At 47.5% G+C, this 142,015-nt stretch overlaps 3 protein-coding genes across 6 annotated transcripts; 2 read left to right on the top strand and 1 right to left on the bottom strand.

The window, feature by feature from the left end:
- Nucleotides 1-12,028: 12,028 nt before the first annotated feature.
- On the top strand, nt 12,029-75,107 carry DLGAP3 (DLG associated protein 3). 2 transcript variants are annotated; one of them, XM_078073439.1, is made up of 12 exons: nt 12,029-12,108; nt 33,504-33,586; nt 35,292-36,449; nt 40,855-41,060; nt 41,338-41,410; nt 53,276-53,489; nt 53,755-54,068; nt 54,433-54,518; nt 71,627-72,111; nt 73,065-73,156; nt 73,394-73,537; nt 74,237-75,107. In XM_078073439.1, the coding sequence occupies exons 3-12, from the start codon at nt 35,343-35,345 to the stop codon at nt 74,453-74,455; spliced, it is 2,940 nt and encodes a 979-aa protein (XP_077929565.1). In that variant the 5' UTR covers nt 12,029-12,108; nt 33,504-33,586; nt 35,292-35,342; the 3' UTR covers nt 74,456-75,107. The 2 variants fall into 2 exon arrangements, with proteins under 2 accessions (XP_077929565.1, XP_035921202.1); XM_036065309.2 differs by lacking the exon at nt 12,029-12,108 and adding an exon at nt 16,009-16,156.
- Nucleotides 75,108-79,987: 4,880 nt separating this feature from the next.
- SMIM12 (small integral membrane protein 12) lies at nt 79,988-84,176 on the top strand. 2 transcript variants are annotated; one of them, XM_036065311.2, is made up of 2 exons: nt 79,988-80,145; nt 83,231-84,176. In XM_036065311.2, exon 2 carries the CDS (start codon nt 83,236-83,238, stop codon nt 83,512-83,514), a length of 279 nt encoding a protein of 92 aa, XP_035921204.1. In that variant the 5' UTR covers nt 79,988-80,145; nt 83,231-83,235; the 3' UTR covers nt 83,515-84,176. The 2 variants fall into 2 exon arrangements, with proteins under 2 accessions (XP_035921204.1, XP_077929566.1); XM_078073440.1 differs by lacking the exon at nt 79,988-80,145 and adding an exon at nt 80,352-80,374.
- Nucleotides 84,177-139,157: 54,981 nt separating this feature from the next.
- On the bottom strand, nt 139,158-141,878 carry GJA4 (gap junction protein alpha 4). 2 transcript variants are annotated; one of them, XM_036065291.2, is made up of 2 exons: nt 141,782-141,878; nt 139,158-140,676 (listed from the first exon to the last, which is right to left on the bottom strand). In XM_036065291.2, exon 2 carries the CDS (start codon nt 140,657-140,659, stop codon nt 139,658-139,660), a length of 1,002 nt encoding a protein of 333 aa, XP_035921184.1. In that variant the 5' UTR covers nt 140,660-140,676; nt 141,782-141,878; the 3' UTR covers nt 139,158-139,657. The 2 variants fall into 2 exon arrangements, with proteins under 2 accessions (XP_035921184.1, XP_077929568.1); XM_078073442.1 differs by lacking the exon at nt 141,782-141,878 and adding an exon at nt 141,514-141,533.
- Between the last annotated feature and the right edge of the window lie 137 nt (nt 141,879-142,015).

A 142,015-nucleotide genomic window follows, 5' to 3' on the forward strand; every position in this document is an offset into this window, starting at 1 on the left:
TGCCCCATATATTTATATATCTTTAATAAATTTAATAAATTTAGTAAATTTACTTTAAAATAAGAAAAAATATACACATATACAAATATATATATATATATTTATCTCCTATCGATTCTGTTTTTTGGAGAACCCTGACTAATACAACTTCTATTAAGGCATTTGAATTTATTTGACATTTAAGTCTTTAACCCAATTGGAGTTGAATTTTGTATATTATGTAAAGTAGGGATCCAATTAATTATTTTTCTAAATAGATCATCAGTTCTCCTCCTTTTTCCACTTACCTGCAATGCCACATCTGTTATACATCTAAGTGCCGTATATAAATTTGTTTTGAACAGTCTAGTATATTGTACTGATCATTTTGTCTCTCTGAGCCAGCACCACATGGTCTTGATGTTATACCTTCTTCATAAAGTCCTGGTATCTGATAGGGCAAATCACAGCTCTTTATTCTCTTCTTTAGAAATGTTTAAAGTAACTAATTAGATCTCTTAGTACCCAGTTTGGAACTCTTAATATGATTTAATATTAAAAGGGCCCTGGATTCTTGGAAAAATGGCTATTTTTCATATCTGGATAGAAAATGTACAAAATGAGTTGAAATATTTTCTAATATTAGAAAATGAGGAAATTACAAATATTTCTGGGATTGCAAATGACCCAGTAGCCAACCTGAACCCTGGTCAAAGATGGGAAAAATAAAGCATAAATAGAATAATAACTTCAATGGATTAAAATACATCAAATATGTTTAAATCCATGAGTTTGTAATGATCCTAAAAAAACCCTCACTGGTCACCTTTGGAATATGCTAAAGTAAAACATTACTTTTATTTGATTATCTTAATTTTGTATTGGGTTAAAAAAGGCACAGTAAAATGCATCTTAAATGTAAAGATCTTTATATATACACTCTAAATGTATAATCTTAAATGTATAGATTGATGAAATTTTTTTTTAAGATTTTATTTATTTGACAGAGAGAGACATAGCGAGAGAGGGAACACAAGCAGGGGGAGTGGGAGAGGGAGAAGCAGGCTTCCCGCAGAGCAGGGAGCCTGATGCCGGGCTCGATCCCAGGACTCTGGGATCATGACCTGAGCCGAAAGCAGACGCTTAATGACTGAGCCACCCAGGTGCCCCAGATTGATGAAATTTTACATTTATATGCATCTGTGTAACTATCACTCAAAAGAAGGTTTAGAGTTATTCTTCTCAACTCTTAATGTGCATATGCATGAACTGGTGATTTTCAAGTTCTGATTCAGTAGGATTCTTGTGAGACCTTGGATCCTGCATTTTTAAAAAAAGATTTTGTTTATTTATTTGAGGAAGAGAGCACAAGAGAGAACAGAGAGCACAAGCGGGGAGGGGGAGGGGCAGAGGGAGAGGGAAAAGCAGCCCCCCTCCCCTGCTGAGTGGGGAGCCCAATGCGGGGCTTGAGCCCAGGACTCTGAGATCATGACCTGAGCTGAAGGCAGATGCTCAACTGACTGAGCCACCCAGGTGCCCCTGGATGCCGCATTTTTAACAAGCGCCCAGGTGATGCCGATACTGCTGATCTGTGGACCACATTTGAGAAGCAAGGATATAAATTCTCCTATGTTGTAGTTTGTAATAGTAGTTTGTTTTTTTGCTGAATGATTTTCATCTGTTAATGGAGTTAATATTCTTACATTTATTGACTTATTTTACCATCGTTGGACATTTTTGTTTCCAGTTTTAGGCCATCATAAATTGAATTGCTACAAACATTCTTGAACATGTCTTTGGGTGGACATATGCACTTACATGGTGGGGAGTATATATCTAGGAGTAGAATTGCTGGGTCATAGGGTCTACATACATTTATCTTTGGTAGATGCTGTCAAACAGTTTTCCAAAATGGTTGTAACATTTCACTCTTACCAGCAAGGTATCAGAGTTCTGGTTGGTTCACATTTCACCAACACTTGGTATTGTTCTTGTTAAAATACAACCATTCAGCTGAGTGTGTGGTAGTATCCAGTTGAGGTTTTTTGGCTAGTGGGAGGTCCTCTTTTGAGAAGTGCCCGCTCAAGTTTTTTTTTTTCCCATTAAAATTTTTGGCTTGTTTTTTTGTTTCATATTGATTTGCAGGGATTCTCCATATATTCTGGATTTGAGTTCTTTATTGGATACATGTATTGTAAATATCTTTTCCCTGTATGGTTTGTTTCTTCACTCTCTTTAATGATCTTTTAATGAACATAAATTTAATTTTAACAAAATCCTATTTGGCAGTATTTTTTTTCTTCAACTTTGGAAAGTTGTAGTAAAATACACATAACATGAAATGTACCTTCTTCACCATTTTTTAAAAAGATTTTTTTAAATTTATTTGACAGAGAGAGACACAGCGAGAGAGGGAAAACAAGCAGGGGGAGTGGGAGAGGGAGAATCAGGCTTCCCACCGAGCAGGGAGCCTGATGCGGGGCTCGATCCCAGGACCCTAGGATCATGACCTGAGCTGAAGGTAGACGCTTAACGACTGAGCCACCCAGGCGCCCACATCTTCACCATTTTTAAGTATACAATCAGTGGCATTAAGTACATTCATACTGTTGTGCAACCATCACTACCACCCATTTCCAGGACTCTTTTCTCCTTGCAAAACTGAAATTTCATACCCATTAAACAACTATTCCCCATTCCTTTCTCCCTTCAGTTGCTGGTAATCACCATTCTACTTTCTGTCTCTATGATTTTGATTACTCTTAGTACCTCATGTAAGTGGAATCAGACCTTTACACGTATGGAATAATACAGTATTTGTCTTTCTATGACTGGCTTATTTCACTTAGCATAATGTCTTTGTCTCTTGAAATGTTTTTGTAAAGATTTTATTTATTTATTTGTGTGTGTGTGTGAGAGAGAGAGGGAGAGTGCCCACAAAGCAGGGGGAGAGGCAGAGGGAGAAGCAGGCTCCCCGCTGAGCAAGGAGCCTGATGCGGGCCTCGATCCCAGGACCCTGGGATCATGACTTGAGCCAAAGGCAGACGCTTAACTGACTGAGCCACCCAGGCATCTCTCTTGTAATGTTTTTTGATTTAAAGTTTATTTTGTCTGATATTAGCGTAGTCATTCCTGCTCTTACATTTACTGTCCTCTCTTGTGTTTGTTTTTTGTAGTGAAATGCTTACATTCCTTTCTCACTTCCTATTGTGTATATTTTAGAGTTCTTTTCTTTGTGGTAACCATGGGGATTTCATTTAAAAATTTAAAGTTATAGCACTCTAATTCGAATTTACACCAGCTTAACTTTAATGACACACAAAAAGCTCTGTCACCACTGCTTTTGGTTGTTGCCATCACAAAATTATATCTTTATATATGGTGTGTCCCCACATGAACTAATAATTATTTTAAATGCATTAGTCTCCTAAGTTACGTAGAGAACAAGATTTGAAGTTACAAACTAAAGTTACAGTAATACTAGCTTTTACACTAATACATTTTTCTTTAAATGTGTTAGCCTCTGAAATCATGTAGGAAACAAATAGAAAATGCAGTCACAAACCATTGACAATAATATCAGCTTTTATGATTGCTCATGTTTTTACCTTTATTGAGATCTTTATTTCTCCACACAGCTTTGAGTTCCTGTCTAGCATCCTTTCATTTCAACCTGCAAGACTCCCTTGAGCATTTTTTTGCAGGGAAGGTCTAATGGTAACAAACTTCCTCAGCTCTTGTTTATCTGGGAGTGTTTTAATTTCCTCCTCACTTTTATTTTATTTATTTTTAAAAAAAGATTTTGTTTAGAGAGAGGAGGTGGAGGGGCGGGGACAAGCAGACTCTGTGCCGAGCACGGAGCCCACTGTGGGCCTTGATCTCATGACCCTGAGATCATGACCTGAGCTGAAGCCAAGAGTTGGACGCTTAACCAGCTGAGCCACCCAGGCGCCCGTCCCTCCTCACTTTTAAAAAACAGTTTTGCCAAACGTAAGATTTTTGACTGACAGGTTTTTTTTTTCTTTTAACAGTTTTGATATGATATGTTTGATATTCCCAAGTTCATAAAGATATTCGCCTATATTTTCATCCAGAAGCTTTAATATTTTACCATTCATATTTAGGTCTGCAATCCATTTTGAATTGCTTTTTTGTAGTCAGGTTTTTGGTTTTTTGTTTTTCATATTTTTTTGAGGTCAAGGTTCATTTTTAACCAACTCACTGTTTTTCAAACTTAAAACTAAAGGAAACAAATCAAGTGTTTTCTTGCTTTTCCTTTATGAACTATACATTATGGTAATAAAATAATAGAGAAGTTTCTCTTCATAGAAGTGTTGCAGCTGATAATTGAGGACGGAATTAAATAATTGGTATACCACCATTTTGCAATCTTTAATTCATAAAAGAGAAACATCATGAAAGGAGAGATTACCAGATACAATACGTCTACTGATGGAAATACACAACACTACCTATAAAGAATTGTTGCTTCCAAATTGAGCTTGCATCTGATCAAACCTCTAGATCTACTTACCAATTTATAAAAAATATGGGGGATAGAGAAATGTTATAAACAATTTTGCAAGCAAAACCTGCAAACTATAGGAAATTCTCAAGATAAACAATCTTTTTTCTGCAATAAATATATTTGCTGAAAAAAAATGGAGGGAATCTATAGATTAAAAAGACTTAAGTGATATCAATTAATTACAATGTATGAGAAAAATCAGAGACATTTGGCTACTTATTTTACTAGATATTTGATGATATTTGATGATATCAAGGGATTATTGTTAAATTTTTATTTATTTTTTATTTTTAAAAAAGATTTTATTTTTTATTTGACAGAGAGAGAGCACAAGCAGGGGGAGAGGCAGGCAGAGGGAGAATCAGGCTTCCTGCTGAGCAAGGAGCCCTATGTGGGACTTGATCTCAGGACCCTGGGATCATGACCTGAGCTGAAAGCAGACACTTAACCGACTGAGCCATATTGGTGCCCCTAAATTTTTAGATATGATCATCATATTGTAATTATATTTAACAAAAAATGCTTGTATTTTAGAGATACATACTAAAATGTTTGTTGAAAAGATATTATGCCTAGGACTTGCTTCAAAATAATACAAAGAGATGAGGGAGTGGAAGATATAAATTAAACAAGATTGGCCAGGAAGTTCTAGTAATTGATTGGATAACTGAATAGGTAAATGGGGGGTGTATTATATTATTCTCTCTTCTATATTTTTGGTGTGTGTGTGTGTGTGTGTGTGTGTGTGTGTGTGTGTGTATTTGAAATTTATCATGATAAAAAGTTTAAAAACTGTGCCTTAGTCATTCTTGGTTGTTTACTTTTCCATATTGATTTTAGAACCAGCTTATCAAATTACATGGTTTTTTATTGAAATTGCATTGAATCTAGGGATCAATATGAAAAGAACTGACATCATTATAAAGTTATACTTTTTTAATTCATGAATGTGAATTATCTTTCCATTGATTAGGTCTTCTTAAATGACTTTCAGTAAATATACTTTTCTGTATCATAGATTTATTATTAAATATCTAACATCATTGTAGATATTGTAAATGATGTACTTTTGCAAATTACATGTTTTACTGTTGTGCTAATGTAAAAACATGCAAGAGACTTTTGTATATTGATCTTCTATCCAGGCACCTTGCTAAATACAGTTGCATCTAACAATTTGTCTTTAGATTCTTTTGTATTTTCTAGTTATGTCATCTGAGAATAATGTTAGTTTTATTTTCTCTCTTTAATCCTAACATGCATGTGCCTAACAAAGTGCCTTAAAATACATAAAGAAAATTTGATAGGGCTACAATAGATATGAAATAAACAAATCCACCATCACAGTGGGAGATTTCAATACATTTCCTTAAATCGTTGATAAGTCAAGCAGATAAAAATCCACTATGTTGAAGACATGAACAATAAAATTGAACAGCAGAGACTTGACATATACATAATTCTGCTTCCTACAATTAGTACAAAATATTCAGCCGAACTGTCTTAGTTATCTGTTGCTGCACAAACTCAGTAGTGTAAAGAAAAAAAAGCATTTAAAAAACATCTCAATGTCTGTGGATCAGGAATTCAGGAGAAGATTGACTGGGTGGTTTTGGCTCAATATTTCTCATGAGATTCACAGAGATGTTGTTAGTGACTGCAGTAATCTGATGGCTTGACTGAAGCAGGAGTATCTACAAACTGATTCACCCACATAATTAGTAAGTTGGTACTAGTGGTTGGAAAGAAGCCTCAGTTCCTCATCATGTAGGTCTTTTCACAGGCCTCCTGGAATATCTTCATGACATGGCCGCTGGTTTCCCATAGGGTGAGCAAACTCAGACAGCAAGGTGGAAGTTGCAGGGTGTTTTATGACTTAGCCTCGGAAGTCACATGCTATCATTTCTGCTACGTCCTATTGCTTGTACATATCAGCCTTATTATTCAGTGTGGGAAGGGATTACCCAAGACCATTAATGCCTTGAGATGAGAATAACTGAGGGCCACCTTGAAGACTGATAACCATAAGCACATGTGTTAGATTTACGAACACTGATTATATATTAGTCACAGAGCAAGTTTCAACAAATTTCAAAGAATAAGTATCATACAGGCAAGGTTCTTTGATCACAGTGCAATTAAATTAGAAGTTAGTAACAAAAATATACACTAAATACTGCTATTTGTAAATGAGAAACACGCTTTCAAGTGACGCATGTGTCAAAGAAGAAATCATAATGGAAATTTTAAAATACTCAGAACTGAATGATAATAAAACATGTGAGACACAGTGAAAATAGTTCTTCACTGATAACTTCTAGCCTTACTATTTACATTAAAAAAAGAAGAAAAGCTGAAAATTAAGAAACTAAGTTTCCAATTTAAGTGGTAAGTTAAAGAATGAGTAAACTCAAAGAAGGTAAAAGTAAGTAGGTGATAAAAGTAAGAGCAGAAATCAAGAAATTAGAAAAGATTAACAAAACTAAAACTGACCTCTTTACAATGATTAAAATATGGACAAATCTCTGTCAATGAGAACCACAAAAATAGAGAAGACACAAATAAATATTATAAGGTGGGCACAATTACAGGGGAAGCAGTGTTTCAGAGGATAATGAGAGAATTTTGTCAACAACTTTATGGGAATACATTTGAAAACTTAGACAAAATAGACATAGTATTAGAAAAATATAACTTATTAGAACTGACTCAAAAAGAAATAGAAAACCGGAAATAGTCCTTCAACAGTCCTGTTAAAGAAACAGAAGCAATAGTAAAACAGAACAAAACAAAACAAAAAACTTCCGTAAAGAAAACACCAGTTCCAGATGGTTTTACAGATGTGTTTCACCAAACTTAGAAATATCAGATCATTCCAACCTTACATAAACTTTTTCAGAGAAAAGAAAAAAAGATAATACTCTTCCAACTCATTCTATAAAGCTTAGCTACCAAATAACTTAGATACCAAAGCCTAATAACAAAAAATGAAAAAAAACATCAGGCTTGTTTTATTCATTAACATAGATGCAACAATCCAAAACAAATATTACCTGATCAAATCCAATGATATATGTACAATGAATCATAAAATTCCTTGAGTAAGTTGAGTTTACTTCAGGAAAGAAAATTTAAATATTAGGAAAATCTCTAAATGTAATTGATCACAACAGATTACAGGAGAAAAACCATATGGTCATGTCAACAGATGCAGAAAAAGCCCTTGATAAAATTCAATGTACATTTAATTAAAATTTTAGTAAATTAGAACTAAAACTGAACTTCCTTTACTTCATCAAGAGAGGTCTCCAAAAACTCTACAATAAATACCGTCCTAAAGAAATACCATCCTAAAGAATGTCAGAGCATTAAAATTACAAACATGACAAACATACTCACCATTACCACTTCTTTCTAACATTGTGCTTTAGGACCTGGCCAGCACAATAAGAAAATGAAAATAAGCCAAAGGCAACAGGATTATTTTATTTCTCTAAATATATCAAACATAGTTATTTTATATTCGGTGTCTCATTGTTTTAAGTTATTTGCAGACGTCTGTCTGCTATTTGTTGTTTTAGTTAGTTCTTGTTTTTGATGTCATGTTTCCTTGTATGTTTGGTGATATTTGATCGTGTTCATTCATTTCCTTTGGAACTTTATCTGTGGAATTTATTTGAAGCCTGAGATTTATATCGGCTTCTGCCAGGCACCTGGGGCACTACCAGTTTGGGACCATTTTATACTAAATTCTTGGTTTGAGGTTTTTCAGATCTTCTAGATCTGATTGCATATGGTGTGAAGTCTAAGTTGTAGTTATGGAGTCTTAGGAGGTGATTCTTCTTTCCTGTATTTATTGCTATTGCCGAGGTTTAAAACAGTAATTTTCTGAGGTGCCTGGGTGACTCAGTTGTTTAAACGTAGGACTCTTTATTTTGGCTCAGGTCATGATCTCAGGGTCGTAAGACAGAGCCCTGCATCAGGCTCCCTGCTCAGTGGGGAGTCTGCTTGAGATTCTCTCTCTCCCTCTACCCCTTCCCCTGCTCTCTCTCTCTCTCTCAAATAAATAAATAAATAAAACCTGGAAAAAAAAAACCCAATAGTAATTTTCTTGCAATTTCCTGGGTGTGGGGATGGGGCAAGTTTTTTATAGTTAAACTGTACCTTAGAGTAGAGAGAGCCCTTTGGGATTCTAAGTTAATGCAGGGGAGTGTTTGCCCAACTTGGGAAGACCCTGTGCTTTATCTTCTTTCCCATATACCCTGAGAGACCATGAACACTGAAGTTCAATTTCATCTGTTAGCAAGTACCCCTATATCACTTATTTATTGCCACAATATTATGACATAACATACCATTAAAAAATTCAGTGGCTTAAATTAATAAGCATTTATTATTGCGCAAGAGTCCTCAAATTCACGGGATGGTTCTTCTCATTCAGCTGGTCTCACTTAAGTGTCTGCAATCAGTTACAGTGAGGTATATACCTCTGTTGCTCTTGGCTGGGCCCTCTCATGTTTGGGGGTCAACTGGTTATACCTGATCAAGAGATGGTTGTTTTGATGCTCTTGGCTGGGAAAGCATGGCTCTCTTGCCGGCTTATACTATTCCAGGCTTATACTCATAGTAGAGGCTAGAGTTCAAGAGAAAGAGCAGAAGTATGCAAGCTCTGAATCTTAGGCTTAGAACTGGTGCACTATGACATCCTCCCTATTCTACTGGCCAAAGCAAGTCACAAGTCAGATTCAAAGTGTGGGAAAATAGAATCCATCTCTTGATGCAGGGAGTTTCAAAGTTACATGGCAAAGGACGTGGATTCAGGGAGAGGTGAATTGGTGCCATTTTTGTAACCAATGTATCGCAGCCCCCAAGACTAAAGTTGGCTTCAATGTTCTGGAAACTTCTCTGATTACGCCTTCACTTGGATTTTGGCTGGGGTGTTTTTTATTTTCTTGCCAGCTCATTGATGCATTTAAGAAGATTAAAAAATTTTTTTATCTATCATTTTTTAACACTTAATCACGTTTTCGGTGGGAAGATCAACTAAGCACCTAGTCTGCCATACTGCTTGAAAGACAGTTTGATGAGTTCTTGTCTCTGCACCTGTGTGGTTCTCTACCCTAATTCTCTTTCCCAACTTGGAAATCCCCAATGCCTCCTTTATGCTTCTTTACTTCTTTGACTGCCCCTCTTCACGGAGGCAGAGCTGACTGTTGCCACTAGACTCAAAGTATTTTGTGCCCATCTCTATTAAGGCATGGAATTTCTAACACAGCAATCATAATTTGTGAAGCACAGGGCCCCTTGTTAAGAAATTATTAAGAATTTCAAGACAGTGACAGCAGAGCATTAAACCAAGAGTGGGGCCTTTTAAAGTAGGGGGCTCTGTGTGACTGCACAGCTCACACTCCTATGAAGCTGGCCCTGAGAGTAATTACTGGTTTACATCTCCGTCTCCTTTATACATCACTGGATGGCTGTGAAAGAACACTGCCCAGGGTAAGCCTGTCTGATTCATCTTAATCAGTAAATGGTTGTTGAATTAACAAATGAAAACTACACCATGTTCTCAATTCTAAAACATATCAACCCTTAGATAACAGCTTTAAGAGAAAAGCAAAAGCTGAAAAGCTTAAAAGAGAAAAGAAAACCGTATTAAATGTCCCTAACCATTGTAAGAGGTGTTCCAATTTCAGAATAGTTAACAAAATGTACATCTTGGAACTCAGAAAATGTGGTGGTACCTTTGGGGTCCTACACGATTTCTGTTCTGACACTTCACGGAAAGCAAAATGGTTCTTTCAGTTCTAAAGCTGGTTCCTGGGACCAAGTTTCTACTTTATTTTCTGTCATATCTGTTCTTGGCCGTCTCCGGGCTAGAAATGATCTGTAACCTTAGCTCATGATTGAAAATTCTTGATGGAACCAGTCTTGTGGGGGGCAAGATAGGTAACCATTCTGTGGCCCCCCATCCCCAGATTTCTAGGTTTCCTTGGGGAAGGGCTTCCCAAACTCCTTTATGTCATTTATGTCATGTGGCATCTTTAAACATTTCTCTGGAGAAGGGGGAAAGGGCTTAGTTCCCAGCTTTAACTCTTTTGGGCCTGTGACTTCTACTTTCCCTGCCTCAGTTTCCCCCTTTATACAAGGAAGAGAGCCAGCAACCCCAAAGGGGTACAGAGAAAAGGGAGTTGTTGGGTGAATGCTGAATCATAACTACTTCAAAGGTCTGTTCCTGGAGAGGAGGACAGTTGGTCTCCCAAGGCTCCCAAGCCCTCACGTCACCATCCCAAAGCTTTCAAGAGCAGAAACGGTGGAGGAAGGAAGAGGGCTTTGAGGATGCACACTCCTCCCCACCCCAACTTTCAGTGCCTGAGGCTGTGTTCCCTCACACCCACCCTGGAAAATCAGAATCCAGGACCAGCCCCTCCCCCCCCGCCCAGTTTCAGCCCCTCCCCCTGCGGCTTCCCCAATGCGCCCCCCCCCCCCCGCCCCATTACAGCATCGCTTTGGGCGCCAAGACGGATTCCAGCCAGGAACTGCTGCAGTCAGCTCTCCTCCGCCTCTCCTGGCTCCTGCAGCCTTGTGTCCTGGCTCTGCCGCCTCCGGCTGTGCTTCGGACAGTCCCCTTTCCCTTCCCCACCCCGCCCCCGCCATGGCACAACCCCTGGCTCAGGGCCTAGAGGTGGGCGGGCACAGTGGGTACGGGTGGGGGCCCCAGCAAAGTCGGCAGGTATAGCGGGGTTCTCCCTCCACACTGGGAATGCCTGGGCTGTGCGGACTGTGGGTGGGGGACTCCGGTCTGTGGCTCGGAGGCCGGGCACAGCGCCCCACCCTGGCAGGGGCTGGGGCAGAGAAAGGGGGCTCCTTGAACCCAGGCCAGGAGCCGAAGTCGGGTAGCTGACCGGGAAAACCCGAAGAGTCTCCCAAGGGGCTGTGTATGGGGGGCTGTGTGTGACATTCAGGGTGTGACTGTGCCTCGGTGGGCGCGAGACCGTGCCCGTGAGGCTGTGCGACTGTCATCCCCAACCGCCCGCCGCTGGGCTTGGGTCCCTGCGCCCAGGTCCGGCGGTGCGTGGTCGTGACAGACACCGTGTGCCTGTTCCTGGGTCTGGCGGACACGGACCCGGTGGTCCCCGGGGAGGGGAGCTGCTTCGCACCCCGGAGCTGGGCCTCCCCAGCGCTGTCGCTCAGCCGGGCGGGCGCTCCTCGGAGACCCCGGCGGCCGTCTGCCGCCTGCGACCTCGGCCCTCCCGGGTCCGGTGCGGGGGCAGGGAGCTCGGTCCCCCTCCCTCTCCCGGGCTCCGGGCTCGGCAGCCCTGCGCGGGGGCGGGGGCGGGGGCGGAGCGCGCGGGCGGGATCCCCCCGCCTCCCCTTCCTGGTCCCCGGGAAATCCAGCCTCCGTGGCTTGGCCGCCTCCCGCTCCCGCGCCCGCGCCCGCTGCCGCTCGGCGCTCGCTTGGGGCTCCGCAGCCGGCGCGGCCCCTTCGCTGGGGGCTCCGCAGTGCCGGGCCCCGTCCCTGCCCGCCCGCCCGCCGCCGCAGCGCCCCCGGCCCGGGCCGCCGGCACCATGTAACCCGGCCGGAGCCCGAGCCGGGCCAGGTAAGCCGCGGGGAGGGGTGGGGACGGGGCCGCGCTCGCGGCGCCCTCTGCAGCGCCCCCCAGCCTCGGCCTGGCTGCGGCCCCGGCGCCGCCCACGCCCCGGGCTCCCGCGGCCTCGCCTCCCGGCCCCGGGGTTGGGTGGGAGGGCTGGGCCTCCTCCGCCGCCCCCGCCCCCGCCCCGGCCTCGCGACCGCGGGCCTGACCCAGAGCACCGGCGGGGGCACCACGCGGAGCGCGGACCGGCTCTCCCGGGTAGAGCCGCGGGGGCCCGCCAGCCCCGGCCCAGTGCTGGCCGGGGCTGGAGGCTCGGTTTTGGGGGGAAGTGATGGTGCTGGGGAGATCCGGAGAGAAGTTTCCTTTGCAGGTGTGTGAGTGTGAGTGCGTGTCACTGTGCCTGTGATGAGTGTGTGAATGTGTCACCGTGTGGGTCTGTGGGTGATTGTGTATGCCAGTGAGTGTATGCAGTGTGTGCGTGTGTCATTGTGGGTGAGAGTGTGTGCGTGTCAGTGGGTGTATGCAGTGTGAGTGTGGAGTGTGTTACTGTGTATGTATCTGTAGACGTGTGTGAATGAGTGTGTGTGTTGTCACCGTGTGTGCCTGTGTATGTCTCTGTGAGTGTGTGTGTCAATAGGATGTGTGTGTGTCAATGTGACTGTGTCTGTGAGTGGGTCCAGGTATCCGTGGCCTCTGTGTGTGTGTGTGTGTGTGTGTGTGTGTGTGTGTGTGTGTTGGCTGTGTGAGAATGTATCTGAGCAGGGTTCATTCTGAATCACTGACACCTGGGCTTTGTCCCTCCTTCCCCCCAGGGGGTTCCTGGCTGTGGTCCGGAGGCAAGGGACGGAGGCAAGGGACGGGGAGATCAGACTTTTCTGAGGTCAGATCATCCCTCCTCCCCTGTGACTCCTCACCCCCAACTCAGGCAAGAGCTGCATTGTACTCCCCACCTTGATCCTCACCTTCACCTACCTCAGGGGGTATCCTCTGTGATGTTACTCGTTGAGTCCTTCTTGCCTGCTGGGGCCCCTGGTGGTAGTAGGGCCAGGGGTGAGCTGGGGTGTGTGTGTGCTGCTTCTTGGGGCCTAGGAACTTGTGTCATCCCAGTAATGTTCACCAAGGGCCCTTTAGTCCAGGAGCTGAGGAGGCCAGGTGGAAGCTTCTGTCCTGTTGTTAGTCATCAGAGCAGGTGGCTCTCTCCCGGACTTCCAAGTCCTAAATTTCCAAGTTCTGGGTCATTTGTTCAGTCCCTTGGCTCCAGATGGGTCTGAAAGCTCTTTGAAGTAATAATAGTAAGAAAACAATGCCCTTGTATGTGTCCAGGGCTTTTGAAAAATACTCCACCCTCAACTCCTTCTTCTTATCCCCCCAGTAGCCTCAGGGAGCAAGCAGGCCAGGTTAAGCCATATGAAATTGCCAGTATTCAACTGTTTTTGTTTTTTACCTACAAAACCAGCAATTTCACGTAGTTCAACTTAATATAATGCCAATTTACAGATGAGGATGCTGAGGCTTGAGAAGTGAATTGCATTTCTCATGAAAGACTCCAACCCAGGTCTTTGGGTGATTCAAAGAGTTGGGCTGGGCCAAGGTTAAAGAGTGGTACCTCCTGGTGTGTTCTGTCTGACCCTGGGGGCACTGATCTCCATCTCCACCCAGCATTTCCTGAGTGCTGGGGCTACTTCTGCACCCAGCTGCCAAGGCCTAAAAGGGAGAGAGGGGGAGAAGAGAGGAGGGAGGGAAGGGAGAGAGGCTTCGTGAGTTGGCAGTGAATCAGGGTCTAAAAAGGGAGCTGGGAGGGCTAGGGTGGCAGGTGTTTCTAAAAGGAACATGAACACAGGATGAACAGCCTCAGATACAAGCCCTGCAGCCCCCACCCCCACTGCCCCACTGATCTAGCAGGCAGTGCCCACTGCATTTTATGCCAGGGGGCTCACGTCCAAGGAGTGAGCTTGTATATAGGAGAGGAACCTTAGAATTGACTTGGTCTAACCTCTTAATTATAAAGTGAGGACACTGAAGCCCAGAGAAGGGAGGGGACTTGCCCAAGGTCACACAGCAAACTTGTGTGTTCCTGGCTAGTCTTAGCCCAGGAACTTTCCAACCCTCCATGTTATTCTCCATTCCTGGAACTCCCCCCTGCCCCAATCCATGCCCATCAGAGCTGAGAAGAAAGGATTTGAGGAGAAGAATCAAAGACCCAATAAGCCTAAGGCTGTAGATCCTTTAACCTGGGACCCTTCTTAAAGAGAGAACTAGATGTTATTGGGGATAGGGATTCATAACCATACCCACCACCGAGTAGGCCATGGGCTTGTCTTGATTCCTGCTGGAGAGGGGCTGAAGCTGCTGAAGGCCAGACTCCCAGACTTTCTTCTGTGGCGGTGCCTGCTTTCAGCTGCTGCCTGGCACCTCACATCATCTCTCTCCAGCTGATGTTGGGGCTTGAGCTGGCTGAGCTCCATTTTCCTTCATCCCACCCAATTTCTGATGCATTTTGCCTCTAGCTGGCCTGACAATTCCTTATTTCATGGGTTCCTGTTGGGTAGAGAAACTTCTGGGGCTTTTCTGGTTTTGGAAGTGTCTGTAGTACCCTTAACCCTTTCTAATTAAACTTCCAGAAGTCTAGGGTAAATGATAAGATAATTGTCCCCATTTTACAGATGGGAAGACTGAAATTCAGAGAGGGGCCTTCTATTTGGTTGTTTTTTCTCTTAATCTACTAAGATCAGTAGAAGAGGTTCTTGGAGTGAGGGGATGAAGGAGGCAAATGACAACAGAACCTTTTGTCCAGAGGGGCTTCTACGGACCCCTTCTACTGTCTTACCAACTCCATGGTCAGGAAACCTTTCCAGAGTTTGATTTTATTCCCACTTGGTGGATTCAATGTGTTGTCTCAGTGGGAGTTGGAAGAACAGCTGTGTACCCTCCACTATACAAGATTTATGTCTTGATTCCTTCTTTACTCACCTGCCCCCCCCCACCCCAGTCTGAAGACTGCTGGCTCAGCGGGCCTCCTGCTGTCTGGGGAGTCTGGGTTTGAGCTGGGGTGAAGCAGTGGCACCATCGTTATGGTAACGAGCTGCCAGCTCATTGTTGCTAATAACTTGTCAAGTCCCTGGGCTCAGATGCAGCATGCCTTCCCACCAGCCCTTCTCCCCATGTCACAGAAAGAAAAAGTGAGGCTGTGAGGGAGGGCCCGACGAATAAGGGTATCTGGGGAAGTGGATGGCCTTGTCCTTGGGTTGCAGCTAGAGAGCTGGGGGTAGGTCTCTTGGGGGCTGATTTGCACATTTGATTACATAAGTTTATGTATGATTGCATGGGCTGTTACATGTGAATACACCCAAAACATACTTGTATAGACCTGTACATGCTAGCTGACATGTTCATGTGCTTTTACACAGCAACCCACATGTAAACATGCTTCCAAGCACCAGAACATGCTTGTGCATGAATACTGCCTCTACCATCTGCACATAAGGCACCCAAGAAATCTGGGTTTGTGGGGGTGTCCAGGTGTGTGGGTGGGGATCTGATCTTTTTCTGAAGCAGCTTCAAAGTGTTTTGTTAACAAAGGGACAGAATGGTACCAGGGTTCCTTCTTCCTTCCAGTCAGGAGCTCAGAATGGGAGTGGGCTGGGAATGATGTGGGGGGCTCAAGCTCCTAACTCCTGAAGGCCCCTGCTTCTATGTCCTTTGAGTTCAGGTATCCCCTGCCCCCCTCACTCTCTGTTCTTTCTCATCCTCTCTTCTTCCTATGTGTAAATATTAAAGGGCTGAGCCTGCAGGGCTGATGTAGACATGGGGAGAGAATGAAATTAAAAAGGATTCCCTTGCCCCCATCCCGACACCCCCACGCTCCAGTCCCCCGCTCCTGCCTCCTCCCCTTTCCCTTCTCCCCTCCCCTCAATCAGTGCTTCCACATGTCTCTCCTCCCCCCAGTCCAGATGGGAGCTGGCTCCTTCAGAAAGGGGGCTCAGATCAGGGTGTGGGGAGCCACCTCTCTCTGCCTCCCCCCACCACATCTGCCTACAGGGCTGGGAGCCCCCACGTGAGTATTTCTCTTATCTTTGGGGTGGTGGTTAAGAAGGAAAAGTGGTTTTTAGAACCAGCTGTGAGTGGCGTTGAGAGGCTCTGGGCTGAAAGGAGGTGGGTGGGGTCCTCTCTCTAGGCTCCCTCAGGGAAGCCTCGTGTCTGGGTTTCTTTTCTCTCCTTGGACACAGAGGGAAGGGAGCAACATCAGGTGCTCCCGGTGGATGGGAGCGAGCGTGGGATGGGCAGGGGAGAGGGGCTTCTGTTCTAAAGAGCACCGGTGTGTGGTGGGGTAAATCTTTCTGGCATCCTGGGTTTCTGGCCTTTGTGCCCAGAGAGTCGCTGGGAGCTGTCCCGAGTGCTGAACGGGACTCGGCAGGGATTTGCTCCTTCGGAACTGTCTTGGGTCTTGAATGGGGCTGCGTTGGAACCCGATGATGGAAATGTGACTAGGCAGTGCCGAGGGCTCACTAGAAAAATTCTCCCAGATGACCCATTTAACAAGGACGGAGTCCCTGGATGGAAAGATAGATTCTGGGGTCCTCCTTCTGGCTTTAGGCCTCACAGTTAGTTATTAGTGGTATTTGAAAAAAAGAACTCTTTTCCTGTTTCAGTTCCCTCTCCCCTTTCCCAAATCACCTTTCTGTTAGTGTGGGGATAGGAATGGAGGATGATACTGTGGCTGTAAGCTCTCTTCTCCTGGATAGTTTTTAGTGCAACAAGCTTAGGGGTACGGACACCAGCTTTTCTCCTACTGAGTCCCACAAGTTCAGGCTCAAGGCAGTTCTGGATTAGGACAGCTTAGGTTTTGCTAGTTAGGCCTGGGGTAGATAGGGCTCAGGAGTTCAGGACAATTTGATTGACTAGGTGGCACCCCTCTGCCCAGCATACTTTGGAATTGAGGACAGGGGACAGTGAAATATTCTGCAAGCCTGTCTCATTCTCTGCCCACCCCAACCACAGCTTAGAGCAGCGTTTGGGAGAGACTTTTATTGGGGAGGAAGATTTCCAAGCAAAGGATTCAAGGAGTGGGTGGGGTTGTTCAATGCCATGGAGCAGAAAAGGAGGAGGCTACTGGAGACAGGGCAATGGGAAAAGAGGAAGATCTGGGGAAGAGAAAAACCCGTCAAATTAGGGTATAGGGTCTAGGTTTCAATCTTCAGCTTCCTTGGAAATCTTTTTCCCACCAACCTAGCGTCATCTCAATTTTCTGGATTCTTGTGCTTTGTCTTTGTAACTCTGAAGGGAATCGAGCAAGGAGTTATTTCTCCAGGTCCCTTCCCTTGTCATCCCAGGGGGATGAGAGCCAAATGTCAGGACATGCAGATGAGACTGTGGGGAACAACAGGCAGGAAGGGTTGATGGCAGCTTCACCTTCCATCCCCAAGAGCACAATCAAATATTCAAATGGGATCCTTCTTGAGAGGAGAGCAGGGAGGGTTTCCAGATGATGCTGGACAAAAATTGGGTGTGGCAGGGAGTTCAAGAAAAGGGGGAAGTATCTAGGGACCCCAAACTGAGCCAGTTCATTCTTTCCCAGATGTGACTTCTAGTTAATAAGGAGCCCATCACCCATCATGTTTTTGATGTAACTCATCAAGATGATTCTTCTCTTCTCTAGCTGCTTGGGAGGAGCTGAGTTTTCCTATGCTGTGGGTGCTGGGAGGTGGTGGGTGTGGGTGTGGGTGCCTGTTTGGGGAGGGGAGGTGTTTGTGCTCCACTCAGCTCCCTTAGTTACATAACAGCTTTGATAAGACTTTACTTTGGAGCTGCAGCTACTGCCTGAAGCAGTCACCCCTCCACCCCCACATGGAATACTGGATGTCCACCCCCCTCTCCCTGGCCCCTTGGAGAGTCCTGCTATTCATGATCCAATGTTCCAGCAGCCACTTTCCTGCTGGGAGTTGTCTTCAGTTCCCCTCCCTGATCCCTACCTAGCTCCTGTTTTTTAAATACTTGCTTCTTTTGTTATCTTGAGCCAAGGTCACCACCGTTACATTTTTAAGCCTTAAGGTCTGGCCTCTCTTTGGCAGGGTCCTTGGGCTGGGATGGAAGGGGTTCACTGGACATCATGAAGTTACCCTCTAGGGAAGAAGAGCAGCATCCCAGGAGGTTTGGGGGCCCAGAGATAATCTTCTGATTGTTCCCTCCTGTGCCCCAATAACTGTTTTGGAGTCTGGGAGCAGTGGACTATACCCAGAGGTACTGGGAGGAAAAACTCTGGTCTTGATATTTTCCTTTTATTTCCCTTTTTTGAATTAAAGACTTGTATATGTACATGGGGGTGCGGGTGGGGGCTGCCTCTTGGGTGGGGAAAAAGTGCACCTATTCCAAGGTGCACCTGCTTCGTTGCAACTGATCCCCCAGGTTGTCTGAGGAAATATTGGTTACTACAGGCATGGGACAAGGGGATAACAGCCCATTTTTAGAATGACTTTTTTTTTTCTTCTGAGAGTGGGTGGGAATGGGGTGTGTCCAGGAGTGGGGCATATCCTATTGATAGTAGGAACAACTTTCCAAATGGAGAAGTGGGAGACTGGCAGGAAAGAGAGCAAGTGCAAACTTGTGATGTCCCTTGGAGAGAATATGGACTCCTGGCTTTGTGCGCAGGACAGAAACCAGGGGAGGGGCTGGATAGCTCCGCTATTCTGGTGCACATGCATGTGTATTGCTGCCTGTGAGTGGGTCTGTGACTGTGCATGTGTACACACATATGCATGAGTATGCTGTGTGAATGTGTTCAAACACATTTATGATTTTGTGTAGAAGTGTGGACACATGTATATATAGGTTTATGTATGTATAACTTTATGTGTGCATCCATGTATATATGTGACTTTGAAGGCAATGACTTAAACCCGTGTGTGTGTGTGTGTGTGTGTGTGTTGGGGTGCTCACCCAACAATGCATATATGTGAGTGTAAGTTTGCATGTGAGCGTGTGTGTGGGGACACATATGTGCACACATGCATTAATAGCATGTGAATATATCTACATAAACTGGGTCATATGAGTAAATGTGACAGAGAGAAAGAATGAGAGAGAGAGTGAGAGATTCTGACTGAACACTGGGGCTGTCCAAAAGTTGTTTTCCCACACACTTGAATTTGATCCACCCTGATGCCTGTGGCTCTTCTCCAGAACGCAGCCTCCTGAGGTGTCTCAAATTCTCATGTCACGGGGACCCAACTGTTCCTCACTACTATCCATATGATGGGGATTTGCAGAGGAGAAACCTATACAGGCCTTGGAGACAGCTGAGTGAGGGAGCCCAACCCAAGGCTGATCAGATGCTATGGTGCTCAGGAGTGTATGTGGGAAGAGGGTATGGGAGCTTAAACACTAACATGAGACAGACATTTTAAGAATCAAGCAGAACAAGGGGGGCTTAGTGGGTGAAGGGGGCAGGGATATTAGAGAGGCCCAAGTGTGTGTATGAGCCTCACACTTGTGGGGCATGTGGCAATATGTGTGTACGTGTATATGTGTATATTACTTGTCTATGCTTTAATATGCCTATCTTGACATAAATGCACTTTCTAACATGTACACACATGAACGAATCTACAGGAATGTATAGATCAACACAGGGATTTGTCAGCATGTACATGCATGCTAACAAATATACACATATGAACAGAGTATGCAGAAATATGTGGGCATCTGCTCACACTGGCCTGATTGCAACCGGTGAGCACATACCTGTGCACCTCACTCACCCACTCACATGTTAACAACAGCCTGCAAATAGTCCCTTTTCCACCACCTGTGCCTCACCCAATGCCTCGCCTCATTCAGCCAATGTTTATTTTATGCCTGTGATCTGCTACATTCTGTGCTGGACACTGGGGATGGTTCTCGACCTCAGGTAACTTATAATCTAGAGAAGGTGAAAGACCTGAAACCAAGTAAGGAGAGTGTTGAGGAAGGTGGGAGGATGGAGACCTACAGAGACGTTGGTCAGTTCTGGAGTGGGGAAGGGAGGGGCTTGGTAAAGGAGCCATAGGAGAGGAGGCCTTTGAGCTACAGCTTGAAGTTGTAACAGGTGTTCCCCAGGTGGACAACTGTAGGAAAAGGTGTTTCAGTGACAGGAAATGTCCCAGATGGTCTCCCTACTCCCACCATTGCCAGGCCCTCCTCCATAGATTCTCCCCTGCAAAAGCAGCCTGAATAAGATGAGGTCATGCATTTCCAATGGCTTTTCATCTCAGAGTGAAATCCATAATGCTTAGTGGGGCCTCAGTGACATAAGTGCCGTGTGTAAAATAGCTTCCGGTGACCTCCCTGATCTCAGGTGCCACCCCTACAAGGGCTTCCTTTTGGTTCCCCAAAGATGGCAAGCACAGGCCCACCTCAAGGCCATTGTACTAATTTTTCCCTCAGCTTGAAAGGTTCTTCCCCCAGATATCCATGTGATTTGCTCCCTCACTTTATTCGTCTTTGCTCAAAAGTCACTTTTATTTTGGAGAGGCCTCACCCACAGTCTACCTTAGATATCCCCTTGTCTTTCTGTCCCCTCACCCCACTCCGTTGTTAAATATATTTGAACGGAGCCCAAGGCTGATCAGATACTGTGGTGCTCAGGGGTGTATGTAGGGAATATACGTCTTATACAATCTAACATACATTCTATACTAGAAAATGAACTTCTTCAGAATGAGCTTCACCCGTTGCGTTTGCTACTCTACCTGCTGTGTCCAGAGGAGTGCCTGGCTTTAGTAGGTGCTCAATACATATTTTTTGAATAAACGTATTTTAGGTAGATCACACTGGCAGCCAGTGAGGAGAATAGATGGGGTTGGACCAAGATGCGAGACAGGGAGACCAGTTAGGAACCCACCGAAATAGCTTTGGTGAGAACTTAGGATGAGGGCCTCTTCGATGTCGAACACTGGCAGTGGAGGTGGAGAAAAGGAGATAGAATGCGTGCACTCTCATGCACACGCGTGCACACCTGTGACTTTAGCCACTCAGATCTATTGTCTTAGCTGGAGAAGGCTAAGGAAGAAAGTAAAAATGCCTTTATGTGTGTATGCAGTGTGTATGTCATGAACACCCATGGCAAGCTGGACACCCTCCAGCTAACCTTGGCTGACCATTCTCCCTTCCTTTTGGGTCTTGGCACCGCCACCACACATACGCCCAGCCCTGCCAGCCAGGTTGCAGAGGGCTGCCGTGTAGGGGTCCCTCTGGCTCCATTTGGTCAGTGATACAGGGCTCCTGCCTTCAGGAACAACGTCCTGAACAGTGGGAGGGGTCTTAGGAGGTCAGAGCCACGGAGACTTAGAACTGGGACAGAGGCATGCGGACCCCGAAAGGAGTGCTCAGAGCCGTTGAGCTGAGGCCCGGTCCAGACTTCCTGAGGCCCGATGTGGAGGGAGGGCAGCCTCCTCAGACAGCATTTTCCCTCCTCTCTTCCTCTCCCTGCTCCATTCTGGGTCCTCTCTCCTGGTGGGGTGGGTGCCTTGGCCAAGTATGGGCTCAGGAGTGAGTGGTCCCCCCCCCCCCCAGGCTGTGATGTGAATTCAGGTATGTGGGCGTACCCAGGGAAAAGGGACCCGAATTCCAGAGGACAGGCCAGGGGTTTGGGGGTAAGGGAGGAATCTCTCTGAGAGTCTCAACTTTGGCCGTTATCCTTTCTGCCAAGAGACACGGGGACTCGCGCTCGTGTAGCACCGTGAGGGACTGAGGTTAGACCTCAGGAGGGGCCAATCGGCGGCCCGCGGGAAGGGACAGAGACTTGGCGCGCGGGGAAAGCTGGGAGGAGGGCCGGCTGAGAAAGGGAAGAAGTGGGAGTGGTGGGTCAGTCCCTCCCCGTGCTGCTCCCCGACCTGGGGTAGGGGCGGTTAAGGCCTGAAATCCTTTGAGAGTTCCTCCCCCAGACCTCCAAGCTTGCGCGCGCGTTGCCTCATCCCCCAGAGGCCAGGGCTCGAGCCCCTTGCAGGTTCTAGGTGTCTGGGGGCCTTCTGCCAATCTCCTCTCCATCTGGACGAGGGGCGGGGGCGCTGCCGCCGCTCCCCTCCCACCTGGGCTCGGAGCTTGGGGGTTGGGCCGAAGCTGCCGCCAGAGCCGCCCACCTGCCCGCGGTGTCATGGCAACGACTCTGCCCACGTGGACGAAGAGGAAAGGGAGAAGAGAGGAGAGGAGGTATCATGACAGACGTGAGGATGGGAGGAGGCTCCTCAGGGTCCTGCGTGCTGGAGCCCCCACCTTGCCAGTGGTCCGGTCCTAGCTGCTTTCACCCCAGAGCCCCCAGGGCAGGGTGGAGCTTGAGCTCCAGGCCTGGCCTCAGAGTGCGCATGTCCTTGGGTGTCCTGAGTAATGCTGATGACCTTGGCCTCTTGTGCTGGGGGCCTCCCCGGGCAGCGTCCTGGGGGAGATGGGGCTGTGGCATGTGCAGATCTCTTCTCTCCCCACCCTGCAAGTCCGGGATGGTGCCTGGGGCTGAGGGGATGAGAGCCCGACCTACTTCTCCATTTTCTCACTATTTTTCAAAAGGAAAATGACCCACTTTTCAGCCAATGGGACTGGGGCCTGCTCCCAGGCTGATTTCCCTGAGCCCCCCTGCCCAGGCCTCTGCCCCATCCTCAGCCTATTAGCCACGTGCTGGACCCACTTCCTGAGGGAAGCAGGTGCACCTGTGTGGAGGGGTCCTTCCCTGCCATCTGCACCAGGCTGGGGAGGGGCCTGCTCTGAGTGAGGCAGGGGTGTGCCAGGGCCCTACTAATCCTATGTCGGCTCCACTTTGGTCGGACCCCATTGGCAGCCACAGTCCTGGGCAGTTTGAGTGTCCTGTCTGCCATCTCCATACACTCCCAGGATGCATCCTTGGAGGGGCAGGAAGGCTCTGGGGAGGATTGGAGGAGGACCGCTCTGTATTAGTGGATGGTGGTATGCTCTCTTCTCAAGCATGGACAGGGAGAGCCTGTGGCCCTTGAGAACCATGTCTGTCTGTCTCCCTGCCTGCTAGAGCTCCTCCCAGAGAACATTCCTAGAGGCTTCTGTCTATGCCTTTCTTCCCAAGCCCCTCCCCCTCTCTAGGATATTGGCCTGGGCCTCAGAGCCCCCTCCCTCCCTCAGCTATATTGGCCTGGGCTGGCTTGGGGGGTGATTAGGGATTTAATTATTTAGTTTCTCCAGCTCAATAGATTAATTCCATCCATCACAGGCAGGCTGAGTCTTCTCCCCGTTTCAGGGCTGCCTGGCCAGCCCCAGAGGGAGGGAGCATCATTGCTCACCTGGGCCTAGTACTGGATCTGGGAACAATGGATAAAGTTCTTGTTGGGGGAGGATTTGGTGTATGACATTGAGCAGATGTGGGTGCCTGAGTGATGTGAAATGAACATACGTATCTGTTGTATGGGGATAAACACGTGAATGAACATGTATGTGAGGTTTGTATCTGTGCAGCTTCTGTGTGTATAAGCATCAGCGTCCACTGGATAAAGATGTAGAGGTGTGTGAGCCCTTGTGGGAACAAGTGCGTGTGTATCTGCACCTTAGGTGACGATGACTATATATGACATGCCACGTGAGTTGTGTTGGATGATCTGCATGGCTTTGTAATCTGACTTTGGATGAGCACATATGTTAAACTGTGAATAAGCAGCATGTGCCCGTGCGCGAGGGAGGGATGGCAGGGATGGAGGTTTTCTGAGGCTGAGTGATGAGTCAGGGCACACTGGGGGTCCACTTGGTGGCTTCATCAAACCACTGTGGTCAGAGAGACATGCTACTTTTGACCTGCCGGGGCTTGGTCTCTCTGTGGGTGAGAATGTTGGGCCTGGACTCAGACCAGATTCCCATCCCTCTTCCACCACCTCAGTGACCTTGGGCAATTTTCTTTGCATTTCTAAGCCTCAATTCCTCATCTGTAAAATGGAAGTAAAAATGGTAGCTCCTGCAGAGGAGAGTTTTCAAGGGCGCCGTGAAGAAGTGTAATGAAAGTGCTTGATACCATGGCTTTTTAGTTGTAGGCATTCAAAGAGCTGTGCCTTGGAATCCAGAGTTGAAAGGCACCAGGGCTTGTCTGTCTGAAATGTGTTCGGTGCTTGAATCCATTCTATAGCATCCTCCAGAGCAGCCCTCCAGCCTCTGCTTGCATGCCTCACTAGGCAGGACACGCCCAGTTCTTCAGGGAGCCCACCACCCTGGAACAGCTCTGCCTGTTGGGGCGTTCTGGTCCAGCCGCACGCAGTCATTTCCCTCCTGCCTTCTTCTGTTTTTCCTCTGCTCCCTGTGCCCCATCTGAGGGGTACTCCTTCTTGATGGCTCAATCACGGATCCTGAACTTACTGAGCACCTACTGTATGCCAGGTCTTGTCCATGCTGAGACAGATCAGGTGGATTGGTTTTCAAGGAGCTCAGGGTCTGCAAATAAAATTTACCCTACTGTGTGGAAGTATGGGACCTAAGAGGAGGTAGCGACTGCTTTGTCCTGGGATTGATGGGGGGCCACTCATAGGTAAGTTTTCTTGGAAGAACACCTCAGAGGGCAAAGCTGGGAGGACAGGCCTTCCATACGGAAGGCTCTCCTCTTCCCATGCTGTCTCCCCCTCTGGTCCTGGCTCTGCTAACCCAGAAATCTAGAGAGGAGAGCAGAGGCTAAGACAACCTAGAGGCTGGGTCAGGATCAGGCAGAGCTGAGGATTGGGAGGTGTTACCCTGTGAACCTGGTAGTGTGCCAACCAACCAGACTTCATGGGGCCGTGTGGGGCCTAGCCCTGTGTGTGACTCCCCTGCAGGAGAGGTCCAGAGGAGGAGCCAGGCCCTGACACAGGCAGCCACTGTCTAAGCTCACACAGATTGCTAATAGGACAGTGTGCTAACCTGGGAGGCAGACCTAAACTCTGGACTCCATCAGACAGCTGGGCCAGAGGGTAGGAAAGGCCATGGGCCTGGCCTGGCTGAGAAGCTGCTGCCCAGTGGACCCTTGCCATGGCCTTGGGATCCTACCTGTTGTTCTCTGATGGTTCTGGTAAGATGAAGTCTGGAGGCCAGAGCAGAGGCAGCAGCCCAAATTTCATCAAACACATACAAATAACAGAAGGCACTAGGGTGCTAAAGTCTAGAGAAACCAACATATGGAAACATATGTGTCCATTGCCTTGGACAGATCAGCTTATTTTCTCATTGCCACAACCTTAGGAGGTAGGTATTATCCCTGTTTTACAGATGAGCAAATGGAGACTCAGACAGATAAACAAGTTTTTCAGGGTCATGCAGGTAGGCTACAATATAATAGCTGGAGGCAGAAGACTGTCTTTCCAATACCCCGCAATAAGGTCACTGGGCTTTTCCTTCCATATCCCAGCTGGAGGAGATACCACCATCCCTGGCTGCAGGGATTGGTGGGGCCTGCAAATCAAGGGCCTCTAGTTGTCTCAGGTGCCACCATCTTTGGCCACCAGGGCTGCTCTGCTGTCTTCAGCATTCTCAAGGTGCGGGGGGTCTTCAGAAGGAGCTCAGGCAAACAAAGTCCCGGGGAAACATGAAAGAAATGAGTTTTCAGAGCACCCATTTTTGGTCCAAACCCAAGTCAGGCATGGCTACAGCCTCTGCCCAAGGCCATTTGAGAAACCCTCTTAGAGACCCTGCTTCCAGACCTCACACATTTTCGTGGTCCTCCCCCCTCCATTGTTAATAGCATTGATGGACATTTTACCTGCATTATCTTAATCTTTGGGACATCATGATGAGAAAGGAACCATTCTTGCTCCCATGTGGAAATTGAGGAAACTGAACTCAAGAGAGATGAAGGGCCCCCTTAAGCCCCATGTCTAGTAAGTGGTGGACTTGGGACATGAACCCAAATAGTTTAACTCAAGACCCACATTCTCTCTTACTAGCTGCCCCTGAAGAGGGTCCTATAGGAGTGTGGTCCTGGGAGTCCTGCCTTGCAGCAGTGGGCAGGAGGGATGACTGCCCCAAGAAGGCTTCTGGAGACCTTCAGGAGGGAGAACATGGACATGACAAGGCAGAAGAGCCTGAGAATTGGTTCACTTGGCAGAAAGGGAAGAGCAGGCCAAAAGCAGTTGGCCATGGCTGCAATTAGGGAGCATGAGGTGGGGATGGGGATCAGGCTGAATTGTGTCTCACAGGGCCTTTGGCAGCCCTGGAGAAGGAGGAGGAAGCCTGAACTTTGCTTCTGGTGTCTCTTGGCTCTGTGGCCCCAGCTGGGAGAGGAGCTGGGGCCCAGAGCATCCGATTGAAGGGACATACTCGGGGCTGGCTGGTAGACCCCAGACCCTGAGATTCCCTCCCCAGAGTCTCATTCTTCTCTGCAGGGTGGGGGAGAGTCATTTACCCCACTCTTTCTTCCCATTTCCCCCAAACGCCTTCCTTGAACTGTGCAAAGGGGCACATCTGGAGAGACCCAGATGCAGCTGGAAAAGAACCATCTGTATCTGCCCAATTGAGAAGGGCTAGATAAGTACGAAGAGCAGGGCTGGGTTTGGAGGCTGGATTTCTAATACCAATCCTTCAGGGGCTCTCTAAAGCCTTTAGAGGGAAAGGAGTAGAGGTCCTTTCTGCTGGCTGTTGGGCACAGGAGAAGAGTGGATGAGGGTGGCAAGTGAAGACTTTCACTCATGCAAATAGATATATTTTTTTAAAGATTTGTTTATTTACTTTAGAGAGAGAGAGAGTGTGTGCATGAATGGGGGGAGGGGCAGAGGGAGAGAGAGAACCCCAAGCAGACTCCCTGCTGAGTGCGAAGCCTGACACAGGGCTTGATCCCTGGACCCTGAGATCAGGACCTGAGCCAAAATCAAGAGTCAGCCACTTAACTGACTAAGCCGCCCTGGCGCCCCCAAATAGATATTTTTTGAGCACCTATTAATGCCAGGCATTGTTCGAGACACTCAGAATACTGCAGCACATGAGACAGACATAGTCCATGTCCTGCTGGGGCTTATGTTCTACTATCAGGAGACATACTATAAACATGTAATAAAGAAAATAATTTCAAAGAGCAATAAGTGCTATGAAGACAATGAAACAGGGTGATGTAGAGCATACCTGGGGGATGGGGTTCAACTTTAGTTAGCGAGTGGTCAGGGAAGGCCTCTCTGAGCTGAGACCTGAAAGATGAGGCAGAGGAAGCCATGGGAATATCTGGGGCAGAGCGTTCCAGCAGAGAGAACATCAAGTGCAAAGCCCCCTGAGGTGGGATTTTCAAAGAGATTATAGGTAGTGTGGGTTATTCACAGACTGAGCACTGTCCAATGGGTCAGGAGATGGATTTAGACTTGGCTCTGCCTAAATGTCTCTAGTGTTTTGGAGCAGTAAGCCCATTTTCTGTAAAATTCCTACCCTAACGCCCCAAGGAAGAGTTGATTAAATAAAGTTATAAAGGTGAATGAAAAAGACCCCAAGCCTCCCTCCTTCTATTCTCTTCCTCCTGCCTTCTCCATTTTCTGAGGAAGTAAGGGTAGGAGGAGGTTTTTCTGTGGGGTCCTAAGGGCCAGGGCTGGGCACAAGACATACTGAGTCTTTCTTCAGCAACAGGGCTGGTGGTGGGGTTGAGAGAGGCCAGGGACAAGGGCACCAGCCCAGCTACAAGAGATCCTGCCAAAGGCAGCTGGGCCAAGCCAGTGTGGAATGGTTCAAGGGGGCTCAGGCAAAACTGGATGCAGGAAGAGGCAGGCAGCCGGGGGAGGAACGCCCACCCCTGTGTAGAGGACAGTGGGCTACAGGTCCTCGGCTTTGTGTTAAGGCTCCCTGGTAGCTAGCCCTTTTATAGTGGACATACAGCCCCCACCACAAATGCTGCTGTCAGGACAGGGGGTGGGGGAGGACTGGACAGGGAAACCGAGGCAGAGTCCTGGCCATTCTGGTTGACACAGGGAAGGGGGATGGGTGGGCAAAGCCTGAAACTTTGGGGTCCCAAGAGCACACGTGGCCCACCCACAGACTTGTAGGAGGCCAGGCCTGCAACAGCAAAATGAGTTCCAGACCTCACTTGCTGCAAGTTCTGCTGTGTTGGAAGTGGTATGGGGATGATCTCATAGGTTCCAGTGTGAGGGGACTAGATGGGGCTGATCCCCAGCAAGAGAGCAACTGTACCCCTTTGCTGCCATCTGGACCAGTGTGTCCAGCTTGTAGCTTTCCCAGACAGCTTCATGGGGAAGGCATGAATTGGTTAATATTTGATGTTTGGAATCTTTATCTTTGCTTTGCCTACCGCATCGCTTTGTGTCAGCCTCTGAGACATTGGCCGTTGCCAAATACTCCTGGTTCCCTGGTGCCTAGGCGTGGACAGTCTTGACTAAGACCTGCCGCCTTTTCCCCAGCAGAATACCTTTGGTCTTATATGGTTGTCCAGGAGAGATTAAGTGACCCACCCAAGGGTCACACTGTAAACCAACGGAGGAAGAAAAAAAAAAAAAAAAAAGAAAAAAGAAAAAGAAAGGAAAACAGATAATGAGAGCTCCTTTTATTAAGCATTCACCATGTGCCAGGTACAGTTCTAAGGGCTTTATATGCTTTACCTTGTTAACCATCACATTGTTGTTAATCCCTTTCTGATGGCTCTAATATCGCCATTTTACAGATGAGAAAATAGGCTAAGAGAGGAGAATTGGCTGCCCAAGTACACAGAGCTAGCAAGTGAGTGGAAAGGGACTTGAACCCAGAGAGCCTGACCACAGAGTCTGCACCGATAACTGCTTTGATCCAGGGAGTTTGGGAGTTGCCTGGGTCTCAAGAAAGGAAAAGCACCTGAGTTGGCTGGGCAGGGCCCTAGGGGAGAGAAGAGGAAAAAACTCTGACTCGATCCTCTGCAGCCCTTTTCCTTCCTCCCTGTTCCATTCTTTTTCTGGAAGGTAATTGCTTGGGGCAGTGACAACCTCCTGGCGAATTACACAGCTGGTTTCCCAGTGAGATTTGTAACAACAACCCCGCCAGCCTGGCAGCCCCCAGCAAGTTCCGGTTTAAGAAACTAATTGCTGGATTGTGTAGTTGGTGCTAAATTGGGTAATTTCTTGGTGACGGCATGCGTGCCAGTTCTTCCATTCCCAGATAGATTTGAGCTGCATCAGAGAATTTGTCATACACGGCACCCTCCCAGACTCCTCCACTCCCCACTTCCCAGCTAGCGCAGGCAATTGCAAAAGAGGCTGCTTCCCTGGGCCCAGAGTTTCACCATCTGGGCAGCCCTCTGTGCCCTGGGATGGTAGATAGATGCCTTGGTGCAGGAAAATGGGGAAAATAGCACCAGCCCCCAGAGTTGTCATAGGGCTTTAGGGAGCTTCCTTTATTCGGTACTTATCTGACCTTGGACTTGGTACCGACTCAGCACTTACTGCACAGGGGAAAAGGCGAAACCACACTCTGGTTAGCTCTGGAGGTTTTGTTTGTTTGCTTTCCTTTTCTTTTTTTAACAAATTCACTGGCATTACTGTGTTTACTTCAGAATGGCAGTTTAGTAAGTTTGGCTTCTCTGGGCTAGCAGCACAGGTCAGAGGAAAGCTAAAGCATTGGTGTGGGGCAGCACTGGCTGTGACCTCGGGCTTTGCCACCAACTCTGGGACCTGGGCCTCTGTCAGCCTCAGTTTCTTTTTCTGTAAAACGGAAGTGGGGGATAGTATCTGTCCCTTGGAATAGTTGTGGGAGTTACGTAAGATGCCATAAATGAGGGCGCCTGGGTGGCTCAGTCGTTAAGCGTCTGCCTTCGGCTCAGGTCATGATCCCGGGGTCCTGGGATCGAGTCCCACATGGGGCTCCCTGCTCAGCGGGGAGCCTGCTTCTCCCTCTCCCACTCCCCCTGCTTGTGTTCCCTCTCTCGCTATGTCTCTCTCTGTCAAATAAATAAATAAAATCTTTAAAAAAAAAAAAAAAAAAAGATGCCATAAATGAAGGGCTTACATTCACCCCACAAACACCTGCCCTGTGCCAAGCATCATTCTAGGGGTTGGGGTAATGCGGTAAGATGGGCAGAAATTCCTGCACTTCCACGGAGCTTACATTCTGGTGGGAGAGGCAGACAATCTCCAAATCACACCAACTGAAAGTGGTAACGGGTATAAGAGCTATACAGGTACTTAGTGCCTCGAGAGCAAACAGCAGGGAGATCCGACCTAGTCAGGGGGGCCAGAGAAAGCTGCCCTGAGGAAGCAACAACGGGGCTGAGATCTGAAGGGTGTGTAGGAGTTAACAAGGCAGAGGTGGGCGGGCAAAGCTTTCTGGACAGGGGGAACAGGTCCCTGACGGGAGGGATCATGGGACTGCAAAAAGACTGGCCTGTTTGGAGCAGAGGAAGCAAGGGGGAACATGTCGTGAGAGGATTGTTGGAAACGTAGGAAGGGCCGGACCCTGCAGGCCTTGGTGGACAGGTTATGGTGTTTTATCTTAAGAACATCAATGAGCCATTGATGAGTTTTAAACAGAGAAGTGACATGATCAGATTTCTGTTTCCAAGTGGCCATTGGGATTGGAAGCCCGGTAGGAAAGGAAGCAGGGAGACCAGTTAGGAGCTTTTGCAGACGCTCAGGTAGGAGATGGTGTTCTGAGTTAATTGAATTAGTTAGCAGTGCTCTCTGCTTACAAATACAGGAAATCTGGCTCACAATGGTTTAAGTAAAGAGGAGTTTATTCCTTACCACATATAGGCCTGGAGGAAGGCAACTGCTTCTGTTGGTTCCAGGGCTCAATGATTCCAGGACTAACGTTTCTGTGATTCTCTAGGTCTTTCTCTCCTGTTGGCAAGGTAGTTACTTTAGCTCCAGGCATCATGGTTGTATTCAAGCCTAGAAGAAAGGGGGGGAAGGATGGCACTAGCAGGCTCCACCCCTTTCATCATAAAGGCAAACTACTTCCTGGAAACTGTCAGATTTTTATGCATATATCATTAGCCAAAAGTGAATTGTGTGGCCTCCAGTTATGGGGGGGGGGCGCTGGGAAAGGGGAGAAGGCTGAGAGTGAGTTTTAGCTAGTCAGCCAACAATGATTTGGTGGGTATGGAAATAAGTGGGCAGATCTATTTTTAGGAAGCAAAATCCATAGGCCTTGGTGATGGATGGAATTATGAGTCCCCTCCTAGCTCGTTTTGCCTTCCGATCACTTAGTAATAGGGTGGCAGCAGGAGAATGTGATGGTAAGGCATACTATATAGGAGGAAGACTATACAATTCAATCTACATCAATGAAATCTTTTCTTTAGGAAATCCATAAATTGGGTATCTCCTTCCCTCAGTAATTTGTATTTGATTACAGTTTAGTATTTGGACAGTGGGGATTTTGGAAATCCAAAATAAAGGCTTCACATGAGGGATTATGTTGTGTAATCTTTTAGAGTTTATAAAATGGCTTCATATACATTTTATCATTTAATATTAAGATCCTGGGAGATAGATGAGCAGGCATCATTAGGTCACCTGTCTAGTGTCACACACCTTCTGGTTTCAGAACTTGTGCTTTTTGCACTGGACAGTGCTGCCCCATAGGACATGGGTAAGGGAGGTGGGGGTAGCTCGTTTGGAGAGGAGCAGTTACAGGGGCCTGTCTCCCCTGAGACTAGAGCTGGAAGAACATGGATTGATGCTAAAGAGACTGAAGTTTGATAAGCTCTCGATGGAGGCTCAGAGGCTTGGCAACAGCCCCTGTGCAGGGCGGGGCTGAGGAGTTGGCGGTGGGGAGCCTGGGAATGTCCACCATTGGGAAGCTCTGAGTGAGACTCCAGGTTGATGTGACCACAGACAAAGCAAATGAGATGGTCTGGGCTTCGGCCAAAGTGGACTTCTGTGCTGCGAGTCTCGAACGTGGGTCCTGCCTGGGGCAAGAGGAGGAGGGCCATGATGTGGACAAAGGACCAAGCTATCAAAAGTTCTTTCCAAAGCAGGGAGATGCTTCCAAGAGCTTTTCCAACAGCTGCTTGTGAGGCCCTCTTGGTCTGAAGTCACCTCGGCTTTCCCAGAGAAGGGAAGTGGAGGAGAAGAATTGTTATCTAGAGCCAAGCTGTGAGGTCACCCCCGGCTCCCTGCAGGCAAGATAACCAACAGCTTCTTCAGTCCAGGCCACAGGGTGGGCCAGGGACTGGGCATGTCTCACCCTCTGCTCTATGGAAGATTTCCAGGAGACTCCACAATTCCCTTCATTATCTCACATCCCTCAGGGTCAGGAAGTTCTTCCTGATGTCTGACTGTGTCTCTTCCACTACTATTAATCATGCCTGCAAAGCTAGCTCTTCTTCCTGACATCCCTGTGTCTAATAATGGCATCATTAGTCTTCCAGTCACGGCTGCTGCAAACTTCAGAGTCGTCTTCCTTCATGATTCTCTCTCTCCCCCACCTCGTCCCAGTATTTGCCAAACCCTAAATGTCTGCTGGAACTCTCACAGCCCACCCCCTAAGAATTCTTTATTTGCCCACCTCTTCTGCCTTTGTGCCTCCTGTTTCCTCCTCCGGGAATTCTCTCTCCCCCACCACTTTGTCTTTGGAATACACAGCCATCTTGCTCCACAACCCGAATGCATTCTTCTCTGGGTAGTCCTCCTCAATTTCCCTCTATTGGGTCTGGTCTTGTTTTCATCTGAACTAGTGTAATGTTTGCTACCCCTTTCTAGTCCAGTCATTTATTCATCTACTTGGGGAACATTTATTGAGGGCCTGCTCTGGACAAAGCCCTGAGTTAGGTGTTGGAGATTCAGAGATAATTAGGATATGGTTCCTACCCTGCAGAAGACCACATTCTAGTTGGGGAGACAGAAACTGAAACAGACAATTTCAGTGCAGTGTTATGGTTTCTTTCATGGAGGAACCAAGGGTGTTATCAAAGCCCAATAGAGAGACATAACACAAAATAAGAGTACAGAAAGTCTTTGAGGGTAGGTGGGGCTTCATCTGAGTAAGTGTTAGCCAAGGGAGAGAGTTGAGGTGAGTAGATGGAAGGAGATTCTAGGAGGAGGGTACAGCTTGTGCAAAAATACTGGGACCTAAAATAACCCTGTCGTGTAGGATTGTTCCCTTGTTAGACTATAAGCCTCTCGATGACAGAGACCACACTTAAATCACCTCTGTACACTTCTCACTCAGTCTTGCTTATGGTAGCTGCTCAACAAATTTTGTGGAATGGAATCGTATTTGAGGGCAATGAAAAAAAAAAATTGCAGTGGCTCAGCACCACGGACAGATCACACAGACACCTGCTGTTGGAGGTAGTCCAACCTGTAAGCTCATTTGCATGTATTTGCATAATGAAGCCAACTTCATTTCCCTGGGGGTCCAAAGGCTCTGCATCATGGGGGATCCAATCAGTCCTGGTTTGGGGGGGTTGGGAAGGGAAACTGTCAAGGCCAGAGACTGGTCCTCTGAGGACTCTGGGACAATCTCTTTCTCCCTTTGCTCACTACCCTTTTCTTTTCCATCAGGAGCCAGTGATCCTGAGCCTTCTGAAGTTAGGATTCTGTCTGGTGGTGGGGATCCTGACACCGAGGATGGGAAACCCCGGATGGTGAGTGGTAGGAGTCTGGGAGATGGGGAGTAGATTGAGGTTCTGAAATCAGAATAACTTGGGTTATTCTGGAAGCAGCCTGAAACAGTATGGAGAGGTGGTGGTTGGGGAGGAAGGAAGGCTGGGTCTCGGAGGTGCTGCTGTCTGGAGTCTTTGAGGCTGTCATCCCCTCCTAGTCAGCAGATGGCCCAGGAGCCTGGTCTGGGATGAGGGAGGGCGCCGTCTGCCAGCTCCTCAGTCCCTGTCCCTCCTGCTGACATCCCCTCCTGCTGTAGCTCCTGCCCTGGCAGCTCTGGAGTCCTGATCAGAGGCAGTTCTTGCTGAGAGCTGACCTCTCTGTCCTGTAGCCTTGGCAAGCCTGGGATGGGGGCCAGGGGCACTGGTTGCAGTGCTTTCTCTCCATCACCTCCCTGCCCTGCCAGCCCACTGTTCCTGGGAGGAACTCCTGAGTTCCAATCCCAGTGTAGGGTTTATTTATTTATTTATTTTTAATTTTTTTAAAGATTTTATTTATTTATTTGACAGACAGAGATAGCGAAAGAGGGAACACAAGCAGGAGGAGTGGGAGAGGGAGAGGGAGAAGTAGGCTTCCCGATGAGCGGGGAGCCCGATGTGGGGCTTGACCCCAGGACCCTGGGATCCTGACCTGAGCCGAAGGCAGACGCTTAACAACTGAGCCACCCAGGTGCCCCGCAGTGTAGGGTTTAGATGCTGCCTTGGACAGCCAGCATTCCTGTTCTTTATGGTTTCTTCTCCCTTGGTGACTCCCCTACAGTGGAATGGGGGTGGCCAATGGGGGTAAAAGGGAAATTTTACTGGGGAACACTTGGAACCCAGAAGAGGAAGAGGCAGTCATCTTAGGTTATTCCTTCCTGTCTCAGCCCTGGAGTGGGTGGGTGGGGGCTTGTGGGAGGGAGGAGAATAAGCCTGCAGCCAGATGGAAGGAACAGGGTGTGGAAGGAAGGGGAGGGGGTGGATACGTAGATGAGGGTCCAGTGTTCTGTTTGGTTACTGCAGCTGGAGGCTGTGACCCTGAGGCCTGGCTCTTCACAGCATTGGGGCAGAGGTGTGGCTCTGGATCAGTTTGCCTAAAGCCAGCTTGTTAAAAAGCTAGTTCACCTAATGACTGGTTTCTTTGAATATATATAAATTTTTATGTCTGTTTGGCTATCCTTTTACTTTTGGTAACCTAAGGATTTTTAAAAACCCTTTTGGCTGAGGGCATTTTATCTTGTGAATAAGTATCAAATTTGCAGCATTTGACGAATGATGGCATTATTTTGTGCCCTTGTATCTTTTTTTTTTAAGATTTATTTTTAAAAAATTTTTTTAGATTTTATTTATTTGACAGAGAGATAGAGAGAGAGCACAAGCAGGGGGAGCAGCAGGCAGAGGGAGAGGGAGAAGCAGGCTCCCCACCAAGCAGGGAGCCTGATGCGGGACTCGATCCCAGGACTCTGGGATCACGACCTGAGCCGAAGGCAGATGCTTAACCGACTGAGCCACGCAGGTGCCCCCTTTGTGAGTGTCTTTGTCTAGTATGACTGTTTTAAGGCATTTTAAGCTCATTTGGGGAAAGATAGTACTATTACTCACAATAAATTGATATGCATTACCTAAAGGGATACCAGAATACCTAAGAATAGAGTTTTAGGTGAAGTGGCCTGTTGTTCAATCTGAATCCTTTTTCTCCTTATTTTCCCAGGAGGTTCCTGGGGCCTGGCCCCCAACACTATGAAGAACCCTTGCTGAGGCCATGAGGGGTTACCATGGCGACCGTGGTAGCCATCCCCGCCCAGCCCGCTTTGCCGACCAGCAGCATATGGACGTGGGCCCAGCTGCCAGGGCCCCGTACCTGCTGGGCTCCGGGGAGGCCTTCTCCACCGAGCCCCGCTTCTGTGCCCCGAGAGCTGGCCTGGGACACCTTTCTCCTGAAGGGCCCCTGAGCCTGAGTGAGGGGCCATCAGTAGGCCCCGAGGGAGGGCCAGGGGGGGCCGGGGTTGGGGGGGGCAGCAGCACCTTCCCCAGGATGTACCCCGGCCAGGGCCCCTTCGACACCTGTGAAGACTGTGTGGGCCACCCTCAGGGCAAGGGTGCCCCCCGCCTGCCTTCTACACTCCTGGACCAGTTTGAAAAGCAGTTGCCCGTTCAACAAGATGGCTTCCACACGCTCCCATACCAGCGAGGTCCAGCAGGGGCCGGGCCCGGGCCAGGGCCAGCGTCCGGCACTGCCCCGGAGGCCCGCAGTGAGAGCCCCAGCCGCATCCGGCACCTGGTTCACTCTGTGCAGAAGCTCTTTGCCAAGTCCCACTCTTTGGAGGCCCCAGGGAAGCGGGACTATAATGGGCCCAAGGCTGAGGGCAGAGGTGGCTCTGGAGGAGACAGCTACCCTGGCCTGGGCTCTGGAGGCCCCCACACCTCCCACCACCACCACCACCACCACCACCACCACCACCACCAGTCCAGGCACGGCAAAAGGAGCAAGAGCAAGGACCGCAAGGGGGATGGGCGGCACCAGTCCAAGGCCGCTGGCTGGTGGAGCTCCGATGACAACTTGGACAGCGATAGTGGCTTCCTGGCGGGTGGGCGGCCCCCTGGGGAGCCTGGGGGTCCCTTCTGCCTGGAGGCTCCAGACGGGTCCTACCGGGACTTGAGCTTCAAGGGGCGCTCGGGCGGGTCGGAAGGCCGCTGTCTTGCCTGCACTGGCATGTCCATGTCACTGGATGGACAATCGGTCAAGCGAAGCGCCTGGCACACCATGATGGTCAGCCAGGGCCGGGATGGATACCCAGGGGCCGGGCCAGGCAAGGGGCTCCTGGGTCCGGAGGCCAAGGCCAAAGCCAGGACTTATCACTATCTGCAGGTGAGGCTTTGGTGGGGGTGGGGCACAGGGTCCTCAACCTTCATCGGTGCTGTCACCCAGGGAGCTATCAGAAGGGTTGGATGGAAGTCAGTTGTCCCTGTGGTGGAGGCCTGGAGGCAGGGAGGTTCCGCCCTGCCTCACTGTGTCACCTTGAGCCCCTTTTGGGATCTCGCTTTCCCCATTTGTACAATGAAGGGGCCCTTCTATTCTGACATTGTGTGTCACTGCCGGGAAGACTTCCCTTCGACCTGCTGCTTGGACAAGCTGTGCCGGCCTCTGTCTCATGAGCTCGGAGGCAGAATGAGCTTGAGGGTAGGCAGTGGACAGTACAGCGTGGTGCTCCCTGGCTGTAGCTTCCCTTGATATTGGAGGTCAGCAGTTGGAAAGCAGTTCTCCTGCCCCTAGGCCTTTTCCAGACCTCTTTTCTGCTCTGATCTGGGTGGTCCAGATACTGTTTGAATATGAAGGTCAGTTATTTCCAGAATGTGCCTCTGCTGGGGTTTGTCATGCTGGGGTGCCTGCAGTAGGACGCCATGAAGCTGTGGAAAAACCCTGGGAGCCTGTCCTGTAGGTTTTCCTGGGCTGGGGACACACCGGTCTGAGCCCCAGATACAACGCCAGGGCGGAGCTTCTTGGGAGTGGGTGGCACAGGTGATAGCTGGCATGCTGTCCCCAGCCTGTCTCCCCACTTGTACGGTTTCTACAGATGGGGCGAGGAGCTCTGACCCCTTCTGCTTATGGCGTCCTTATCCATCCCACACTGTCCCCTCTCCATCTCCTTACTGAGCTGGGCTCAGGGCTCTTCCTACCATCAACCTTCCTCTTCTCTGCCTCTGGCTCCTCTCCTATACCCCTTGGCTTGCCTTTTTTTTTTTTTTTTTTTAAAGTTTTATTTATTTAAGTAATCTCTCCACCCAACATGGGGCTCAAACTCATGACCCCGAGATCAAGAGTTGCACACTCTTCTGACTGAGCCAGCCAGGCGCCCCCCTGCCTTGCTTTCTTGAGGCCTGCCATAGGTTTGGGAGGAAAAGTCAATACAAGTTCTGGAAGTCCAGCAGACTTAGAGTTGTCCCCCAAACCCAGATGCTACATATGTAATCCACAGTCATCCACTCGGGGAGCATTTCTTGGGGACTGTGGATGCAAAGATGACCCCACAGACATTGCTTGTGAAGAGCTCAGAGGTTGGGGTGGGATAGACAAGGAAGCAGGTAGAATAGAGCGATGAGGCTGTGATAGGAGAGAGCCCTGGGCGCCATGGGAGCACAGAGGAGGCACCTCACCCACCGGGGTTGGTGGCGGCTGGGGGCTGCTCGGAGCAGCTTGCCGGAGAGGAGGATGCCTGAACTGAATCCCAGCGGAGCTGGAGATGGTCGAGCGCAGATGTGGATTAAGGGAAGTCTCTTCCAGGAAGAGACTACAGCATGTTCAGAGGTACAGAGAATTGACCTTGCATGTGTCTTTTGGGCGTCCTTGGCCTTGCCGGTAAGTTCTTCACACGTTAGGGCTCTCCTGGGTGGAGAACTTACGAGGGAGCTCAAGGGAAAAAAATAGGGCCACGTGGAAGCAGGAAGGGCCACGTGGAAACAGACAGTAGGGAAGGTGGGAGACTTCTAGGATTCAGGACTTCTGGATTGCCCCCTCCCTGGGAATTGAAGGGTCCAGCAGAAAGGGCCGAGGAGGGGACACCAACCTTCCTTCTCCCCTGTCTGAGCCCTGGCCGTCCCTGGAGCCTCACTACCACACGGCTGCTCCCTGCTGCTTCTCCAGGGCTGCCCTGACCTCTCTGGGGGCTTCCTTTTTAACATGCACCTCACAGCGTCCTGCAGAGGAGTGAGGAGCCGCAGTGGCTGTGGAGTGGGAGCCCTGCAGTGTGGCCGAGAGCGCCCTGGCTGTCCGATCTGCTGGCCTGCCTCTCTCTGCTTGCCGGTAGCTCCTCTCTGGAGAGTACAGGGAAGGGAATGATCCCTCAGGGTTTGGGGGTCCAAGGCATCTTAGGATTGCCTAAGGAATCACAATAAATGTGTGTGGGAGAACTAACAGACTGCAGGGGCCATGCCCAAAAGCAGGGGAAGCTGGCCCCATCAGACTAGGTGTCTTTGTTGGATCCTGAACCCTTTTGTTTTGAGACCCTATTTCTCCCACTGGACCCCAGCTCTCCTTCAACCCTCTCCTGAACCCCTCCTTCTACCAGAGCCCTTGTTGCTTTATGGAGTCTCGTCTCCTCCCTGTGTTCCCATCTTCTCATTGAGCTCCAGCCTCCTTGCTGAGCCCTGCCCCTATCTGTGGACCCCATTCCATCCCTGCGTCACTGTTCTCATCCTGGTTTCTGTCCTCTCACCTAGCCTCACCCCCAGAGTCTGTGTCCCTCCCTGAACTCTGTGTTCTCCCTGACTCTTGACTCCTCTCAAAATCTCCACCCTCACCCCATTCAACCTGTTCCTTACAACAGGTGTTTGAAATCTTCCCTACCTGCCCCAGCCCTCTTCCCCATTCTTCATTCTTCTTAGTGTAGGCCAACCATCACAGGCTTATACCTCATTCTTCCTAGTGTAGGCCAACCATCACAGGCTCCCTCGCCTTCCTATCAGCCCACCTACAGACTCATCTAGATCCCCAGCCACCCCCATCCCCTTCCTTCTTGGCTCAGAGAAAAAGCCAGGACCACTCATCCCAGGCTGATCCCTCCAGTAGGGCTTGAGCCCATCTCCCCAGGATCCCCTCTATCCCTGAACTGACTACTGACTGTCCCCCACTCCCTCCCTCCCCACATTTAAAGACTATCTTTATCTTTACTGGCGCTTTCTCTTATCCTGGAAATGTGCCCAGGTTTCTCATCCTAAAAAATCCTTCCTTCACTCCATACCCCCTTCCATCTCCTGTCTTCCCTTCATACCCAAGTTCTTAGAGCATAGACTCTACATCTTCACTTCCTTTAATTCTCCCCTTTACTATAGTCTGACATCCACGTCCCCTGTCCTCTAAAATGTTCTGGTAGTGGTCACCAGTGGTCTCTTGAGAGCTCTCTTTAAAAGGCCACTTCAATGCTTATAATAATAATAGCTAACATTTATTGAGGACTTACTATGTGCCGGGCGCACTATGTTGGCTTATTTATCCTTCCTACCAACCCTAGGAGATCGGCATAATTGTCATTACCAATTCACAGACGAGGAAACTGAGAGAGTAATCAGTTTTTGCTCAAGTTCGCCTAGCAAGTGATGGGGCGAGAATTTGAACATGGATCTAACTCCTGAGCCCGAATTACTAACCTCTGAATGCACTGTGGCATTTGACATTATCAACTCTTTTTATTCTGGAAATGTCTCCTGTTTCCATGACATGGCATTCTCCTGACTTCCCTCCTACCCCTCTGCCCACTCCTTCTCAGGTGACTTCATAGGCTTTTCTTCCTTTCTTTGCAGTCCCCTTTTGAAATGTCACTGGATCCCTCCCCAGCTCTCTTTCTTTCCCCTGGGCTGTTTCATTCACCCCTGTGGATTCAGCTGCCGCCCATGACTCCCACATGTCTGCCTCCAGCCCAGATTTCTCCACTGAACTCCAGAACCGAACACCCAACCACCTGCTCGGCATTTCACTGCCAAACTAAAGATGCTTAACCCTAACCTATCAGCTCTCCCCCAAACTTGTTTCTCTGGGATTCTGTGGCTCCATGAGCGACAGCACCATCCCCCAGGTCCTCAGCCAGCAGCCTTCCAGTCATCTGCGGCTCCTCCCCGCCCCCTCGCCCCCTCGCCCCCTACGTCTAATCAGACTCACTGATGCTCCTTAACACCTCATTTCCATCTCCTCGTCCCCCTCATTGTCATGGTCTTAATTTAGGCTCATCATCTCTTGCCTGGCTAACAGCATCAGCCTCCTAATTGGTCTCCCTCCTGTCCCTCCATCCCCTGCCCTGCTCCCAGCCCTACACAGTGCATCCCCCCTATGGACTGTCAGAACGCTCTTTCTGAAACAAATCTGATGGCACTTGCCTGCTTAGAGCCCTCAGTGGCTCCTCGGAGAGGGAAGGAGGGAAGAGTTGGAGGATTTGAGATGTCAGCAGGTTAAGAGGAGGAAGGAGAAGGAGGGGTGAAAGGTGGGGGCAGGTGATACTTCACTGCTGCGGTGGGTCAACACAGGTCACTTTGGCCTCTGATATTCATCCTCTTGACTCCTGGCATATCACCTCAGTTAAGTAGTAAGAGGTCCATGAAAGATGATGAGGTATCTCCCATAAGGGAGGGGACAGCCTGAAACCTTCTGGCTCTGCTTCCACATGTCCCTGAGCGAGGCCTGCTCCAGCTAACAGAGCGCCTCCCGTTGGCAGTGGGGACAGAGGGTCCTGGCTTCTAGATGTAGTAGGGACGCGTCCGAGAGACAGAAGCCCCTGTCCCCGCAGGTGCCGCAAGATGACTGGGGGGGTTACCCCACTGGGGGCAAGGACGGGGAGATCCCCTGCCGCAGGATGCGGAGCGGCAGCTACATCAAGGCCATGGGGGATGAGGAGAGCGGAGACTCAGATGGCAGCCCCAAGACATCTCCCAAAGCGGTGGCTCGGCGCTTCACCTCCCGCCGCTCCTCCAGCGTGGACCAGGCCCGGATCAAGTAAGGACAGGGAGGGCCAGGGCTTGGGGTGGGAAGCTGATACTGGGGGGTTCCCTGCTTAGGGTTCAACTGGGGAGTCTTGCCCTGCCCCACATAAAGAGGGGTCCTTGGTGATCTATAAAGAGGCACTTTGGGAGAGTCCCTTCACCCAGGTGTCTCCTGGGAGGATCCCTGTCTGGGGGTTTCTGAGGGATAGAACCTGCTCAGGGGCCCCAGTGCTGTTATTCCCCTTTCTGGCAGACCCCCATTCTGAATATGGAATTTTGTCCTTTCCCAGCTGCTGTGTCCCACCCCGGATCCATCCCCGGAGCTCCATCCCTGGCTACAGCCGTTCCCTCACCACCGGACAGGTAGGGACAGTCCAGCACACCTCAAGGAAAGGGTTGGAAATGGGGTTCAGTCCCATACTCAGTCTATGCCTTAAAATTAGAGGTCCAGCCCCTGGAGAGAGCACAGGTCTGGTTCTGGGGGAGCTGGGAAGCCCGCCTTGGGATTCCTGGAGCTGACTCAGACTGGGGGTCTCAGTCACATCCTTCAAAACCACCAAGGGTCCTCAAAGTGATGAGTTTGTAGGGGCGACATCAGGTCTCTGAGGTTCCCCAGCCATGTCCTGGCCTGATTAGTCTCAGCTAACCCCGTGCAAAGGGCAGATGTGGTGGTACAGACCGGGGATAGGCAGAGCTGTGGTCCAAGAGATGCCCATGCTTGAGTTCTTTCCCCACTGCCCCCCAACCCCCCGTGGGACCATTAGTGAGACCCAGTAGATCCTCTGTTTTCTCACCTTTAAAATGACAGTAGTAGTGATATTTATCTCAGGGCTTTTGTGAGAGTTCAGTGAGAAAATGTGTGCAAACACAAGGTACCTGGCCCCAAATCGGTACTTTATAAATGTTGAGTTCCATCCCTAAGTGTAGACTTCCCCTTAACTAAGCAGAGGTATGCATGATTACATGCATGACATGGATTGGAATTCCAGCTCAGCTACTTACCAGCTGAGTGACCTGGGGCCAGTTATTTGACTTTTTTGAGCCCCACTTTCTCTATTTAAAAATAGGCATCATAATAGTGTTCTTGGCACATAGCCAGCACTCGGGAAAGGTTAGCTATTTTTACTGTTTGCTGGGGGGAAAAAAAGCAATGCAAAAAAGCAATGCAGAAGACTGTCCAGATTGGCTCCTATTGTTTGCTGCTTTGGTCTTTGTTACATTTCCTTAATCAGGGAATCTGATTGGCACAGCTGTCTTTTCACATCAGACTAGCCTATGTTGCTAACCAGTAGTTAATGCTCAGTCCTCGTTTTATTTGACCCATCAGCAACATCTCACACAGATGATGACTCTCTCCTTCTTGAAACAGCGTACTCAGTTGGCTTTGAAGACACCATACCTTTTACGTTCTCCTAGCTTCTCTCTCTAGCTGTTTATGCTTAGTCTTGCCACCGGTGCCTCTCCAATCTCCAGGATCTGAACACTGGATTTTTCCAGAGCTTAGTTCCTGGACTTCTCTCGACACTCACTCCTTAGCTCATTCAGGCTCATGGCTTTGAATATTATTGAGGGCCTGATGACTTCCAAATGTGTATCTCCAGCCCCAAATCCTCCCATAATTGCCAGGCATGTGTGTCTAACTGTGTATTGAAATCTCACTTGGATGTTTAGTAGACATTTCAAACTTAAGATATCCACAGTGGAGCTGCTAGTATCCTTAACCCCCACTCCTTCCCCCGCAAAATGTCCTGCTCCATCCACTGTCTTCTCCATTTCAGATAATGGCAACTTTATCCAAAAGCCTGAAATCAGTCTTGACTTTTTTCTCTGTCTCACATCCCTCCATCCAGTCCTTCAGCAAATCCTGTTGGTCCCACCTTCCAAGCATATCCAGGATCCCAGCACTTCTCACCACTTCCACTGTCATTACTCCAGTCTACATCACCATGGCTTTTGTCTGGGTTATTCTCTTGCCCCCTAAGTGGTCTCCTGCACGTGCCCTTGCTCCAATTCGTTCTCTCTCAGCGTTGCCCAGAACGATCATTTCAAACTAGAATTGCATTCACTCAAAACCCTCGCCTTACTCAGAGGACTTTACTACGACTTATAAGGCCTTGCATGATCTGGTCCTTGCTACCTGTGAGTCCCTCTCCTAATGCTGTTCCCTCCCCCCACCCACTCCAGCCACATTGGTCCCCTTGCTAACCCCACAGGTGTGCTCCAGCTTTTTGTCTCCTTCTGTTTAGGTATGTCTTTTGTAAATAGTTTAAGGAATTTATCTTACATCTATTCTGACAATTGCTTGAGGGTTTAGTACATTTATATTTATTGTGATTACTGATATGCCTGGATGTCTTTTGTTGTTTTATTTTGTGCCCTTATTTCTCCTGCCTTTTGGGTGATGCTTTTCTACTCCTTTGCTACCTTCTTTTGGATTAGTTTTCTTCATTTTTCTTACTACCCAATCCCACACTGGTTTGGCAGTTCTATATTCTATTTTCATTCTTGTGGTTGCCTTTGTAATTTTCATGTGCATATCTGACTTAGCAAAGTCTCATTTGACAATTTCTTCTATCCTTAGGACACTTTTGTTTTGACCACCTCTTCCCTTCTTACCTGTACATGTTGCCCGGTATTTTAGTTCCATCTCCTTTTTACCTCTCCAAATTAGTCTTTATTATTGTTGCTACATTTTATGCTATTAAGACTTGATTATATTGGGGCACCTGGGTGGCTCAGTCGTTAAGCGTCTGCCTTCGGCTCAGGTCATGGTCCCAGGGTTCTGGGATTGAGCCCCGCATCGGGCTCCCTGCTTGGCGGGAAGCCTGCTTCTCCCTCTCCCACTCCCCCTGCTTGTGTTCCCTCTCTCGCTGTGTCTCTCTCTGTCAAATAAATAAAATCTTTAAAAAAAAAAAAAAGACTTGATTATATAGACTCACATTTGTACCTCCCCCCATACCTTCTTACATTTCATTCCTTCCTTTCAAATATTCTTTAGTAATTTTTCAGTCAGTGTCTGTTAGTAGCAAACTTTGCCTTTAACAAAAAATGGAGTCTACCCTCATTATTTAACATAAATCAGCCTATTTTAGAATCTTAGGTCAACATTTATTTTCTCTCGGCATTTTGAAGATACTCTTTTGTCATCTATGTTCTGTTGTTGCCGTTGGGAAGTCTGCAATCAATCCAATTGTCTTTGTGGATAGTTTTCATTTCCTTCTGATTGCTCTTGAAATCTTGTCTTTGATTTTGGTGTTCTGCAGTTTCACTATGTGTGTATGCTCCCTGAATCTGAAGATTAATGCTGTTCATCAAATCTGGAAAATTCTCTCATGGTTACTGTTTGCTGGTACATCTTTTTTCATCCTTTTACTTTCAACCTACTTGTGCTTTTTCAAAAAATCCAATCTAACAATTTCTGCCTTTCAAACGAGCTTTCTTGTTCATTCACATTTAACGTGATTATTGATATGGTTGAATTGTATCATGTCATTGTTTTTCCTCTGTTTTTTCTTTACTGTCTTTTGTATCAAATAAATGTTTTAGTGTACCATTTTAATTTCTTTGTTATTAATTCCTTTTTACTATATTATTTGAGTTATTAGAGTTGCTCTAGGAATTATAATGTGTATCATAACTGATTAAAATCTAATTAATTCTGGCAAAATATAGAAGCACTGCTCCAGTGTATCTCTTTTTTTCTCTCCCCTATTTGTGCTATTATTGTCATGTACCTTTCCTGTGTATATGTTCTAAATCTAACAATTATTATAAAGTAATGATGATGTTATAATAATAGTTTTGTAAGATATTGTGCCTTTTAAAGAAGTTGAGAGAAAAAATGAGAAAAGTCTATCTATAGATTCTTTTATATTTGTCATTTATGGTCCCTTCATCTCTTCCTGTGGATTTGAGTTATCATTAAGTGTCACTTCCTTTTAGCCTGAAGAACTTCCATTAATGTTTCTTGTAAGATAGGTCTGTAAGAATTCTTCAGTCTATAGGTATTTGGAAACGTCTTTAATTTTACTTCATTTTTGAAGAATAGTTTTGCTGAATATAGAATTCCTGGTTGACAGTTTTTTCTTTCAGCATTTTGAATATACCATTCCACTACCTTTGATGCTTATTGTTCTGATGAAAAGCCAGTTGTTAATCATATTATTGTTTTCTTGTGTGTGGTGAATTGTTCTTCCCTTGCTGCTATTAAGATTTTCTCTTTGTCTATGGCTTTCAACCTTTTGACTGTAATGTATCTGGCTATGGATCTCTTTGTATTTAACCTACTTTGAATTAATAGAGCTTCTTTAATCTGTAGATTAATGGTTTTCATCACATTTGGAAAGTTTTGAGCTGTTATTTCTTCAAGTATTGTTTTCTTCCCCTTTCTCTCTTCTTCCTTTGGGAGTCCCATTACATGTATACTGCTTTGCTTGTTATTGTCCCATAGGTCTCTGAGGTTCTGTTTATTTTTCTTTTTTTCTCTCCATTCTTCAGATTGGATAATTTATACTAATCAAGTTTACTGATCATTTCTAATGCTGAGCCCTTCTAGTGAATTTTTCACTTCAGTTATTGTACTTTTCAGCTCCAGAATTTCCATTTGACTCTTAAAAAAGATTCTTTTTGTTGTGATTTTTTTTTTTATTCATGAAGTCATTGCTGTGCTTTCTTTTAAACCTTTAAACATTTCTCTTAGTTCTTTTAACATATTTGTAATAGCTGCTTTGCAGTTTTTGTCTGATAAATCAAACATTTGGGGACATTCACATTTTCTTGTTTATTTGCATGTCTCATAGTTTTTTTGTTGTATACTGAACATTTTAAGTAATATATTGTAGTGACTCTGGATTCTTACTTTACCTTTTTAAAAACTTCTAAAATTTACATTCTAGTTAGTTAACATACAGTGCAATATTGGTTTCAGGAGTAGAATTCAGTGATTCATCACTTACATACAACACCTTGTATTCATCACAACAAGTACCCTCCTTAATACCCATCCCCCACCTAGCCCATCCTCCACCCACCTCCCTCCATTAACCCTCAGTTTGTTCTCTACTGTTAAGAGTCTCTCTTATGGTTTGTTTCTCTCTCTCTCTCACTCTTTCCCCTTCCCCCCAATATGGTTCATCTGTTTTATTTCTTAAATTCCACATATGAGTGAAATCATACGGTATTTGTCTTTCTCTGACTGAAGTTATTTCACTTAGCATAATACACTCTAGCTCCATCCACATTGTTGCAAATGGCAAGATTTCATTCTTTTTGATGGTTGAGTAATATTCCATTGTATATATATACCACATCTTCTTTATCCATTTTTGTCAGTCAGTGGACATTTGGGCTCTCTCCAGAGTTTGGCTATTGTTGTTAATGCTGCTATAAACATCAGGGTACGTGTACCCCTTTGAATCTGTAATTTTTTTTATCCTTTGGGTAAATCCCTAGTATTGCAATTGCTGGATTGTAGGGTAGTTCTATTTTTAACCTTTTGAGGAACCTCCATACTATTCTCCAGAGTGGCTGCAGTTCCCATTCCCACCAACAGTGTAAGAGAGTCCCCCTTTCTCCATATCCTTGCCAACATCTTTGTTTCTTGTGATGTTAATTATAGCCATTCTGACAGGTGTGAGATAGTATCTCACCATGGTTTTGATTTGTATTTCCCTGATGATGAGTGATGTTGAGTATCTTTTCATGTGTCTGTTAGCCATCTGGATGTCTTTTTTGGAAGAGTGTCTATTCATGTCTTCTGCCCATTTCTTAACTGGATTATTTGTTTTTTGGGTGTTGAGTTTGATAAGTTCTTTATAGATTTTGGATACTAATCCTTTATCATATATGTCATTTACAAATAATCCTCTCCCATTCTGTAGGCTGCCTTTTAGTTTTGTTGATTGTTTTCTTTGCTGTACAGAAGCTTTTTATCTCGATGAAGTCCCAATAGTTCATTTTTGGTTTTGTTTCCCTTGCCTCTGGCAACATGTCTAGTAAGAAGTTGCTATGGCCGGGCGCCTGGGTGGCTCAGTCAGTTAAGCATCTGCCTTCGGCTCAGGTCATGATCCTGGGGTCCTGGGATCGAGCCCCATGTCCGGCTCGGCAGGGAGCCTTGTTCTCCCTCTCTCTCTCCTGCTGCTCCCCCTGCTTATGTGCTCTCTCTCTCTGTCAAATAAATAAATAAATAAATCTTAAAAAAAAAAAAAGAAGTTGCTGCAGCCGAGGTCAAAGAGGTTGCTGCCTGTGTTCTCCTCTAGGATTTTGATGGTTTCCTGTCTCACGTTTAGGTCTTTCATCTATTTTGAATTTATTTTTGTGTATGGTGTAAAAAAGTGGTCCAGTTTCGTTCTTCTGCATGTTGCTGTCCAGTTTTCCCAACACTATTTGTTGAAGAGACTTTTTTCCATTGGATATTATTTCCTGCTTTGTTGAAGATTAGTTGACCATATAGTTGTGGGTTCTTACTTTACCTCTTGAAGATTATTATTGCTTTGTTTATGTGTTTGTTGATCCCTGGATTAATTCTGTGAAATCTGTCTTCCCTGCTAAATGTGGCCTCTGATATATTCACTAATTTTCTTTTTTTCTTTCTTGTTTTTATTTTTAAGCCTGGTTTCCTAGGGGGTTTGTCCTGTGTCTGCACAGCTTAGTGTTCAGCCAGAGATTGTGCCCCAAAACCTTGAGCCAGAAAGGCTTCTCTCTGCTTATTGTTCTATGTGTGGACTAGGGAGTACAAACTTCAGGCTGTTTTTCAGCCTACCCTGGATTTTATTTTTTTGCCAGGCTCTCTTATGTCACCGCTACACATGTGCACAGGCTCCATTGGCCAGAAAGGCGTGGGCAGCTCGAGGCCTCTTTGTCTCTGTTGTGCATGCACTCACCTCTACTTAACCCAGCATATGTGGCGAGGTCATCAAACCTTCTCTGGCCATCCCATGCCCTGGAACTCCTCTGTTAAATCCCTGCCTAGTCTGCCAGTCCATTGCTTGTGCCAAACAGTGCTGAAATCTCAGCTTAGCCGTGCTGCTGGCTATTCCTCTATTACTGTTCTCCCCCCAGCTTTCTCCCCGCCCCGCCCCGGCCCGTTCTTGACACTATACGACAATGTTCCAAATTAAGTGAGCCCCTTTTGGCAGTGGCAATGAAGCAGCTGGTTTTCACAGCCTGCCTCACCCTGGTTGAACTATTGCAAGTGAGAGAGCTGGGAACTTGAGTAATGGGAGCAGCCCCAGGCAAGGACGCCCTGGACTCATGCTGTTCAGGAATTTTCATGTATACGCTTCTTTGTTGTATACCTTGGATTGATTTTCAGAGTGATGAAGTGGTTGTCTTTGACAGTTTTGTCTAGCTTTATAGCTGTCTTGCCTGTCACTCTGTCATGCGTGAAGCGAGGAGTCTGGAAAATTCTCCATTAGTCTAATTAATTCTTCAAATATTGCCGCTTCTATATCCTATCTAGTCTCTCACCTGGAGCTCCTATTAGTTGTATGTGGGACCTTATTCTTTCCTCCATGCATCTTAACCTCTGGTTCATATTTTCCATTTCTTTGCCTCTCTATGCTGCCTTCTGGGTGAGTTCCTCAGATGTATCATCTGATTTACCAATTTTCTCTTCAGTTGTGCGTCATCTACTATTTAACTCATTAATTGTGTTTTTAATTTGACTTTTTTTTCAGTTCTAGACATCTGGTTTGGTTCCTTTTAAATCTTTCTAGTCTTTTCAAAGCTTATATTCTCTCCTGATGTTTTCAGTTTTATCTTTTAAGTTTTAGAAATTTAAACAGTTTACTTTATTTTTTTAAAAGATTTTATTTATTTATTTGTGAGAGACACAGAGAGAGAGAGAGAGCAGAGGCAGAGGGAGAAGCAGGCTCTCCGTGGAGCAGGGACCCCCGATGTGGAACTCTGATCCCAGGACCCCGGGATCAGGATCTGAGCCGAAGGCAGATGTTTAACCGACTGAGCCACCCAGGAGCCCCAGGAGTTTTAAACATAGTTTAAAAGCTAATCTGTTTTAGCTAAGGTAACACTAGCTGCTGTAACAGATAAAGCTTGCATTCTCAATGGCTTAACTTAATAAAAGCTTAGCTTTTGTTTATACCACAGTTTGCATTAGTTATCTATTGCTACGCAACCTAGTGTCTTAAAGCAACGAATACTTATCTCACCGTTTCTGTGGGTCAGGAATCTGAGTGCAGCTTAGGTGGGTGGTGCCTTCTGGATCAGGTGACTCACGTGGCTTCAGTCAAGGTATTGGCCAGGGCTGTTGTCATCTTAGGGCTTGACTGGAGGAATAGCTGCTTCCTCACTCACTCCCATGGCTCTTGGCAGGCCTCAGATCCTCCCTGGCTATTGGCCAGAGTCATCAGTTTTTTGACATGTGGGACTCATCATCGGACTACTCATAACATAATAGCTTGCTTCTCCCAGACAGAGCAGAGACTCTGAGAGAAAGAGCGTGTTCAAGATGGAAGCCACAGTCTTTTTGTAATTTAATCTCGGAAGTGACATTCCATGTTCTGTTCATTATAATAAGTCTATTCCATCCTCAAGAGGAGGGGCCCACACAAGGGTGTTAATGCCAGGAGGTGTGGAGATCATTAGGGGCTGTGTCAGAGCTAGCGTACCACATGGTCTGGTATGAACTCATTTTCAGTGGAACTTTATCTGTGAGAATCGTGAACAGCCTGGGTTAAGAGTGGGTCCCTCAGAAAATATTTTGCATTTGCTTCTGATAGACTATTTTTGGTTTGGGACCATTTTATGTTAATTTTTAATTTGCAGGGAGGTTTCTGAGCCATGCAGGCCCACAGGCCCACAGAATCCTGTGTCTATGTGAAGACCAGCTTGTGGGTCTAATCTTAGGAGATTAGCCTACTTTTCCCCTCCAATGCCTAGACTACAAACTGGCTTCTTGTGATCAGCCTGTGCTGATAATTGATTTTTTTTTTTAGTCTACCATTCATGAAAGGTTTTCCGTTTCCTAGGTTTATGAAGGTTCTCATTTCTAACGCTGTGTTTCATGTGGACCCAACGCCTACTCCTACACCCAAGTGGGTGTTAATACCTAAGCCCTTTGGTCCGTCAGACCAGCAAACTGTGCCCCTACCTCCCACCACCACTGGGCTGTTTGCAGCACTGACTCACACAGTTAATATTCTGATTTTCCAGTCTCCTCTTTGCTTTTGTCCTCTGGGGACATATCTCGCTTTCTTGTGAGCTCAGCTATGCATATAAAACATTTCTTATATTTTATCCAGTGTTTTAGAGTGTTTTGAATTGGGAGTGTTTTCCAAGGTTAGCTAAACTAAATGACATAGGTAAAGTATACAGGATGTTGTCCAGCCCCCAGATGAACCCACTGACTCTAGCACAGACAATTTTCAGTTAGACCCAAGCAAAGTATTTTCTTCTAAATATCCCACATCCTTGGAAATATTTACTGATTCTGAGTCTGGTTTGGACAGAGGCTAAGGTTCCCATTTTCTAAGAGGATCCTTTGACTTTAACTCTACTGAAAGTGGGTCTGGGGGCAGCAGGTTGGAAGGCAGGGCAGGGATAATAGGAGAATTCACCGCACAATGTTACAGTTTTATAATCATAATACAGTAAAGATCAACATAGGCGCAATATTCCTCTGGGAGTCTATACACGTCTGTGTTTCCCTTGGGTCCTGGTCCCTTGTGGGAACTTCAGAAGCTCGTCTTCACCAGTAGAGATGGAAAGCGTGTGGCCCCAGGGAGTTTCTCACCCTCCCTCTGTCTGCCTTGGATGGAGTTGGTCATAGGAATAGCATATGGTTGGGATTTCAAGAGCTTCAGAGACCCTGGGAAGGAGAGGCCTCTGAAAGGTGTTGTCAGTGTGATTTAAGAACCTCTTACTACTAATAATAGTCTATTATGTTTATTGAGCATCTGCTATATGCCAGATATTATGCCTAATACTTTATACACAGGAGAGACTTGGAGATACAGAGATAAGCTGCAGAATGAGATTCCTTCCATCTATAGGATCCAGAATTGAGACCAGAATGCTCTCTACCGGGGTTCTACAGGATCACCTGTCCTGTGCCCCAGGAAGGATCCTCTGAGCTGGATTGTTCTAGTTGGGGAGTATCTTGAGCCTGGCCTAGAAATAACAGGAGTTAAATCAGCTTCTGAGCTTCAGGAAATACCCAGGCACTGCTGGTCCTTCATACCTTGGGGGTCCAGAGATAGGAAACTGAGAGGTGGACTTGCAGAGGGCATGATGAAAGCCATGACTGCCACAGGATTGTGGCTTGTGCCAAACCTGGCACAACTTCACTTCTACGGGATCTCGAATTGATTTTTCCATGACCTGTGATTTCTGTACACTTGTAATGAAGTTCCTTTAGAACGGGCTGTGGAAGGAAGTCCAGACACTCCTTTTTGATTACGGGACCCACACTGGAACCACTGAATCTGAATTTCCAGCAAAGTTTGTCCCTGAGCTTCAAGGCAGCCAAAGCAAAGAGAGGCATCTCGTTAGAGAGCCCTGGGTTCAGATCCTTGGGGTAGAGCTTGAGTTAATGTAGGTTTAAAAGGTCCCTAGGAGATTCTGATTCAGCCTGGCAAAAGAGCCAGGAAACCTGGCATTTGACTTCGGTAAATCACTTACAAGCTGGGCATCATTGGTCAACTCATCTGCCCCGTCTGAGCCTTAGTTTGCCCCTCAGTAGAACTGGATGGAAATTTCTGCTCAATTTGAGGTAGAATTTAGTGATATCATGTTATGCTTTGGAGATGGAGTTATGGAAACGTTGAGCAGCATTTTACATGTGGATCAAGCCACTACTTTACCTGTTGATTGCACATAAATATGATGCTATGAGTCCTTCCTGGGAGATGTCACAAGATGCAGCCATGGGATATCTGCTATCACATTTACCATGTGGATGCTACTGAGGACCTTGTCCGAGACTTCATCCAGTGACCTCTACGTAATCACTCGGGGGGATTTCTCTCGGGCTCAGTAATAGGAATAGTTGCGGTTCTCATGAGTGGTGGCCTATTTCCAGGTTGGTCTTGAGACCTTCACGTGCCACTTACTGAGGGCTTAGTGTCTACCAGTACCTGCACCAAGTGCCTCCCATGTTTTTCTTTGAGTCCCCTAAATAGCCGCCCCATGAAGATGGTACCATTATCATTCCCACTGGGCAGGTGATTCAACTGAGGCCCAAAGCTTTAAGTAGCTTTCCCAGGCCACAGTACTAGGAGGTAGCTGAGCCAACTCTTGAGTCTAGGTGGGTCTCTCTCCATAGACTATGCAGGCAACCTGCAGCCTATATTCCTTGATGCTTTGGAAGCTCAGGGTCAAATGTGCACCCATCCTGTGCTCTGGGGGTAGAGCTTATCCCTGGGACCACCCGCCTTTATTTTTCCTTTGTGCTACTTTTCTCATATAATATGAATAGAAGCTGCAATCTCTGTAGTATATTTAGTCTTAGTGCAGTGCTGTGGGACACGGTTCCATGAACAGAGTTTTTGTTTTGCATTTTTCTTAGTTGCTTTAATTTTTTTACACATCATGGATTCTGTACCACAAAATATCAAGACAAAAACAAGAACCTCAGTCAGCAATGGCTGGACTTGCCTTAGAGGATGAGGGCAGGGAAGGAGCCAGCAGGCCAAATCAGGACCCTAGTTAGTGGGCAGAAGGTGGGAGAAGGCTTGGAACACTTGAAGGTTAATAATTTTTGCTCCATCACTTACTTACCCATTAATTTCTGCCCAGCCCCATGGTATGCGTCCCTATAGGTTGCTGTCAATCAATTTTGTAATGTAATGGATCATAAATAATAAAATAAAAAGTGGCCTTCCCTGCAGTTCCCCACCTGCAGGCTGGTCCGGGGGGTAGATGTCCCTGGTCCTCTCCCTCAGTGTTAGGTGAGAGAAATGTGAGGGGCTGGACTAGGTGGAGAGGAAGATGGGGGTGGTCCTAGGAGTCTGGGAGAGGCATTGATGGGGTAGAGGGAGGAGTATTTAGAGGAAAGACTAGACCCCAAGACGGGCCCCAAGGCAGGCCTGGACGGCAGCACAGGGCGGAGGTGCCTCCATCTTTCTTTGCACAGAGTGAGGGTTTCAAAGGCAGACGCGTCACACAGAGACTCTCTGCACATGTAGATATATTCCTAAGGCAAAGCGCCTCAGAGATACCCCGCTTCCAGCCCAGCACCCCAGTAACTGTTCTCCCGACCCCTGCCCCCAGCTCAGTGAGGAGCTGAACCAGCAGCTGGAGGCCGTGTGCGGGTCCGTGTTCGGGGAGCTCGAGTCCCAGGCGGTGGATGCCCTGGACCTGCCCGGCTGTTTCCGCATGCGGAGCCACAGCTACCTCCGGGCCATCCAGGCCGGCTGCTCTCAAGACGACGACTGCCTGCCCCTCCTTGCTGCCCCTGCCTCTGTCTCAGGGAGGCCCGGCTCCTGTGAGTGTGCCCTCTCTGCCCCTGTCCGGGCCCTAGGTTGAAGAGCGCCCAGGGTTCTGGCGTTGGCCCTCGCTAAGGCTGTGCTGTGTGACCTTGGGCAGCTGGCTTGCCTCTCTGGGCCGGATGATGGGGAGAACAAGCCTTGGCACGTGGAGTACGCGTGCCTGCTGGGTCCTCCGGCGCCGTGTGGGCGTGGGGTGGTGGGCCACGGACACCCGCTGCGACGCGTTTCTCACCCGCTGCGTTTCTGCGTTCCTGGCCACAGCCTTCAACTTCAGAAAGGCCCCGTCCCCCATCCCGCCGGGGAGCCAGGCCCCGCCCCGCATCTCCATCACCGCCCAGAGCAGCACCGACTCCGCCCACGAGAGCTTCACGGCGGCCGAGGGCCCCGCCCGGCGCTGCAGCTCTGCGGACGGGCTGGACGGCCCAGCCATGGGCGCGCGCACCCTGGAGTTGGCGCCGGTGCCACCCCGGGCCAGCCCCAAGCCCCCTACACTCATCATCAAGACCATTCCCGGCAGGGAGGAGCTGCGGAGCCTGGCGCGGCAGAGGAAGTGGCGGCCGTCCATAGGGGTGCAGGTATGGAAGGAGGAGGTGCCGAAGAAAGCTCAGGCCCTGGCGGGTTGGGGACGGGCTGAGGGGGTCGATGAGGTTGCTCTGAGCTGCACGTAAGCCCCTGTGCCTGGTCATCGACAGGGCTGTTACACCAGTGCCAGCCCCACTCCCTTGTCGCTTGTCCTGGAAACATCACCTCTACTGGCGAGTGGAGAGTGGTGGCCAGTGGGACGCCTCTGACCTCCTGGGCCTCTTTTCTTGTTCGGGCTGACTGTGCAGAACCTGCCCACTGCCTTGGGGCTTAGCTTCTGCTCACCCCCTGCCCCCGGGCAGGGCTTGTGTCCCTGGTCTGGCCCCGGCGCACTGACTCACCCAATCCTGCCGCCAGGTGGAGACCATCTCAGACTCGGACACTGAGAACAGGAGTCGAAGAGAGTTCCACTCCATCGGCGTCCAGGTGGAAGAGGACAAGAGGTAGGTCTGGGTGGGGCCATCTCAGGCCTTCCTTTGGGGAGAAGAAGAGAGAGGACTGCATCATGCCCTCCTTGGTCCGCTCTGCCTGCAAACCCTCTCTTTCTGGACGGGAGACCAAGCCCTTCTAATGGCGAGCAGCCGCAAGGTTATCCTCAGAGATGTCACCAGTCATCAGACCTAGAGTGAGTTCTCCTTGTACCCGTGCCTGTCCCGCGTGCTCCGAGGTGACAGGAGTGGTTGGAAGAAGGGGACAGTAGGGAGAGGTAACAGGTAGGTGCTGAGCAGGCCTCCAACAATTGTCGTTTATGGGGGATAACAGGATTTTTCCAGTCCCTCCTTGCTTCCTGTGGTGTACAAGTATGTGAGCTCAAAAAGAAACAAATAAACATGAAGATTGCCTCTCAGGGGCCCCTGGCAAATGTAACACTCCTCCTCACTTGGCTCAGGCAAGCGTTTAACCAGTCAGGGGGACCTACTATATGCCTGAGTCTGTGGTGTACTCGAGATGGTGGAATTACCAGCAGCCACTATTTTGGCATTACGTGGCCTCAGAAACACGGTTTCCTTACTTTCCAGCTGAAAAATTAGCATTTCAGCTTTGGAGGGGTTACTGGGAGGAGTCCCTCAGTCTTTGGCTTCCTGTGGGAAGACCACTTTCTCTAATGACCATGTGGCAGTTTCACGGTGGCCCGTCTGTCCCCTGGGCTGTAGTGCCATCAGGCCAGTGGCCCTAAGTAGGGTGGCTGTAAGGGTTTCATGGTAATCTGTGTAGCCCAGGAGGAAGAAAACTAGAGTCCTAGTAGCAGCCCCTCGTAGCTCTGTTCCCAGTTGCCATTGTTGGGCCTTTTGCCTTCCCCTAAAGTTCCCCTAGCTCTTTCTGGGAGTCCCTGGGAGTATCTTGTGCGTGCCTGATCAAGTCTTCTTGGGGTTCCCGTGGGCTTCACCATTTTTCTCCATTACATACTCCAGCTCCTTGCAGTTCCATATGCTCCTGAGGCTGTAAATGCCTCCATCAAGGGTGATAGATAGTTGCCTTATTGCCCCCATCAGTCCTGAAAGCTGCTGTCCGCCACATTCTTTTTTTTTTTAAAGATTTATTTATTGGGGCGCCTGGGTGGTTCAGTTGGTTAAGTGTCCGACTCTTGGTTTTGGTTCGGGTCGTGATCTCAGGGCCATGAGATCGAGCCCCGTGTGGGGCCCCGTGCTCATCAGGGAGTCTGCTTGGCTCTCTCCCTCTCCCTCTGCCCCTCCCCCCCAACTAAATAAATAAGTCTTTAAAGATCTTATTTATTTATTTAAGAAAGAGAGAGAGAGTGGGGGAGGGGCAGAGGGAGAGAATCTTCAATCAGACTCCTCGCTGAGCCAGGAGCCCTATGCGGGGCTCAATCCCATGACCCATGAGATCATGACCTGAGCCAAAACCAAGAGTCAGATGCTCAACTGACTGAGACACCCAGATGCCCCTCCTTCAAACTCTTAATATTCCACAAAGATCCCAGAAAAGTAGCACTTTATGGCAAACCCAATTCGCAAGTCCATGACCTGGGTTCTTGAGAGATGGGGTAGGAGTCATGGAGGGATGTAGCTCTGTGTTGAGAACTTTTCCCCCAACTCTTATTACTGCCCCAGGTATCAGAAACCAAGCCCATTACCCCCACTCACTCCCTTACAAGGTTTCTTGTTCCCTCATCCAGTTAGGCCCCCGGGGGTCCCCCTATTCTTCCTCACAAGCCTGAATCCTGGGAAGAGGGCAATGGGCATTCTACTGAGATTCAGGCTAAATCAGCAAACTCTGTCATTCATTCATTCATTCATTCATTCGGAAAAATACTTACTGAGCATCTGTTATATGACTGTTCCTGTTAAAGGCTCAGGGAAACATCAAAGAAGTGAGTCTTGCCCTCATAGAAGTTATGGTCTAGAAGGGAATTGAGGCAATGAATAAAAGATCCACAACTAAAAATATGATTATACATTATGGTATAATATGTAATGGGATATTATTACTTGTTATGGTGGGACTATGAAAGAAAAAAGCTAAGAAAGAAGCGATCTTATTTAGGGTAAGCAGGTGACATTTAAGCTGAGACTCGAAGATTGACTAGGAACACTCAGGTGATGACTGGGGGGAAAGCTTTGCAGAAAGAGGGACTTGCATATGTGAAGGCGTTAGCGCAGGACAGAGCTTGACACGCGTCAGGAACTGAAAGAAGGTTCTGGGGTGGTGTGGAATGGGATGGGGCAGTGGTGAGGGAGTGGATCGGAGAATAGGCAGGCACCAGGTCATGCAGAGCATGGGCATGATAAAGAACTGGAATTCAATTATAACTGATGAGTAGCCATTAAAAGGTGAAAGGAGCATGACAGGATCTAATTTATGTTTACAAAAGATCACTAGCTGCTAAGTGGAGAATGAATTTGAGGGAAATAATAGTGAGTGTGGGAAGGCTAGTAAGCAGGAATGTTTCCTGATCCAGAAGAAAGGTGACAGTCTTTTGCATTATGGAGGATCTTTTTTTCTATTGTGTTTTATAATTGGGCACTACTAGTGTATGGGAAGAATGTAAAGCTTTATACGGTGATTTTGTATTTAGCAACTTTGCTGCTGTCTCTTATTGGGACTCATAGTTTATCTGAAAATCATGATGGTTTTTTTTTTTTTTTTTTTTTTTATCTTCTTTTTTTTTTTTAATTTTTTTATTGTTATGTTAATCCCCATACATTACATCATTAGTTTTAGATATAGTGTTCCATGATTCATTGTTTGTGCATAACACCCAGTGCTCCATGCAGAACGTGCCCTCCTCAATACCCATCACCAGGCTAACCCATCCTCCCAACCCCCTCCCCTCTAGAACCCTCAGTTTGTTTTTCAGAGTCCATTGTCTCTCATGGTTCTTCTCCCCCTCCGATTTCACCCCCTTCATTCTTCCCCTCTTGCTACATTCTTCTTCTTCTTTTTTTCTTTCTTAACATATATTGCATTATTTGTTTCAGAGGTACAGATCTGAGATTCAACAGTCCTGCACAATTCACAGCGCTTACCAGAACACATACCCTCCCCAGTGTCCAACACCCAGTCACCCCATCCCTCCCACCCCACCCCCCACTCCAGCAACCCTCAGTTTGTTTCCTGAGATTAAGAATTCCTCATATCAGTGAGGTCATATGATACATGTCTTTCTCTATTTGACTTATTTCGCTCAGCATAATACCCTCCAGTTCCATCCACGTCGTTGCAAATGGCAAGATCTTATTCCTTTTGATGGCTGCATAATATTCCATCGTATATATATACCACATCTTCTTTATCCACTCATCTGTTGATGGACATCTTGGCTCTTTCCACAGTTTGGCTATTGTGGACATTGCTGCTATAAACATCGGGGTGCACGTAGCCTTTCGGGTCCCTACTTTTGTATCTTTGGGGTAAATACCCAGTAGTGCAATTGCTGGATCATATGGTAGCTCTATGAAAATCATGATGGGTTTTAGTCATGTTTTCTGTAAATGAGGATATTTCTTTCTTTTTTAAAAAATTTAAATTCAATTAATTAACATATAATGTATTAGTGGTTTCAGAGGTAGAGGTCAGTGATTCATCTGTCTTATATAATACCCAGTGCCCATTACATCATGTGCCTTCCTTAATGTCCATCACCCAGTTACCCCATCCCCCCACCCCTCACCCCTCCAGCAATCCTCAGTTTGTTTCCTATGATTAAGAGTCTCTTAAGGTTTCTGTCCCTCTCTGATTTAGTCTTCTTTTATTTTTTCAAATGAGGAACTTTCTTTTTCTTTCTTTCTTTCTTTCTTTCTTTCTTTCTTTCTTTCTTTCTTTCTGAGAGAGAGTGAGAGAGAGAGAGCATGTGCATGAGCAGGGGGAGGGGCAGAAGGAGAGGGAGAGAGAGGATCTGAATCAGGCTCTGAGCTGGGTGTGACATGGGTTTCGATCTCACAACCCAAGATCATGACCTGAGCCAAAATCAAGAGTTAAATGCTTAATTGCCTGAGCCACACAGGTGCCCCTAGGATGATATTTCTTTTAAATCCAGATTCTTTTAATTTTCTTTTCTTGGAATAATGCATTGAATAGGACTTCTAGTTCACTCTTGAGTGGAGCAGTCTTGTCCCATTCCTGACATTAGTGGATATCTTCTCAAATCCTACTCATAAGTAAAATGATGTTTAGTACAGATTTTGATGGTTACTATTTATAAGGGTAAGGAAATTCCCTTCTATTCCTAGTTGGCTAAGAGGTTTTACTTTTATTTCTTTTTAAACAGAAAATGAGAGTGGAATTTTATTGAATGCTTTTTCAGAATCCACTTAGATGATCATAGATTTTCTCCTTTCATCTGTAATGTGAATTATATTAGTAGATTTTCCATGTTGATCCATTATTTCATTCCTGGCATGAACCCTGCTTGATGCTATTATCGGTTTGGGTGAAGTTTGGCTGTAACAGGACCTCGGTAGTCTCTTCAGTGCATTTGTCTCTCACTTAGAGAAAGAAGAAGTGTGGGTGTCGAAGTGCAGTGTTGGGATCCAGGCTTTTTCTATCTTGCTGCTCTTTCACTCTGTGTATCACCTCCGTCCCGGGAGCTGAAGCTGAAGCTCCAGCTGTCCTGTCTGCGTTCTGAGAAGTACCAAGGAGTAAGAAAGGAGGGATGCAGTTATGCCTCTTAAAAAAAGATTTCCTGAAAGCTACACCCAACACCCTCACCTACAGCGCATTGGCTGAAACCACATCATGTGGTGGCATCTAGCTGCAAGCGAGGCTGCGGATTGTAGTCTTAGTTGGGAAGCCGGGCACAATGAACAAGGCACATAGCTGCAGATCAGGGTGCTTATGGCTAAAGACAAAGAGAAGAAGGGGCATACGGAACTCTAGCAGTTTTTGTCACAGTCTTGCTGTGTTATTTTTGTATATGTTACTGGATTTTTCAATAGCTGTTACTTTAAGATTTTTGTAATCTGTGTTCATAAGTGATATTAACTAACAATTTTGCTTTATTGTGGTTATTCAGTTCAGGTATTTAGGTGATGCTGGACTCCTGAAATGAGTTTGGTAGCATTCTTTGTGTTTCTGTTCCTTGGAACCATTTGTATAAAGGAGGAATTATCTATTCCTTAAAGGTTGGGTAAAGGTTGCCTATAAAACTATCTAGGCCTGATGCCTTTTGGGGATAGGAGAAACTTGGAATTACAGCTTCAGTTTCTTTCATGGTTATTGACCTGTTCTGGTTTTCCTTTTCTTTTTGAGTCAATTTTGATGATTTATATTTTTCTAAAAAATGGACCATTTTACAAAAATTGACAGTTTCCAAAAATTTTTGGCACAAATATTCTTTAAGAGTTATAGTGTTATAATTTTATAAGTTTTTATTGTATCTGTAGCTTATGTCCCCTCTTTTCATTCCTAATACCATATATGTATGTCTTACCTCTATTTCTTGATCAGTCTTGTCTGAGGCTTGAATATTTTATCATTTTAATATATTCTTATTTATTTATGAAAAATTATTATTATTATTTTTTTTAGAGAGAGAGAGAGGGAGAGAGCACATGTGCAAGCGGGTGGGGTGGGGCAGAGGGAGAGGGAGAGAGAGAATCTTAAGCAGGCTCCTTGCCTAGCACGGAACCAGTTGTGGGGCTCCATCTCACGACCCTGAGCTCATGACCTGAGCTGAAATCAAGAGTCAGACGGTTAACTTACTGAGCCATCCGGGTGCCCATTTAATACATTCATACACAAATATGTGTATATTTACATGTACATACATATATATACACACATATATATATTTAAATATTTATTTACTTATTTTAGAGAGAGAGAGATCGAGAGTGTTAGTGGGGTGAGGGGCAGAGACGGCGAGGGAGAGAATCTCAAGCCAACTCTCCACTGAGTGGGGAGCCCGATACAGGGGCTTGATCTCATGACCTGGAGATCATGACCCCAGCCGAAATCAAGAGTCCAGTGCTTAACTGACTGAGCCACTGAGGCTCCCCTTAATATATTTTTTTAAAGTTATATTTTATCAGTCTTTAAAAAAACTCACTTTTGGATTTGGTTAGCATCTTTATTGTTTCTCTCTGTTTTATCTTTATTTTCTTTCTTATACCATCTTTGTCCTTTTTTTTACAGCCTCTTAAACACTATTTCTTATTTTTCTAACATGTGTTTTTAAGGCTATAAATTCCCTTTTAACTATACTGCTATAGCTGATAAGTTTTGAGATGCAGTATTTCCATTGTTCAGTTCTAAATAGCTTGTAGCTTTTATCATAATTTCCTTTTTCACCAATGAATTATTTTGAAGATTTTTTTTTTTTTTTTTGCTCTCCAAATTTTGGTGGAGTGGAGGGTTGGGGAACCACTACCTTTTCACTACTGATTTCTAAATTTGCTGCATGCATTCTGTATGATATTTCTATTCCTTAGAATTTGTTGAGACTTCCTCTGTTTTATATATACATTTCTTATATAGATGGTCAGACTTATACATTATATTTTTCAAATGTTTGGTTTTTTTGATGTTTGATCTACCAGTTCTTTTTTTTTTTTTAAAGATTTTATTTATTTATTTGAGAGAGAGAGAGAGAATGAGAGACAGAGAGCATGAGAGGGAGGAGGCTCAGAGGGAGAAGCAGACTCCCTGCCGAGCAGGGAGCCTGATGCGGGACTTGATCCTGGGACTCCAGGATCATGACCTGAGCCGAAGGCAGTCGCTTAATCAACTGAGCCACCCAGGCGCCCTGATCTACCAGTTCTGAGAGAGTTGTATTAAAAGTATCTCACCATGGGGCGCCTGGGTGGCTCAGTTGGTTAAGCATCCGACTCTTGATTTTGGCTCAGGTCATGATCTCAGGGTCATGGAGCCCCACAATGGGCTCTGTGCTGGGCATGGTGGGGCCTGCTTAATATTCTCTCTCTCCCTCTCTGCCCCTCCCCCCCCAACACTCTTATTCTCTCTTAAAAAAAAAAAAAAGTCTCACCATGATTGTGGATATGTCATTTCCCTTGGTAATTTTATTAATTTTTCTTTAGTTTGAGAGTACTCTTTGTAAATATTCAGGCTTATGATTGTTATATCTTCTTTGTGGGTTGGTTCTTTTGTCGTAAATAGCCTCCTTTTCATCCTTAGTATGGGTTTTTGCCTCCAAGTCTATTTTGCTTGATTTTACTATTATGGCTGCTTTCTTTTGGTTAATTTGCCAAAATATCTTTTTCCATTCTTTGGTTTTCATCCTCCCTGTACCCTCGTGTTGTAGACCTGTTGCTTGTAAGCCATATGGAGCTAAAGTTTAGTAGACATATTTAATCTATATATATATATATATATATATATATATATATATTCATTACTGATTTATTTGGACTTATTTTTATTATCTCTTTCAATATTTTCCATTTGATATGCTCTTTCTTCCTTTTTTTTTTTTTTTTCTTCAAGTAATCTCTACGCCCAACACAGGGCTTAAACTCACAACCCCGAGATCGAGAGTCAGGTGCTCCACCGACTGAGCCAGCCAAATGCCCTGTCAGGCTTTTCCTTTATTTTCCTCCACCCCTACTTTTCTGCCTTCTATTGAACTGATCACATTTACTTTATTTCTCTTTGTCCTTCTCCTGGTTTGGAAGTTTACATTTTAGTCGTGCTTGTCCTCAGATTTTTAGCAAATATACTTAATTTAATATTTTTCTAATAAAGTCTAAAATTAGTGAGTATTTCTGTCCTGCATAGGCAAACACCAAGAACCTTGGAACACTTTAATTTCCTTCTTAACTCCCTCCTCCCATCTCCCATGTTGTATTTGTCTAGTATTTTGATTATACCTCTTTAAAAAGACTTCACTAAATCCGTTGTTTTTATATCTTTTATGGTTTAATAGTTTAGATTTACAAACATGTTTTAACAATTTATGTGTTCACTATTACTTGTCGCTGCCCACTCCTTCCTCATGGGTTCCGTGTTTTTTTATGCTAAAATACTGCTTGATCCTGGGACCAGTTTTAGAGTTCCTGTCTCAGCTTGAGGTTTCTGTATTTCAGTGGTGGTACTCACTGGAACTCACACCCACACACAGAGCAACCTTAATGTTCTTATTCTCAGCATCCTACTTCCTGGCCACATTCCTGGAGCGTGATCTGAGTTTTCCAGTCCACGTTTGTAAGTGAAATTGACCCTTCTTGGCTGCTGGCTTTATGCACAGGATCTCCTTCCAGCTCCACAGGATGCATGGGTTTGGGGGCTCTCCTCTCATCCTCCCTGGGCACTACCATCTAGCCTCTAGCATATGTCTGGCCCAATATTCCTGTGGCTCACTTGGCTTAGATTCCCTCTCACTTCTTAGGTTTTGATTTTCCTTTTTGTCTCTAGTACCTGAAGATATCTCTCTTCCTATTTTCAAGCGTGGTACTATAGCAGAAATACCTTTTGACTTTATTTTACCGGCATTTCTGTATGTTTGGGGGTGTGTGTGAGTGGGAGCTTCTTAAGTTAGTTCAGTCTACTCTATTGATCGGTTGTCTGGACCAGGCTGATAGCAGCAGATACAGAGAGAAGCGGACCAATTTGAGAAGCATTTTGGAGTGAAGTCACAGAAGGGTGGGGATAGGCAGAGACTGAGGTCTTCCTTGCTCTTGTGTAGGTATTTGTGAGGTCTTGGTGGGGTGAGCTGGGGAGGGGGAGATGGTGTTGGATGAATGTCTGAAGAACTGACTTGCCTGGGACAGGTGATCACACTGGGAACCCAAGGGGGTGACAGGTGGGGAGAGGAGAAATCTGGCGCATGTCTCTGGCCAGGCTCCCTTGCCTGTCTGCTGCGGGCATCCTTCGTTATACACCTGCACTGTCCTTTCTGTCCCTTATGTCCCTGGCACTTTAAGTCTGACTTACCACACACCATGCCCCAAATGGTACATAAAAACGAGCCATGACTACCAGCCGCCTCTCTAGGCAAACATCCAGGAGCTCCCCACCTGCTGCCGCTCCATTTTCTTGGACTCTCTTGTCCTTACTCCTGTCTCACTGGTCCCAGGATCTGTTGTCTCTCTCTGCTCATTGGTTTTAGAAATTGCCAGGGAGGAAAAGTCTCTCCTTTTCCGCCTTTCAGTGTGTTCCCTGCCAACCTGTTGGGTGAAGAATTCAGATTTATTGCTCCTTATACCTGTCGTCAGTGGGTTTTTCCAGTTGCCCACCATCAGTGACTTGGCTTGGAAATACACAGGGATGGTTGTTGGTGCTTCTTTACTTCCATCTCCACTGTACCCCCACCCAAGATTCATTTGCCCACAGATAGTTATTGGATCCCTATTATTTGTCAAGTACTTTGCTGGGCACCGAGGATACACAGGTGGGTGGAACCAGACAGCCCTTGCCTGTGAGGCAACTGCCATGTTAATCCGAGAAGCGCATAAATGACGTACAAGTATAGCTGTGGTGGTGCCACAAAGGAGAGGTTTGTGCATAGTGAGAGTGTGCCACAGGGGGCTCTGACCTAGTCAGAGTGGTTTGGTGTGACTTCCCTGAGGAAGTGACATTTAGGCAGAGATCTCAACGAACAATTAACACAATTTTACAAGGTGAACAAGAATTAACTAGGTGGAAGTGGGAGATAAGAGTGTTCTAGGCAGAAGGAACAGCATGTGCTAAGGCCCTGTGGTGGGAAGGAGCATACTTAAGGATCAGTTACCAGCGCTGTCACAGGGCATCCCACAGCACCTATCTATGCAGACCCAGCATACTCTGGGCCAGGATAAACGAATGCATCAGATGTCCTTGCTAAATATTAGAAGAGTGTTCCTGGGGCCCTTTAAGAACATAGAAACCAGGTGATTTTTGCCTTTCAAACGCTCTCCTACTAAGACCTTATCTTAAATTCGAGATTTAGCAAAAACAAACAAAATAAATGAACAAAATGCAACAGAATGCTCAGTTAAATTTGGTTATCAGATAAACCATGAAAAATTTTTAGTATAAGTAGTTCACAAATATTGCATGAGATATGCTAAAAAATTATGTTATTTATCTGAAATTCAAATTCAAGAGGGAGTCCTGTATTTTATCTAACAACCCTACTTGTAACCAATTGAGCCCAAACAGGGCCAGCTGGAGAACTCTACGTAGGAAGGCCGCCCCCTCCCTACCACTGCTTCCTTAGCATCATGGTAATTTCTGGCCTTGGGACCTTTGGCATGGCATATACTGAAAGAATAGAGCCCCTTGAGGCCCGGGAAGGAAGCTTCCATCCTCGTGAATTTTTTTTTTTTTTTTTTAAGATTTTGTTTATTTGTCAAAGAGAGAGAGAGCACAAGCAGGGGGGGCGGCAGGCAGAGGGAGAAGCAAGCTCCCTGCTGAGCAATGATGCAAGTCCCGATGCGGGACTTGATCCCAGGACTCTGGGATCATGACCTGAGCCGCAGGCAGACGCTTGACTGACTGAGCCGCCCAGGTGCCCCTTCATGAATTTGTACTCCCAGAGCAGTCATGCGAAAGCAATGCACTGCGGATTGACCACGAGCCCTGGGTGTGGACACTGCCTGCATTCCTCAGCCTTCTACTGAAGGACGGTTCCTGACTGACCTATGGCTCTTCCTAAATCCCCCACCCTGGCCCCACCTTGGCATCACTGTCACAGCCCCCAGGCTGGGGTGGTAGACTCAGGGCCCCCAACTGATTATATGTTTAAGCCCTTAGATGCTTTTCTAGAGAGGGGGCTAGTATCATGGCTGTGTCTTGCTGAAATGCTACTGCCCTTCGCCCCTCCCTGCCCAGTGCCCCCTCCCACCCTTGCCAGCCTGCTGCCAAATACTCCTCGTAAAGCCTCTGACAACTCCTGGATGTGGAGACTTCCTTGGACACTGTGTCTCTTGGGATAAACCAGTTTCTTCCTAGAGCCCTTTGTGTTATCCCTTAGAGAATCACAGTAGAAATGTCACCCTGAAATAACCATGTAACAACTTCTAGAATCATCAGGAATGTGATCATTGTCACCCCAAAGAGCTCGAGGGGGGAGGCCTCCTCAACCTTGTTAAAAAGCTTGGGGAGAAAATATTGTGACAGGCATTGTTATGAATTAGTGATGATTCACAACTGAGGCCAGTTTCTATCCTGTGTTTACAGCTGTTGTGAAGACCACAGCAAATACTGCCAAATCCAGAACTAAATAGGGACGTAAGCTCTGGACTTCACTACCCTGAAAATTCATCTGTTATCGTTAGGATTAGGTTTGGCTGTGAGTTCCAGAAAACCCCCCAGATGACAGTTTATTTCTCCCTTGCTTAGAAGTCCGGAGATTCAGTTGAGAGCTGGTAGGTGCTGTGCAGTGTCAGGACCCGGGCTCCTTCTATCTTATTGCTTCTCCATCCTTAGCACTTGGCTTCCATCTCATATTCCCAGATGGCTGCTAGAGTCCAGCCATCACGTCTGCATTCTGGTCATCAGGGAGGAGGAAGGAACAAAAAATGGCACGTTTTCCTTTTAAGAACATTTCCTGGAAGTTGCACATACCGTTTTGTTTTTATCCTGTAAGCTAGAACTTAGCCATATGGCTCTACCAGAGAAACTGGTAAAAGAGTCGTTACTCGAAGTGGCCATGTGTCCAGCTTCAAATTGTGGGATTCTATTACTGAGGAAGAAAGGGAGAATGGATATTGGGGGATGAATAGTGGTCTCTACCATCCTTCCTTCCAACCAACCAATCCACCAACCGACCCACCAACAAACCCACCCACCAACCAACCCACCAACCACTCAGCCAGCATTTATGTGAGGAATGGCTCTATTTATAAGGGAGACAAATGCAAATTACTAACTATAATACAATGTGCTTTGGAGTATAAAAGAGGTTTTATTCCGAATGCTGTGTGAGAACAGATGGAAGTGATCAGCAGCAATCACAATGATTAATAACTACAATGCCCTCGCTGGGTTCTCAGTGCTACATTCCCATTATTGTATTTGTCCAGCTTCCTTTCTTTTCAGTGAGAGCTACAAACCTCCCTGCCTCTCAATATAATAGCTAACATTTACAATGGGTAGGCCAGGTGCTGGTCTAAATTCTTTACATACGTTATCTCATGAGAATTCTGTGATCATTTTCACTGGTAGACAAGGAAATTGAGGCACAAGCCATAGAGCTGAGTTTTGACTCCAGGTAGTCTGGTTCCAGGGTGCATGTGCTAACCACTTTGCCGGGTTGCTTCCCCTAAAGCTGCTCATTCTCATTTCTTCCCTGACCCCCCCCAGCCCCCAAATTTCCAGAAGACCACCTCCCTATTCACTTCCCTGTAATGATTGTGGTCATCTGGTGGGACCTGTCTCCACTTCTGGACCAACTCCCAACTTCCTTGCCTCCCTTCCCTTGCCTCTGCCACCAGTCCTGCCCGAGGTTGAGGCATATCTCCCCAGTTACAGCCACCCCTCTCCCTCAGTCCTGGGGAGGCAGTGGAGTGGACTGGAGTGGTGTAAGCGCTGGCCTCCTCAGCTAGACTGGGTTAAAGTGATAACTGTCTGATCGTAAGAGTCCACTTTCTTCTTTAAACCTCAGTTTTCTCATCTGTAAATAGGGATGATACTAAGACTCTTACCGTGGGACCGATTCTGAGGATTGAGCATGTTTCTGTGCAAAATACTTAGTCTAGCGCATACTAAGTGCTCAAAGGATGTTATTCTTTATTTATACTCCTTATGTTTGGTCTTTGGACTACCACCTCTTTCTTCTCAATCTTTAATCGATTTCTCTTTACAGGTTGTGTTAGTTTCCTATTGCTGCTGTAATAAATGATCACAAATTTAGCAGCATCATTTAATACGGTATTATTGTCTTACATTTCTAGGGGTCAGAAGTCTGAACTGTGTTTCACTGGGTTAAAATCAAGGCGTTGGCAGGACTGATGCCTTCTGGAGCTCTGGGAAGAATCTGTTTTGTCCCTTTTTCCTGTTTATAGAGGTTATCCACAGTCCTTGGCTCATAGGCCCCTGCTGTCTTCAGAGCCCCAGTGGCAGGTGGAGTCCCCACGTTACATCATTCCGGCCTTGATCCTGTCATCCCATCTCCTCTGATTCTGGCTTACCTCTCTCCCTCTGTCACTTACAAGGACCTTGGTGATTAAATTGGACACACCTGGATAATCCAGACTCTTCTCGTCTTCTCAGGATCCTTAACATAATCATATCAGCAAAGTCCCTTTTGCCATGGATGGTAACCTATTCAGAGCTTCCAGGAACTAGGACGTGGACCTCTTCAATCATTATTCTGCATACCCTGCAGTTTCTCTCCTCTCGAGATATGGCATGGGAGAACCATCCTAAATAAAACATCCCTCTCTTCCTCTCCCTCACCCAGCTTTATTGAGATATAATTGACAAATAACCAAAATATCCCTCCCGTAAAGGTACACTGTCTTTTCTTTTCCTCCTTTCTCAACCAAGCTCTTTGAAAGAATTGTCTTGCCTAGTTTTCTAGACCTCCTGCCAACCTCCTGCCATCTGTCAGCCCCCATACTCCACTAAACTGACTCTTGCCCTGGTCCCCAGTGGCTTCTATTTTGCCATATCAGTGGACACCTTTAATTCTCGACTGGCTGCATATTCCATGTTGATTACTCATTCCTTCTTGAGACCCTTCTGTCTCCTCTCTGCCTTTAGGTGACTTTGCCCTGGTTTCCTTCCTCTTCCTCTCTGGCTTAGACACCTCTGGGGCTACATTGTCTCCCCCCGCCCCTGAAATGTCCGTGTTCCCCAGGGCTTCGCATCTTTGTTTCATTGCTCTTTTCTTGGGTGATCACATCCCACACTGCTGGTTTTATTATTTATTTTTATTTTTGATTTTTAAAAAGATTTTATTTTTAAGTCCTCTCTATACCCAACCTGGGGCTCGAACCCAGGACCCCAAGATCAAGAGCCGCACACTCCACTGACTGAGCCAGCCAGGTGTTTCTCACTGCTGGTTTTATTATTTTATTTTATTTTAATTCTTCCAAATTTTTATTGAAATTCAAGTTAGTTAATATATAGTGTAGTTTTGGTTTCAGGAGAATGTTTTTTTAAGATTTTTATTTATTTGAGAGAGAGAGCGAGCACGTGAGTGGGGAGGGGCAGAGGGGGAGGGAGAAAGAATGTGAAGCCGACTCTGCACTGAGCATGGAGCCTGATGTGGGGCTCGATCCCACAGCCCTGAGATCGTGACCTGAGGCGAAACCAAGAGTCAGACACATAGTCAGACACTTAACTGACTAAGCCACCCAGGTGCCCTCAGGAGTAGAATTTAGTGATTCATCTTTTACATACAACACCTAGTGCTCATTACATCAAGTGCCCTCTGTAATGCCCATCACCCATTGAGCCCATGTCCCCACCTACCTCCCCTCCAGCAACCCTCAGTTTGTTCTCTCTAGTTAAGAGTCTCTTATGGTTTGCCTCACACTGCTGGTTTTAAATACCACTTGCACAAGGTTGACCGACTCCTGCTGGAACTGTGCCAATCTCTGGCCCCCAGCTGGGAATGTTGGTGAAGACTGTGTTTCTAGTCATCCCATGAGCTCCTCAACTTTTTTGGTCTTCCTTGAGGCAGGCATGGTGAAGAGACCTCATTGAAGTTGTGACTTGAGAACCATGAAGCCTGAGGCACTTACCCATGCTTCTGTTCCAGACCACGTGGCCTGTTTCCACCCAGACTGGATGTGATCTTCTCAGGACCCCTCAGAGGCTAGGTGAAAGGTAGCATGCGCAGTGGTGCTGAAGGACAGATCCATGTTTTGTGGGGGGACCAGGGAAGCAGACAGGGAAGACAGACCTTCGATGATGTCTTTCCTGGGGCAAGCCCCACCTGTACCTGTGTGGTTTGCAACTGCTGGAGCTCTGAAGGAGCCAAAGGTGAACTGGAGCTCAGAGGCACGAAAATATTTGCGGTGGAGCTAACATGCATCCCAATAGTTCACTTAGACACACAAGACTCTCACCTGAAACAGAGAACAATTTAACGGAACAGTGGGGCTGCTTCCACGTGCAAGAAGCTGCTGAGGGAGGTACAGTGCTGAGGATGGTCTTGGGGGCAGTCAGGAGGCTCACAGAGGAAGAGATGACTGGAGGCAGGAATGGACAGGGAGGGAGGAGGAGGAAGGCCATTTTAGAAAGGGGAATAGCACATGCAAAGGCTTAGAGTCAGGGCCAGCATCGTCTCCTTGGGGAACAAGGAGAATGCAGGGGGGATGAGGTTGGAGAGGAGGACTGCTTCCAGAGTCGAGGCTAGCATTGGGTGAATGCCAGCAGAGGAAACTTGAACTTTTTCTGGTTGGCGGTGGGGAGCTGTGGAAGAGTTTTGGGCAGGGGAATGAGTGGGCAGAGGTCAGCTTTAGGAAGACTGCTCCAGATCTGAGCGGATTGGTGAGGGAATGTTGGGCCCCTGATCTGAAAATATGCAAGGTATAATTTTTGAGAGAGGAAGTACCTTGGTGATTATTGGTCCATTCCTATCGTTTTATATTGTATATATGTGTGCATGTGCATTTATATATAATAATATGTATCATATTAACATATTTTACACACACACACTAGATGGAGGGTGAGTGACTTCCCAAAGGCACATGGCAACAAAGCCAGCATTAGAACTCAGATCTGACTCCTCATCTAGTGCTTTTCTTTTGTGCTGAGTGGAGGTGGAGGTGTCTTGAAAGGAGGCTGATCTGATACCAAGGAAGAGGGTGGTGCAATCCTGACCAGGGCAGGACAGGGCGGATGCCGGGGTGAAGACCATGTGGGAGGCAATGCGGATATGTTCTCGCTTTCTCTCTCTCTCTCTGGGTGGGGGTGGGGACACAGGGCTTGTTGGAGACTGCACATGAGTGCATCTCTCTTTCCTGGGTCCTGCAGCATCCTTCTGGGCCTGGTTTCTATGGCAACAGGCTCCCAGCAGGCAGCCCGCCAGCTGGAGGGAAGCAGGCAGGCAAGGCAGGCGGGGAGAGAAGGCCTGGGCAGCAAGAGGAAGGCTGAAGTTGTGGGGGTTGGAGGAGACTCCGGGGAAGCTGGAGGGGTCTGCCAAGAGCTGGCCCCCCAAGTCCCTCTCTCTTCAGACCATAATGGGGTGGAGGTGGCTTAAGACACATGGGTCTTTCTTTTATGGTCCTGAAATTTCCAGACGTCAAACTTTTGTTCACCTCTCCCCACCACCCCCACATCTCCTGACTCCCACTTCTTCAAGGATTGTCTGACCCCAGCTCCATGCACTTCAGGGGCCACGGACTTCTGCATAGCAAAGAACTCTGAACTGTGGGGGGAGCGGTGACAAAGAACCAGGCCAATTGACTTTCTGTTTTGCAGAGGATTTGCATATTAACTCAAAGACAAGAAATTTCCAGGCCCTGTGTCATTCCTGCCAACAACTTAATTCAACTCCACTGGCGCTGGCTGACCATGTCTGGCCAGGCTCTGGGCTGGGCTGTGGGGGTCCCTAGAGGAGAAGTCCTTTCAGCTGCAGGCTCCTCCCACCCTGGCCACTCCAAGGCAGTTCTTTCTGATGTTCTAGCCGCTGGTGTGGTGGAAAGTGCTTGGGCTGAGGAGCCAGCGGCCCTGGGTCTAAATCCTGGCTAGCTGCTTTGTAGCCCGGTGACCACCCATCTGGGCTTTAATTTACTCATTTCTAAAGGGCTGAAGACAAACCCATGCAGCTGGTGTAAAGTAGCAAAGACACACTATTTGTTAAAATGCTGAAATACTTCAGTAGTCACTGGGAAAGAGCCACCACCCTGGCCCCTCTCTCGCCCTTCTGCTCTGCCCCACAGTCCAGCTTCTGCAGGCCATGCTCTAGAACTCTGGGTGTGTCCATTCTGATCCATACATGCCAGCATCTTTTCTGCCCCTGGGGTACAGATTGTTAGATATTTTGAATCTCACCCCTGTCCAGAGGCAATGCAACAGGAATTCTGTACCCACCTGCAGGGACTGGTATATTTAAAGGTCGTGGGTTAATGTCCATCCCATTGTAGGTTTCTTTTCTCATTCCTTTTCCTTTTAAAGGGCCTGGGGTGGGGTGAGGGGGCTTGTGAGGGTGGGGATGAGACTGGGCAGGGGCAGCGATGACAGCCACCTCTCTCGCCAGGCGGGCAAGGTTCAAGCGCTCCAACAGTGTGACGGCGGGTGTGCAGGCAGACCTGGAGCTGGAGGGCCTGGCCGGCCTGGCCACAGTGGCCACAGAAGACAAGGCCCTGCAGTTCGGACGCTCCTTCCAGAGGCACGCTTCTGAGCCCCAGCCCGGGCCCCGGGCCCCCACCTACTCAGTCTTCCGCACGGTCCACACGCAGGGCCAGTGGGCCTACCGCGAGGGCTACCCACTGCCGTATGAGCCGCCGGCCACCGACGGGTCGCCAGGCCCTGCCCCTGCCCCCACCCCCGGCCCTGGGTCCAGCCGCCGTGACTCCTGGATGGAGCGCGGCTCACGTAGCCTCCCCGACTCAGGCCGCACGTCCCCTTGCCCACGGGACGGCGAGTGGTTCATCAAGATGCTGAGGGCAGAGGTGGAGAAGCTGGAGCACTGGTGCCAGCAGATGGAGCGCGAGGCGGAGGACTATGAGTTGCCTGAGGAGAGTGAGTGAGGGACCCTGCGTGCGCGGAGGGGTCCCAGCTGGGCTGGGCGGGGAGCAGTGGAACGCCCGCGCCCTCCGTTTGGGCTTGAGTGTGCCTGCCCATGGTTTGCTTCTTTGGCCTGGATATCCGTGGGCCCCCTTGGCCGCAGGGCATGCTGGGAGCTCTTGGAAGGAAGTGGGGAGCAGCTTCAGAGGCCCGGGTGGGACTGGGCAAGTGACCAGGTGGAAGGGCCGGGCCTCTTAGGAGATGGGGCCAGTCCAAGTCACCCAGTCCTTGGGGCTCAAGGGGACTCTATTCCCATCTGGCTGGTGTGGGAGTCCAGGTCTGATCTAGGGAGTAGGACCACACTTCAAGGCGGAGGGTGAGCCAGTGCCAAGGTCAGATCACTGTCTGAGCCCGGATGAAGGAGATTCTACCCGAAGACATGGCCCTGGACTGAGGGAGGCATGGCCCTTCCCTGCAAGTCCATCTGAGGGGAGACGTGGCCATACCTCAGAATCCCTAAGTTGATGGGATAGTGACTAGGAAGACAAGAGTCATGCACATGAAATTTTCAGTAACCCTTGATGAGCCAAGGAGTCATATACTGATGAGTGACAAAGTTCTGCCGATGGGTGGTCATTGAGCTAGTGCCTGGGTAAGCCTGAAGGGCCAGGCTGGGGCTAGTTCCCCTCTGTTCCGTGGCATCGAAGGAAAGAAGGACACAGGAGGATAAGTACTTAAGAAATGGAGGTTGTCTGAAGAAACACTGGTGTCTGAGGATATAGTCTTCTTGGTGCCGTGGGATAGGAGCCACTTGTTAGGAACTTGAGGATGGGATGGGGAGGGCCTGGAGGGGACAGACTGACAGAGAGTGCAGGATAAGGCAAGGTTGAGTCATTCAGGGCAGACTTCCTGAGGCTGGGAAAGGAGAGGCATCCGTCCTTCCCCCTGAATCTCCTCCTGCTCCCCAGTCCTGGAGAAGATCCGCAGTGCGGTGGGCAGCACACAACTTCTCCTGTCCCAGAAGGTTCAGCAGTTCTTCCGGCTGTGTCAGCAAAGCATGGTGAGTGCCTGTGGGCCGGAGCCCACCAAGGGTGTATATTCCTGGAGGTGAGACCAGGTGTTTGTGCTCAAGACGGAGAGGCCTGGGCTCTTTCTTGTCTCCCTGCCTCCCACCCCCCAACGCCACTGTCCCAGGCTGAGCTTCCTGACGGGGAGGGTGGATGGGGCATTCTCTGGTCCTGGCTGGGGAGCAGATCTTCCTGACTGGCCGCCTCTCCTCTGTCTCCCTCCACTGAAGGACCCCACTGCGTTCCCCGTGCCCACCTTCCAGGACCTGGCGGGTTTTTGGGACCTCCTGCAGCTCTCTATCGAGGATGTGACCCTCAAGTTCCTGGAGCTACAGCAACTCAAGGCCAACAGCTGGAAACTCCTGGAGCCTAAGGTAGGGGGAGAGTCCCTTCAAGCCAAGAGGCCAGACCCTGGAAAATGCCCTTCCCCACAGAGGGCCTGTGTGGGGACAGGAGGGGAGCTGAGGGCATTCATGGGCAGCAAAGGCAGTCCTGGACAGGTGAGGGTGACCATCTTCTTCCAATACGACCACATTCTTGGTCACTGCCATCTGCTTGGCCCTGTGCCCATCACTGCCTGAGCTGCCAGAAACCCGAGGTGGCTGCAGCCCCCTCGGACCGGCTGTATGTAGTCTGAGGGAGCAGAACTAGAGCTTTCAGAAGAGGGGCTGCCCTTAGCTTGGAGCTAGGCACGGAGGGGATCTTGGGGGGCCTCACAGACGTTGTCTGTGATGAGGCCCACAGGCCTGGTAGCGAACCCCCATTGCCCTGCGTGAGTCGGGGCCGCGCATTCCTCCCGACTGGAGGGAAATCGCCCACTTCCCACCCACGTCCCCGGAGGAGCGAGCACTCGAATGCGAGTTGTCACGAACGGCGCCACCGGGGGGCGCCCGGATTCGTAATTTTTAACGAAAAGTGGCTTTTGACCTTGTCCCAGGCACACCTGGGGCTTCTGGCCGCCCTCCCGCGTCGGAGCCGCGCGGTGTCGGTCCCCTGGGGCGGCGGGGGCGCGAGCGGGGGACTGGGGGGGAGACCCCGCCCCCAGACTGAGCCGCCGCCCCCTCTCCCGGCAGGAGGAGAAGAAGGTCCCTCCGCCGATACCAAAGAAGCCCTCGCGGGGCCGGGGCGTGCCGGTGAAGGAGCGCTCCCTGGACTCGGTGGACCGGCAGCGGCAAGAAGCGCGCAAGCGGCTCCTGGCGGCCAAGCGCGCCGCCTCCTTCCGCCACAGCTCGGCCACCGAGAGCGCCGACAGCATCGAGATCTACATCCCCGAGGCCCAGACCAGGCTGTGACCGGCCCGGCCCGCCCAGCCCGGGCCAGGGCCCGCGGTTTTCTACCCGTACTGTACACCCAGCGTCGAGGTCACTGTGAACGCGGGCCGCACCGTGCGCCCGCCCGGCCGGCACCGCACGCCCCGGCCCCTCCTGCCCGTCACACTCTCGTGGGTTTTTTACCTTCCTGACCCCACGCGAAGGAGCCCGGGCTGGGCTGGGGGCCGTGCCTCTCCGCCCTGCGCCCCCACCTGGACCCCCTTCTTTCCTGGTCCGACGCTTCGTCCCCACCTCCTCCCCAGGGGCACCATCTCTGCCATTACTTCCCCCACCACGGGCCAGGCCGGGCCGGGTCCCCCATCTGGGCTCTGCGTCCCCCTCTCCCCCCCACCCCGCGGGGCTGGGCTTCGTGGGGATCAAGCTTCGTGGCTTTTTATGAAGAATCCCGAACCCCACCTAGGAGCCTGCCCCACCCTCCCAGGGGCTCCACACTCAGCCCTCAGCCCACTGGGCCCAGGGACCGCAGTGGCTGGACCAACCCAGGACCAGGGCGCCTGGGCCTCTCCCCTTTCCCAGCTGCTGGGGAGGGGAGATGGGGCTTCCCCTCACCACACCTGTGGCTGTTCCCACATCCCCTTGAGTATCCCAGGAAAAATAAAACGGCAGAACTGCACTCGAGCCGGCTGCTCTCTCCAGAAGGAGCCACCTCTGCCCCGTGCGTGGGAGCCGGGAGTGTGTGTGTGTGGGGGGAGGGGGCAGGGGAATGGGGGCTGGGTGGGGGAGTGGAGGGAGGGGAGGCCAGGAGCCACTCTCCGTTTGGGGAGAGTGTGGTAACCTGGGCGAGCTGGGCAGAGGGGATTCGGCCCCCTGGTGGCCACAGAAGGACCTGAGCCCTCCTGGAGGGGCCCAGGGGCGGTGAAGAGGGGAGGGTGTTTTCCTCACCACTCCTAGTTCAGTCCATTTGTCTTTCTGCCCCCCAGCGCTCCCAGGCTTTCCCGCAACCGGGCAGCCCAGAGCCCAGTGCCTGGCCCACCGGCCTGTGCTCAATAAACAGGGAGTGCTGTTAATCTTAGATGCGGATGGATACTGGTTTCCCTTCACCTAAGGGTCCCGTGTTATCTCTGCTCCGCTCATTCCTGATCAGCAGCAGAAACGCTGTTCGATTTAGTGTTGTCACCTTTTCTGATGCCTCCTCTGGGTGGGCACTTTGGTGGCGGCCCAGGAGAATGGAACTTTCCTGGGAAGTTAAGTAGCAACGCCCAGCTAGTAGTGCTGGCTAATGTTTACGGGATGTTTGCTCTGGGTCAGGCGGTGGGGTGGAGGGGGAGTGCTTTACATGAATGTAGCTCATCCTTAGGACAGATGAGAAAGCTGAAGCTCAGGAGAGGTTCAGTGACCTGTCCAAAGTCACAGGCAGGGCTAGGAGTGGTGGCCCCAGGTCTGTTTCATGCTAAACCGGGAGCTTTTTAGCTCTACAGCTTTCAGAGTCCAGAAAGGGTTTGATGGCAGCCCCCACCCGGTCTGGCAACCCCACCCATTGCTTGGGGTTGATGTGTCACCCTGAGGCAGGAAGAAGAGCCATCCAAGGCTTTGACTGCCCTTCTGGGCCACACTGGACTGGACAATTCTCATTCATTTATTCAGCAGGCATTTATCAAGAACCACTGTTGGCAGTGGCCAGCACCTGGGAGATAGCCCTGAACGAGTGTAATTTCTACTCTTATGGTGCTAATGGTCTTATGGGAAAAACAGACAAGTAAACAAGCAGTTACAGAATAAGGGTGAGTGCTGGAAAGAGCCACTGGAGGATGGCCAGCGCTGGGAAGAATGTTCCAAGATCAGACAACAGCTATGCAAAGGCCAGGAGGAGAAAGAGCATCGGGAGTGCAGAGGCATGACCATGCTGGGCTTTTCGGTCAACTTGAGGTGGGTGGGCCTGCGTCCCCAGAGCCGTGGGGAGCCACGGAAGGGTTTTCAACAGGAGAGGGGCATGACTGCTATTTTACAGGCCAGTGTGGGAGACTGCTCGAAAAGCAAGAAGTTGTACACACACACTTATATGAGACCACTGGAAGGTGGAGAGGAGCCCCATGTGATCCAAATTCCCGAAAGTGAGTCAGCTTGGAGCTGATCCCACACAGATTCCTGGGCCCTGTCCAAGACTGTGAATAGACTCTCTGCCCCCAAACGAGTTTTTAACAAGTGTGCCAGGTGATTTTGATGGGCAGCCAGGTTTGAGAACACTTAGGTTGGATGATCGTCCAAAAGTTTCCACTGGAAATGCCCATTTGTCTATTTCCCCTAGACTTGCCAAGTGAGCCTTTAGCTGGGTCCCTTCACCTCTCTGAGACTGAGTTTTCTCATCTCTAAAACTGGGACGTGGGCAAGGTTTGTACTAGATGATACTCAGAGCAATCCTTGAAGCCGATATTGTTGTTACCATCATTTATAGGTGAGAAAACTAACACTCTGAGAGTTTAAACAACTTACCCCAAATCACAAAGCTGAGAAGTGGCTGAGTCTGAGTTTAACCTTCTATACTCTACAGCTCTTTATGGATCTATGTCTTTTCCTAGAAACTGGGCCACGTTTCCCAGGACCAGGAGGTATATGGGATGGGCACAGAGGAGCAGGGCAGCCCTGAATGAATGTAGTGGGCATCTTGTTACAGACTGACATCTAAATCTCCCCATGTGGAGCTGATGTGGTATGGAGTCTTTGGATGTTGAGGGCTGGGGAGTTGTGCTGGGCTCCATGGACAAGTGAAGGATTAGATCCAGTCCCTGTGCTTTTCAATTGCTCCCAGGTGGCCACAGTCAGGCACATAAAGAGAATGGCAAGTACAGAGGGAGGCTTCTCCCAGAGGGGCTGAGGATACCAAAGGAGGAGGCCTCCAGCAGTCAGTTGAGTCTTTCTGCAAGAAGGGCCTTTTGAACTGGGTCTTGCAGGATGAGTTAGAGTTTTGCAGCAGAGGAAGAGAGGGAGGACATTCATCTCAGGCAGAGGGACCAGCTTGGGCAAATGCATGGTAGGGTATGTCTGTGTGTGTGGGATCATGGAAAGAGCAGAGACTGGAGGTTGGTGACAGGCTCGGACAGGGGTATAGAGGGCATAGAGGAGATGTGGCCAGAAGGGACCCATGTTCCAGAAGAGAGGGGGTTTAAGCTGGAGATTTCACTTTTTTTTAAAGATTTTATTTATTAGAGAGAGAGAGCAAGTGTGCACAAGCAGGGGGAATGGGAGAAGGAGAAGCAGGCTCCCCACTGAGCAGGGAGGCCAATGCAGGGCTCAATCCCAGGACCCTGGGATCATGACCTGAGCCGAAGGCAGACGCTTAACTGACTGAGCCACCCAGGTGCCCCGGAGACTTCATGGTTTTATTTAAGCTTTTGAAAGACCCTTTGGCTAAAAATGGAAATGGACTGGAGGGAGCAATAGAAGGCAATGAGACCATTGAGGGAGTTGCTAAGGTAGTCCAGGTAAGAGATGAGGATGATGAAGGACTTGAGAGACATTCAGGAGACTCAGGTGTTCTAAGCTGGGTTTGGGGAATAGTGCAAAGATGAGATTTTGAAGATGTCAGGTTTTTGGCTTAGTGAATAAGTAAAACTGTAAGTGGACATAGAGCATTACAGAAGGAGGAATCAATTTGGGGAATACTAAATATACCAGTGGCCATTTACTGAGCACTCAGGAGGCGCCAAGTACCGTGCCAAGCGTTTTAAGCACATTAGGTGACTAGGACTCAGAACCACCCTAGCGGATGGGTATTCTCATTGCGTCTGCTTAAACAAAGAGTGTAAACAGCTTTACTGAGATTAGCTGGCAGCAGGGCCAGGATTTGAACCCACTTTTGATTCCTAGGTCTGTGCTCTCAAGCCCCACTCAGTTCTGCCTGACTGAACTACTAGCCATCACTTGAGACTCAGCTCAAGGGCAGGTTCCTCTGGTGAGCCCTCCCTGATTCTTCCTGGGTTCCTCCTCTGCGCTACCTATGCATGCTTCTGTTGTCACGTTTCTCACACTCCCTTGACAGTTTGTAGAGCCCTCTGCTTCCCCAGCGGTTGGTCTGAGAACTCCTGAAGGCAGGGGTGGTTCTAGTCATTTTTGCATCCCCAGTGTCTAGCACATGTCGATGTTCTAATGCTAATTGTTCTAGGCAATTCTGTTCCCTTCTCTTCTCTACACATTCATTTAGGGAACAAGTGCTGCTAATAATGGTTTCTTACATATATCTCTATACTGTTCTTTTCTATCTCCGCTGCGAGAGCTTAGCACTGACCTCTTTGAGATCATAGAGGAAGGGCATCTAACGTGATGATGCAGTCTAGGAGGCTTCCTCTGGAGGTGTCCCTTAAGCACGAAAAATGAGCCAGAGCTACTTTGGTAAAGAAAAGTGGGAAGGGCACTCCAGGTAGATGAAAAAGCATAATAAATGAAGGCACAGAGGTTTGAAACAGTTTGGTCTGCATGGGGGAATATGAGGGGTTTAGCCTGTGTTACTAAAGATAAGTAAATATGCGTGGCTGAGACTCGTGGAACAGAGGTGAGAAGGCAGGGCCAGTGGGGGCATTCCAGAGCTTGAGCTTTGGTGTTATTTTTCTATATACAGTTGACCCCTGAACAATGACAGCACTAGGGGCACCCAGCCCCCGAACAGTGGAAAATCCATGTATAACTTTGACATCCCCCAAACTTAACTACTAATAGCCTACTGTTGACCAGAAGCCTTCCTGATAACATAAACAGCTGATTAACATATATTATGTACGTTATATGTATTATGTACTGTATTCCTACAATAAAATAAGCTGGCGAAAAGAAAATATTATTAAGAAAATCATAACAAAGAGAAAATATATTTCTAGTACCATTCTGCATTTATTGAAAAAAGAAATCCATGTGTAAGTGGACCCACACAGTTTCAGACCCCTGTTGTTCAGAGGTCAACTATACCTGATAAAATAGATGTCTGTACAGGGCATAGTGGGGACACAGGGGGAGTGAATACTTGTATCAAGGGGTCAGGCAAGACTTAGGTTTCACTGTATTTCAGTTCTTTGTATACCGACAATAGTACCATTTATTTCCCTGTTGCTATGTACCTGGCACAGCACTTAACATGCATTATCTCATCAAACCCTCACAACATCCTTTGAAATAGATGTTATTACCTTTATGCATAAGAGGGAAAGGAGGCTCCAGCAGATTAATGGTGTTCCCAAGGTCACATGGCTAAAAAGCTAGCCCAGATCTGAAGAGGTCTTAGAGTTCTAGACTATAGCCTGCTAAGGAGATCTTCTTGAAGTTAAGGAACATGTCTTTTGTTTTTGTGTGTCCAGACCTAGGTCTTAGAGACGCCTAATAAACATCAGTTGAATAAATGAACGGACGACCTTCCACTTTCTCCACGCGGAAAGCACGTGCTGACGTCACTGGGAAACCCTCCGGGCCACGAGGGGGCGCAGTCCCCATCTCGGCGCAGCGGGGCCCGCTGCGGACGCTCAGCTTCTTCCGGTCCTTTGACTGGAGCTCAGCCAATCGGCGCGCTCCGAGAGAGCTGGCGCCGGTGGGCGGGGTCCCGGGGCCAGGCCTCGCAGGCCGCTGGGAGACTCGGCGTCGGTGCTCCAGGCGAGCGAACAAGCCAAAAGGCTCGCTCGCGGGCGGGCGGAGGGCGGGGGCAGGGCCGTGGAGTGCGGGCTGCGGCGCAGGTGAGCACGCGGTCCCAGCGGGCAGTTCCCTTCCCCGGAGCGGCCGCCGGGGCCGCCCGTTGTCAGGGTGACGGCTCCTGGTAGTGACCTCTGAGTTAGGGAAGGGTGATTGCGAGTGTCCGCTCCGGCCCTGGCTGGGCCTGACAGCTCTCTTCCCAGAGCTCGGAGGCCGTGTCTGGGCGCCCAGCAGACCCTCTGCGGCCAGGGCTTCTCGGCCTCAGGCACGTGGGTGAGAACGGACGCTGCGGAGGCCACGAGCGTGGTGGGACCGGGAGCCCAGAGGAGGGAGAAGGCCAGATACTTGGGACTCGGACTTAGTTGCGCTCCCATCCCCGGGCCGGGCTCGAGTGACGGTCAGGGCCAGTCTTTCCACCCTGTCAGGTTTCCTCTGCTCTTGTTAACAATTCTCAAATCTCGGACTGCGGCTTCAGGTCTCATTGGGCCTCCGGGGCGCCCGCACAAGGGCAGGTTTCCTGGCAACCCACTTGACCTTTACCGGGACATTCAGGCTTCCTCTGCCAGGGTGGAAGGAAGACGTTCCAGTATTTGCGGGACGCTTTTGCCACCTTCGTTTTGATACCCTGGGGATGACTTGTTAGGAAGTATTTAGCTTCTTCCGATCAGCAAAGTAGCCTGCTGTATTCCTGCCGCCTTAGGAGGGCGTGGGGGTGGGCGACTGCTGTGGTTTTACGCTGGTGCGTTGTTTGAGCTGTCATTCATTTAACAACTTTTTTGGGAGCACTTTATGGCAGGCAGGGCGGGAAGGGTGGGGGATGGATAGGACACAGTGGGGGCCGCACAGACATGGTCCTTGCCCTCTTGGAGCTTAAGTGTTTTGAGAAATGCAGACAAGTCGGGTAGGCCCGCCAGCACAACGTCTGTCACAGAGAAGGTGGTTCTAAGTGTTGAATAAATGAATGAATTGACTTATTTGGGAATGATTAGAATGTGGGCAGGACAACAGAGAGAGAGACCTTTGCTGCATATGGGAGAGGATATGAATTGTGGACTCGTGTTTGGTATGTTTTACAACAAATTGGGGATCTGAAGGGAGAATTGCTGTTTAGGGTAAGTGTTAACTTATAGAGAGCTTGCATAAAAGGTAGGAAAGAAAATGAAGTATTAGGTTTGAGGTTCTTCAGGATTGTTTGTTTTAACAACATCTAAGTCCTGTAATTTCACAAATCTCTGAGTAATCTTAGAGTTTGCCAAAAGGGACGCTCTTCCAGATAGTGACATGCCAAGTTGATGGAAAAAAATTGCAGGAAGCGCTCCCCAAGTCCAGGATTTGGACAGAAACAGCACACCTATCTGCAGTGTGTTCTTGCCACTAGAAAGAGCACAAGTGTTGACGTTTGGAGAAGCCTGGATTCAAAAGCAGTGGTTCTGTCACTTCTAGTGATCTTAGACAAGTTCACATAACGTCCCTGAGCCTTTGTGGCCTTAGACACAAATCTGGGCTAATAATTCCTACCTCATAGAGGTGTTGTGAAGATCAGGTGATGACCAGCGGGTGACTTGTCCAGCATAGGGGCTGGTGCTAAGACAAAGGACCCAGAGGGGAACCTTCTAGCTGCTGCAGTTTTTTTCCTGATAATGGTCCGTTATAGTCTTGGGTCCACAGAATGCTGGGATTCCTCCAAAGAGAATTGGAACCAAAGAAAGAATCATTTTATCCTTGGTGAGATTTCAGTTGTACACTTTAGACTAGAGATAGCCAAGTTGGAGAAACACCTACAGAGGTGCAAATGGAATGAATGATCTTTTAGTTGAGACTTTGGGGCAAGTTACTTAACCCTCTGATAATACCATCTACCTCACAGAGTGGACATGAAGATAAAAGGAGATACCGTATATAAAGTGCTTAGCCCAAGGAATAGTATATAAGTGCTCAATAAATGGTAGCTATCATTATTATGATAATGTGAGTAATCTTTTTTTTTTTTTAAGACTTTATTTATTTATTAGAGAGAACAAATGGGGGGAAGAGTAGAGGGAGAGGGACAAGCAGACTCCACACTGAGTGTGGAGCCCGACTCGGGGCTTGATCCCACAACCTTGAGATCATGACCTGAGCTGAAATCAGGAGCCACCCAGGTGCCCCGTGAATAATCTTTGATAACTTTGATAATGGTAATAGTCATGAGACTAAATGGCCATTAAAGTGAACCAATTTGTGTGTTTCTATATTTTTTTGGTGTTATCTTACTTCATTTCAGGACGCTCCAGGGCCAATCCACTTCCCCCCCCCCCCCCCCGCCATGGGCTTGTACAGTGTTTTTTTTGTTTTGTTTTTGTTTTTTTGTTTGTTTTTACAGAAAAATTCAAGACCTATCACGTTCAGAGTATGTGTAATGTGTTGGTGATATTTTTAGGAGTTTATTATGCAAATATGAGGGTATGGGTTTGGTTGAAGAGAATGTATTTTGAGAGAGGTTTGGCCAGCAGTTTTGTAAAGTATAGGTATGTCTCATTGTTAGAAAGATCGAGTTCAGAATAGGAAAAAAATCATCTAAAATCCAGAATGGTTGAATAATGGATTAGGGTATTGGCCATTTAAATAGATTCCTTATTCTTTTTGTGAGGTAAAGGAACTATTTCTCATTATCTTGGACCAGGAGAGTCACAGTGGGACTATACACGGTGGGAAAAGTGTGGCTGGCTGTGTTCATGGAGAAATTGCATAGAGCAGGGAAGGGCTTTTTTCCATTCCTGAAATGTTGGTAAACTGTGGAGGGAGGGCCTGGGGCCAATCACAGGCTTGAATCTTTGTTAGGTAAGCTCAGAGGTTCCCTTGCGGGGAACACTGCCAAACATGGTTGCATAATGGTCAATGAGTATAGTACATAAAATAGAGATCCTTCCCCTTTCCCCTAACAGTCACGTCTTTCAAAATTTTCTGGATTGTTTCAGGGCCCTAACTGTTGCCTAAGCAAGGTACCATCTTGTGTTACTCTCCGTGGGGTGGGTGCTTGGTAAATTCTGCCAGGCTGCCTGGTAAATGGAGAGCCCTGGTGGGTTGTCCGCATTCGGTGGCAAGGGGGATGCTGGTTTCTCCCTAATGCTGCCTTGTGCTCTTCTGCAGATGTCATGTGGCCTGTGCTTTGGACCGTGGTGCGTACCTATGCTCCCTATGTCACATTTCCTGTGGCCTTCGTGGTCGGGGCTGTGGGTTACCACCTGGAATGGTTCATCCGGGGAAAGGATCCCCAGCCTGTGGAGGAGGAGAAGAGCATCTCTGAGCGCCGGGAGGACCGCAAGCTGGATGAACTGCTAGGCAAGGACCACACCCAGGTGGTGAGCCTTAAGGACAAGCTGGAATTTGCCCCTAAAGCTGTCCTGAACAGAAACCGCCCAGAGAAGAATTAATGAAGGACACAGAGCCCCATGGGTCCTTGTGTGGGCCATGACTGGCCCTGCCACCATGTCTCCCCTGCTCCAGAACCCACATTGGATTTGCTGTGCCGCTCATTCTGGCCCCTCCTGTGCCACCCAGCCCCGCACACACCGGCCACCCTCGTGTTGCCAGGCGGACACTCGAGCAGCCGAGGGGCCAGGGAAGAGGAAGGCCCTTGAGGGTTCTGGCCTGAAGGCTGCATGTGTTGTATGGTGGCCGAAACTGCTCAGGCTTCTGCGCTTCTGGCGTGCCATGGGGAGGAGTGTCATGAAATGAATGATGGCTGTCTGTTTCTTTGGGGAGGCACTTTGGCCTCAAGTGGGAGTGGCTGGGGTTGGAGTGCTGCCTTAGGAGGGATGCCTACATGCCTAGTTCCAGTGTACACTGGGAAGAATTCAAAAAGCTACCTGGCTCCCTTCACTAGTTTGCCCTCTTCTTGTACTCATTCTTCCTGAAATCCTGTCCTGTCAGCTCAGGAATGAGACTCCCTGGGGAGGAAAGCCTTTTACTGTTCTTGGAAGCCCAGGTTGTTTACCTTGGGACAGGTGAATTTGCTTGAAAACAGTCACATTTTTCACCACCCCCCATCACTGTATGGTACAAAACTTGATTAAAGTGGCATCTGAGAATCGTATTGATCTCATCCTATCTTCCAGATGGTGTCGGAGTCTCCTTAGGGTTATGCAAATGCAGGCATTTCAGGGTCGGGTAACATTGACCTTTAACCAAGGGCTCATGGGCCCAGGCACTGAGTCCTGGAGGTGCAGGTTCCCAGGAGCCTTTTTATCATGATGAGAAAAGGCTTATAGGACATTTCAAAATGTGAATTCAGTGTAGACCGGGGAGCTTAATAGTTGCTATCAAATTTTTCAATTATACACAGGCATACATTTTCCCCTATAAATGTAATATATGTACATTAAAGAACATTTGGTAGAGATTGATAAATGGTCGCCCCCCACTCCCTGGGCTCCAGTACAACTAAAAAGGTAGCATTTATTACCTTTCACTAATTCTTGGCATAGTTTTTTAAGTTTTTTTTTTTTTAAGATTTTAATTATTTGAGAGAGAGAGTGCAAGCGAGAGAGTGCATAAGCAGACGGAAGGGTAGAGGCAGAGGGAGAAGCAGGCTTCCCGCTGAGCAGGGAGCCCGATATGGGACTCGATCCCAGGACCCTGGGATCACGACCCAAGCCAAAGGCAGCCGCTTAACGGACTGAGCCACCCAGGCGCCCCATTTTTTAATAACCTTATCATTATTGTCCCTTTAATTTTATATTCCTTTTTTTTTACGTAGTGTTTCATATCGTAATCCATTTTTCTGTCTTATCACATGGTCTTCATAATCCTAGTTGTTTTTAATAGCTGCATAATTGCCCATCAAGTGGGAATAAAGCATAGTTTGTTTTTAATAATTTCCCAGTTGCTGGACACTTGGGTTGTTTTTGATTGTTCACTAGTGTAAATATTGTAGTGACTGTCCTTTATAACTTCTGCATTTGGGAGTAAATGGCAGGACCAGTAAATGGCATTTTGGATGAAATGGATGAGCAGTTTTAAGGGTCTAAATGTCTTTCCTAAATGGTTTCAGGAGTTTATACTAAATGCTGCTGCTTAAGATGTTACGAAGGGCAGTGAGAGCAGGGGGGCAGGAAGAGGCGTGAGAACCCATTGTCTCATGAAGTCCACTGACATTTAACCTAAGTGAGCAAAAGGAAGTGAGGAGCACATGATGAAGGATGCACTGTCTTTCAAAGTGGGGGAGGGTGTCTGTCCCTGTGGGGAGGTGCTGAGGCCTGATGGTGTTAACAGGTGGGTGAAGGTGGGATGCCTGAACAGGTAGAGATGTCCTGGGGAGTGGGAGGAGCTGGGAAGACGTGGAAGGTGGTGGCCAGAGAGGAGGAGAGCGGAAGTGGCTAGTGGCTCCTCCTCTGTCCCTGAGGCGAGTGGGCGCGCTGAAATGAGCCGCTGTTGCTTTTAGGGAATAAATCTGATGGGGAGTGGAGGGGATGAGCGTCCGCTGCTGAGGTAAGGATGAGATTTCTGGTTCTGAAAGGATGTGCCAAGCTCAGCTGGGTTACTCACTGGCAGGTGGGCGGGCCTCAGTGACAGCCCAGTGCTGCCGCCCCGTGGCCATCCTGAGCATGACCAAGTCTGGCATCGCTTCCCTGGGCTTAAGGAGGAGTGACAAAGACATGTGCCCACAGGGGTCAGTCGGGTGACTCCAGTGAGCAGGCCAGGCCAGGAACTAGAAGGACGGGCCTGCCTAATGGGGGCGGTGGCCATGCGGCCTTCTCCAGTTTGTGCTGCTTGCCCAGTGATGCCACATTTTTCAGTTTTTTCCCTAAAAGATGCTAGAAATTTATATATTTTTTTTAAGATTTTTTTTTTGTTTATTTGACAAAGAGGGCGCAAGTGAGCACAAGCAGGGGGAAAGGCAGAGGGAGACTGAGAAGCAGGCTCCCTGCTAAGCAGGAAGTTGCAGGGCTGGACCCAGGACGCTGAGATCATGACCCGAGCCAAAGACAGATGCTCAACCAACTGAGCCACCCAGGTGCCCCCTGGAAATTTAGATTTTTGTGCATTTTTCTTGAAACTTGATTTTTAAATGTTGGCATTTTATTTTATTATTTTTTTTTTAATTCTAAGCATGCTCACATACCCATGGGGATAATTTGACCCACTGGCTGCTGATTTGTGACCTCCCAAACTGCCCTGTCCTTCCAGTGAAGTCTGATAGGTATACTTTTTTTTTTTTCCTAGCAATCTAACAACTTGTGGCAAATATTAGGGCCCAGGAGTGGTTTCTCTTGGAACACTTTTGGGTGTCGTGCATGTGTGTCGTTTAATATCTGTCTAAGCAGAACACTGGGGGACAGAAAACCTACAGAAATGACAGCAACAGAGTTTTCCCACAGCCTGAGACATTTTTGGATTTGCAGATCTTTCAGGATAAGCCCGTCACTGTGGCTGTGCCTCCTCCCAGGGCCTGGCCACGGAAGCCCCATCTTTGGAAACCCAAGTTGCTCTCTTCCAGCCATCTCACTTTATGCCCCCTTTTAAATAATTTCATCTCCTAGGGCTTTGCCCTCACTGACTCTCTGCCTCTGGCAAGTCTATTAATATCTGCAGCTGGGTCTTTCTTTCCCACGGCCGGCTGGGACCTGCTGCCGCGGGGGGGGCATGGACATGGCGCGTGCTTTCTTGCCCCTGCTCGGGTAGCAGGGTTTCTGTGGATGTGGGCGAAGGCAGGCTGAGCTTGCTGGGATGCCCCAGGGCACTGGTTTTCTTCCATGCTTGCTGATTCACCTTGGAGGCATGTGTCCCTTTTTATGGGCTGGCCCAGCAGTCACGATTCACTGAAACACATTAGTGAGTAGAGGCGCTTGGTGCTCTTTGCTTGGTGTTGGCCCCCCCCCCCCCGCCCCGCCTTGGGTGTTTTCCCAGCCTAGAGATGGTGGTGGCTTTAGAGCGGGGTTATCCTGTCTAAGCTGGGTAGGAATCACTTCTCTCCCCCCTCAGCCGCCCAGTGTCTGGTGCTTTTCCACTCTCTCTAGAGCCTTTCCTGTGCCTGTTGCTGTGTTAGCACAAGTCAGCTGGGAGGCCGCCAGAATAAGCCTGCCAGGGAGCCCTTTGACTCTTGTCGGCCTCCCAGGGTTTCAGGCTGGTGGGGCTGGTGGCCGAGTGAAACGCTCTGGGATGGGCCTCCCTGGAGCTGCCTGGGAGCTGGGCAGCAGAAATGGAAAAGCTCCTGTCTTGCCTCCCTTTTCCTTTTCCACTTTGATGGGGGTGCCTCTGCACTGGTAGAGTGGTGAGCCGGGCCGTGCGGGAGAGCAAAATCAAGTGCGCTCTGCAGTCTGACAGACTTGAGTTATGATTCCTGCCTCAAGGGCTAGCTGACCTTGGGCAAGTCACTTAGCCTTTCTGAGCCTCACTATCCTCATCTGTCAAATGGGGATAAGAATACCCATTTTTGCTGGATTATGTAGCAAGGCTAAGGTAACCTATGTGAAGTTTTTAGCAGAGTCCCCGGCAACCAGTAGGTGCTCAGTGATGTCAGCTGCTTTCATTTGACTATAGGAAAAACCTCCACTTCCTGCAATAGTGGCATGTATGCTTGTGATCCTGGTGAAGTGGAGATCCAGAGGCAGGAGGAGCCTTGGCTGGGAGAGTGATGACAGGGACCCTCATGGGTCCGGCAGTGGAGGGCTGCTTAGGAATACTTTACAGAAAGGACCATGTTGCATAAGAACCCAGGTGGCCAGACCTGTGTCGCTAAGTAGGAGTTCCGTTGGTGCTGTCTGTGGGGTCAGAGACAGAAAGCGGGGAGCGAGGGGTTGCAGAATGCCCAGGAGTCATGGATCAGGAGCATAGGCAGAGGAAAGAGCCGTGGATTTGGGGGCAAGGAAACTGGGTGACCTGGGACATGGCCTTCCACTTCTCCAGGCCTTGGCTTCTCTGCCTGCAAACCACGGATGCGGATGTGCTCCCTGCTGATGGCGTAAAAAGAGGGAGAACCAGCTCTGAGAGTGCTTGGGAAATGTCGGGTGCTAGGTTCTAGCCCAGCGAAGCCTCACTGTTAGCGCATTGGGGTGGCAGCCAGTCTGGGTAATGAAATTGAAATAAATGCTCTTCTTTTCTGTCCACAGTCTCTCAAAGTATTTGCTAAAAAGCAGTCTTTGGGATGTCAGCTTTTCAGAATAAAGAAGAGTATCTGGATACCCCTCCCATAGTGTATGATGGGTTTGCAGATAACTCCGTAATCTAGTTTGTGACTGGGAAAAGTCCCTTTGCTTCTCCAAGCGTCCTCTGTGGAGTGGGGTTAGTTCTGCCTCCCTCACGGAGTTGGGACGATTGAGGGGATGTTTGTAAAACACCCAGCACGGTGTTTGGCATGGAGCCCATTCCCCCTGTCCTGTTTCTCAGGCTATGACTCCCCCGCCCCCTCAGGGTTTCCCTCACCAGCCTGCAGCCACCCTCCTCTGTCCGGCCCACCTCTCACATCCCCGCTTCAGGGCTCCATCATCTTGCCTCAACGGTCTCTCCCGGGAACCTCTTCCTATTCCTGCCGGCATCTTCCTTCTACGGTACATCTTTGTTGAGGTCACTGCTTGAAGACCTCCATGGCTCCTTTCATCCTGTTGCCCCAGTCTCCCTCCCGTCATCCCCAGGGATGGAAGCCAGGCTTTGCCTCTTCCTGAACACATCGTGCTCGTTCAAACCCTGATGCCTCCGGATGCACCATGCGTCGTGCCTCCTTGGCTCCTTGGTGAACTCCTATTACGCTCTAAGATTTGACACGCGTAGGTCCCTACCCGCTTTCCGAAGCAGGGGCTGCCATTCCCTCCCGCTCCAGGCCTGGGGTCATGCTACTGTGGCATTTATTACAAGGCACTGTAACGGGGGTGTGTCTGTCCCCCACCCAGACTGTGAGTTCCTCGAGGGCAGGGGCCACGGCTTAGGCACCTCTCTGCCCCTTGCAGAGGGCCTGGCACAGAGTTCTTTCCAATAAATGTTGAGTGAATGAAGAGGCCCCTGAGTGTGATTTGGGGATGGAGCAGGTACTGGGGCTGGGCGTGGAGATGAGCCCCTTTGGAAGACAGGGAGCAGGGCTGCCCACAGCCTTGAATTCATGGCAGCAGTGTTTGGCTGTGGTTTTGCCTTCCCCAAGGCTGGTAATAAGCTAAATCCAAAGGAAACCACCCCCCCCCCCCGCCCCGCTTAAATTTCCCAGGGGAAGGGGCTTGGGCAGAGGGCAGGCTTTCCCCACTGGGTGGGACCTGGCCCAGCAGAGCCCATGATGAATTTGACCCTGATGACTCTGTAGTGGGGAACAATGTCCTCAGGAAAGCATTCAGGAAACCCTTCGTGTAGTAGTGATCAAAGCTCTGCAGCGGCTCAGCAGGCTGGATGGGGACGCTCCAAGGAACCAGCAAGGCCCTGGGTTGGAGCCCAGGGACTCACTTAATGCCCTTCCCAGGTGGGGCTCTCCCTCAGCCTCCGCAGAACCGTGGGCCAATGCGGGGGACGTGGAGGTCCTGGGGAGGCCTGGGAGTCTGAGGGAGCCCCTGCTTCTGGAGTGTCTCCGCTTTGTCTGCATTTATCCCTTAGGCCTGGGAGGGCGGGAGGGCTGATCGGTGAGGCGCACTTTAGTTTCCTCATTTCTCCTCAAAGCTGATGTAAACCTTCCATATTCACATGAAGCCCCTTTTGTTTGTCCCTCATCCCCAAGGAGTTCAATCAGAAGGGAGAGGAGCACTGGTTCTCCTCATGCTAACAAAGGGGCTCGGAGGCTCCAAGCGGGAAATGGCTCACCCCAGATAACACCAGGAATTCTTGGCAGAGCTGGGCTTGTAGCCACCCCGTGCCCCCTCCCCCTCCCAGTTTCTGTATTGTCATCACACCGGACAGAGGTCAGCTGGCTTGTAGACTGGTTGACTTGATGAGGGAAGCACCCTTTGAGTGCCTGCTGGTCAGAGGGCACAGCTCGGGCCCAGCTCTGGCCCTCTGCGGGGGGCTCCCGGGACTTGCCTCAGATGGAGGCTGCTGCCTGCCTCGCCTGCCCCTTCCCGCTTTCATTTTCCCCGTATGCAGACCAAAGATAAACCTTTAGGGGTAGTGCTGCCTCTCGGATGTTCTCCAGACTGCTTTCCCCACGTGCGGGAGGGTAGGAGGTCACAGTCTTTCCCACAGATGGAGTTCTTTGTGTTTATAGTTTGGTCAATTGATGACAAGGTGGATTGTTTATCTACTGTGGTCCCTAAAGTCCTGTCCTTGGCTGGCTGTCACCTCCCTGACATGTGTTGGGCCTCGAGGGGCTCAGATCCCAGCCCTCCCCTTCCCCTCCAAGAAACTCAGCTCTGGAGTTAGGCTGTTTGAGTTCAAAGCCCAGCACTGCCCCGTATAGCTCTGAGGCCTCTGCCAAGCTGCTTGGCTTCTCGGGTTCAATCCCACGTGTCAGATGGGCTAATATGGGACTTGCCTCAGAGGGTTATTATGAAGACTAAGGGACAACATGCAAGGTGTTTGGAACAGAGACTCACTGATAGTTAGCGCTTGGGAAAAGGTAGTTATTTTGATTGGTAGCTTTTACATTCCATGCAGGTACTCTTGCCTCTAGACCCTGTTCTCTCTCTAGGCTGTAAGAGGGAGTGTAGAGAGGAAACAGGACTACAGTGAGGCTGTGGCAGGGGGCTGGGGCATCCTGATCCTCAGCCCTGAGGCCCTTCGGCTTTGCCATTGGATGCGTCTCTGCTCCCTGCCTCCCCCACCCCCCAGTCCCTTCTGCACTGCCGTGGTCTCGAAGCATTTCCCTGGCTCCAGCTGGGTCCCCGACACCCACACAGCCTTGCCTTGGTCGGCTCACTGATTGGCCTGCGGGCAGATGGAGGTTTCTAGAGGGGGCTGTAGAAGCTGGGCATCCGAAGGGTAGGGGCAAGCTGAAGGGGGCCTGCCGGGGTTATTGTTGCAGCAGCCCAGCTGGTGGCGTGTGAGGAGGAAGCCCCCCAGAACCCTCCTCCTGATCCCCCCAGCCCGGGGGAGGGTCGCTGCAACACAGAGCCACAGGCCGGGTGGCCCGGGGCTGCAAGTCCGAGATCAGGGGCCAGCAGGGTTGGCTCCCTCTGCGGTCTCTCTCCTTGACTTGGGGGTAGCTTCCCACTTGCTACCTCTTCACAAGGTGGTTCCTCTGTGCCTGTGACCGCTCCCTGGGGTCTTTTGTGTCCAAATCTCCTATTCTTAGAAAGACAACAGTCAGGTTGGATTAGGGCCCACTCTAATGGCCTCATCTAATTTAATCACCTCGTTAAAGGCCTTATCTCCGAATACAGTCCCAGTGTGAGGTACTGGGAGTCACGGCTTTAACATAGGAATTTTGAGGGGACACAATTGAGCCTATAACAGGAGAATAGGGCAGCCGTGCAGAAGAGGCTGCTTCTGCCACTGGGGAGAGCCTTGGGCAGGAGGTACCCAGCCCCCTGAGGCGGGGCCCCGCTGGTCTCTGGTGCTGCCCTGGTCCTGGGTGAAGCTGGTGCTGGCTTCCCCCGACCCCTCTGCAAGAAGCCTCAGGGTAGGAACTAAATGCCCGAGGCCAGAAGACTCTGCGAGCTGATTATCCCTGCGGTCTCTGGGGTGAAGGAATAGTCAGCAGGCCCCAGGCACGGGTCCTGTCCTTCCCCTGCCTTATCAGAGCCTGGACGCCCTTCCGCCTCAAGGCAGCCGCTCCAGGCCGGGCCGTGGCCCCAGGCTCTCCCAGTGGGGGCTGGCTTTGCGGGGATCATTCAGCTGCCCTTGTTTTAGCTGAGCTCTGCAACTCACAGTAGTACCCTTTCAGGTAGGGAGTGGTAGAAAGGCACCGAGAATCCGAGTATCCCTTCTATTATTTTTCCAGAAGATTTACCTGCCTGATTGGGTAGGTTCACGCTGATGTTCTCATACAGACTTTTTCCTTTGAGCTCATGTGTTTTTTTGATAAAAGCTGAGCAGGGTGGGAAAGTGACTCAGATGTTTGCTGGGATTCAGAATTGGCCACAGATAACAAGCCAGCACCTTGCCTTGGCCTGGAGCCCACCTCTGCGTCACTTTTCATGCAGCCCCATTAGGTGGACTAGCGAACGTTTTAGGGACCTCTGATGGTGCGCTGCCCTTCCCCAACCCTCAGTGTGTCCCTCCAGGCTCTGCAGCCCTGGGCAGAGCCAGCAGTGCGGGCAGGGGTGACGGATGCTTCAGGACAGGCTGCCAGCCACCTCCTGCCCAGCTAAATCCATGAGTCCCGGGGTTGTGATGTTCCCGGCTTCTTGGAAAAGAGCTAGCGGACAGCCACCCTGTTTCTCCTACGGACCTTTTTTCATCTCAGGCACCTGAGGCAGACAAATCCCAGCCAAGAAGAAGGAAAGACGCTTGCTTGCGGAGCTCCTGCAGGTGAAGAAGAGTAGTGGTTGGGCTGGGTGCTTCACCGTATCTCACTTAATCCTCCCAAGCTGCCTGCAGGGCAGGGGTCATCTCCATGGAAAGGAGGTAGAATCTGAGACTCAGAGGCTAAGCCACCCTCGAAGTCACAGGTGGAGAAGGCGGTGATACTTAAGCCCAGGTCTCTGGCTTCTGAGTTCTTTTCTACCCCAGGGAAGCTGGCTGTCCCTCCTGATTTCACTATGCCCTTGGCCTTTCTTCCCCTGGGACACGGGAGGGTGGAGCTTGGGAAAATTGGTGAGGCTTTCTCCCCTCCTTTCCATCCCCAGAGACCTCTTAGTTCTCCCCATTCCTGGACACTGTGGGCCTGGGACTCCTTAGCAGCTGAGCTGTAGCTCTCAGGTCTCCAGTGGACGGGCGGGAATGAATGGGTTGTCACCCTTTGACCTGTCCTGCCTCCCCCCCCCCCCCACAGGCAACCACAATGGCCTGAGGCTGATTCAGTGCCTCCTTTATCACAGTGGAAAACAATACTCAGAGGCAGGCTGCTGGCAGGGTGGGTGCAGCCCAGGAAGCTGGGGGAGGACTTCCAATGTCGGGGATATGGGGCGCAAGTCCTAAGAGAGTGTGTGAGAGAAGGGGGTAAATGGTACCCTCTCCATTGCCCTAGACCTCAACCTATCTCCCTGTGCCAAGCAAGGCTGGGGGTAGTATGGCTCCAGCTCTCAGTAGCTGGGGGACCCGGGGCCAATGGCTTAACTTCTCCTTGTCCTGAACATGAGGCTCTACTACCAGTGTCACCAGGTAATGGAGGGAAAAGCTCTTTGCCTAGTGCCTGACTCTGCAGAAGATGCCCAGGTGCATTCACTCCTAGTTGCCCCTGTCTCGCTCTCCCTGATCAACCTCTGTGGGGAGCCAAGGTGTGTGGGGAGGCACGCCCAGGGAAAAGCTTTTCTCGAGTCTAGCTGGAGCCTGGAGGGAGAGGGGGCCTCCCCGCTCTCTTGCTGCCCTGGGCTTTTTGTGACACAGAGGAAGCCGAAGGAATCATGACCATCCACCCTGGGAAGAGAAGGTCGAAGGGGTGACTGAAGGAGCATTTGTAAGACTATTGAAGGTTATTGTTTGGAGTAGAACCGTGTTCAGTGTGCACCAGAGGAATGCGAGGAGACCCGGGAAAGCCTTTCCCAGCAGAGGCCTGAGATCCTGGAATTGGGGGGTGGGGGGCTGTTACTGAGGAAGGCTGTGCAATCTTTAAAAATAGGTCATTTTGTTCTGCCTGGGCTTGGGTGGGGTTTGGCCGGGAGGTGGAGGAACTGGTTAGAGGCCAGCAGAGATTTCACCCTTGAGTCAGAAATGAGGTGAGATGGGTGGCCTTTTGGGGGGGCGGGGAGAACTGAATCCTGCCCGGGCCCCCCTGGGGGGGAGCAGACAGAGAAGCTCTACCGCTGCCCCCGCCCCCAGCCTTGCCGAGCTGTATTTTCGGAGACAGCACAGGAAGTGGGCCTTCACAATGTCAGGATACAGGAAGCTATCGGACTATTGAAGGCCACTTCCTGTGAGCTGGTCATTCACATACATTTGTCACCGGCTATCAGGCCTTTTGGGCCCTGCCATTGTCTGGAGGGGCTGCGCAAGCCGGGGGGCCGCCAGCGGAGGCTCTTGGACACAGAATGCACTATTGTGCTGAGCTGGCAGCACCCCGTGGGGTGGGGAGGAAAGCGGTGGGTAAGAAGGGGACGCCTGCCTCTCATTGTCACGGACTGCACAATGGGGTTGGGGGCTGGGGGCTGCCCCTGTTCATGGGAGCCTGAACTTCCAGGAGAAGGGATAGATGCCTGCAGCAGGAGCCTGGCTTCGGTCATGGTGCCAGGCAGAGCTGGAGAGGAATTGAGGCCCTTTATCAGCAGCGGTGGCTTTTCCAGATCTCTGCCAAGAGCCAGTGTGATCTAAAAGGGGCTGGGAGTCAGGTAGAGCTAGATTTTGAAGTCGCACTCTACCCTATCACCTGTGTGACTTTGGGCAGGTCGCCCTGCCTGTCTCCACCTCAGGCCTGCTCCTATAAACTGAAAATAGTCGTCACTACCCCGTACGGATGATCAGTACTCGAGACGGTCTGTCGAAGTCCTTAGCTTGGTACGTGGCATGAAATGAAATGTCTAAGAAATGTCAGTCCCTTCCCCACCCTCATCTCCTTCCCTTCCAGCTCACTTCTGACCCCCCGTCTGGCCCAGCCTTGAGTGAGCAGATCAGCGTGTGCAGGGGAGGTGAAGAGGTATTTTAATATTAGCCCGGACAAAGCACAGCTCTGCCTTCCCCTAAGCCAAGAATATCAAATCAACTGGTAATTATCCGCACTAATGGATGGCACAGAAGCAGATCATTTATCTTTGGCCATGTGCCTTTGGCCTTCTGTGTGAATCTGGGTGTGCCTGAGTTCTACAAATTCACCTCAGGTCATAGCATGAAGTCATAACAGGGCAGCCTGAGCTCAGGAAGAGGCAGGTTAGGGGACCCTGGGCAGCCCGTGGCCTTGCCCTGCCCCGCTCTGACCCGTCAGCGCCAGGAAGGGGCGCTTTGTTCCTCAGCTGTGTAATGAGGTGGAAAACCAGGGACTTTGAGGCCAGACTCTTAGGGTCAAACCTTTCCTCTGGCCTTAACTAACTGGGTCACCCGAGGCAGGTTATTAGACCTGTCTGAGTCTCAGTGTCTTCATTCCTAAGGTGGGGATGATCGTATTTACTTGGCAGGGTTTCTGTGAGGACGAAATAAGGTAATACATATACGCCTTTCTTTTCTTTCCCTTTCCCTCTTGTCCCTGTCGCTTCAGCCCTACTCTGAACAGAGAGCCGTTTCTGATCGCTCCTGGCACACGGACATGGTGAAATGTTAGGATCTCAGAAGGTTTTACTGCCCCGCCATGTGCAAGAGCCAAGACTCCGCTGTCCCATATGGTGACCACTAGCCGTGGGCAACGATGACAAGTGCAAAGTAATGAATTAAAACTACACATCCGCTTCCTCACTAGCCACACGTGGCTGGTAGCTACTGCATTCGATATCACTGTGGAATGTTCTATTGGACAGCACTGAGCTGGAGGGCATGCTATACCACAGAATCTGAGAAGGAGGAGGAGATAAATTAGTGGAGGAGAGAGGCTTTGAGGCAAATATTGGCTCGCTCCTACTTGGACTCTCTAATGCCAGGGGCCTCTGAGGCTGGGCTGAGAAAGCTGCCCGGGTAGGCCCTGTGCTCCAGAGTTGGGTCACCTCCAGCCCTTACGGACAGTTTGCCCTGGGTGCCACGGCCACAACGCAGCTGTGAGTCGTGGCTACTTAGGCCCGGGGGAGCCACAACCGCCATAAGACTCCTTATCTGGACTCTCTTGCCACCCCTGGTGTAGAAAGCAGGGCCATTCACGTGGCCGGCGAGGACACCACCTCCTCCCAGGTGCAGTCCTGCGTGTGACTCCGTCTCAGCTTACTTTGTGCTTAGCTGCAGGGGCCAATCCCACCAAGCAGCCTGGCCTGGGCAGGCTGCAGGGCTCTGGAATCAGCTTCGTTGCCAACAGCCTGGTGTGTGTGAGTCCTGGGCACCCCTGGACCTTGGCTGTCTGGCTCCAGCTCTGCTTTTCCAGTTGATACAGTTTATACGCCCTGCTTTACTTCCTGACGCCCTGACTGGGCTCGTCCGTGTCTCCTTACCCTTCTGCCTTTCTCCTCTGAGGGGCTGGGCTGGTTTCCATGCTCCTAAGCAGTGGACTGGGATCCTGCTCAGAACACAGACATCTCCTAAAACGCCAGTTCCAGAGTCTGTCTGCTTTGAGGATCAAACTGGCCTAAAGACATCAGCATTGGGCTGGGTCTTGCCTTGGAGTAGCTCAGCCTCCCTGCTCAGGTCCTGGCTTCCTGTCCTTTCCCCTCAGCCTGCACCAACAGCAGAGTCCCAGCAGGCCTGGCAACTGAGGCCACCAGTGTTGGCCGCGTGGGCTTGCCCACCCCGAGCGGGTACACAGTCATAGCAATTAGAATTCAGAGGAGCTTGGCAGGTGCTAAGGTCAGGGGTGGGTCTGGTGGGAGGCCAAGCTGGGAGAGATCAGGGTTCTCTAGCTCAGAGTCTATTCGGCTCCCATTGTGTGTTTCATGGGGGGTGGGGGTGGGGTGCCCTGAGGGAGAGGAAAGAGAACTGACTGACTCAAGGCCACACTGGAGGTCTGAGTGGGGGCCAGGCAGCCATCTTTTCTCCTGTTGAGCCCTTTCCCCACCCAGGCCTGGGATCCCTCCCGCCCCAGCACAGAATGAGCTGTTCTCCTGTCCCCCACCTGACCTCTCCTCTTTCCCTCTCTGTCCTCAGGAAGCTGTCGTTAGAGTGGTGGTCCGCAGGCATCAGGTTTCCGAAGACACTAGAACTGCCTCTACCGCCCATTCCTGCCTCGGCCTCGCTCGGCTGCCAGCTGAGTGGTGGGGGTATCCGGGGAGGTGTCTCAAGCCATAATGAACAATGTGCTGCCCGTGCCATTGTCGTTGGAAGCCCAAGGGACGGCCCGGCTGGGGCCCCCTCCCGCTTTCCTTCTCCCTGGTGCTGCTGCTTGGCCCTGCCTCTCCTGGGATGGATGGGAAAGGGCATGATGTGGGGGCTGGACAGTGCTGTAGGCCAGTCACCGAAGTCCAGCGTCAGGCTCTTCAGGCAAAAAGAAGACCTTCCTAGTTTCTAGAGCGGCTTCAGCGTCGGCCGTGAAGGTCACCAGTACTTTCTCTGCACCGCTCACCTCTGTGTCTCTCTCTGTGGTGGTTCCAACCTCTCTCTGCATACCTGTTTCTTCCACATGGAGGAACACGGCTGCCAAGAACTCCCAAGTCTGATATATGGCAGGTTCCCTCACAGGACGCACCTGGATCCTTGGTTTCCAAACCCAGAAATCGAGAGAGGAGGCACACTGGCCCAGGTACCTGTCTCTTGAAAGGGCAAGTGTTAGGTGAGAACGTGGCCGATTCTGCAGTGGCCCGGGGAACGGGGCCAAAGTTCCCAGAGAAGGCAGGCGGTTTCTTAGGAGGCACGATGAGGGGGCAGGTCTGACGGTGCCTCTTGGGCGGGGCAGGGGTTCACAAGGTGGCCCCAGGCGTCTCTGCTGCTGCGAAGGCTCAGCATAGGTGTACCGGCCTCGGGAAGGGAAGTGGGGTGGGATGACTAAGAGGATTTCTGGGACCTTGGCATTGAAGTGGGCATCAGGGGTGCCCTGGTGGGCGAGCGTCCTGGAAGGCTCATGGCTGTGCAGCCAGGGACCCAGGCGTCGTGCTGGCTGTACCACCTCCGCAAGTGACTTGGCCTCTTGGAGCTTGACTGACATCCCTAAAAGATCGTGAGAGACGGCTTTCCCTGGCTTCACCAACCTGTGGCTACAAATGAAATTGTTGACATTAAGGCCCCACCTTTGCTGCCTCATAGCTCCCTGTCGTGAGGACCCCAGGCTTCTACCTACTCACAGAGTCCCCAGGGTACGTCACACGTGTTCATAGTCGGCTACTGCATGAGTGGCCCTGGTCTGCGAGCCACAGAAGGGCTACAGGGACCCTTATCCCAAACCCAGTGCCACCCCAGTGCCCTCAAGCCTATGATAGGGTGCCAGGTGGCATCATATTTCCCTCAGTCCTTGCTGGACTGGAGCCACGGGAATTGTATGAAGAAGCAGGGAGAAGGGTTCTCTCACCAGATCCAAATCATACTTGGTCACCGGGCCCCAAAACAGAGGGGCTTGTGAGCTTCTCTCACATAACCCCTCAGGAAAGGCAGTTTCCCGGTTAGCAGCACCCCCTCCCTCTCCCTGAGGTTCTGACCCAGTCCTGGGAGCTGGGCTGGGGAAAGCACATCTTGCTCCGGCCTCCTTTTCTCCAGGAGCCTGCCTCCTGTGTACGCCCCCATGCCCGACCTTCCTCTTGTGGAGGGAGGCTAGGAGGAGAGGACGCGGTCCCTTCCATGTGTCGGACTCAACCTCGACTCTGAGTCCTCACTTAGCTTCCTCTGGAAATGCCTTCTTCACCAGAACAGGAATTCCCCCTTAGAAGGGTTGACGTGTTAATTACAGGAGATACATGATGGGTGCTCGGCAAATGTTCCGTTTCCTTAGGCCAGGTGTTCATTAGTCTCTTTTTGGGAGGGCAGGGATGATGGCACCTCTGATCTGCCAGGGGAGCAGGCCCATTGGGGCCAGGAAGCAGCCTGGACTGGTCAGATGAAGCCAGTGTAGGTCCAGCCTAGCAGCTCTTCTGTGGTTTTTTGGGATGAGCTTCATGGGTCCCAACATGGTGCAATCAAAGGTCCTGGCTGGTTGTTAGGTGTGTCAGAATTTGAGCCAAAAGGTCAGAGAAGGTAATCCTGGCTGAGAACTCAGACCCAAGAGAGTGAGGAACTACCTTGTTTCCCCTGGATGACCTCCTGCGGTGTGCATAGCTGCCCAGCTGAAAACCAAAGCTCTGCCTCCCTTCCAGGCAGGAATCCCCTCTGTGGGGATTCCCAGAGGGAATGGCTGCCCAGGCTCTGCTCGAATGTTTCGGAAAGCAGGTCCATCAAACAGGAAGACAGTGTGCTCTCCATTCAAAGACATCTCCACGTGCTGGAATGATAAAAATCTAGCAGGGGTAGAGGGTAAAATATTAAACTGCATAAAGATAGAATGGAGAGCTGGTTTCAAGAGAGTCTCAAAAACAGCCTTGGGAAAGTGGGGACAGGTACCCAGTGAGGAGGGTGGGAGAGGGTCTAGGCTGAAGTCGCTGGGGGATGTTTAGTATCTCCCCCAGAGGAAGATGTCTTTCACAGTGAGATGTTCTGGGTTCTGGGAGCTAGGCCTCACTGTCCCCCACCCTCTCCCCCTGTTCCCTGGAAAAGGTCCTCAGAGAAGGTTCTGGATGAATCACTCCTTCCCCAGCCAAAGTTGAGAACAGGGCATTGACCCCTGAAGGGAGCACACAGAGGTGGTCCCTTGGGGAGCAGGCAGGACAGAGTCAACTGGAAGCTGTTCCTAGAACATTGAAGCTGGTGGTTTCCCAGAGGGGATGGCTTCTGTCCTCAAGAAGGCTCTCAGAGCTGCCTTTCACCCTGGGACATAAGATAGGGAGGTGTCCACCAGGACCTGCTGTCTGTTCATCCAGCCTTCACTTTCCACGAAGAGACCTAGAACCCAAGGATTAGCCACATGCACGCGTGCAAGAGCCTCAGCCACACCCTGGTAGTCCTCATGCTCATGCACACATGTGGACCCTGACATATGCATGCCACTTCCTTCCCATCTTCAGCCACTCTTGTCCTGGACAGTTCATGCAGGCCCAGGACTTCTTGTCCCCTCCTCCTCTGCCCTCACTGCCCCCCTCGCAGCCAGCCCCACCCCTGAGAAAGTACAGCTCAGGGGTCCCCAGGGCTGCACAGGAAATGCTTTGCACACCACGGGTCAGCCAGGCTATTTTCTGTCCCAGAACTGGAGGGAGGCTGGGCTGGGAGCAGCCACACGACAGTCAGCTCTTCTCTGCCTCTTTCTCTTGGCCTTTTTCTCTGCCTCTCCAATTTGCCGTGTCTCTCTGTCTCCCCTGTCTCTATCTTGTCTCTGGATTTCTCTTTCCTTGGACCCACAGTCCTTTGCTTCCTTTCACTTGATGATTGCCTACATGCCCTTCAAAACTCAGCTCAGTGCCACCTCTTTCAGAAAGCTTTCCCTGAGCTCTCCTATCCCGTCTGGGTCCCCCTCCCCTTCGCTCTCAGAGCACTGCACCGTGTGCATGAGTGTGTGTCTGCCTCCGGGCCAGACTGTGAAACATGCGAGCACAGGCTGCTGGGGATTGAGCCCTCTTGTCAAGGGCTATATCCTTCCGTAACAATGGACAGCTGCTGAACTGCCCTTTGAGGAGGGTGGGCTGGGGCACCTGCAGGGCTTGCACCTTAGCTGGGTGAGCTGTGTAGGTTTGGGGCCAGAGCAGAATTGCTTGAGACGGGGAGTCCATGGGGTAAGGGGCTCGGGCAAGAGGAGGATGTATTAGTGTCCTGTTGCTGCTGAAACAAATTGCTGCAAATTTAGTGGCCTAACACAACACAAATTTATTTTTACAGCTCTGGAGGTCAGAAGTGTGAACCATGCATGCCTCATTGGTCCTCATTGCTCCATGCGTTTCTCTCTGGAGTCTCTAGAGGAGAATCCATTTCCTTGCCTGTTCCAGCTTCCAGAGGCCACCAAATTCCTTGGCATGTGGCCCCCTGTCTCTTCTCTCCATCTTTACAGCTATTTCCAGTCCTCATGTCAGATCACTTCGACATCCACTTCTGCCTTCCTCTTCCACTTTTTATGACCCTTGATAGTCTAGGATAATCTCCCCATCTTGATGTCAGCTAACTGATGACCTTACTTCCATCTGTAACTTTAATCCACCTTTAATCTACAGGTTCTGGAGATTAGCATGTGGACACCTGGATGGGGGCAGACATCATTCCACCCACCACCTTGGTCTACTAGTGTGGTGGGAAGGAGCCTGGGATTAAACACGTCTGATGGGTTTGGGGGAGGATCTTGCTGTGGGGTGTGCACGTCCTCTGTATTTCTTACAACATCTCCAGCACCTGGACACTACGTGTATTTTCCTGGGGGTAGATGTGAAGACAGGCAGACTCTTGCTTCAAGGGTTGGCCTGAGGAAAAACCCCAGGCTTCCCACAACAGAAAGGGCCGGAGGCTGGGTTACACATTCGTTCACTCAAGCTGTATGCGCCAGGCTGGGTGTACAGGCTCACGGCCCCCAAGCCATTCACAAGCTCCTGGGGGCGGCAGGTGTACGAACAGGTGAGATCACTCTAGGGTAGGAGGTCAGTCGTGAGGCTCTGCACAGGTCGGGTACAGAAGAGACCTTCCGCTTCGTCTGGAGAGAGAAGAGGCCAGGAAGACCCAAGGAGGTTGCACCTCAGCCTCATCTGAGTTTTGCAGGATGAATAGGAAGGAATTCGCCAGGTGAAGATGGGAAAGTGTATTTCCGGCAGCCTGGACTGACTGTCAGAGCGAGGACATGGAGATGAAGATACAAGTCAGCATGAGGGGGCATGGGGGTGTGTGGAACTGTAAGCACAGGTCCTGGCACATTATTGGCACTTGGGAAATATTTCTGGAAGGAGTACTTCAGCGTTCATGCTGTCCCATCTGTGTTTCTGGGCAGGTCTTGGCCCTGCCAGATATCACGGAATTAGGAGACACCTCCTTTTGTGGAAGCCCCCCCAGAGTTGCCATGACTTACCCAAGAAGTTTTTCAGGGTCTTTCCTTAGGAAAAAGGGGCAAGTTTATTTCATATCTGATCTCCAATGTAAGAATAACTCTTCATATCTGAAGAAGAATGCATCACGCTTTACTGAATCATTTGTAATGTCTCAACTGATCTTTTTTTTTTTTTTTTGTCCCAGCTGAAGAAACTGAGGCTCAGAGAATTGGTGAACCTTTCCCAAGGCCCCATGGCCAAGGTCCCACAGCTGGACTCCAGCACATCTGCTTCTCAGCCAGGCCCTGAGCGGCTGCTAACTGCTGGGTCCCCTTCCGTCTGGTGTCGGGGCAGCTGGGAGCTGGGCCTGGGTTGCTGAGTGCTGCCCAGGACTCTTCTCCCCCTCTTCCCCAAAGGGTTTTCCTGAAGGTGGAAGTGGGTCCTGCGGCCCTGGAGGCTGTGCATTGTTCAGCTGCACCTGGAGGGTGAGCTCATGTCAGCAGACAGAGCAGGGAGGGCAGCGCCAGGCAGGGGAGGGCCTGAGCAGTTCCCTTGGCCCGGGTCCCTGCCTCCACCTTTGCCTCCTCTTCCCGGGAGCAGGTCCTTTCCGGAGTCCTGGGCTGACAGTCAGGAGGCCAGGGACCCAGTGAGGCCAGGAAAGTCCCTCAGTTTCCCTGTCTGAAAATGAGGGTTGAGTTAGATTGGGCTTTCCCTGTCTGCAAACAGTACTCCTACAGAATATTCTCCAAGAAAAGAGTTGCATGGTCAAATGAGGGAAAACCTGGTGACCTCTTCTGCTCCACTTGGTGCCACAGGAAGAGCCTGGGTTTTGGGACCAACAGCCAGATGTTGCCACTTAGGAGCTATGGCTCAGGCAGGTCGATTCCTGAGCCTCAGTTTCCTCAACTGTAAAAAGGCACATGATAAAACTCAGTAGAATCATTGCAAGGACTTGAGACATATATGATTTAAAGTACTTGGTGTATAGTAGGCACCCAATAAAAGATCATTGTATCATCATCAGATCCCTGTGCGAGCACTATGAGCCCTTCACTAGATGGACTCCCTGAGCGCAGGGATTGTGCCTTTGATCTTGTCATCCTGAGCACCGCTGCTGACACAAAGTAGATGCCAGGTAGCATTGTTTGATGAAGATGGATGGACGGAGCCTGGCAGCTGGTGTGGAGGACGGGATGGTGGGGTGAGACTCCCTGTCCCCGCACTGGAGACAGCAGTGTGTCTCATGGCTCTGCCACACTTTCACTGCAGGGGCTGAGGAAGAACAAGTCTTCAGAGACCTGAGACAGTCTTGCCCTGTGCAAAACAGAGAAAAGAGAAGCTTTTGATTTTGGACATGCTGACTTGGAAGCACCAGATGGGTCCAGGAGAGAGAGATGGAACTACTTTTGTGTGGATCTAGGAGTCTGGCCCAAGGGTTAAGTACATGGAGAGAGGTTTTAGCTCCAAATATGATTAGATTTTGGGGACTAGGCTGCCTTTGAAGGTGATCGGAATCCCCTTGATGGAGCTGTATGAGCAGAAGCTGGCCAGCCATTGATCAATCCAAAGGCCAGACCACAATCCAATACCTGGATGGGTCGTGTATCAGCTTTTTCTGCGTAATAAAACCTCAGTGGCATACAACAATAAGGATGCCTGGCTCACAGGTGGGGAGTACACTGGGGTGGGCTAGGCAGCTCTGCTGATCTTGGATGGGCTCAGTCTGGGAGTTGCTGCCTCGGCTGGGGTGACTGCCGTGGCTTGGCTCTCTGTTCGGCGTGTCTCTCATCCTCCCGGGCTAGCGCAGGCATGCTGTCTTCGCTGTGGTAGAGATGCAAGAGAGCAGAGGCAAACATGCAAGACCACTGGGGGCCCAGGCTCAAAGATGGCACACAGGCAGTTCTGTTGCATTTTGTTGGTCAAAGCAGGCCACGAGGCCAGCCCAGATTCAAGGGGTGGGGAAGCGGATTCCATTTCTTTAGTGAGGAAAGCTACAAAGTCATATACAAAGGCGGTGGGGTCAGGGAGGGGTAAAGCTTTAGAGTCATGAATGCAATGCAAAATGGGTGGGGATTAGCCCATTGTTTTAAAATCTGAGTTCCGTGTAAACCTAAGTTTTGAACATTTTCCTCAGGGATCCTTGGAAGGCTTGGGGGAGGGTGAATGGGTTGGAAGTTTTCTCTGGAGTTTTATAAAAGCCTCTTAACTTAGTATTAATAATGTATTATTAGCTTGGCATTAGCGATGATAAACACCATTGAGTACTATTTACATCTGGTGTATTTTAGGCTCCCTAGTTAATCCCCTTAAGAATCTTTGAGACCGGCATTATTACTTTCCCATTTTGTTGGGGAAAAGACACCAAACCTTACTGAGGTCCAGCAATCAGCCTGTCTGATCTTAGGGTTCTGGCTCTCAAACGGGGAGCAGGCAGGAGAGCCCAGCAGGGCTGGTGAATAGAGGATGGAGTGGTAGAAGAGCTTGAGATCCAATCTGGGGTGAAGGGCATGTGTGCTCCCAGGGGCTCAGAGGCAGAGCCGTACTGAGTGTTGAGGCTACCCCAGGTGGGTCTGGACTTCTGTGGCCAAGGTGTAGGCTGAGGAAAACTCATCTACTTATTCTTTCAGCTGCTAGCTACTGAATGCCTCTCTTGTCCCAGGCACTGCTCTAGGTACTGGGGACACAGCAGGGAAGAAGATGGACCAGGTGTCTGCCTTTTTGAAATTTACTCTCCAGTGGAGGGAGACACCAAACCTATAAGCAAATCCATAACAAAACTTCAGATAGTGGTTAAGTGCTAAGGGCCAGGTCTCCATTCAGGGGATTTCCCAGAAGGTTCAAGGTTGTGTTGATGACACAGTGCACAGGTGAGAAGTCACCTTCCGGCGCTCCCTCTGGGTCTGTGTTGTGTAACCATTGGGAGATCATGGCCCCTAGGTAGACCAGCTGGAGGCCAAGCTTTTTTGGATTGAATTCTCAGGCCAGGGCCCTAGGTGCCCTGGGGGCAGGAAGCAGGTGTGGAGTTGGACAAAAGCGGAGCAAAAATAGCGCTGAGCACAGTCAGGGAAGATTAGTGAGGATTGTGACATCAGAGAGGTAGGCGTAGGACCCTGGATTACGTGCGAGAGGATGGGGTACAGACCCCTAGCCTTAGTGAACAGCCTGTGGAATACTTCTTGAACAGGGAGTCTGGTCTAAGAAACTTAAAGATCCCAGGGATTAGTTCTGACGCCAACTCAGAATATGGTTGCTTAGAGTGATGTGTGGAGGATGGGTTTTGAGACAGCGCTCCCCTTCAGTGGAAAAGAGCCCCGACTGAATCAAAGTTTCTGTTCTGGATACAGAATGGGAGAGGAGGAGCAAAGGACAGTGGGGTTTGGCAGGGGTGGAGTGGGGGGAGGGGCTGTCCACCTGGGTGGGGGACTATTTTGTCACTAATATTCTTGAGAATGGCCAGTGCTTGGTGATAATAAAAAGCTGGCTGAGTTTTAGTCCGTCTTACTGTTCTGTGCGGCAGACAATGCACCCCTTTATCGCCCCTACCTGGGATAGACCACGCCCACCTCCGCCCCGCCCTGGCATCCTTCTGCACACGTGCAAATGGTAGGACAAAAGCAGATCAGAGCAGCCCTTTCTGGCATCTGTTATAAACCCCCAGTGACTGGATGCATACGCCTCTTTGCCAAAGACTCGGAATCAGAAGATAGCTTGCTATATGGGGCGACTGGGTGGCTCAGTTGGTTAGGTGTCCGGCTCTTGATCTCACCCCAGGTCTTGAGTTCAGGGTTGTGAGCTCAAGCCCTGCGCTGGGCTTCACGCTGGGTGTGGAGCCTACTTTAAAAAAAAAAAAAAAAGAGAGATAGCTTGCTGTGTTGAAGTTGGACAAATCACTTGAATTTTTGAGCTTTTCCTCATCTGTGCAGTGAAGCGCCCAGCATGGTGTGATTTGTATACCTGCATTGGGCACTTTTCACCAGTGACTAGGCCACCAGAGAGCCCTTGGGTGTAGTGAGAGAAATGGTGAAGAGAATTTGGGGATTGATTATATGGCTCCTGGACAGTAATTTTTTTTTTCCTTTTTTTGAAAAAAAATTAAATTCAATTAATTAACATATAATGTGTTATTGGTTTCAGAGGTACGGGTCTGTGATTCATCAGTCTTATATAACACCCAGTGCTCATTACATCATGCGTCCTCCTTAATGTCCGTCACCCAGTTACCCCCTCCCCCCACCCCTCCAGCAACCCTCAGTTTGTTTGTTTCCTATGTTAAGAGTCTCTTATGGTTTGTCTCCCTCTCTGGTTTTGTCTTGTTTCATTTTCCCCTCCCTTCCCCTATGATCCTCTGTTTTGTTTCTTAAATTCCACATATGAGTGAAATCATATGGTATTTGTCTTTCTCTGATTGACTTATTTTGCTTAGTATAATACCCTCTAGTTCCATCCATGTCATTGCAAATGGCAAGATTTCATTCTTTCTGATGGCTGAGTAATAGTCCATTGTATATATATACCACATCTTCTTTATCCATTCATCTGCTGATGGACATCAGGGCTCTTTCCATAGTTTGGCTATTGTGGACATTGCTGCTATAAACATTGGGGTGTAAGTGCCCCTTTGGATCACTACATTTATATCTTAGGGTAAATACCTAGTAGTGCAATTGCTGGATCGTAAAGTAGCTCTATTTTTAACTTCTTGAGGAACCTCCACACTGTTTTCCAGAGTGGCTGCACCAGCTTGCATTCCCACCAATAGTGTAGGAGGGTTCCCCTTTCTCTGCATCCCCGCCAACATCTGTCATTTCCTGACTTGTTAATTTTAGCCATTCTGACTGGTGTGAGGTGGTATCTCATTGAGGTTTTGATTTGGATTTCCCTGATGCCGAGTGATGTTGAGCACTTTTTCATGTGTCTGTTGGCCATTTGGATGTCTTCTTTGCAGAAATGTCTGTTCATGTCTTCTGCCCATTTCTTGATTGGATTATTTGTTCTTTGGGTGTTGAGTTTGATAAGTTCTTTATAGATTTTGGATACTAGCCCTCTATCTGATAAAACATTAGCAAAAATCTTCTCCCATCATGTAGGTTGTCTTTTGGTTTTGTTGACTCTTTCTTTTGCTGTGCAAAAGCTTTTTATCTTGATGAAGTCCCAATAGTTCATTTTTGCCCTTGCTTCCCTTGCCTTTGGAGATGTGTCCAGCCAGAAGTTGCTGTGGCCTGGACAGTAATATTAAGACCTTCTCCTCAGGGGCACCTGAGTGGCTCAGTCAGTTAGGTGTCCAACTCTTGATTTCGGTTCAGGTCTTGATCTCTGGGTTGTGAATTTAAGCCCCACACTGGGCTCCACACTGGGCACGAAGCCTACTTAAAAAAAAAAAAAAAAAGATCTTCTCCCCAAAAGGAGGAAATAAATTCTGCCCTCCCCTTTTGGAGGGGGAGGTCATGAATGGGGATGGAAGACAGAGGTGGAAGCGGGGAGGAATCCAAGGACCCGGCTCTCTCTGGACAAGGTCAGAAGGGTGAGGATGGTGAAGCTAGTTGTCTCTGGCTGAGGTTCAGACCCTGTGGGGTGGGCTGCAGGGACTGTGACCCTTGGTGAGAGGTCATCCACTTACTTAGAGCTGAAGATGGGCCCAGGGTGTCCGGGTCCCAGTATGCAGAGGGTGTGGGCGTAGTGTGGTCTGGGTGGGGGGCATTTTGTAGTTACATCTACAGAATGAGGGTGCTGTTCTGTGTTTACTAACATGGCAGAGTCTGTTGGGGCCCCACTCATGTCCCCTTGGCACTGAGCGTGCACATGCTGTCAACTTGTATGCCTCCTCCTGAGGGCTTTCTCTGGCTACAGGAGCATGCCCAGCCCCTCACAGCACAGTCTCAGGGGGCCAAGGTGCCAGGAGCAGCCCTCAGCTAAAGATGGGTGGCAGTGGTGGGTAATTATGTCAGCTTCCTTGCATCTCTGGGGGACAGTCCTGTTCTGTGTCCCAGGGGTCCCCAGTGTGACTGAATCTCACTTGCCCACAGCTGTCTTGGCCCACTGATATGCCTTATGGGAGCTTCCTAGGATCGATTCCTGAATAATCTGCTCTGCATTCAAACCCTTAATTCAGGGTCTGCTTTGGGGGGATCCCAAACTGAGACATGATCCTCACAGGTCTGTTGTGAGCTTCTTGATAAAAAATGTGGGGTAGCTATGGCAGGTTGATAATAGCCCCACAGCAGCCCCAGTAAATGAATACAGTAGCCTGTAAGAACTTTGTAAACTGAAGATCCCTACAAGTATGAAGGGCTGTGGGGCTCGCTAGGGCATGAAAAGAACGTGGGCTCCGTGGTCTGGCAGATGCGGATTTACATCCCAACTGTGCACCAAGAGCTGTGTGGCCCTGGACAAGTCACTTTGCCTTTCCGAGCCTCAGTCACCTCATCTGAGAAAGGTAATGGGGAGCAATCCTTCTTATATCGTCTACAGCATTGAAAATGGCGATGCTGGGGAGGGGACTGTCACAGAGACCAGCGGAGAAGCAGGCGCCCAGTGGGTATATGCACGTCTGCTCTCAGAGGTAAGCGTGCTGTGCTGCTGAGGTCAGCGATGGTGCTTGTGGCCTTGGCAGCCCCCGTCTTCTCTTTCCAGTGAAGGCAGGCTTGGAGTTGGGTGCTTCGTCCCTGGAGTGGCCAGGAGCTCACTGTCCCCACCCTGACTCTGAACCTGGCATTCTGGCCCGAGTGACCTCCAGGGTGGGCCTGGCCCTGCCCCTGCCTCTGCAAACGCAGCCGGCAGCCTGGCAGCCAGGCCTGTCCACGCTTATCAGCTCCCTTGTTTGCTCAGGATGGGCACGGGCCTCCCCCTCCCCCTCAGAAAACAAGAAAACATGTTTTGCCAGTGGCGGGGTGGAGTGGGGTGGCCTCTCTGGCTCCAGGCCCGCCCCCAGCAAGGCCGCCAGCGGGCAGCAGCCTGTTGTTATTGGAGGGATAGCTGGCTCTCCAGCCGCCTGTTTCCTCCAGCTGTCCAAGCATGGCTGGCTGGGGAGGAAGCCCCCGGTCTGTGGGGCCCTCGCCGAACCCCCTGTCACAACAAGGGAACAATGGCCTGGATGGGCCGGTGGGTGGGTGGAAGGGCAGCCTTCTCTGTTCACTGCTCCCACCAGCGAAAGGGACAGGTTGTTGGGAGGTCTGCTCCCAGCTTACCTCCCCCACCCCATCTTGTTTTCCACCTTGTTGGGCATACTGTCTCCCATCACAGGGCCAAGGAAAACAGCGGCCTCAGGAAATGTCTCTGGCCTGTTGCTGGGGTTCTGCAGCTCTGGGAGGTAGCAGAGCTGGGGGAGGGAACCAGAGAGGGATAGGCATTGCACAGGCTCCAATATACCTGGGACTGTAGCTAAGGAGTCACAGTCTGTTTCCCCAGAGCACCTTGAGTACTCTGTCTCCCTGCATCTTGCGTCTTTAGGCCCAGCACGTGGCTGGGCATAGAACAGATGGCAGAAATGATTTGTTGACTAAATCAATGAAAGATTGAGCAAATGAATAAGTTCAATTTCTAGATCTGCTATCTGCTGGCTGTGTGACTTTTAGCAGGTTACTTAACCTCTCTGAACCTTACTTATCTCATTTGTAGAGTAAGTACTTCATAGAATTGTTGTAAAAATGAAATAGGCTTCTAGCATTAAAAAAAAGTTATTTATTTATTTGAGAGAGAGAGAGCAAGAGCAAGGGTAGGAGCAGAGGGAGAAGGACAAGCAGACTCCGTGCTGAGCACGGAGCCTGACAAGGGGCCTGATCTCACAACCCTGAGATCATGACCTGAGCGGAAACCAAGAGTTGGATGCCCAACCAACTGAGCAGCCCCAGTGCCCCTATGCTTCTAGCATTCTGATTTTCCTTGGGAGAAGTCTGTGACACAATAAGCCCAAGAGATTGTAACTGATGTTAGTACATGATTGTTGCCATTGTTGTTTTTATCAGAGTGTGATTTGGAGGAGGTTGCCACAATATGTGCAGTAAGAGGTGTACAGTTTTGTCTTCATGAGTATGGGGGGAGGGTTGAGGAGATGCTATCTCTCCTGGGGCCAAGAGTGCCACTCCCCACATATTCACAGCCCTCTCCATTGTAGGCTGGCTCCTGGGAGCCTGGCCAGTTTTGGCAGCCTGTGGGGATGAGGCCAGTAGTTTTGGGTTCACTGCAGGACTTAAGTGTATCAGAGGCTGTGCAGGCCCCTACTGTCTGTTATCTAGTGTAATCTTCACAACAACCCCATGAAGAAGACATTATTATCTCCATCTTACAGATGGGGACATTGAGGCTCAGAGAGATAGAGTCACATGGCCAAGGTCACATGGCTGGTAATTTATAGAGAGATTTGGATCTAGGTCTTAGAAACACCAAGTTTTGTCCATTCTAGTGTGCCTCACTGCCTAGAGATAAAGATGTGCTACTTAGATGTGGGATTTGGTCTATCAGTGACTTTAGACTCAGGATTATAACAGAAAGTAAAGATGGAGGTTTGAACATAAAGCCAGGGATGGAAACTGAAGAGTGGGATGCTGAGCCCAGCATGAACTAGGGCTTTTGAGGAGTTGTGTTCAGAGTAAGAAGGACAAGGATAGAGCAATTATATATATATATATATATATATATATATATATATATATATATATTAGTCAGGTATGCTAATGGTGTAACAACAATAATAAAAACCCATTTCTTTGTGGCTTAATACAATAAAGGTTTATTTTTTACCTACTTCACAGTTTAGCATAGTGGGTGGGGAGGGGAGCTCTGCTCCATGCAGTCATTCAGGGACCCAGGCTTCTTCCATGTTGTGGTTCCATCATCTTCTAGGGTCTCAGAGTCCTCCACGAGCTCCTCTCCATCCTCCAGGAAACAGAACATGGAGAAGGCAATCATTCTTTTTTTCTTTTTGAGAGAGAGAGAGAAGCGGTGGGAAGGGGCAGAGGAAGAGAGAGAGAGAGAATCTTAAGCAGGCTCTATACCCAATGCAGAGGCTGACATGGGCTCAAAGTCACGACCCTGAGATCATGACCTGAGCCAAAATCAAGAGTCAGACACTCAACCAACCGAGCCACCCAGGCACCCTGGCAACCCATTTTTAATTGCCTTGTCCAGAGGGAACTCGTATCACATTCAACCACATTCTAGCAGTAAGAACTAGTTTCATGGTCCTACCTAGATGCAAGGAGGCCAGAAATGGGATCTAGTAGTGTATCCAGGAAGAAGAGACAACATGATTTGGGTGAGCCCCAACAGGCTCTGCCACAAAAATATCAATAATTTATTTGTATCAATGATCTATTTGTATCAATGATCTATCATCTATTTTTCTATCTATCTATTATCTATTATCTATCTATCTATCTATCTATCTATCTATCTATCTATCTATCTATCATCTATCTATCTATCTATCTATCCAACAATTATTGAACTCTTTCTACGTGCAAGATACTGTGTTAAGCTTTGACTGGGTACAGGTAGGCACTCTGTGCTCAGGTAGTTGCTAACAGGACTGATGCTTGCTTCATTTGAGTTAATGGATCTGAACTTGTACAGAAGTATGTAGGTGAGGGGGCTTGGATAGTTTGCGAGCTTTTTGAAATGGCCAGAACAAAAAAAGCCTGCCTTATCTTCTTTGATGAAATTGATGCTATTGGAGGGGCTTGTTTTGATGATGGTGCTGGAGGAGTCAATAAAGTGCAGAGAATGATGCTGGAACTGATCAATCAGCTGGATGGTTTTGATCCTCGAGGTAACATTAAAGTCCTGATGGCCACTAACAGATCTGACACTTTGGTTCCAGCACTGATGAGGCCAGGGAGATTGAATAGAAAGATTGGATTTAATTTACCTGATCTAGAGGGTTGGATTCACATTTTTAAGATTCATTGAGGGTGGAAAGAGATATCAGATTTGAATTGTTAGCACGACTGTGTCCAAATAGCACTAGTGCTGAGATCAGAAGCGTCTGCACAGAAGCTGGTATATTTGCCATCAGAGCAGGGTGAAAAACTGCTAGTGAGAAGGATTTCTTAGAGGCTGTAAATAAGGTCATTTAGTCTTATGCCAAATTCAGTGTTATTCCCTGTTATATGACTTATAACTGAGCCCTGAAGACTTTCATGAAAACACTTCTTTTATTTTTTTAAAGATTTTATTTATTTGACAGAGAGAGACACAGCAAGAGAGGGAACGCAAGCAGGGGGAGTGGGAGAGGGAGGAGCAGGCTTCCCACCGAGCAGGGAGCCTGATGTGGGGCTTGATCCCGGGACCCCGGGACCATGACCTGAGCTGAAGTCAGACGTTTAACAACTGAGCCACCCAGGTGCCCCAAAAACACTTCTTTTAATTGGAATCCTAACCTTATTATAGACTTGTTAATAATCATTACACAGAAAAAGATTAAAGGGTTTCAAAATTGTATGCTTTTTTCAGATGTCTTTTCTCTGTAGTGCAATAAAAGGTATAAGCATCTGCCTTTGGCTCAGGTCATGATCCCAGGGTCCTGGGACCGAGCCCTGCATCAGGCTCCCTGCTCGGCGGGAAGCCTTCTTCTCCCTCTCCCACTCCTCCTGCTTGTGTTTCCTCTCTCGCTGTGTCTCTCTCTGTCAAATAAATAAATAAAATCTAAAAAAAAAAAAAGGTATCTAATATCTAATATCATTAGTCAGAAAAGCTTATTACAATGTATGTTGACTCTTTTTTGATCCACTGCCATTTAAGAGTCCCATATCATAAAGTGCTTGCTTAGACCACATATGTTCTAGGCATATGTTGGCTGGGTGATGATTGTATCCTACCATCTGCCCAGTGAGGTGGATATAATCAATGCATCTTGATCTAAAGCAGACAAAAACTTTCCTACCTAATTTACTTGTAGCAGAGCTCGGATTCAAGTCCAAGTTTTGTCAGCTCCATTGCCTATGTTCCTCACCTTCATGCTCTTCTCTCCCTCATCAAAATAGCTCATCTAGGCATCGGACCACATGTGTTGTTTTGTTTTATTTTGTTTTCCTACCACATCAAGTAATAAAGCTTTGGTTACCTTTTTTAAAGTGGAAGAAGCATCTGATATATTAGGTTTAGCTTTGCTATTTGAGTTGATTTCAAGTTAATCAAGAAGAATTAGTGATTTTAATCACTAGCGATGTAGTAAAGCAGAAAGAAAAATATATACGCATAATAATCTAATTTAGAAAATCCAAATTGGTTTCATATAGAGGAGTACTTATTTTCATCTTATAAATTAATGGTTTAAAATTTTGATGAAGGTCCTGTTAGACTTCTGGTCCACAGTGAGGTATTTCTAAAAATAAAGTTGTATTAGGATCCTAAAAAAAAAACCAAAATGATACCGTGCTAAGTTCTCTATAGAGGTCATCTCATTTTATCCTTGCAACAACCCTGATTGGTTGGTACTAATGGAGATGACTTTACTCTTTACAACTAGCAACCATTGATCTGCTTTCTCTCACTGAAGTTTTGTCTTTTCTAGAATTTCAGATAAATGGAATCATATAGTGTATCATCTTTGATGTTTGTTTTTTTCAGTTAGTGTGTTTCTGAGATTCATCATGTTGTTGGTATGATCAGTTCTTTTCATTTTAGCCATTCCGGTGGGTTTTATAGTGGTATTTCATTATGGTTTTAATTTATATTTCCTTAATTTCCAAAATGTTATTGAACATCTTTTCATGTATTTCAGTTATTGCTTTTGATGAAGTCCCATTTATCTCTTTTTTCTTCTGTGATTTGTGCTTTTTATGTTCTAAGAAGTGTTTACCTAACCCACAAATTTCTCTTCTTTTTACTTGTAGAAATTTTTTTTTTTTTTTTTTTTTTTTTAAAGATTTTATTTATTTATCTGACAGAGAGAGACACAGCGAGAGCAGGAACACAAGCAGTGGGAGTGGGAGAGGGAGAAGCAAGCTTCCCGCCGAGCAGGGAGCCCGATGCGGGGCTCGATCCCAGGACCCCGGGATCATGACCTGAGCCGAAGGCAGACGCTTAACGACTGAGCCACCCAGGCGCCCCACTTGTAGAAATTTTTTATTATTAGTTCTCATGTTTAGGTTTTTGACCTACTTTCAGTTAATTTTTGTGTATGGTGTGAGCTAAGGGCTCAAGTTCCTTTTTCCCCCTCCCTATCCAATTGTCCCAGCATGGTTTGATGAAAAAACTATTATTTACCTTGGCATCTTTGCAAAAATTCAATGGGCCATGTATGGATGGATCTATTTCTGGACTTTCTATTCTGTTTATTGATCTATATGTCTATCCTTACACCAATACCACACTTGTTGATTATAATTGTTTTATAGTAAGGCTTGAAAACAAGTAGTGTATGTCTTCCAACCTAGTTCTTTTTCTAGGTATATTACATTTTTTTTTTTTTTTTAAGATTTTATTTATTTATTTGCGAGAGAGAGAATGAGAGACAGAGAGCACGAGAGGGAGGAGGGTCTGAGGGAGAAGCAGACTCCCCGCTGAGCAGGGACCCTGATGCGGGACTCGATCCCGGGACTCCAGGATCATGACCTGAGCCGAAGGCAGTCGCTTAACCGACTGAGCCACCCAGGCGCCCTACATTTTTTTTATATAAAGATTTTATTTATTTATTTGACAGAGGGAGACACAGCGAGAGAGGGAACACAAGCAGCAGGAGTGGGAGAGGGAGAAGCAGGCTTCCTGCCGAGCAGGGAGCCCAATGTGGGGTTCAATCCCAGGATCCTGGGACCATGAGCTGAGCCAAGGCAGATGCTTAATGACTGAGCCACCCAGGTGCCCCGGTATATTACATTTTTATATAAATTTAGAATCAGTTTGTCAATTTCTACCCAAAAAGCCTGCTGGAATTTTGATTGTGATTGTATTTAATCTATATTAATTTTAACTTATGTTGCATTTAATTTAGAAATCAATTTCAGGAGAATTGACATCTTAAAAGCAATGAGTTTTGTTATTCATGAACATGGTATATCTCTCACTTATTTAGACCTTCTTTAATTTCTCTCTGCAATGTGTTGTAGTTTTCAGGGTACAGTTCTTTTACATTTTCTTAAATTGATCCCTAGGTTTCCATATTTTTGATGCTGTTGCTAATGGCACTTTAAAAATCCCAATTCCATTTATTTTTTGTGGTATAGAAAATGAAGTTGAGTTTTGTGTATTGACCTTATATGCTGAGATCTTACTAAACTCACTTATTAGCTCCAGTATCTCTTCTCTTATAGAGTCTTCAGGATTTTCTAAATGATCATGTCATTGGAGAATAAAGACAATTTTTTTTTTTTAAAGATTTTATTTATTTATTCATGAGAGACAGAGAGAGAGAGAGACAGAGGCAGAGGGAGAAGCAGGCTCCCCACGGAGCAGGGAGCCCGATGCGGGACTCGATCCCAGAACCCTGGGATCACGACCTGAGCCGAAGGCAGACGCTTAACCGACTGAGCCACCCAGGCGTCCCGAGAATAAAGACAATTTGACTTTTTTCTTTACAAAGCTGCCTTTTATTATTTTTTTTTCTTGCCTCATTGCACTGGTCAGCATAATGTTGACTAGAAGTGGTGAAATCATACATCTTTGTCTACTTCACCATTAAGTATGATGTTAGCTATAGATTTTTTTGTAGACACTCTATCAGATTGAGGAAATTCTCTTCTATTCCTAGATTACTGAAAATTTTAAATCATGAATACATGTTGAATTTTATTAAATGCTTTTTTTCTCATCTATTGAAATGATCATGTGGTTTTGATTTTCTAATGTTATATCAAACTTGTATTTCTGGAATAAAGCTCACCCATAAAGTGACTTCTCTCTTTTATATATATCCCTAAACTTTTCTTAGAGACTTCTGTTGTCTATGTTCATGAGGGGTATTGACCTGTAATTTTTCCTTCTTTCCTTCCTTCCTTCCTTCCTTCCTTCCTTCCTTCCTTCCTTCCTTCCCCCGTCCTTCCCTCACTCCCTTCCTTTTTTTTTTCCTTGGAATCTCTTTATCTGTTGCTTTTATCAGAGTAATGCTTGCTTCATAAAGTGAGCTGGTATATATTCCCTCCTTTTCTATTTTCTGGAAGAGTTTGTGTAGAATTGTAAATATTTTTTCCTTACATGTTTGATAGAATTCACCAATGATGTCATTTGGGTCTGGAGGTTTTTGATTTTTCGTTTTTTTTTGGCAGGAGGATTTTAAACTACAAATTCTATTTCTTTAATAGATATAAGGCTGTTCCTGTTACTTCTTTCTTCTTCTTCTTCTCCTTCTTCTTCTTCTTTCTTCTTCTTCTTCTTCTTCTTCTTCTTCTTCTTCTTCTTCTCCTTCTTCTTCTTCTTCTCCTCCTCCTCCTCCTTCTTTTTCTTCACCTTCATTTAATATATTATTTCTTGTTTATTAAAATGAAAAAAATTCAAGACCCAACAAAACAGCTAAATGATAAGTTTAAATGATATGTTATTTAGTGAATTGAGAATCTGTCCAAAAATATTTTCTGAGAAAAACAATACTTGATACAAATGTGAGTACAAATTTGTCTCTTTTTAAACTTTAAAGCATATTGTTCAAAGTTTTAGCTTGTGTGCATGATAGAAAATCCATATCAATGACAATAAAAAGCACACTTTATTAAAAACTGAAGTAAAAATAAAAATAGCTTTTTAAAAAATTGGTCAGTTTTATCATTGGTATATGGAGGTTGTTCCAGGGACCCATCCAAAGCTCCTCATCATCTGAGTGTCTGTGGTCACTATAGAATTCCAAAGTCTCCTAGATGTTCTTACTGTCAACCACAGACTCCTGTTCAACTGTGCTTTTCAGCCTGTGGCCCAATGGCTTCCCTACTGTACTGTTAGTCCCCAAAGGGCAAAGGACAAACGTAACCAGAGTTGGTCTCGTGTTCATCTTCTCAGTAGAAATTGGCCCCTTTGATAATGTGTTCAGGCGGACATTTTCCTCATGTGTCGCTAACAACTTCTCAACTTTCTTAAAAGGCCTCCCAGTCAGACAGGAGAAGTAGTTTTTAAGGTATCAGTGAGGCAGACACAGTGCGTTCTCACTATGGAAACGTTCTCTCTCTCTCTATATATATATTGCAGTATATATATTGCCATTGATGTTACTGTGTGTTTTTGGATGGTGAAGACATTTTCTCTGACATTCTGGAGCAAAGTCTTCTCCAGTGGAGCTGGTTTCATACTCATGATTGACAACCAACCTGATCATTCTTTATCTTACCCACTGCCAAAATAAAAAACAGTGAGTCACTGTCAAAGGAATTAAAAGGGCAAAGATTACAAGAGGCCTGTGAAATTCAAAACCTTCAATAGAAAGCTATCAAAGGTAAAAAAACTCAAAAGAGGTAGAGAAAATCAACTCTTCATTAACATCAGATTCTTTCCCGATAACTGTCTACTGGTTTTAGTGCTCAACTTCTGAAGAAAGTGTTGCTTAGTTAAGAAGCAGACATTTTAGGAAGCACTTGTATATTTGTTTCTTCTTGAATGTTCTTTGGTTGTTTGTGTCTTTCAAGGAACTTGCCCATTTTATCTGAATTGTTGAATTTGTTGGCATGAAGTTGTTCATAATATTTCTTTATCATTCTTTTAATGTTTGTAGAATCTATAGCGGTGACCACTCTTTCATATTTTATATTTGTGATTTGTGTCTTTCTTTGATCAATCTTGCTGGTTGTTTATCAATCTTATATGTTTTGTTAAAGAACCAACTTGGTTTCATTGACTATTGTTCATCTATTCTCTAGTTTTGTGGACTTCTGATCTTATCTTTGTCATTATTTTTTTTTTTTTTAATTTAGATTCACTTTGGTCTTTTTTCTAGCTCTCTAAAGTAGAAGCTTAGATGATTAATTTTAGAACTTTTTCTTTTCTAATAGAAGCATTTACATCTATCTATTTCTATCTAAGCACCATTGAGCTGCATCATAAAATTTTATGTTGTGTTTTCATTGTCGTTCAATTTAAAATATTTTCTAATTTTCCTTGTGACTTTTTTTACTCCAGGCTTATTTATAAGTGTGTTATTTTCCAAATATTTTGTTTTTTTTTCCAGGTATCTTTCTTTTTTTTTTTTTTTTCTTAAAGATTTTATTTATTTATTTGACAGAAAGAGACACAGAGAGAGGGAACACAAGCAGGGGGAGTGGGAGAGGGAGAAGCAGGCTTCCCACCGAGCAGGGAGCCCGATGCGGGGCTCGATCCCAGGACCCTGGGATCATGACCTGAGCTGAAGGCAGATGCTTAACAACTGAGCCACCCAGGCGCCCTGTCCAGGTATCTTTCTATTGTTGATTTCAAGTTTAATTCCACTGTGAAGAGAACATATTTTGGATGATTTCAATTCTTTAAAATTAATTCAGATTGGTTTTATAGCCCCAAATATGATCTGTCTTAATGATGTTTCATGTGAACTCAAAAAGTGTGTATTCTGTTCTTGTTAGGTGGAAAGTTGTATAAACGTCAATTGGGTCAAATTGGTTGATAGTATTTTTTTAAGAATTTATTTGTTTGAGAGAGAGAGAGCACATGAGCAGGGCAGGGGCAGAGGGAGAGGGAGAAACAGACCTGAGCAGGGAGCCCAATGCGGGGCTTGACCCCAGGACCTCCGAGATCATGACCTGAGCTGAAGTCAGATGCTTAACTGACTGAGCCACCCAAGCACTCCAGTTGATAGTATTGTTAAAGGCTTTTATATCCTTAATAAATTTTTTGGTCTATTTTTTCTATCAGATTTACTGAAAGAAGGGGATTGAAATCTTTAGCTATAATTACAGATTTATCTATTTCTTCCTTTAGTTCTATCAGTTTTGCTTCATGTATTTTGAGACTCTTACTAAGTGCATGCATATCCATTTAGGATTGATAGATCTTCTTGAATTGGTGCCTCTACATTATGAGATGCCTTCTTATCCCTGGTTATATTCCTTGTTTCAAAGTCTATCTTGTCTGACATTAGTATAGCTACTCAACTATCTGTTAGTATTTGCATGGTATATTTTTTCCATCCTTTTTACTTACAAAAAAATATATTTTTACAGCAGTTTTAGGTTCACAACAAAATTAAGCAGGAAGTACAGAGAGTTCCCATATACTTCCTGTTTCCTGCCCCCACCCCCAAACCTCTCCCACTATCAACATGTGGCACCAGAGTGGTACATTTGTTATAATTGATGAAACTGCACTGATACATCATTATCACCCAAAGTCTATAGTTTATGTTAGCGTTCACTCTTGGTGTTGTATATTCTATGGGTTTTGACAACTGTATAAGGACATGTAGTATCATACAGAATAGTTTCATTGCCCTAAAATCATCTGTTTGTTATTCATCTTTGCTCTTCAGGGTTATTCATCCCTCTCTCCCTCCTAATTCCTGGCAACCACTGTTGTTTTTATTATCTTCATAGTTTTACCTCTTCCAGAATGTCTTATGGTTGAAATCATACAGTATGTAATCTTTTCAGATTGACTTATTTTACTAAGTAGTATGCATTTAAGTTTCATCCATCTCTTTTCATGGCTTAATAACTTGTTTCTTTTTAGTGCTGAATGATATTCTATTATTTGGATGTACCACAGTTTATTTATCTATTTACCTATTGAAGGACATCTTAGCTGTCTCCAAGTTTTGGCAATTATGAATAAAGCTATAACCATCTATGTACAGGTTTTTTTTTTTTTTTAAAGATTTTATTTATTTATTTGACAGAGAGAGACACAGCGAGAGAGGGAACACAAGCAGAGGGGGTGGGAGAGGGAGAAGCAGGCTTCCCACCGAGCAGGGAGCCCGATGCGGGGCTCGATCCCAGGACCCTGGGATCATGACCTGAGTCAAAGGCAGACGCTTAACGACTGAGCCACCCAGGCGCCCCTACGTACAGGTTTTTATGTAGAAATGAAATTTCAAATGTGGGTAGATACTAAGGACCACAATTGCAGGGTCATATAGTAAGAGTATATTTAGTTTTATAAGAAACCACCAAACTGTCTTCCAAAGTGGCTGTACTATTTTGCATTTCCACCAGCAATGAATGAGAGCCTTTGTTGCTCCATATTCTCACCAACATTTGGTGGTTAGTGTTCTGGACTTTGGGGATTCTAATAGGTGTGTAGTGGTATCTCATTTTAATTTCCCTAAGACATCTGATGTGGCATGTTTATTTGCCATCTATGTATCTTCTTTGGTGAGATGTCTGGTAAGGTCTTTGGCCAATTTTTAAATTGGTTTGTTGATTTCTTATCACTTAGTTTTAAGAGTTCTTTGTATATTTTGGATAACAGTTCTTTATAAGATGTCTTTTGTGAATAGTTTTTCTCAGTCTGGGGCTTATCTTTTCATTCTCTTGACCATGTCTTTCACAGAGGAGAAATTGTTAATTTTAATAAAGTCTAGCTTTTTAATTACTTCTTTTATGGATGTGCCTTTGGTGTTTATTTAAAAAGTCATTGCCAAGCCACTCTGAAAAACAGTATGGAGGTTCCTCAAAAAGTTGAAAATAGAGCTACCCTATGACCCAGCAATTGCACTACTGGGTATTTACCCCAAAGATACAAATGTAGTGATCCAAAGGGGTACATTGTTTATAGTGGTTAGTGTTCTGGACTTTGGGGATTCTAATAGGTGTGTAGTGGTATCTCATTTTAATTTCCCTAAGACATCTGATGTGGCATGTTTATAGCAGCAATGTCCACAATAGCCAAACTATGGGAAGAGCCTAGATGTCTATCAACAGATGAATGGATAAAGAAGATGTGGTGTATATATATACAATGGAATATTATGCAGCCATCAAAAAAAAATGAAATCTTGCCATTTGCAATGACATGGATGGAACTAGAGGGTATTATGCTAAGCAAAATAAGTCAGTCAGAGAAAGACAATTATATGATCTCACTGATATGAGGAATTTGAGAACAAGACAGAGGATCATAGGGGAAGGGAGGGAAAAATGAAACAAGACGAAACCAGAGAGGGAGACAAACCATAAGAGACTCGTAATCTCAGGAAACAAACTGAGGGTTCCTGGAGTGGAGGAGGGTGGAAGGGATGGGGTGGCTGAGGGATGGGGTGGCTGGGTGATGGACACTGGGGAGGGTATGTGCTATGGTGAGCACTGTGAATTGTGTAAGACTGATGAATCACAGACCTGTACCCCTGAAACAAATAACACATTATATGTTAATAAAAAAATAGTCATTGCCAAACCCAATGTTATCTAGAGTTTCTCCTGTGTTATCTTCTAGGAGTTTTATTTTGCATCTTATATTTAGATCTATGATCCATTTTTTTTTTTTTTTTTAAAGATTTTATTTATTTATTTGAGACAGAGAGAATGAGAGAGAGAGAGAGAGCACATGAGAGGGGGGAGGGTCAGAGGGAGAAGCAGGCTCCCTGCCGAGCAGGGAGCCCGATGCGGGACTCGATCCAGGGACTCCAGGATCATGACCTGAGCCGAAGGCAGTCGCTTAACCAACTGAGCCACCCAGGCGCCCCGATCTATGATCCATTTTGAGCTTATTCTTGTGAAGAGTTTAAGATCTGTGTCTAGATTCATTTTTTTTTTTGCATGTGGATGTCCAATTGATGGAACTACATTTGTTGAAAAGGCTATCCTTTCTCTATTGTATTGCCTTTGCTCCCTTTTCAAAGATTGACAATATTTATATGGGTCTATTTCTGGGCTCCCTATTCTGTTTCACTGATCTACTTTTCTATTCTTTCTCCAATACCACCTTGTCTTGATTCCTACAGCGTTATAGTAAGTCTTGAAGTTGGGTAGTGTCAGTCTTCCAACTTTGTTCTTCTCTTTCAATATTATGTTGGCTCTTCTGGGTATTTTGCCTCTACCTATAAACTTTATGTCTGGTTTGTTGGTATCCACAAAATAACTTGTTAGGATTTTGATTTGGATTGCATTTAATCTATAGATCAAGTTGGGAAGAACTGACATCTTGATACCACTGAGTCTTCCTATTCATGAACATGGAATATCTCTCCATTTATTTAATTCTTTGATTTCTTTCATCAGAGTTTTGTAGTTTTCCTCACATAGATCTTGTACATATTTTTTAGATTTATACCTAAATATATAATTTGGGGGGGTGCTAATGTAAATGGTATGGTGTTTTTAATTTCAAATTCCAATTGTTCATTGCTGGTATATAGGAAAGTGATTGATTGTTGTATATTAAACTTGTATCCTGGCAACCTTGCTATATTGCCTGTTAGTTCTAGGAGTTTCTTTGGTTGATTCTTTTGGATTTTCTACATAGATAATCATGTCATCTGTGAACAAAGACAGTCTTATTCTTTTCCTATCAATATCAATATCAACTAATCCAAATCCACTTTCCTATGATATTATACCACTTCATGGGTAGTGCGAATAGCTTATGATAATGAAATAATCCCAGTTCTTTCCCACTGTCCATTTCACTTATATAAACACACACACACACACACACACACACACACACACACACGAATAGATATTTGCTATTATTGTTTTTGAACAAACCTGTTAGATCAAATAAAAATAGAAAAAAATAAAGGTTTTTTATTTTATCTTTACTTATTCCTTCTCTGATTTCTTTCTTTATGAATTTCTGACATATATAATTTTCCTTCTCTCTAAAGAACTTCTTTCAACATTTCTTTCATGGCAGGTATACTGGTAAACAATTTCCTCAACTTTTGTTTATCAGAGAAAGTATTTCTTCTTTATTTTTGGTTGGTGACTTTTTCCTCTTGACTCTTTAAATATCTCACCCCAGGAAATCAAAAAATAAAGGTTTGAGTGGTTTTTTTTTGGAGAGGGGTATTTATCTTGCTTCATGTTCTCTGAGACTCCTAGATCCATGGCTTGGTGTCTGATTAATTTGGGGAAATTCTGAGTCATTATTTCTTCACATATTTCTTGTGTTCCTTTCTTTCTTCTTCTAGTATTCCCATTATGTGTATATTACACCTTTGTAGTAGTCCCATAGTTATTGGATATTCTCTTCTGTTTTTTTCTTTTTTTTTCAGTCTTTTTTCATTTTGTTTTTAATTTTGGAAGTTTCTATTGAGATATCTTCAAGCTCAGAGATTCTTTCCTCAGCTGTGTCCAGTCTACTAATAAGCCCGTCAAAGGCATTTTTCATTTCGGTTACAGTGTTTTTGATCTCTAGTTTTCTTTCTGATTCGTTCTTAGAATTTCTGTCTCTCTGCTTACATTATCCACCTATTCTTGTATCCTACTTTATCCATTAGAGTCCTTAGAATATTATTCATAGTTGTTTTAAATTCCCAGGCTGACAAATCTTGTCATATCCATGTCTGGTTCTGGTATTTGCTCTGTTTTTTTTTCAAACTGTGTTTTTGCTTTTCAGTATGTGTTGTGATTTTTCTCATGATAGCTGGTCATGATGTACTGGATAAAAGGAGCTGCTATGAGTAGGGCTTTAGTAATGTGGTGGTAAGGTGTGGGTGCAGGGGAAGTGTTCTATAGTCTTATGATTAGTCTCAGTCTCTTAGAGCCGTGTTTCTGGATTGTGAACTTCAGTGCTTCTCAGCTATGTCTACACCTCCCCTCCTCCCCATTAGGTGGGACAAGTTGGCTAGAGGGGGCTAGGGTTGAGTATTTTTCTTCCTCCAGATCAGTTTGGCTCCCATAAAATGCCGGTAGATTAGGTTCTGGTTTAGTAGTTTCTCTGAGAGCAGACCTTATTCAGAACAGAACTCTCTGATGTATTTCAAAACGGCTACTTTCCCCTCCCATTGCAGGAAGCATCAGGGGATTTTTCTCTGATATTCACTGTGAGAACTTAGTTGAGCCCTTGAAGTTAAAACTCACAGAAGTGTGGAGACCTTCCCACCCCATGACTCTGTCCCCCTGGAATTTTGGACTCAGACTTGTCCATACTGAGTTTCTAGGAATTTGTCAATTATTGTTTAAGTTTTCCTACCCTGGCACTGGTTCTGTCAGAGGTCTCAGTGGGTGGGTCTCATCTGTTGTGATTTTCTTTTTCTTTTTCTTTTTAAAGATTTTATTTATTTGACAGAGAGAGCACAAGCAGAGGGAGAGAGAGGGAGAAGCAGGCTCCCTGCTGAGCAAGGAGCCCGATGTGGGACTCGATCCCAGGAGCCTGGGATCATGACCTGGGCTGAAGGCAGCCGCTTAACTGACTGAGCCACCCAGGCGTCCCCTGTTGTGATTTTCTATATTAACCTCTTGGTCTTTCTTTTTTGGGGGCAGCAGTTTGTCTTGTGACCTCAATTCTCTTACAGATCCAAGGAAAGTTGTTGGTTTTTCAGTTTGTTCAGCTTTTTACTTGTTGTTAGGATGGAATGGTGGCTTCTGAATTCCTAATATGCTGAACTGGAAACTGGAAGTCTTACTTTCATTTTCAAAATCTATTTTCCCTGAGTTTAGAGTTCTAGATTAATAGTTCTTTTTATTGTTGTTGTTTTGTTTTTATTTATTATTACTTATCATTCTTTATTAGGAAACATTTCAAACATTTAGAAATATATAGGATAGTAGAGTGCCCGGGAATCCATTCCCAGTATTTAACAAATGTTAATACTTATGTATTGTAGATAATTAAAAAAATATAACAATTTCTTGATTCAGTTGAAATGGACCTGCATACCTTCCCCAAACCAATTCCCTTTTCTCTCTCTCTCTCTTTCCCCATCATGATAAGTGTACTTCTCAATGGGTAAAATAAGTGATGGGGACTAAGGAGTACACTGATATTTTTTTTTAACTTTAAAAATATTGTTCCATTTTTCTTTGGCTTGCTTAGTTTTTGATGAGAAATTTTCTCTCATCTTTTGTTCTTTTACATGTAATGCTTTTTAAAAAAAGTTGTGGATACTATTAAGATTTTCTCTGTATCTCTGGTTTTCAACTATTTGATTTTGATGTACCTTGGTGTAATTATATTTATTCTTCTTGTGTTTCATTGTGCTTTTTCATTGAGATGTTTATGGCTTTCATCAACTTCAATTTTTTCGGTCATTTTCTTCCTTCAATATTTTTTCTGTCTCCTTTCTTTCTACTTCTAGTATTTTCCCACTTCTTTGTTAGACTACTTGATATTATCCCATAGGTGGTGGGACTCTGCTCAATTTTTTTTTTTCCAGTGTTTCTTTTGTACTTCATTTTGAATAGTTTCTCTTGGTATGTCTCCAGTTTTACTCATAATTTTTACTACAGTGTCTAATCTGTGTAAATCTCATCCAGTGTATTAAAAAATTTCAGATTTGCATTTTTTCTATATAAGTTCCATTTTGATCTTTAAAAAATATTTTCCAGGGATGCCTTCAGCTTAGGTCATGATCCTGGCATCCCAGGATCGAGTTCCGCATCAGGCTCCCTGCTCAGCAGGGAGTCTGCTTCTCCTTCTGACCCTCCCCCCTCTCATGCTCTCTCACTCTCTCTCCCTCAAATAAATAATAAAAAACCAAAATCTTAAAAAAAATTTTTTTCCATTGTTGTCTTCAGTATGTTCATGTTTTCCTTTATATCCTTTTTTTTTTTTTAAGATTTTTTTCTTTTATTTATTTGATAGAGAGAGACACAGCGAGAGAGGGAACACAAGCAGGGAGTGGGAGAGGGAGAAGCAGGCTTCCTACTGAGCAGGGTGCCTGATGCAGGACTCGATCCCAGCACCCTGGGATCATGACCTGAGCCGAAGGCAGACGCTTAACGACTGAGCCACCCAGGTGCTCCTTCCTTTATATCCTTGAGCATAACTTTATAACTTTATATATATAAGATATATAATCTTATATATATATAAAATAATCTTATATATATATAAAATAACTCTTTTAACTCACTTTTTGGGTAATTCTTTCATTCTATAATTATTGGGTCTGTTTCTATTTATTAAAAGTTCTCCCAGTTATTGGTTACATTTTCATGCTTCTTTGCATGCCTGGTAATTCTTATTGAATTGTATTCCTTTCAACAAAGTTCAAATTGTTCTAGCATACAACTAAATTACTTGGGATTAGTTAGATCCCTGTGAAGCTTACCTTTAAGTTTTGTTAGGGTGGGTCCAGAGGACCCTTTAGTGTGCAGCAAATGTAAATCCACTACTATGCAATGCCCTTGGTGGGAATTTTTTCATTGCCTCATGATTTATGTGGTCTCTCCAATCTGGTAGGTGGAAACGTGAACTGTTCCCAGACCTGTGGAGGTTTCCAGGATTTGTTCAGCTTAGAGTTTTCCAGTGATTCTTGACTTGTCTTCATAGGATGCATGGACTCACCATGGACTCAAAGGACCCTTCTGAGGATCTCTGGAGTTCTTTCTCTGTGAAGCTCCATCTTCTGTGGTACTCTGCCCTAGACAGCCTACCTGTCTTGGCTTCCCTTAACTCTGGTCTCTTTCTCTTCAATTCAGCAAGACTGTTGGTCTCCATCTGACCTGCTTCTCTGCTCTGAAGCCTGAAAACTGTTTCCACACAGTGAACTGGGGCAATCATAGTGCTCACCTTGTTATTTCCTTTCTCTCAGGGATGATAATCCTTTACTGTCTCTTGCTCAAAGTCCAAAGGAGTTATTCATATATTTTATTTGAGTTTTCTAGTTGTTTATAATGGGAGGGGTTTTTTCATAGCAGTTGATTCTTTGTGAGTAGAAGCACAATTCTCCATTAGTTTTAAATTTCAATAACTTCTAAAAATTGTTCTGTAAGTTTGATTTAGTTCTTTAAAATGTGTGGACCTTAATTTCTTAACATTATCTTTTTTGCTCACTTTTTATTTCTTTTTGTTTTTTTCTTAATCATTTTAAACATATTTATTTGTATAACTTACCTATAATATTGTGTAAGTTATCACCCCAAAACTTAGTGGCCTTCTTATGCATCTGTTGATTGGCTGGGACAGCTCTGCAGAGCGAGGCTAGGCTCAACTGGGTGCCTCTGCTTAACACTGTGGCGGCTGGCATGGCTCCACTTCTCACTGAAGATCTGTGGTCAGCTGGGGCAGCTTTGCTTCTAGAGTGTTTATTCAGGGCCCTGGCTGAAAGGGCAACAGCCACTGAAGGGAGGAGTTTCTCATGATGATTGAAGAGACACAAAAGGACAAACAGAAATATATGAGGCTGCTTAAGGCTTAGTCTGGGAACTGATCCATGGTTACTTCCTCCACATGCCATTGGTCAAAACAAGGCATCTACTTAAGCTCTAAGTTAAGGGGTGTAAAAGTACACTCTGCCTTTGATAAGGCCATTGCAAGGGTGTAGATGCAAGGAGGGATAAAGTACTGGGGCCAATAATTCAATCTATCACAATTCAATCTGTTGAACCTATCCAATGGTTCAATGATTCGAAGTTTTGGGGGGTCATATTCTTTTGTATGTTGTTTTGCTTATTCTAATTCATAGTGCATTATTTTCTTGTGTGTTTTGTAATTTTGGATTGTGTGTTCATATATAGTGGGGCTTTTTCTATGGGATTTCCATGTGGCTTTGCTTGAGGAAACATCCCTCAAGAGTGACTTTCAGTTTCTTCCGGGTGCCCTAAGGCTCATGTTGGTTAAAGACTACTCATCATGTTAATTTCTGAGCTTGGGGTATCTGGCTGTCACAAAGAGCAGAAATTGAACTCCATACTTGTGTGAGAACAAGTTTGTGGTTACTAAATCTCAAGGGAGGCATTATCCCCCGCTACTAGCACCAGGGCTGAGAGAGAGAGATTGAGAGAGATACTATTGGCTTTATCAGGAGTCTCAGTTCCAACTCTGCCACAATTGGACCCAAAACCTTGTCTCCTGTTCCCATATCATTATTAAAGAGTAGGCTGGCCCTCTGACCTCTGACTTGCTGGCCTCCAGAACTGTGAGAAATAAACAATTGTTTAAGCTACCTAGTTTATGGTATTTTTGTTATAGCAGCCCACACTGACTAAGACATCATCATACCACTGGGCTCATCTCTACCTGTCCTGTGTCTAGGCAACCCTTCCAGGAGGGTCCTGGGCAGAAACATCTGATTGACTGAGCTTAAATTATGGTCTCTGGTTGCTAGGTTCCAGGGAAAAAGTGTTTTCTCTTCACTTCAGCTTCCATGATGGGAGGTAGACCCAGTCTTCAGTTTCTCCTAGGGCTCCTTCCACACTGGGAAGGGTTTGGTTGCCTGTTCAGAGGTGGCTGAACTTCTCTTATCTGCCTAGGTCTCTGCCCCATTTCCCCCTACCTCTGCCCCATGCTCCATGGATGTAGCTTCCTTTCCTTTCCTTTTGTGACATTTACCTGCCTTCATGCAATATCTTGGAGTTCTCTTAAATTGGTTGTAAATCTCTTGCTCTCTACTTCTTCATATATTGCAGATAAGCTCATGGACTTTACTCTTTTGAAAGTGTTCCTGCTGTGCCCTGTCAGAATCTCTGAGTTCAGTTCAATTAAATTCTATAAACCTTAATGAAGTCATTTTTTCTGGTTCAGAAAATGTATACTTTTTGTGGGAATTTCCCGATTGCGGGTTTTGTAGATGCATAGTACAGGCCCTCAGGGATCTCATGGTCTAGTGGAGGAGACCTAGAAACTCAGATTATTTAAATCCTTAGTCCAGGTTTCTCTTTTCAAATCTTTTCGGGAGTTGAAAATCCCGGGCTACTTTTACTTCTTGAGGCTCTTGCTTATTAGATAGTAAATAATTGTATATTACATTTGTGGTATGTTTCAAAGATGTAAATTTTGAATGTTTTTGACAGACATGCTAAAGCACAATTGTATGTATAATCTCACTTGGAAATAGTGTCAAAACTTCTACTGATGTTACTGATGGGTTGGTGTTCTAGGCTTGTCCCCTCATTGTCTCTACTCTAGGTATGTCTGGCTCAGATACAACCTGCTCTTATCTCTCAGTTCCTCTGGGGGCCTCTTTCAAGCCAATCACGGGAAGCTACCTGGGCTCCCTGCCATACTGTGTTTTGTTCTTTGCAGGGACTGACTGCTGTAAGGCTGAGAATGATTTTTCCTATAGCTAAAGCTTGGGTTGGGCACCTGTAGTCCTAACCTAATGCCTGGGCATCTGGTCTTGAGAAGCTTTATGGGTCCTGTGCTGAACCTGAACTTGACTTTCCATGTCTGTCCCTCATTCCCCTTGTAAAAATCCACCATCCCCCAACCCTTGAGTTTCTGTTTCTGCTCTTAGAGATCCTCTGGGTCACAGCCAAGCTGGGCTGATTGAGATTCTCTGAGCTCAGGACATGGCCTAGGTAATCAGGTCTCCCACACCCTCAGATTCTCTGTGATACTTTGCTGTTCTGTGCTGCCTTCCCTCCTGTAGAGTGGGGTGGAGCAAGGGGTATGGTCTTTTAGAAATAGTACTTTGCACTTAACAAAGACCCTAAACATACAGACCCAGGAAGAAATGTTGACTGCACCAGGGAAAGCCACTTAATTGTATTAAACTCTCAGACTTACCAGATGAAGGATAAATCGGATTTATCAAAGCGAAGAGTGGCTAATACTCTGGATGAGAATCCAGATTTAAGAGGATGGTTCTTGTCAGTTGGCATAATGGGCTGAAGTGGACATGCTGACATTTTGCTGTTGTAGATTTCAGATGTGTCACTTTTATTGCCCAAATTCCCAATTACATAAGCTCATGGTTAGTAATAGCTTAGTGGCAGCCCACCAAACTAGTATAACTCTGATACAAAATTTCTCCACATGGCACACAAAGAAGCCAAGGAACAATCTTATTTAGGGCTTTTAGCTGAAGTGTAAGCAAAGTGAAAATAGATGGCATGATTACCTAAGGCTGCCCAAGCACCTAATTCAAATAGCATTTTCTTTTCTCTTTTTCTTTTTTTGTGGGAAAATATAAAGTACTAAGATTCATGAAGAAGGTAATCTGAGTAGGCAAATAGTTGCTGGAGACAGTAAAAAAAAAATTTAAAGAATGACATAAAAAGGCATTGAAAGAAGAGTTACTTATTCTTCTCAACTGTTCCAAAAAATAGAAGAGGAAGGACAACTTCCAATTCCTTCTATGAGGCCAATATCACCCTAATACCAAAACCAGATAAAGACACCACAAAAAAAGATAACTATAGGCCAATATCTCTGATGAACATAGATATAAAAATCCTCAACAAAATACTAGCAAACTGAATCCCACAATACATTGAAAAAATCATTCACCATTGAGCAAGTGGGATTTATTCCTGGACTTCAAGGGTGGTTCAATATTTGCAAATCAATCAATGTGATACATCACATCAATGAGAGAAAGGATAAAAACCATATGGTCATTTCAATAGATGCAGAAAAAACATTTGACAAAGTGCAATGTCTGTTCGTGATAAAAATCTTCAACAAAGTAGATTTAGAAGGAAAATACCTCAACATAATAAAGGCTATATATGAAAAACCCACAGCGAACATCATACTCAATGGGGAAAAACTGAGAGCTTTTCCCCTAAGGACAGGAACAAGACATGGATGTCCACTCTCACCACTTTGATTCAAAATAGCACCGGAAGTCCTAGACACAGTAATTAGACAAGAAAAAGAAATAAAAGGCATCCAAACTGGTAAGGAAGAAGTAAAGCTTTCACTATTTGCAGATGACATGACTATATATAGAAAACCTGGGGGCACCTGGGTGGCTCATTCAGTTAGGCATCTGCCTTCGGCTCAGTTCGTGATCCCAGGGTCCTGGGATCGAGGCCCACATTGGGCTCCTTGCTCAGTGGTGAGTTTGCTTCTCCCTCTGCCTGCCACTCCCCCTGCTTGTGCTCTCTCTCTCTCAAATAAATAAATAAATAAATAAATACATAAATAAATAAAATCTTAAAAAAAAGAAAACCTGGGGCGCCTGGGTGGCTCAGTCGTTAAGCGTCTGCCTTCAGCTCAGGTCATGATCCCAGGGCCCTGGCATCGAGCCCCGCTTCGGGCTCCCTGCTTGGCGGGGAGCCTGCTTTTCCCTCTCCCACTCCCCCTGCTTATGTTCCCTCTCTCTCTGTGTCTCTCTCTGTCAAATAAATAAATAAATAAATCTAAAAAAAAAAAAAAGATGAAAGACCACCAAAAATGTATTAGAACTGATAAACGAATTCAGTAAAGTCACAGATACAAAACCAATGTTTAGAAATGTTTTGTATTTCTATACACTAATAATGAAGCAGTAGAAAGAGAAATTAAGAAAACCCTCCCATTTACAATTGCACCAAAAATAATAAGATACCTAGGAATAAAGCTAACCAAAGAAGTGAAAGACCTGTATTCTGAAAACTCTAAAACATTGATGAGAGAAATTGAAGATGACACAAAGAAATGGAAAGAAATCTCATGCTCATGGATTGGAAGGACACATATTGTTAAAATGTCTATACTACCCAAAGCAATCTACAGATTTCATGCAATCCCTATCAAAATACCAACAGTGTTTTTCAAAGAACCTCAACAAACAATCCTAAAATTTGTATGGAACAACAAAAGACCCCAAATAGCTGAAGTAATCTTGAAAAAAGAAAGCAAAAATGGAGATATCACAATTCCAGACTTCAAGTTATATTACAAAGTAATATAATCAAAACAGTATGATCCTGGCACAAAAATAGACACATAAATCAATCGAACAGAATAGAAAACCCAGAAATAAACCCACAATTATATGATCAATTAATCTTTGACAAAGCAGGGAAGAATATCTAATGGGAAGAAGACAGTCTCTTCAACAAATGTTGTTGGGAAAACTGGACAGCTACATGCAAATGAATGAAACTGGCCTACTTTCTTACACCATACACAAAAATAAACTCAAAATGGGTTAAAGACCTAAATGTGAGATCCAAGACCATAAAAATCCTAAAAGAGAGCACAGGCAGTAATTTCTTTGACGTCGGCTGTAGCAACATTTTTCTAGATTTGTCTCCTGAGGCAAGGGAAATAAAAACAAAAATAAACTATTGGGACTACATAAAAATGAAAAACTTCTGCACAATGAAGGAAACAACAACACTCAAAAGCAACCTACTGAATGAGAAAAGATATTTACAAATGACATATCTGATAAAGGGTTAGTATCCAAAATATATAAAGAACTTATACAACTCAACACCAAAAAAGCATATAATCCAATTAAAAAATGGGCAGAAGACATGAATGGACATTTCTCCAAAAATGACATACAGATGGCCAACAGACACATGAAAAGATGCTCAACATCACTCATCATCAGGGAAATGCAAACCAAAACTACAATGAGATACCACCTCACACCTGTCAGAATGGCTAAAATCAAAGACTAAAGACGTAAGAGTTGGGGAGGATGTGGAGAAAAAGGAACCTTCGTGCACAGTTGGTGAGAATGCAAACTGGTGCAGCTACTGTGGAAAAGAGTATGGATGTTCCTCAAAAAGTTAAAAATAGAACTACCCTCTGAACAAGTAATTTCACTACTGGGTATTTATCCAAAAAGTGCAAAAACACTAACTCAAAGGGATACATGCACTCCTATGTTTATTGCAGCATTATTTACAATAGCCAAATTATGGAGGCAGCCCAAGTGTCCATCGACAGATGAATGGATCAAGAAGAAGTGGTATAAATATAAAATGGAATATTATTCAGCCATAAAAGGAAGGAAATTTTGCCATTTGCAATGATAGATGGATCTAGAGGGTCTAATGCTAAGCAAAATAAGTCAGTCAAAGACAAATACCATATGATTTCAATGACATGTGGAATTTAAGAAAACAGATGAGCAGAAGAAAAAAAAGAGAGAGGGAATGACAAATCAAGAAACAGACTCAACTATAGAGAACAAACAGAAGGTTACCAGAGGGGAGGGGGGTGGGGGGACGGGTGAAATAGGGGAATGGGATTAAGGAGGGCACTTATTGGGATGAGCACTGGGTGATGTATGGAAGTGTTGAATCACTCTACCACACACCTGTATGTTAACTGTACTGGAATTAAAATAAAAAAATAATAAGTGACGGCAAAAAAAAAAAAAAAAAGACATCGAGTCCAACTGGCTTTAAAGGCAAGTTTGTTCAAACCTTCAAGGAATCATGCTATTTTTTTTTTTTTTAAAGATTTTATTTATTTATTTGACAGAGAGAGACACAGCGAGAGCAGGAACACAAGCAGGGGGAGAGGGAGAGGGAGAAGCAGGCTTCCCGCCAAGCAGGGAGCCCGATGTGGGGCTCGATCCCAGGACCCTGGGATCATGACCTGAGCCGAAGGCAGACGCTTAACGACTGAGCCACCCAGGCGCCCCAAGGAATCATGCTATTAAAACAATTGCAGAGTGTATAGTCTACCTAAATCAGTCGTTGGCCTGGGTATAGAATTCCAGGTTGAATTTTCCTTCCTCACTTTCCTCAGAATTTTGAAGACATCCATCGTCCTGTAGCTTCCAGTGTTGTTGCAAAGTGTGATGCTATTTTGATTCTTGAGACCACATATAGAACTCTGTTATCTCTCTGCAGACTTGTAGGCTCATCTCTTTGTCTCCTGTGTTCTGAAAATTTGCACTCAGTAGTTTGTTTCAGACTCTTTCATATAAGGTGTTTTCCTCAAATGCTTGGCATTCTTGGCTGTGTGCTCATATTAAGGAAGGGTCACCAAAAAAATCTGGGATGCTCAGAGTGAATGGGTGGGGCTTTCTGACTGCTCTTCATCTCACGGCCATGGAGTAGTCTGTTTCCTTCGGCAACCCTTACTGACCACATCTTTAGGTCTTTTCTTATGGGTCTGTCAGATTCCACTGAGCAGATCTTCCAAACACCTGCCTAGAGAATTTATACATGGATTTCAGGATTCTGAAGAGAAGTAAAAAAATAAGAAAAGAAGGTATTCTACCAGATTTTAGAATGTGTTACAAAGCTACACTAATGCAAAGAGTGTTAGTATCATATAAATTAATAAATCAATGGAATGACATTTTAGGTAGTCCAGAAATGGATTGTTTCATGTATACAAATGTAGTGTATGGTCAAGCTGGTATCACAAATTAGCGTAGGAAGGATCATTCAGTAAGTGCTGCTGGAATCATTAGTTAGTGGGGGAAAAAAGTTAGCACCTCACCTTATATGCTAAAATTAATTTATTTGTTCATTCTTTATATTATTCAACAATTATTTATTTGTCTCCTATTATGTTCCAGACAGGTCAAACATTAGAAGCTGAAAAATAATTCTAGAGAAGGGAAACAGTATAAACTTGAAATTATTATACAGAAAGAAATTGATAAATTTGACTACATAGAGATTAGAAAGGACAAAATAACACACTAAGGAAATTTTTTATAACCAACATGCCCGATAAAGAGTTGATATCCTCTCTCGATAAAGAGCTTAAACAAACTGATCAGAAAACACCAAAACCCGAGAGAAGAATGGGCAAAGAAAATCCACAGAAGAAACATAAGTGCTGAAGAAGTAGTTTTAAAATGTCCAGCCTCACCAGTAATCAGGGCTTATGTGTTAAAAGGTGATATCATATTTTTTTTCTGATTAATAATTAACAGGGGAATTAAAAATTTTTAATAATGTTAGTGCAGGTGCCTTGCATTGGGCACTTTCATACAATGCAATTGAATATATAAAACTTTTTTTTTTTTCTGGAAAGGAACTTGCAGATCATATAGAAAAAAGTCCTGAGCAATGAATAATATATCAAGCCCCCTTCTTTCGGAGCCTGGAGAATGCTGTTCCCTCTGCCTGGGATGCTCTCCCCATCTCTTCCCTGAGCATCCCTCCTCACCTTTCGGGTGCTGAGGCTCACTTCCTCAAGGCAGCCTTCCAGGGCCTGCAGTCTAAATCAGGTTCTCTTTTTATAGCCTCATCTAGAACCAGCATTCTGGGAGCCAGCTGTGGGGGGAAAGAGGGTCTCACTGTTGAGTATGTAAACTTCCATTCAATTCCCCTGTGTCCTTTATGCTACTCCCACCCTGCACTCTGCATGGTGTCTCCCCCTGCACCTCTGCTTTGTTGTCTCCTGAGAACAAGCTCCCATTTCTCTAAGGATGGGGGAAGGAGGATCCTCTGTGCCCTGGGCCTTCAGTCAGCTCTCCTGTTTTCAGCTCCACCTTCTCCCCCACGCAGAGGTGGCTGGTGCCTTTCCTTCTTAGGATTTGCTTGTGCCTTTCTGCATTTCTGAATCATCCACAGTGAATTACTTCCACAATCAGAAAAAAAGCCCCTAACTTTTTAAAATGAAAATGGACCTTTAAAATTACTGGACCTTTGACCCAGTAATTTCACTTCTTGGAATGTCTTTCTTTTAAGGAAATAGGCAATTTGGAAAACACTTATGTTCAGGCGTCTACATCACAGTACAATTTATAGTAGAGGATAATTAATTGCAAACAACTTAAAGATCCAATATCAGGGTCATGGTTAAGTAGATAATGATAAAGCGATTAAGTAGTGTATCCAACTTGATGACATGGGGGAAAAGGCTTATGATTTATGTAAAATGAAAAAAGAATACAAAACTGTAGGTACACCTTCATTCAGATTTTATTTAAAAATATTCACGGAAGAGCCTGAAAGGAATTATTTCTGAATATTAATAGTTATTATGCCTGCATGGTGGGATCTCATTGTCTACAATGATCATGCATGCTTTTATAATCTGAAAAAAATTTCTATATATGGAAAAGAGAAGAAAATAGACAAGTTTATATAATCCTACATTGCATTAATAGAGGTAGAAGTTTTGAGTCAAGAGAGGTGATAATCTGGACCCTGACCACCTTGACCATCATGTCTAGCACCCAGGAGAGTGAGGCGCATTTTAAGAGGAAAGTAGACAGATTGCTGATTGGCCAGGGAGTTCGGGAAATCAGAGTCAGCTAGAAGAATAGGAGAAGAGCAGACTCAGGACCAGCCTGGTGGCTGTCTGTCTGTGGTTACAGTGCTTGCACGGAAGGACAGAATGGTTGAGCCTGGTGTGGCACTGGGGTCAGAGCCAGGGCTGGTGGGGGAAGTTGTAAGGTAGAAAAAGAAGTTCTAACGACCCGTGATGGAGATCCCTTCCTACAAACGTCAGCGGTCATGCTGAGGTTAGTGTAAAACGGAAACAAAGGATCCTCAGCGGAGGCACTGGAGGCTGGTGGTAGAATCATGAGGTCAGCACCCCAGTGGCCAGTAAGCCAGGACGTTAGAGCCAGCACGTTAGCTTGGGAAGGGGTTTGACATCACCCAGCCCGACAGCTCTGTTTATGTGCAGCCCATGATGTTCACATGCTCCCGTGGGTCATAGATAAGATGACCTTGGGTTATGCAAAATTCCCACTGCACTCCACATAACCCCGTCCCTTTCTTTCCTACTCAGGAAGGCAATGTGAATTCAAGTGACTGGAACTGATCTTATATAGGAACAAACTGGAACCCGTTCTGATTGATGAAAATAGCACATCACTCACGAGCTTTAGACCAGTGATTAGTCACAGGTTACTTCCTGCAATGCTCCTCATACCTAATTGCCACATACCTGTTTTTCAGCTGAGGCCCAGAGAGGGACAAGGGCCAGAGTCAAGTCAGTGTGAGGAGTGGGAGGCGGGAGTCAAGCCTCCTATGACTCTTTCTGTGACTGAGAATTGCCTGTTACCATCTTAGATTTTGGTGGTGGTGAGGAATAGGCAGGTGGGAGGAAGAAGCGACGTGGAATGTGCTGGGTTCCATCCAGGCCCACATCACCAAGGAGATGCCCGAGTCCAGTACATACTGAACATTCTCCTTGGCCTCGCCCCGCTAGTGCTTAGAGGTGAAGTGGGGCTGGTGGGGTGGCGGTGTGGGTTGTGTTCCCCCCAAAGAGGTATGCTGAAGTCCTAACCTCTAGAACCTCAGAATGTGACCTTATTTGGAAATAGGGTCTTTACAGAGGTCATCAAGCTAAAATGAAGTCGTTAGAATGGCCTTAAAATCCAATATGGCTGATGTCCTTATGAAAAAATGTGGACACAGAGACAGACACACACAGAGGGAGAATGCCATGTGAAGATGAAGGCAGAGATGGGGGTGATGCTTCTATAAGCCAAGGAATGTCAAAGGTGGCCAGCAACCCACCAGAAGCTGGGAGAGAGGCCTCGAACAGACTTTGCCTCAGCCCCCAGAAGGAACCGACCCTGCAGACACCTTGATCTCGGACTTCCAGGCTCCGGACTGTGAGAGAATAGGTTTCTGTTGAAGCCACCCAGTCTGTGGTGCTTTGTGACGAAAGGCCTAGGAAACGAGTACAGGTGGGTTGGAGCTTATAGCCACTCTTCCTCCATAACTCTTCACCCTACTGCCCTGCCCCCACCCCACTCTGTGTGTGGCCCCATTCCCATGACAGTGTTCTCATCCTTAAACCACAGCCCATTTGCCTTTGTGTTTATGTGGCCAGAAGCGTAGGACCCAACCCCAGTCTTGTCCAAGAGCCAAGTCCCTGGCCTGACCTCAGACCCCAGACCAAGCTCAGAATGGATGAACTTCGAGGGAAGGGAAGGAAGGATACCCTCCTCGCTCATCTAAACCTTTCTTCTCTCACCTTTCCAAGCTAGGACAGGTAGGGAATACCTACTGGAAGCACAGGCTTCTAGAACCTTCAGGTTGGGCTGGCTATAAGAGACTACCCTCTAACCCACAGATCTGCCCTTTCACCCTGGCTGGGGGAGAATCTCTTGGAAGAGGACCTCAGCCTCTTGGATCATGCCCTTCTTATGCACAAACAGCCTACTTTCTGCCAAGTCTAACTCAGTCCCTCATTTCATAGACAAAGTGAATGATGGGCTAGGCCCATGGGGAATAAAAGTGACTTCCTGGTGATCCTTAGAGACTCACTGGGGAGATGAAATAGGCTCATACTAAGCAGTGGTTCAGTTTCCTGAGGTAGAGATCATCAATGGGGACTGGCTGGAGAAATCAAGGAGGGCTCCCTTGAGGAAGAAGGACGTATGATAGCCTTGCTGGAGGCTGAGCTTAATTTTATTGCATGACTGCTAGGATCCAGGGACAGTCTTGTGCTTTCTCTTGTTTTTATGTCTTGTTGTGTGGCAGGCAATGCCGTCTGCATATTATAGATGATAGAACAGAGACTTAGAGAAGTGAAATGATTGACTTAAGGCCACATGGCTTTGTACATGTCAGAGGCAGCATTGAAATTGAGGACCCTCTGATGTCAAAGCTCGTCTTTCTCTCCGCACTCAGGTACTGCCTTTTTCAGGGTGGTGTAGTGTTTAAAGGGCTGGTGGGGTTTGGAAGTGGGGGGAAGAGGCACTCTGGGCTGGCAGAGGACCAAGGTAGGAGCACACCCAGATGAGTCTGGGGAGCTGTGAGGAGGCTGGTCTAGTAGAGCTCTGGGATTCAGAGGGAACAATGGGAACTAGAGCTGAAGGAGTTATAGGGCTGTAACTTTTCAGGCTGAGCATTCAGACTAGATGGGTAAGTAGTGAGTAAGTTAGTTCTGGGCTGAGGGATGCAGAGCTGGTGTTTTGGAGACCTCTTTTGATGGGAGTGGGGACAAGTTGCCAACCTGCTGCAAAGGCTCTCAAGGAGAGGCATTGGCCACTTGAGCTGGACCCAGTCCCCCCTCCAACCCCAGCCCCAGATCTCCCTGGGTAGGGGAGGACAACCAGCTTGTTTCTGAGGGCTACTAACTGAGTGCTCTCCTCCTCCCATGTCACCTTCCATGAAAAGTCAACTCTGCCAACACTGGGCTCATCCTCAGCCATACCTCCCACATCCTGGATGGCTCATCAAGCCCTGAACCCCTTAATCATCCCTCTTCTCCATGCTTTTGCAGAAACAATTTTCTCTGCCCAAATACTCTGTGTTCTCTTCACCTTCCCAGTGAACTCCAATCCACCTGTCAAGATCCAGTTCCACTGTTTCTTTTTCTGCAAACTTTGTGACTTGGGCAAGATTTGGTCCCTTCACAGTCCCTTCCATTTCTCTGTACTGCCATCGTCTGTTCTTACTGAGTTTTCAGTGCATGGGGAGGAGATATGATGCAGACCCGTAAGTTGCTCCTTCTGGTGGGCAGACTAGAAAGGGCCAAGGTAGGAGGGGGCAAGTGATCTAAGCCTGCCTCCCCAAATACCCAGGGGTCCAGGATGAGGTCGAATAGGAGTGCAAGGCCCATTTGAGCTGGACTGGGAAGGGCTGGCAGGCATGCTTGGGTAGCAGAGTGTCCAGTATGGGGGTGCACTGCACCCAGTGTGGCCAGGGCACTGAATGGCCATGGGGCGGGGTGGGGACTGACGCAGCTCTGGCTGTTTTGGGGGGCTAGGTAGTGGGGATGGAAAGAGGAGGACCATGGCAGAGGCATTTCAAAAAATGAGTGTTTAGGACTCAGGGCTGCTGAGAAGCAGGATGTAGGGGCGTGAGGGTTTAAGGTGCTGGGTGGAGTTGGGGTTGCAGAGGTCAGAGATCATGCACGACTGCAAAGAAAAGGGAGATGGGCAAAGCCACTGCCCCCCAGCCCTTGGAGGCACATCGCGACAGCATTGGTACACACCTAGCTTGTGATCAAGTCTTGTTTATTTTAGAAGCATAAACAGTGGAACTAGGAAGGAGTGAGAACGAGACACCCTGACAGGGCCAGCTCCAGCACAGGCTCTGTGCGTGTGATCAAGGCCGACCCAGCAGCCTCGACCAGCCTTCTCCTGTGAGGGCAACGTGGGCAGAGGTGAATCTCCCATGAGGGTGGGGTAAAATTGGCTCCGGGTTTGCTCTGAACCAGGTGAGAGAGTCCAGAGGCGCCACAACACCCTTGGCCAAGAGCACCCCAAGCTAGCTCGGTCCATGCCTGGGGCAAAGTCATGTTCTGGAGGGGAAACCATGGTGCCCTCTGCTCACCAGGAAGGCCCTAGGTGTTCAAAAACAGGCTGCAATGAGGCCCCCGTGGCCGGCAAGCACCTGCTTCCCCTGCCTCCCTCATCCTTGCAGTCTTCCAGGAGAGGACATCCAAGGCAGCCAGACTTCCCGGGGCCCCTCTGCTGGGTGACAGAAGCCCCAGGCCCCTACACATACTGCTTCTTGGAAGCAGAGCTGCTGGGGCGACTGGGGGATTTCTGGCCACTCTCGGGAGGTGGGTCCAGGAAGAGGGGGGCCCTGGAAGAAGCCAGCCTCTCTTCTGTCGTCAGATTGGCCCAGTTCTGCTCACTGGATGAGAGCCCATTGTAGGTGGGGCACGGTGGGGACGAGGGTCCCTCGCCCATGGGGAGGTAGAAGAAGACCTGGTCAGCGTAGGGCTCCGAGGAGGTGCGCTGGGTCAGGGGGCCATCCTGGCCGCGCTGGGCCCTCATCCCCCGGCTGAGGCAGCGGCACAGCAGGTGAGCCAGCTCCAGCAGGTTAAGCACCAGGGAGACGAGGCCGACCACCAGCATGAAGATGATGAAGATGGTCTTCTCCGTGGGCCGCGAGACGAAGCAGTCTACGAGGTAGGGGCAGGGTGCCCGTTGGCACACAAACACGGGCTCCATGGTCCAGCCGTAGAGACGCCACTGGCCGTACAGGAAGCCAGCCTCTAGCACGCTTTTGCAGAGCACGCTGGCCACGTAGGTGCCCATCAGCGCCCCTCGGATGCGCAGGCGACCGTCCTCCGCCACCGAGATCTTGGCCATCTGACGCTCGATGGCTGCCAGTGCCCGCTCCACGTGTGGGTCCTTGGCTGGCAGCGCCCGCAGCTCCCCCTCCTTCTGCCGCAGCCGCTCCTCGCGCCGAGACAGGTAAATGACATGGCCCAGGTAGACCAGGGTGGGCGTGCTGACGAAGAGGAACTGCAGCACCCAGTAGCGGATGTGGGAGATTGGGAAGGCCTGGTCATAGCAGACGTTGGTGCAGCCCGGCTGGGCCGTGTTACACTCGAAATCGGACTGCTCATCGCCCCACACCGACTCACCAGCCAGGCCCAGGATGAGGATGCGGAAGATGAAAAGCACCGTCAGCCAGATCTTGCCCACCACGGTGGAATGCTCCTGGACCTGGTCCAGCAGCTTCTCGAGGAAGCTCCAGTCGCCCATGGCTCCCCGGCCTCCGTCTGCAGGGAGACAGAGGATGCTGTCAGCATGGCATCCTCAGTTGTCCTAGCAACAAGCCTGCGGGGAGGTTGGCCATGCCCATTTTGCCTACAGAGACACTGAGGCTCAAGGAGGGGGAGGGACTGGCCTGGGGGCTCACACCCAGCGGGGTGGTCAGGACTAAAAGCTGATCTTTGGATGATGGCTACTAAGCTCTGACAAAATACAGCTAGGGTCCTTGTCTTGTCATACACCTGTGTCCCTCTTGTTCCCAGCCATTGTCCCAGGATGACACAGCTCAAGAGTTGGATCAAGTTGAGCCTCCTGAGCTAATGGGAACAGAGAACTTGAGGAACTTACCTAAGGTCACACAGCTGTGCTATGCCCCTCCTTCCTTTGCTCATGACAGGCTGTCTGTCTCCAGATTGTGGGGGTGGGGGTGGTGCTATCTTCAACTTCTCAGGGGGCCCAAAGCCTCGGCTCCCCACTCTTCTGCCCATTGTAGCTCACCCAGCTGCCCTCACTCTAACCTTTGAGCTTGTGGGACGGGTGTTAGATGCTAAAGGCAGCATCCTGTAATAGTCCCACCTGTCAGCAATAGTGACCACCTGCCACTTAAGCATGGACACTGATACTATCCCCTTTCTCCATCCTTCCTCCATCCCCCAAGCTGTTGCTGCCATAGGCACAGGCCACAAAGTTCCCAGAACATTGGGGAAGGGAGGGAAGGGGAGCGGAGAACTGGGGGGAGAAATGCAGGGAAGGATGCAGAGGAGGTGCTTCTTCCTTGGAGCAAGGCTGTTTAGAGCCAGGCTGTGGAATCAGACCTCGGTCCTCACTCCCTCTTGTGAACTAACCTTGGGGAAGTGTCAACCTTAGCACCTGAGCATCCTCTCCTGTAAAATGGAAATAATACTCTTACCTCCTAGGGTAATAAGAACACACTGAAAGAAGGTTGGAACGTGGCTTAGCAGAGAGCCTGGCCACAGGCAGGCTGGGTAAGCCTAGCCCTTGGGGCTCCCCCCGGACCCCGCAGCCACCCTCAGCCCCTGGCCGGAGGCAGACGTGTCCCCCGCTCGCTCGCTGGCAGGTGGCCGCCCCCCCCCGCCCCCCAACCCTACTCACCGCCTGCCTGCTTGCCTGGCGGCCCAGTGGCGGCGGGGAAGCGCGACGGCGGAGCGGCGCCCGCGGGAGCCCTGCTGGACGGCGCTGGGCGGCGGGGGCGCCTTAAATAGCGCGGAGGGGCGGGGTGGGGGCAGGAAGCGCGGCGGGAGGGCGGCGGGGCGCTTTTCAGAGCGGGGGGCGGGGGCGAGGAGGTGCAGACTCCGTGAAGCCGCGCTCAAGGAAGGGGCCCTGAGG

The sequence above is a fragment of the Halichoerus grypus genome, chromosome 5 (genome assembly GCF_964656455.1).
Source record: "Halichoerus grypus chromosome 5, mHalGry1.hap1.1, whole genome shotgun sequence".
Lineage (NCBI taxonomy): Eukaryota > Metazoa > Chordata > Mammalia > Carnivora > Phocidae > Halichoerus > Halichoerus grypus.

Excerpts from the sequence above, each read along its gene's own strand:
- SMIM12 (XM_036065311.2), top strand. The coding sequence starts at position 83,236 with ATGTGGCCTGTGCTTTGGACCGTGGTGCGTACCTATGCTCCCTATGTC.
- GJA4 (XM_036065291.2), bottom strand. The coding sequence starts at position 140,659 with ATGGGCGACTGGAGCTTCCTCGAGAAGCTGCTGGACCAGGTCCAGGAG.
- DLGAP3 (XM_078073439.1), top strand. The coding sequence starts at position 35,343 with ATGAGGGGTTACCATGGCGACCGTGGTAGCCATCCCCGCCCAGCCCGC. Across the intron at positions 53,490-53,754 it reads CTCAGGGAGGCCCGGCTCCT|CCTTCAACTTCAGAAAGGCC; the intron begins GTGAGTGTGCCC and ends TCCTGGCCACAG. Across the intron at positions 73,157-73,393 it reads GGCTGTGTCAGCAAAGCATG|GACCCCACTGCGTTCCCCGT; the intron begins GTGAGTGCCTGT and ends CCTCCACTGAAG.